Here is a 144,179-nt window from a genome sequence, read left to right as displayed (position 1 = left end):
GTTCAGGATCGTCATAAGGTCACCTACTTCTACAGAAAGTAGAAACAGTTCTTAACATCTTCCATTGGCAAAATGTAACCATGGATTCATGTACCAAGGTTTTCAGAGATTGTTTGGGTTAGGGACCAAGATCTTGAATGTTTTCACACCAAAATATGGTTGATACCTACACATTTGTCAGTAACCAGGGTTTGGGTGTCTTTATATAATGAGTAAAACACCTGTAGAACCCACATTTACAAACTTTTTGAGTCATCTTGTGGACTGGCCCACCAAAGTGCCAGAGGGTCCTCCAAAAGGGCCCCGGATGTACGCCAGTAAGAGTATTGGATAACCACCTAATTTAGAGGCTACTGGGTCCTATATCCCAAAGGATGATTCATTTAGAAAAAAAAATTGGGCCCAATGAACTTCAGTGTTTAATGCGAACCAGACAATCCTCCAGTGGGCCTTCAAGGTAGGCCCAAGGTAGATTCCTCCAGTTTCTGAAGTTGTAACCCTAGACTTGACCCCAGAGGAGCAGGACAAGACAACCCAATTCGGAAGGTTCTAAAGTATGTTTGTAAGGTTAAGCACTCAGAATAAGGAACCCCATTCCAACACTATTAGGAACCAGGGGTAGTCGACCTACTTGACCACCGCGGACGATGGTGTAAGCCGACACCTGGGACCGGAGCCTAATGGTACCCAGTTTTCCCCAGAGCCCGCCGCAAAGCAGGTCATTCCAAAGGCACGACTTTGTCCGCAGTGGCGGCCAAGGCGTAGTACAGAATCGTAAGGCAAACTCATGGTCAGGGACAGGCAGGAGGTCAAGACAGGCAGCACAGGATCAGAGTCAGGAACGGAATTGAGGTCACAACGGGAAATCAGGATAATCGCAAAGGGCGTGGAAGAAAGCTTTCTTTTAGGCATAGAAGCACAAAGATCCGGCAGGGGTCACAGGTAGAGGCTGAACATTTATAGGTTGTCAGGTGACCAGCGCCAATTAGCGGTGCGATGGCCCTTTAGATTTCAGCCAGCCGGCGCGCGCTGAAGTGAGGAGCACCGCTAGGTAAGTGAGGATGCTGGCGAGAGGGGCACACGGAGGAACATGGGTGCGCCTGTGACACGGAACATGGATCGCAGAAGCACCCCAGACAACTAGTACAAACAAAAACCCAGCATTTGAGGTCCTTTATTCGTGCAAAATTAGTGCAACATCCACGATGTGGGGAAACAGCAACAGCTTACGCGTTTTGGGCGGGTTAACCGTCCTTAATCATGATTTAGGACGGTTAACCCGCCCGAAACGCGTAAGCTGTTGCTGTTTCCCCACATCGTGGATGTTGCACTAATTTTGCACGAATAAAGGACCTCAAATGCATTGCCTGGAGCCTGGCTGAGCCGTTATTTTGTTTATCTTGGATACTTCACCCCAGCAGAGGGGAGGCACGTGCCTCGCTCGGCATGTCCTAAACGGGAGGTGAGCTGTTTTTTTCGCTTACACAACTAGTACAACACCAGAAAGAATTATGACTAATGGTTGGATGTATCTGGTGTGAAGAGGAACTAAGTGAGACATATAAAGATCCTGATTGGGATCAGGTGTGAGTCAAACTATACATCACCCACCTGTTTCACATCAACTCTGGAAACTATGTAAATCATGCATCCTCAATTTTATGGATGCGATAAAACTACAGGAACATTGGAAGCAACAGGTGTCTTTAAAGAAGTGAGAAGAAAAGAACAAAAATATTAATACCATATCCAAAGAATAGGTCCTGAATGTCAGAATAGTGATGGGTCACCCAAGCACCCCCATAGATCAACCATCCTCAGCAGCTGATACACAGAGAATAGAAGAAAAAGTAGACATCACAATTAAGTGGCTGAGTTATGGAAGGTTAGTCGCCTTTCAACCAGGCCTCAACGAGATGTCACTAGTTCTACATCACCTGTGCCCTATGAGGCCAACGTATCTGTTCCCATGTTAAAAGCCAACAATTCGGGCCCAGATTGTGATTTCAGTGAAGAGGTGACAGATGCAACACTTTTATTTTCTTACCCCTGCCACAAGTTCCAGGGGGGTTTTCCATCATTTCTGGAAAACCCCTTTAAGGAGGCTATATGAAATGCATTAGAGCCATTGGGGGTCATTTACTAAGGGCCCCGATTCGCGTTTTCCCGACGTGTTACCCGAATATTTCCGATTTGCGCCGATTTCCCCTGAATTGCCCTGGGATTTTGGCGCACGCGATTGGATTGTGGCGCATCGGCTCTGGCATGCACGCAACGAAAATCGGGGGGCGTGGCTGAACGAAAACTCAACAGATTCGGAAAAAACCGCCGCATTTAAAAAAAAAAAAGTGTCCCGAAACTTGCACTTACCTTCACTAGGAATAGGCCGGTGAACTTGAGTGCATTTCGGCGGACTTCAGCGCAGCAGCGCCACCTGGTGGACGTCGGTGGAACTACCTTAGTGAATCCCGGCCGGACCCGAATCCACCGCAGAGAAGGCGCCGCTGGATCGCGAATGGACCGGGTAAGTAAATCTGCCCCAATGTCTAAGTTCCAATTCATTCCAGGATTCATTTCATACATGGTGAATTTCTTCTCGCAACACAGTAACCGGTCGTTGTACTCCAACAATATGTATAAACCAGATCCCGACATATCTAAAGAATATAATAAAGGCCATCAACATTTGATTTATCAGATGGAAGGATCTCAGGATGATTGCCATTGTATCTGTTTTTAGATTTGGCTGCTTTTTTATATACAATTCATCATTTAATTTATGTTTGTAGGGCACCGCTATGGGGTGCAACGGCACCCCTATGGATGCGAATTAGTTTATGGGTGATTTGTTTTGGACCTGTTACATAGACTGCATCTTTAGAGACCCATTGAGACTCATGATAAGGACATGTCTGTGTAAAATTACAGGCACCAGGGTATAGGAAGGACATAGTTTGGCTGTGATATTGCAGTTGGCTTTAGATCAGGTGATCTAATACTAATGTACATACATCTGAACACGTAGTACACAGATCTTTCTAATGATATTTTATCATCTTGGTATTATCAGAATTATTAAACACAATGTCGGGCGGATGACAACTCCATTTGGCAAACAAAATAGATTATAGGTTACAAAGCAGAATTAAATCCATTGTGATGTATATTTGTAAAGGGCTTAAATTGTAACTAGATTAAACTAGAAGAAACCTGTCTGTAAGGGCCAGATCACACGAGTACATTGTAGGGGGTGTCCTCACACTGCTGTGCTCTTAGCTCTATAGTAAAAGCTGTAGTAGAACACTACAGGAGTCACTGTCAGTTCTATAGTATTATATGTAGCAGTACTATTCGGGCACTGTATGGCAGTGATTATCTATACTTAGAAATTTATACACATGAATTTCTGGAAAATACAAGAAATCTGTCTTAAAGTGCAAGAGCCTTAGTCATGGTTCTCAGGAACAGAGATGTCAGAAAGATAAAGGATGCAATTTGCTAGAAGATTTAGGGTGACATTAGTAACCAGTCACCCTTAATTATACCAATCTGACTGGGAAATGGCGTCTTCCTCTGTGCTGAGTCACATCTGATCTCCTACAGAACAGCAAAGTCATCTTCCTTGTAACTCGTGTGTAATTCCAGGGAATCCCACCGGCAGATGTATGAGCCGATGGATATGATGAACGGCTCTTGTTTCCACTGCTTTGCTGTCATGTTTTTATATCCCCCAACTTGGTTCTCAGTTCCAAGAACGAGCTCTTTGTTTCCTCTCCTTCAGTCGAGGCCACACATGAAAGCATTTTTGTTGGCAAAAATAGCGAAGCTTCTTCTATCTCAATCTGTTGACTTCAAAAGGTTTCGATTTCTTGACTTGTTCTTATACATCGTCTTGTCATAGGTTTGGATCCACAGTGCCACCAACTTAAGTGGACTTTGGGCTACTCGCGGTTCACAAGGTTTCCATCCTTTAACCTGCTTACATTGATCTGTGTAGTTGAACAAGGACGTGGTCAGTAAACAGGTGAAGGTCAGGGTGGGTGGAGTTCTTTTATTGATGTTTATACAGGCAGAGGTCAGGGCAGGTAAGAGTATGTGTGAACGGACTAACTGTAAAACACAACTTCATAGTAATACTGGGAGTGTTTATGGGACAAAGACGAACCACATCTGGTGTGATCTCACAACCCACAGACACCTACTGGACCAATCTGTTTATCTTCTGAAGAAGAGTGAATAGTTGATGTAGAACTCGTAGAAGCAGCTGAGTCATAGTAGCTCCAATGGTGTTTGAACCATGCAGGTGGCCACTGGAGTGGCTATGAGGTCCTTGGTTAGTCTATCCCCCAAGGTGGTGAGGAACTGGTCCAAGGGTCAGATGGAACAATCTGCAGGCTGTGGGGCTCCTGTCTGCCTGTGGAGCTACCTGTTGGCCATTGAGTCCTTGTGCTTGTACAATTATGCCTAACCCATTGTTATCTAAGGTCCCATGCACCATACAAGGTTTGAACCATGCAGGTGGTCACTGGAGTGGCTATGAGGTCCTTGGTTAGTCTATACCCCAAGGTGGTGAGGAATTGGCCCAAGGGTCAGATGGAACAATCTGCAGGCTGTGGGGCTCCTGCCTGCCTGTGGAGCTACCTGTTGGCCATTGAGTCCTTGTGCTTGTACAATTATGCCTAACCCATTGTTATCTAAGGTCCCATGCACCATACAAGGTTTGAACCATGCAGGTGGTCACTGGAGTGGCTATGAGGTCCTTGGTTAGTCTATACCCCAAGGTGGTGAGGAATTGGCCCAAGGGTCAGATGGAACAATCTGCAGGCTGTGGGGCTCCTGCCTGCCTGTGGAGCTACCTGTTGGCCATTGAGGTCAGGGCAGATGACAGGCAAGAGTATGAGTGAACGAACTAACTGTAAAACACAACCTCACAGTAATGCTAAGGGACTAGGAACCCTTTACCTGGAGCATTTGCCTTAAATACCCAAGCAAAACTAAGCAGTGACTGTATTGAGCAGCAGGAAGCATGAACTAACCCTTTAAGGCGGTCATACCATCCCCCAAAGAGATGTCTACGTGGTCCCATGGCCTTGACGAGTTCTCGACGTTGAGCACGGCCAATATAACACCTCCTCAAAGATGATGCCACCATTTCAATAGCCGACAATGTCCTCCCCGAGAGGGAAGAAGTTCCCTTCCGCACTGCTGGGACAACTAAGAGACTAGGATCTCCAGTTTACGTGAGAGTGAATGGAGTGGTTTGTCAACTTCTCTTTTGGGGAAGGTGAACACTCATTCCACTGAACGCTGGTGTCCCATTGCTTGGACCTTCCATGTTTTTACATTTATCCACTATCCCTTCTCTATAGTCAGAAAACTACTTTAAACTTAATTTGCCAATTTTCTATTCCACCCCCAAATTTCTCCAGACCCTTCAGTGATGTAATACCATCCCCTTCTGTCTCCTTTCATCTGTTCAGAATCCTGACAATTCTAAGAAATTCTCCGACATCCGCCACATTCAAAGAGGGACAATTTAGACAGTAGCCTGAGGCTCGTATAAAATGAGGGGCCCAATCGGGACCAGGAAATGTCAGATAATGTGAGGACCTGAAGAGGGGTCTCGTGAATCCTGAGGAAGGGGATATCTGTTATTTTATACATAGAAAACACATCTAGTGTAAAAAGGTGTAAAATAGACACAACACAATAAAACTCAACTAATAGAATATACCCCATACAAATTTAAAAATAAGGATTTTAGGGTTTATGGTCCTTAATCAGGGACATTAAAAGGGTTTTCAGGATCTGTGTATTTTCTGTCCTGTGATATGTATCAGACCATATTTCATTGTGCTGCCTCGTGGAAGTGCATCGTCCATTGCAGGATTCCCCCAATCTGTGACTCCTCCATCCCAGGTTACATCTTCTAGATCCTATGGGTCTAGGGTCACCTCTGCACCCCCTTAACAGACCTTGAACCACATTGTTGCATAGAGTATTGCTGGTACCATACAATCACTCCAACTCGGTTGGATTCTTCACTCAAAGTTTTACCAATTTTTTTTTTTTAATTTTTGTCCATTTGGGGATAAATCAGTACTCGCCACCTGTGCACAGTCATCATTCTTAGTCTCCACCTTCTCCAGTTCCAATATGTAAATAATGTGACTCCTATAACCATCGGCACAGCTGGTAATCTGGTGAACAAGGTCCTGGAGGACCAAATAATTCTTGGCGTTGCCATCACCACCTGCATTGAACTTGAGAAAGTTTAGAATTTCCATCTTCTCATAGGATCCTTCCCCTTCTTGGAATCACTGGTTGCTCCACTTGGTGACCCCTAACCCGGATCTTTTAGGGTTTCTTGGAACCTAGTAAGAGGTTCCTCAAAATTTCACCAACATTACCATAACGTTGAGATACAGAACTTGTTGGTTCATGGGTCACATAAAAGTGTAAGATCCCTCAACCCCCTGAGGTCTCATATGTCCATCTGATCTGTATAATAATTCTTTCTGTAACATCTCCCAGGGTTTATACGACACATGAATCTGTAACTAGACGTAGCATAGTAATGTATCTCAACTCACTCCTGCCAAATCTCTACAAAGGGATCCTGATAAGAGAGGATCAACACTGCCTAATCCTAGGATAAACTCCTTGGCCTCCCAACTTTTTGAAAAGAGGGGGCTGGGAGACAAGGCAACGATGGAAAGATGTATCGAAACATTACACGGGCCAGATTATTCACATTAGGTCTTGGTGCAACAAACATTTCAATTTAAATTAGGAAAATTGCTGACATATGTAAAGATTTACAAAAATGGACTTATCCATCATCCATAATATGTCTAAGAGTCTTATGGGAAAAAGACGAGCCACATCTGGTGTGATCTCACCTACTGGACCAATCTGTTTATCTTCTGAAAAAGAATGAATAGTTGATGTAGAACTCGTAGAACCACCGTAGCTCCAATGGTGTTTGAACCATGCAGGTGGCCACTGGAGAGGCTATGAGGTCCTTGGTTAGTCTATCCCCCAAGGTAGCGAGGAACTGGCCCAAGGGTCAGATGGAACAATCTGCAGGCTGTAGGGCTCCTGTCTGCCTGTGGAGCTACCTGTTGCCCATTGAGTCCTTCTGCTTGTACAATTATGCCTAACCCATTGTTATCTAAGTAAGGTCCCTTCCACCATACAAGGTTTGAACCATGCAGGTGGCACTGGAGTGGCTATGAGGTCCTTGGTTAGTGTATCCCCCAAGGTGGCGAGGAACTGGCCCAAGGGTCAGATGGAACAATCTGCAGGCTGTAGGGCTCCTGTCTGCCTGTGGAGCTACCTGTTGCCCATTGAGTCCTTCTGCTTGTACAATTATGCCTAACCCATTGTTATCTAAGTAAGGTCCCTTCCACCATACAAGGTTTGAACCATGCAGGTGGCACTGGAGTGGCTATGAGGTCCTTGGTTAGTGTATCCCCCAAGGTGGCGAGGAACTGGCCCAAGGGTCAGATGGAACAATCTACAAACTGTGGGGCTCCTGTCTGCCTGTGGAGCTACCTGTTGGCCATTGAGTCCTTGTGCTTGTACAATTACGGATAACCCTTAGTTATCTAAGGTCCCTTCCACCATGTAAGGCGCCTGGCTAACAGGTTTTTAGTGTCTGCTAACCTGTGTTTGACCTCTACTGGTGTACTTGACTATGGATCTGTTCCACCTGCCTCAAACTCGTTTTGGTTACCTTTCCAACCATGTGCTACCTGTTCTGACCTGTTGCTCGTTTACTGGTTAAAACAAACTCTGCCTGCCCTGACCTTAGCTTTTCCACCAACCACTTCTTAACCTGACCCCCAAGATACACACAACAATCTATCTTTCTATATAAGCCTCTATCAATCAGCTGCCACTGACCTGAGACAACAACATCAAGAGGTAGAGGTCTGGTGGCCCATTTCCCCATACAGGGGTTGAAAACATGTTCAGTCAACACTGGATGTGTTATAGTTGGTCAGTCTATAGAGGACCAATGGAAAGTTCTCTTTCGATGTTGGCCAGTGCCAGTGCTGGCTGTCAATTACTCTGCTGTAAATCTATATCTTGGTTAAAATTTGTCCCTAAAATTTTTCAATAATGATAAACAAGCAGAAACCTGGCGCTTCTACCAGATAGTAGGATAGAAGTGTTATGAGTTGGACAGGTTGGTTTGTGGAGAAAAGGAGCTGTTGCAGATTTTTGCTCTGGAGCCCAACATCTTCAGGTTACACCACGGGCCCATCTGGATCATCGCCTGGGAATAGAATCAGGAGTAGATTGAATCTAACACTACACATATTTATTTTTATATTATGGCCACGTGGCCCTGGAGCCGACATTTTTATAACATTTACGCTCCTGGATTCCTGAGCCTTTATAGCTGCTGCTCTATTCATTAATATCTCGGCAGCCGGCCACCAGCCTCGGGCATCACAACTCCACCAGGTAGTACACTCGAAAAACATTCTGAGGTGTCGTATATATTTTGGAGAAAGCTGCATAAACATTTTCACATCTGGATTTCAGTAGGAGTTACAATCCAAGATGACCAGAAGTGAAAAATAAAAAAAGGACAAGACTGTACAGATGTGAGGTTAAGAAAAGTCAAGAATGCCGTAGGGTTATCCACTTGTCTGGATCTATCATAGGACAAGGTTGTCTTCGAGAAGTTGGAGACATCCAGAAAATTTTTGGAAAAACAGGTAAATAAGGGAACTAGCACATAACAAGAAAAGGGTTAAGAAAAGTCAAGTATGCTGTAGGGCAGTGATAGCGAACCTTTTAGAGCCGGAGTGCCCAAACTTCAACCAAAAGCCACTTATTTATTGCAAAGTGCCGGCACAGCAATTTAAGCAATAGTTTATTTCTCCTCGTTCTTTAACAATCAATCATTCAGCCTCCTAAAGACACCGATGCATTTGAAAGGAGGAGGGTACATTTATCTAGCATTGTAGGAAGATTCTGTAGGAAGATTCTTTGAGTCCTGTCTGGTGAACTTCATGCTGGGGTGATGGCCTGGGTGCCCACAGAGAGGGCGCCGAGTGCCGCCTCTGGCACCAGTGCCATAGGTTTGCCACCACTGCTGTAGGGTCATCCACTTGTCTGGTTCCAACATGGGACAAGGTTGTCTTCAAGAAGTTAGAGACATCCAGAAACCTTTTGGAAATACAGGTAAATAAGGGAACTAGCACATAACAAGTAAGATCCTCAACCTCCCGAGGGTTAAGAAAAGTCAAGAATGCCGTAGGGTCATCCACTTGTCTGGTTCCATCATGGGACAAGGTTGTCTTCGAGAAGTTGGAGACATCCAGAAACTTTTTGGAAATACAGGTAAATCAGGGAACTAGCACATAACCAGTAAGATCCTCAACCCTTCCGAGGGTTAAGAAAAGTCAAGAATGCCGCAGGGTCATCCACTTGTCTGGTTCCATCATGGGACAAGGTTGTCTTCGAGAAGTTGGAGACATCCAGAAACTTTATGGAAATAAAGGTAAACAAGGGAACTAGCACATAACCAGTAAGATCCCTCAACCTCCTGAGGGTTAAGAAAAGTCAAGAATGCCTTAGGGTCATCCACTTGTCTGGTTCCATCATGGGACAAGGTTGTCTTCGAGAAGTTGGAGACATCCAGAAACTTTTTGGAAATACAGGTAAATACAGGAACTAACACATAACCAGTAAGATCCTCAACTTCCTGAGGGTTAAGAAAAGTCAAGAATGCCGTAGGGTCATCCCCTTGTCTGGTTCCATCATGGGACAAGGTTGTCTGTGAGAAGTTGGAGACATCCAGAAACATTTTGGCAATACAGGTAAATACAGAAACTAGCACATAACAAGTAAGATACCTCAACCTCCTGAGGGTTAAGAAAAGTCAAGTATGCCGTGGGGTCATCTACTTGTCTGGTTCCATCATGGGACAAGGTTGACTTGGAGAAGTTGGGGACATCCAGAAACTTTTTGGAAATACAGGTAAATAAGGGAACTAGCACATAACCAGTAAGATCCTCAACTTCCTGAGGGTTAAGAAAAGTCAAGAATGCCATAGGGTCATCCACTTGTCTGGATCCATCATGGGACAAGGTTGTCTTCGAGAAGTTGGAGACATCCAGAAACTTTTTTGAAATACAGGTAAATACAGGAACTAACATATAACAAGTAAGATCCCTCAACCCTCAGAGGGTTAAGAAAAGTCAAGTATGCCGTGGGGTCATCTACTTGTCTGGTTCCATCATGGGACAAGGTTGACTTGGAGAAGTTGGGGACATCCAGAAACTTTTTGGAAATACAGGTAAATAAGGGAACTAGCACATAACAAGTAAGATCCTCAAACTCCTGATGGTTACGAAAAGTCAAGAATGCCGTAGGGTCAGCCACTTGTCTGGATCCATCATGGGACAAGGTTGTCTTTGAGAAGTTGGAGACATCCAGAAACTTTTTGGAAATATAGGTAAGGGAACTAGCACATAACCAGTAAGATCCTCAACCTCCTGAGGGTTAAGAAAAGTCAAGAATGCCGCAGGGTCATCCACTTGTCTGGATCTATCATGGGACAAGGTTGTCTTCGAGAAGTTGGAGACATCCAGAAACTTTTTGGAAATATAGGTAAGGGAACTAGCACATAACCAGTAAGATCCTCAACCTCCTGAGGGTTAAGAAAAGTCAAGAATCCCGTAGGGTCATCCACTTGTCTGGTTCCATCATGGGACAAGGTTGTCTTTGAGAAGTTGGAGACATCCAGAAACTTTTTGGAAATATAGGTAAGTAAGGGAACTAGCACATAACAAGTAAGATCCCTCAACCCCCAGAGGGTTAAGAAAAGTCAAGAATGCCGTAGGGTCATCCACTTGTCTGGATCCATCATGGGACAAGGTTGTCTGTGGAAAGTTGAAGACATCCAGAAACTTTTTGGAAATACAGGTAAATCAGGGAACTAGCACATAACAAGTAAGATACTCAACCTCCTGAGGGTTAAGAAAAGTCAAGTATGCCATAGGGTCTTCCACTTGTCTGGATCCATCATGGGACAAGGTTGTCTTCGAGAAGTTGGAGACATCCAGAAACTTTTTGGAAGTACAGGTAAATCAGGGAACTAGCACATAACCAGTAAGATCCTCAACCCTTCCGAGGGTTAAGAAAAGTCAAGAATGCCGCAGGGTTATCCACTTGTCTGGTTCCATCATGGGACAAGGTTGTCTTCGAGAAGTTGGAGACATCTAGAAACTTTATGGAAATAAAGGTAAACAAGGGAACTAGCACATAACCAGTAAGATCCCTCAACCTCCTGAGGGTTAAGAAAAGTCAAGAATGCCGTAGGGTCATCCACTTGTCTGGTTCCATCATGGGACAAGGTTGTCTGTGAGAAGTTGGAGACATCCAGAAACTTTTGGGAAATACAGGTAAATAAGGGAACTAGCACATAACCAGTAAGATCCCTCAACCTCCTGAGGGTTAAGAAAAGTCAAGAATGCCATAGGGTCATCCACTTGTCTGGATCTATCTCCCAATGTACATTTTTTGGACATAAAATTGATAGCTTTGGTGGAACATAAAAATGTTACCACCACAATGTTTTCTAAACCATTAGCTGGTAATTCTATTCTATCGGCATCTAGTTGTCATCCCACACGCACCATTCATGTGATGCCATATGGTGAATTTTTGCGAATTTTTACTGAAACCCATACCAATACATGGTTATCAACAAAGGGGTTCTTTAACCCTTTCAGGACCTGGCCCTTTTTTGTTTTTTCATTTTCATTTTTCACTCCCCATGATCAAAAATCCATAACTTTTTTATTTTTCCATGTCCAGAGCTGTGTGACAACTTGTTTTCTGCGTAACAAATTGCACTTCATAGAGATGGTATTTAATATTCCAGGCCGTGTACTGGGATGCGGGAAAAAAATTCCAAATGCAGTGAAATTGGTAAAAAAAACGCATTTGTGGCATTTTCTTGTGGGCTCGTATCTTACAGATTTCACTGTGCGCCCCAAATGACATGTCTACTTCATTCTTTTGGTCGGTACGATTACGGAGATAACAAATTTGTATAGGTTTTATAATGTTATGAAACATTTGAAAAAATTAAAACCTCCTGTACAAAAATTTTTGGGGGGATTTTGCCATCTTCTGGCGCTAATAACTTTTTCATACTTTGGTGCACGGAGCTGTGGGTGGTGTCGTTTTTTGCGGATTTTGATGACGTTTACAATGTTATCAATTTTAGGACTGTGCGACCTTGTGATCACTTTTTATAGAATTTTTTTTTTTTTTAAATGACAAAAAAGTGCCATTTTCGACTTTGGCCGCGATTTTCCGTTACGGGATTAAACGCAGTGAAAAACCGTTATCATATTTTGATAGATCGGGCATTTTCGGACGCGGCGATACCTGATGTGTTTATGATTTTTACTGTTTATTTATATCAGTTCTAGGGAAAGGGGGGTGATTTGAGTTTTTAGGGTTTTTTATTATAATTTTTTTTTTTTTAACTTTTTTTTTATTTTTACTATTTTTCAGTCTCCCTAGGGTACTTTAACCATAGGTTGTGTGATCGATCCTATCATATACTGCCATACTACAGTATGGCAGTATATGGGGATTTTACTCCTCATACATTACAATGTGCTGATAGCACATTGTAATGAATGGGTTATGCTGAAGTAGCCTCGGGTCTTCGTGAGACCCATGGCTACGGATCGCCGCTCCCCGATGATGTCACGGGGAGCGGCAATCCTTTAAAAGATTGCGGCGACCATGCGCCGCCATCTTTATGAAGCCGCTGGCAACTTTGCCGGCGGCGATCAGCGGGAGAACACCCGCGATCGGTGCCGGCACCGATCGCGGGTTTTACCGGTAAGTCTTTGCTGCAATATGCAGCAAAGACTTACCGGCTATGGAGAGGGCTCAGCGTGTGAGCCCTCTCCATGCACCCACGCCCGACCCGTGACGTGCTATTACGTCACGAGTCGTGAACGGCTTGAATGTGGTGGAAACCGATGTAATGTATGCTGTCTAGCCCCTAATAAAACATTACAGTTTAAAACTAATGACGAGAAAGTCAACATGATAAAAACGTTTATTAATTGCGACACAAAATATGTTCTATACAACATTTTATGCACGTGTTGTCACGTCACATATGTCGGCTGTACAATACAGAAATTAAAAACAAGAATTGCCCAACACTTTACCAGTATTAAAAATGGCGACTCAAACGCTTCAGGAGCTGCCAGACACTTCATTGAGTTTTTCTGTTTGTTGGCATCGAACGAGTTAACTGTCCAGCCAGAGGGGGTAATTGGAGAAAAGTCCTTCTGAGAAGAGAAGCTTTCTGGATACTAGCGTTCAATTCCAGGTATCCGAATGGAATGAATTCTAAGAATGACTTATCGTATATTTACTAACTCTCCATTATGTACTTGTATTTAGTTTGTTCACTGGATAATAATAATAATATGTAGATTCTAACAAATACAACATTTGCTGATGCATAAGACCGGGTGTGATGATGTAGGTAACTGATTAATCAGGTGGGCAATGGTGCTATAAGCTTTGTTTTTAACATGTTTCTCTTAGACCATGATTAAGGCTTTGTTTTAAGCTGAAACGCGTAGGTCGTACGCCTGCACCTTCTATGCACATGACTAGTGCAAAACTTTTAAAGGGCACCTACCACCACAAATCTACCTATAAAGGTAGATCGGGTGGTAGGTGGATCAATAGGACGTGAGGATAGGCCTTTTAAGGGCTAATCCTCACGTCCCCGCACTGTTTCAATAACTTTTATTATCTTTATATTCAAATTTCCTTATGCGGCTACTGGGGCGTGGAGTAGCCACATCTGAGGCTACATGAGGCGGCTACTCCACGCCCCGGTAGCATTTCGGACTCCACATTCCTGTTTTCCTGGTCACTTTAGCAGTGCTGGAGTAATGTGGGCTTTGCTTCCCAGTGCTTCATTCCCCTGAGCTGGAGAGGAGGAGCTTCACTGCTGAGCATGTACATAAAGTGCAGCCACATTCATCTTAACTAATAGCCTAGAAGAGGATGCACGATCCACATCGACAGCCCACATGCAGCCTGTAAAGCCATGAGTTGCTGACAGTCCAATGAGAACTTCCATAACTGATGAAAGCCTTCTTTGGTGCAAAAAGAATTACTGTACTGCTCTGGGGTCTCCAGTATTATTAGTTTTATGCTCTAGGGGTTTCCAGTATTAGTATTTTCTGTTCTGGGGGTCTCTCTCTTATTATTGTTGACTACTCTGGGGTCTCCAGTTTTTTTTTGTCTACTCGGCAAAAAATGGGGGGTTTCCAGTATTTCTGGGGTTTTATTTATGACTTGTAATGTGGTTGTTGGTGCATCTAGGGTGCTGGTTACTGATGTGACCCCTTAAAAGTTGAGCAGATGAGAATCTGGCCCTTGGACCGATAAATGTTGATTCACCCCTGGGCTCAATAGGTAGATCAGGAATAGAACAGACGTTTAAAAGGAAATTTCGTAAATTCTTATAATTTATTGAATGGTTGTGGAGTCGGAGTCAGTCCATTTCATCACAGGACCACCAGAATTGTCACACAGTCCGACTCCACAGTCGTGGTTGCACCTTCCACTTCCATTGTTAGCTCCAATTTGTTAAAAATAAAGTGCCCCACCGACACGCCCCATACTATTAACTTACCCATTGGCTTTTTATACTTTGGGTCTGGTACAAAACAGCAAAAAAAAAAAAATAAAGGATAATTTTTAAAAATTTTTAAATTAAATTTCTCAATAATCTGAAGTGATAGAACTTTCATAATTTCTTTTTTTTTTTCGTTTCCTAGAAAAACATCTGCCCCCTTAGCCCAGGCGTCTCCCCGCATCTGCTTTTTCCATACGATTACCTTGTAAATAGTTCATAGCAGCTATTTACAAGGTAATCGCTTTTTTGGCCTCGCAAAAACTGGAACGTCTCTTAGAATTGTGGGAATTAATGAAGATCAGCACATTACACACCAAACACTTTATAGAATGTTCAAAGGAAAGCAGCGTTGTATAACGGGCCCTGGCCCCGCGCCCGATTGCCGTGTCATCACATGTCTACCCACCATGGATTATGGGAGAACTGGGTTTAGTGCCGTTGTCTTTGATATACCGAACTTACACAATGTCCTCTCCACAAGCAGATGCTCCTCGACTCTTCATATGATGTTTATGGGACATGTTCACACACAAGTGGTTCGCTATGAAGGTACACACAAAATTCATGTGATCGAAACTTGTAAAATTCACAGATCCTTCGACTGGGATTCAAACAATCTCTAAAAGGAAAGACCTGAATGAGGCTTGTGGGTCAGGAGCTTCATGGGTTGGATTTTCATGGAGTGGTTCCATAGCTTGATGTATCAGAAGTCTTAGGAATGGCCATACTAAGACTTCTGGACTAGGAGCTTCATGGGTTGGGTTTTCATGGAGTGGTTCCATAGCTTGATGTATTAGATGTCTTAGGAATGGTCATACTGAGACTTCTGGGCCAGGAGCTTCATGGGTTGGGTTTTCATGGAGTGGTTCCATAGCTTGATGTATCAGAAGTCTTAGGAATGGCCATACTGAGACTTCTGGACCAGGAGCTTCATGGGTTGGGTTTTCAAGGAGTCGTTCCATAGCTTGATGTATAAGATGTCTTAGGAATGGCCATACAGAGACTTCAGGACCAGGAGCTTCATGGGTCGGGTTTTCATGGATTGCCTACAATAACGCTTGTGAGACAAGTGCTTGATGTATTAGATGTCTTAGGAATGGCCATACTGAGACTTCTGGACCAGGAGCTTCATGGGTTGGGTTTTCATGGAGTGGCTTCATAGCTTAATGTATTAGATGTCTTAGGAATGGCCATACAGAGACTTCTGGACCAGAAGCATCATGGATCGGGTTTTATATGGATTGCCTATAATGATGCTTGTGAGACAAAAGCTTGATGTATTAGATGTCTACGCACTGAGACTTGAAAGCCAGGAACTTGATTCCTTGGACGTCAATGGAAAAACCATAACAAAGCTTGTAGGTCAGGAGGTTACGTATAGAATGCCGATAGAATCGGGTTATAACAAGGTTTGGTATCCAGGATATCAAAGGGTGGAAATTCCATGAAAAGGCCATAACTGATGTCTAGAAGCTTCTTGGACTGGGTTTGTATGGAGCAGCCATGAGACAGAAGTCGGACACTTCACTCATCAGATAAGCTTGGAACAACTACTGCCAGGCTTCATGTGTTTGGTTTTCAATAAACAGCTACAAGAACTTCATGGCTTGGGTTTTCTATCCAACGGCCATAATGTGGCCATAATGGCTATGACAAGGCTTGTGGGCCAAGACCTTCAGGGTTTGGGGTTTCACGAAATAGCCCTAATGAGACTTCTACTATAGGTTAGGAGTTTCATTGGGTTTACATAGTATGACCATAATGAGATCAGCCAAAGGACATGATGTATTGGAAATCTGTGGATTAACCTTAAAAAGGTTTTGCCACGTAGCAATGGACCTGGAGATAGATACACTTGGAGCTGGGGTGCCCCAGGACTCCAATAGGTGCAATGTGCATGGACACGGTCTTTTGTAAGAAATATGACCTATAAAGAACCCAAAAGTTTAGTTACTTAGGATGAGCCCTTAAAAAGAACCTTTCACCATTCCCCCTAAATCCAGCCCTTTGGATAGTTTAAAGTACAACTGTAAAAGTATAAAAAATCTTTTGTCTAACTCTGCACTAAGGTATTCAGCAGCTAGCAGAGGTTTTATCTTGTCCCTCCAGGCTAATCTCCATTTGTCATGCTTTCTGGTAACAATGGGAAACCGTATGAGACAGCTAGAGCCGAGAGAAGGCTTGTTTAGAGTTGCTGTAGGACCTGTAGTGATGTCACAAACATGTGATTCATCACATGCTTTGGATCGGCCAATTACAAACATGCTGTCCTGTTATGGCTTCAGTGTCCTGAGCTGATGTAACAACCTGTAAGTGTCCACCCACATCAGGAATAACAAACTGATTTAGTAAGAATAAATGTTAAATACAGGCAGTCCCCGGGTTACCTACAAGATAGGGTCCGGAGGTTTGTTCTTAAGTTGAATTTGTATGTAAGTCGAAACTGTATATTTTATAATTGTAGATTATGGGTTGTCTGTAAGTTGGGTGTCCTTAAGTAGGGGACCGCCTGTATATCAGATATATGTCAGGCTAGGAAGAAGCCAGCAGCATGATACAGACATTGTAATAGTTATCAAAGGCTCTCTCCAGCTGGGCTTAAGTTTAAAGTTACGCTTTGAAGGAAATCAGAATCCATCATAATAAACCAGGGGCACTTACCTGGAACTATATTTGTTATCCATGGGCTCCTTCCTTCTAAAATCAACTTATGCTAATCTGATTATGCTAATGCACTTGATGGGCTACTGGGGGCGTTACCAGAGCCTCTATGCCTTCATAGAGTGAAATTGTTGCTTTTGTTACAAGGGCGAATTAGGCTAGATTTGCATTGTGTTTATTCCCTCCATTGTAAGAATACAGTAGGAGATGTCCTTCAGGTTTAGCTTATTCCACCTTGAAAGCGATAGTAGGAGCGAAGAATTGATAGCAGCGAGTGATTGACTGCTGTTGCTGATGTCCCGGCTGTCTCCCGAGTGGTGTCATTGTCTATATTTGGACAGTTATATCAATGGGGAAACATCCATAGTGCATACTCAGTGGATGCCGGGGATGGATGCTATACAGTTGCAACCGTCTCCCATAGCCTCTAATGTCCTCCGCAGAACGTATACATCACTCTCCAGCCTGCTGCACTTTCCCATCCAGTGCTTCCCACCTGCCAGTATATATCTATGGAAACGTTTGGCGTCTATACTGCGAGCTTCCCTAGTATATACATAAAAAGTGATGTGAACGTGAGCTACGTGTTATATAATCCAAGTAAAAATCGTAGAGTTAATCCATTTTCTCTAAGTTTTTTGTGTAGCAGCAACACACGGCAGAACAGACGGGTCTCTGTAATGTATTAACGGAGAAGCAGAGCACGTCCAACACGTGTGTCCTACCAATCTGGAGAGCAGATCACGTCTGTACCAACATCTGATACCTTTACTACATCAGGACCTTATGTTCCTTTAGTGATGGCTACAGATGGGTCACAGTCCCTCCCCCTAATCACTAGAGATCAGCTCCCGAGATAAAAGGTCCAAATCTATGTAAATTATTCCAAAAAACAGCTATTTAACAGTACTACAGTGTCATTACTCCTTACCTAGCACAGCGCCTCCTATTGTATAGCATCTGGGATTAGTATTTCAGCACGGCACAACCTTCCTGCAGAGGAGCAATGGATGAGCACGACATAGAGCAGTGACATCACCTTCATTATTGGTGCTCCGGGGTTCGGAATAATGTTGATCACCTATTCTAGAGGCCAAAGATTACAACAACTGAAGGTCTATTTTGATACCACTCACAGGAACTCAGCAGAAGAGTTGTTCCAGGCGGACGTAGCCCAAAACCGGACATGGTCTTCATGAAATACACAGAATTTTTTTAATATAATAAATAGAAAAATATAACGCTCCAGCTCCAAGAGAACAACTATGGCGCCCCCCAGGGGGTCTCTATACACTTACATATACATTACATTATAATCTGGAGACAAGTCGCCGTCTTCTACACGTGCTCTCTTCCGCCTCGGTGTCAGTCTTGACTGTGATTTGGACATTTTATTTGCATCTGTATCCGGTCTTTGCTGCAATGTAATATGGATCAGGCCGAAGTCTACATAAACTATTAGGAGGGGAGAAAATTTGGTTTTGCTGATGTATTTAACTCACAGGCTGGATGTAACTGTAACAAACCCTCAGCTGTGTGAAGCCTAGACACAACAAAAATTTGATGGACCCAGATGGAAACCTGAAAACTCTCGCTGACACCAGTGGCACCCGGTCCAATATGGCCGCTGCCTGCTGTTCATGCTACCGTGTCGCCGTTTTAAAACTTTTTGGCGCAGTTGTTCTTCTGGACAGTCTTTATGATATTTCGCAAGGGCCTCCGCTCCTCGTCCTTCCCCGATTTACAGACCGATAGCAAATAGGGGCAACCTATAGGAAGGAAGAGAGAGATCAGACAAGGAAAAGCAGGAGAAAAGCCGCAGATGTAGCAGAGCCCCCCCAACAATCCTGTTATTAGTCAGGCCCCCCATCAATCAGACCCCCACTGTAGGTAGATAGGAGTTTAAGGGGACATCCACGGAATATAAAACTTTTTTGTGATATTTTTTTACTAACTTGTTCCCTACTTTATGGTTGCTCCAGGGTTGAAATATTAAAATCTTCTTTAGGGGACCATGAAGCAGCGACTTTACACTCATTGTATCAGGTGACCAGGGCGACGAATTAATGCTGTTATATTAAAGGTACTAAGATGCTGTGACTAAGGGGGCTTGATCTCTTCAGTACAGCAGCAGGAATCCATCCGTGATCACATGATGCAATGACGCTGACTCTCAAGAGGGGGAGGAGACCACGTGACCCTGAGCTACAACGTCATTGGAAGGCAGTTGTAAAGTCGCTGCTTCCCGGTCCCTTAAACCACATTAAAAGGAAACCATTTGTTTTCATGCATTATGAACCAAACATACTGGAAGAATGCTGTAGCTACATTGATGCATAAACATATCTTGTTTAATCCCTGAGCTGAGTGGTTTTCATGAAAAAAAAAACCAATTATAAAATGATAATGAGGCTCTGTCGCTCCTGTGACTGCTCCAGCACTTCTCCTCTAACCCTAATTATGCACCTGCTCCAGAGAATGATGTAGTCACTGTGTTGTCCCCGACAGGCAGAAGTAATCAATCGCTGCACCATCCCCCAGCTGCTGTGTATGAGTCATCCAGCTCAGGTTGATTAGTCTTGTCTGGACAGTTCAGGAAGCTCTGTGTAATGTGTTTATGTACTGCACCCAGCTTTCCCAAGGTCCTGAATGTTAGAATTGTTTTTTTAGCAAAACCACGCGGATCAGGGATGAAACAAGATATGTTTCTGCATCAGTGTAGCTACAGCAATCTCAAGGTATGTTTGGATCACAATGCACAAAAACAAATGGTAAATGTCATTAAATAATTTAATTATTTCAATACTGGAGCAACCAGGAAAACAAGTGATTAAATAATATCACGCAGTCGTCAATGCAACGCAGAGTGTTATATTCCATAGAAAACCCCTTGAAAGGAAACCTACCATGTGATTTGATGCATTATGAAGCAAACATACCTTGAGAATGCTGTAGCTACACTGATGCAGGATCATATCTTGGTTAATCCCTGAGATGATTGGTTTTGCTAATAAAACAGATATAACATTATGATAATGAAGCTCTGTCTCTATGGCCCCTTCAGTGCTTGGTTCAGCGCTTCTCCTTGCATGTGAGTTTTTCTCTGCAGGAGAGGATGATGCAATCATGGTTCTCTCTGCCAGACATGATAATCAATTGCTGCACCATCCCCCAGCTGCTGTGTATGAGTGATCCAGCTCAGATTGATTAGCCATGTCTTGACTAACCTCCATTTGTAAATAGAAGCTCTTTGTCTAATGTGTTGATCGAGGCAGCCAGCCTGACCCAGCTTTCCCAAGGTCCTGAATGTTACAATTGTTTTTTCAGCAAAACCACTCAGCTCAGGGATTAAGCAAGATATGACCCTGCATCAGGTCTTTTTGCTTCATAATGCATCAAATGGTAGGATTCCTTTAAGAAAGTATAGCCCTCTACCACTTGACAGGTCGACTTACTCAGTCCCAGCAGCATTCCCGCCACTAGAGCCTTCTTCAAGGCTAGGTCGACGTTCTCCTTCCAGTCTCTCTTGGCGTGAAGCTTTGTGAAGTGGTAAGGGCTCCACCAGCTGCTCCGGGGCTCCCAGTACTCCAGGACCCAATCCTTGTGATCACTGGACAGAAAACAGATCACGTAGTATTAATCATCCCATACAGAATCCACATTTCCATCCCTAATCACAATCACGTCCGGAGCAGGACACGTGGTTCTTATATCTACCATGAGCTCATGTGTTATTATGTATCCGATGATGTCATCTAATGAGGGGCTCCTAGATGGACATGAGTATCTGTCTATCATCCACCAATCACATTGTGACAACGTCTGATACATGCAGGACCTCTCATTATTACTGGTGAGGTCACTTTCCTGAACAAGATCAACACACTCCTCATCTGCTGCCAATAACCCCAGGACACAGGTGCCGTGTCTGAAGACATTTATTCCCCACTCACAGAATATGGAATTGATGAGCGACTGTTGGGACCATTTGGGTTTGTCCCTTCAAGTCTCCCCGAGGCTTCGGGAACAGCTCTCATGTAATGTGTCCCACAGTGCCGGCGGCCCACAGCCACAGCGCCGGCGGCCCACAGCCACAGCGCCGGCGGCCCACAGCCACAGCGCCGGCGGCCCACAGCCACAGCGCCGGCGGCCCACAGCCACAGCGCCGGCGGCCCACAGCCACAGCGCCGGCGGCCCACAGCCACAGCGCCGGCGGCCCACAGCCACAGCGCCGGCGGCCCACAGCCACAGCGCCGGCGGCCCACAGCCACAGCGCCGGCGGCCCACAGCCACAGCGCCGGCGGCCCACAGCCACAGCGGCCCACAGCCACAGTGTGTGTGGCCTAATTCACCAAGATGTAACTCCCCATAAAGCTGCATCCAAAGAGCAATTTAAGAACAATCCTGAAATATCCCTTTAAGACAAAATAGTAAATAAATCACCAGCGGATACTCGAGGAAAAGATTATCACAGATTTCTCACCTCGAGAGTTTGCCGGTCATAAAAAAAAAAACGAAAAATCCAGCCAAAATCCTCTACCGAAACCAAGCAATTCGCTTTTACAAGGCACATGAGATTTCTCTGCCAGAGAATTATCTGTTACACTTGGAGCCCGGAGAATTTTTTTATCCGGAAATCTCGTCACTTAACCGAATATAAAACTGCAATAACCACACAAGACCACAGGGGGCTACACACAGGGGCAAGTGTGTAGTCTGTCACCAGGGAGACACCTAGCTCTGCAGAGGAGCTGTATACACAATACACTAGTAATACAATGTATTCAGAGGGGAAATAAATAAGAACCTGCAAATGAAACGTCCGAGTGACCACATCCCAACAACATCCCATGCCGGACACTTACTTGTGCAGAGCTTTCTTTATTTCCTTTGCCAAAAAACTCCAAGCTTTCAAATTATTCTTCCATCCGGAAAAATCCAAGAGATCAAACAAGACCTTCAAAGCCATCTTCACATCCTCTGCAGAACCTGACAGCACATCAGAGAGAAGTCAATATATTAAGAGAGCGACTCCTGTATATATAGGAGACGTTGGTTCTACACCTGTGTGGTGTAGTATATAGAGGATGTGTCTCCTGTGTGGTGTAGTATATAGAGGATGTGTCCTGTGTGGTGTAGTATATAGAGGATGTGTCTCCTGTGTGGTGTAGTATATAGAGGAGGTGTCTCCTGTGTGGTGTAGCATATAGAGGATGTGTCTCCTGTGTGGTGTAGTATATAGAGGATGTGTCTCCTGTGTGGTGTAGCATATAGAGGAGGTGTCTCCTGTGTGGTGTAGCATATACAGGAGGTGTCTCCTGTGTGGTGTAGCATATAGAGGATGTGTCTCCTGTGTGGTGTAGTATATAGAGGATGTGTCTCCTGTGTGGTGTAGTATATAGAGGATGTGTCTCCTGTGTGGTGTAGTATATAGAGGATGTGTCTCCTGTGTGGTGTAGTATATAGAGGATGTGTCTCCTGTGTGGTGTAGCATATAGAGGATGTGCTAGCTCTCCTGTGTGGTGTAGCGTATAGAGGATGTGCTAGCTCTCCTGTGTGGTGTAGCGTATAGAGGATGTGCTAGCTCTCCTGTGTGGTGTAGCGTATAGAGGATGTGCTGGCTCTCCTGTGTGGTGTAGCGTATAGAGGATGTGCTGGCTCTCCTGTGTGGTGTAGTATATAGAGGATGTGTCTCCTGTGTGGTGTAGTATATAGAGGAGGTGTCTCCTGTGTGGTGTAGTATATAGAGGAGGTGTCTCCTGTGTGGTGTAGTATATAGAGGAGGTGTCTCCTGTGTGGTGTAGTATATAGAGGAGGTGTCTCCTGTGTGGTGGAGTATATAGAGGAGGTGTCTCCTGTGTGGTGGAGTATATAGAGGAGGTGTCTCCTGTGTGGTGGAGTATATAGAGGATGTGTCTCCTGTGTGGTGTAGTATATAGCGGATGTGTCTCCTGTGTGGTGTAGTATATAGCGGATGTGTCTCCTGTGTGGTGTAGTATATAGTGGATGTGTCTCCTGTGTGGTGGAGTATATAGAGGATGTGTCTCCTGTGTGGTGGAGTATATAGAGGATGTGTCTCCTGTGTGGTGGAGTATATAGAGGATATGTCTCCTGTGTGGTGGAGTATATAGAGGATGTGCTAGCTCTCCTGTGTGGTGTAGTATATAGAGGATGTGTCTCCTGTGTGGTGTAGTATATAGAGGATGTGTCTCCTGTGTGGTGTAGTATATAGAGGATGTGTCTCCTGTGTGGTGTAGTATATAGAGGATGTGTCTCCTGTGTGGTGGAGTATATAGAGGATGTGTCTCCTGTGTGGTGTAGTATATAGAGGATGTGTCTCCTGTGTGGTGTAGTATATAGAGGATGTGTCTCCTGTGTGGTGTAGTATATAGAGGATGTGTCTCCTGTGTGGTGTAGTATATAGAGGATGTGTCTCCTGTGTGGTGTAGTGTATAGAGGATGTGCTAGCTCTCCTGTGTGCTGTAGTATATAGAGGATGTGCTAGCTCTCCTGTGTGCTGTAGTGTATAGAGGATGTGCTAGCTCACCTGTGTGGTGTAGTGTATAGAGGATGTGCTAGCTCTCCTGTGTGGTGTAGTGTATAGAGGATGTGCTAGCTCTCCTGTGTGGTGTAGTGTATAGAGGATGTGCTAGCTCTCCTGTGTGCTGTAGTATATAGAGGATGTGCTAGCTCTCCCGTGTGCTGTAGTGTATAGAGGATGTGCTAGCTCACCTGTGTGGTGTAGTGTATAGAGGATGTGCTAGCTCTCCTGTGTGGTGTAGTGTATAGAGGATGTGCTAGCTCTCCTGTGTGGTGTAGTATATAGAGGATGTGTCTCCTGTGTGGTGTAGTGTATAGAGGATGTGTCTCCTGTGTGGTGTAGTATATAGAGGATGTGCTGGCTCTCCTCCTGTGTGGTGTAGTGTATAGAGGATGTGCAAGCTCTCCTGTGTGGTGTAGTGTATAGAGGATGTGCTGGCTCTCCTGTGTTGTGTAGTATATGGAGGACGTGTCTCCTGTGTGGTGTAGTATATAGAGGATGTGTCTCCTGTGTGGTGTAGTATATAGAGGATGTGTCTCCTGTGTGGTGTAGTATATAGAGGAGGTGTCTCCTGTGTGGTGTAGTATATAGAGGAGGTGTCTCCTGTGTGGTGTAGTATATAGAGGAGGTGTCTCCTGTGTGGTGTAGTATATAGAGGATGTGTCTCCTGTGTGGTGTAGTATATAGAGGATGTGTCTCCTGTGTGGTGTAGTATATAGAGAATGTGTCTCCTGTGTGGTGTAGTATATAGAGGATGTGTCTCCTGTGTGGTGTAGTATATAGAGGATGTGTCTCCTGTGTGGTGTAGTATATAGAGGAGGTGTCTCCTGTGTGGTGTAGTATATAGAGGATGTGTCTCCTGTGTGGTGGAGTATATAGAGCAGTGATGGCGAACCTTTTAGAGCCTGAGTGCCCGAACTTCAACCAAAAGCCACTTATTTATTGCAAAGTGCCAGCGCAGCCATTTAAACAGTAATTTATTTCTCTTTGTTCATTGACAGCTTTCAATTGTTCAGCCTCCTAAGGACATCATTGCAGTTGAAAGGAGGAGGGCAAATTCCCCTGTCATTGTAGGAAGGTTCTTTGAGTTCTGTCTGGTGAACTTCATTTTGGAGTGATGGCCTGGGTGCCCACAGAAAGGGCTCAGAGTGCCGCCTCTGGCACCCGTGCCATAGGTTCGCCACCACTGATATAGATGATATGTCTCCTGTGTGGTGGAGTATATAGAGGATGTGTCTCCTGTGTGGTGTAGTATATAGAGGAGGTGTCTCCTGTGTGGTGTAGTATATAGAGGAGGTGTCTCCTGTGTGGTGTAGTATATAGAGGAGGTGTCTCCTGTGTGGTGTAGTATATAGAGGAGGTGTCTCCTGTGTGGTGTAGTATATAGAGGATGTGTCTCCTGTGTGGTGTAGTATATAGAGGATGTGTCTCCTGTGTGGTGGAGTATATAGAGGATATGTCTCCTGTGTGGTGTAGTATATAGAGGATGTGTCTCCTGTGTGGTGGAGTATATAGCAGATATGTTGGCTCTTGTGTGGCGAGTAGGATATGTAATTGCTCATACAGATTTCTCTCTTGTCTTTAAGTGAAACTGTTTTGGCAGCGATTGACTACAGAAATCCAGTTTGGTTGTATTCTGCCATCTAGTGTGGAGATGTGGGACTCCAGCATTTGTCAAAAAAAAAGTGGCACTTCTACACCATGTAATACCGAACATAGGATGCATTATGCGTGGTTACACCTGCTGATACATGCCTGCTGACAGGTTCCCCTTAAGGAAATGTGATGTTTATCTGGCGACAGGTTCCTATATGCTTTACTATGCTGATTTAAAGAACGGCTTTCTGAATCATTTCAATAGTTTATATAAGTTTAAGTCACATTACTTGGCTCCCTGCCAGGGAGTGTGATGAGTCCCGAGGGGGGTGCAGCTCCAGCCTATGTCAGTCTCGTTTCCTCCACACTCATCCAGCTCCCTCCCCCATCCTTATCATGTGTATTGAAAAGGCAGGGGAGGGGGAGGGAGTAGAGTAGAGGAAGAAAGCATGAGGAGACACAGGCACACAAAGACTGCAGCTGCCAGAACTCACCACACGCTGCTGGCAGGGAGCCAGGTAATGTGAATCAACCTATTATAAACCACTGAAATTATTGAGAAGGCAGACAGTAAAGCCTAGGCTATTGGAACCTGCTAAAAAAATCACATTCCTGCTGACAGGTTCGCTATAAAGTGTGTACACAGTGAATGCTGAAAAGTGATCTCTGCAGAAGAGGAAGTGCAGGCTCAGTATAAAAACCCACACACCCCCAGGAAGACTTACTGGAAGTGGAGAGCAGGTAGCTGTAGTTCACCATGAGCGTGTGTGATGGAGTCATGGAATATAAAGGCTGAAAAAATAAAGAATTATTCAATTATCAGCGGATAAGGAAATACTAAGACATCTCCGCAGTATACGTGAGCGATATACACAGAGGAGACACCCACCGCAAGCACTTTCTTCAGCTCCTCATCTGACGCTGTGTTCCTCTTCTTGAACTCGTAATGGAATACATGGGCGTTAGGGTTGGGCGGGTTCTTGGGATTAGAAGCGTAGGCCTTCAGAACCTTCTCCGCTTCTTCCCTCTCCCCAGAAGATTCAAGAAGCTAAAAAAAAAATTAAAAAAAAAAAAAAATGGAGGCTCTGTCCATGGCATGGAGGACATGAACAAAAGTAAGGCCTAGGAACTAAGTTGCTGATCAGTGGTGGTCTCAGTGATGAGACCCAACAGGTCCAAAAAACGGCGAAGAGGGTTCCCCAAAACAGAGCGGCGAGGGGGGGTCCCCAAAACCAGAGCGGCGAGGGGGGGGGGGGTCCCCAAAACCAGAGTGGCGAGGGGGGGGTTCCCCAAAACCAGAGCGGCGAGGGGGAGCCCAAAAACAGAGCGGCGGGGGGGGCCCAAAAACAGAGCGGCGGGGGGGGGTCCCAAAAACAGAGCGGCGAGGGGGGAGGGGTCCCAAAAACAGAGCGGCGAGGGGAGGGGTCCCAAAAACAGAGCGGCGAGGGGGGGGGGGGGGGGGGTGTCCCAAAAACAGAGCGGCGAGGGGGGGGGGGGGGCAAAAAAGCGAGCGGCGGTGTCCCAAAAACAGAGCGGCGAGGGGGGGCCCAAAAATAGAACGGAGAGGGGGGGTTTTCCAAAAAACAGAACGGCGAGGGGGACCCTCGTGATCTGTGGGGGTCTCAGCACGGAGACCCCACCGATCGTGGGAAAACCCCTTTAAGTGGTTGGCCACACAACATTTCCCACTGAGCAGCCGAAGCAAAGATCGGTGCAATGACCTGGTATGACCACCACAAAGAGAATGGCGCTGTCTGCTCCTTGTCCCAATCCGATTCCGAGTGCCGCACCACCAACCAGTCGGATATTGTGAAATATAGACGGTCATTACTAAGACTATAATCACTTACATCCACATAGCTGAGCACAAAGGGGTCCCACAATCCGGGTAACTTGATGATCTCCTGGAAGGTGACGGTGGCCTGTCTGTAGTGACTGCCCACGGCCTGAGCTCCGGACAACTGTGACTGACCGTCTGCAGGAGGAGCCAACACATCACAACTACATAAACTACTCACCTACACACAGCCACATAGTAATAACAACTTACCTGCTCTGCTACTGGACGCTCTCCTATTCACCCAGGAGCGGTAATTCAGGGCGGCTCTATACCCCTGCACCAGCCGTTGGTTAGGCTTCTGCCTGACAGCGAGTCTCCCACATCTCCAGCTCTCAGCCAGAGACAGCACCCGGTACGCCTCATCATAATCACCATTACACAGCGAGTGATAGACCTGCTCCAGGGACACCTAGAAGAACACAGGCAGTATTATAGTAGTTATATTCCTGTACATAGGGGGCAGTATTATAGTAGTTATATTCTTGTACATAGGGGGCAGTATTATAGTAGTTATATTCTTGTACATAGGGGGCAGTATTATAGTAGTTATATTCTTGTACATAGGGGGCAGTATTATAGTAGTTATATTCTTGTACATAGGGGGCAGTATTATAGTAGTTATATTCCTGTACATAGGGGGCAGTATTATAGTAGTTATATTCTTGTACATAGGGGCAGTATTATAGTAGTTATATTCCTGTACATAGGGGGCAGTATTATAGTAGTTATATTCCTGTACATAGGGGGCAGTATTATAGTAGTTATATTCTTGTACATAGGGGGCAGTATTATAGTAGTTATATTCTTGTACATAGGAGGCAGTATTATAGTAGTTATATTCCTGTACATAGGGGGCAGTATTATAGTAGTTATATTCTTGTACATAGGGGGCAGTATTATAGTAGTTATATTCTTGTACATAGGGGGCAGTATTATAGTAGTTATATTCTTGTACATAGGGGCAGTATTATAGTAGTTATATTCTTGTACATAGGAGGCAGTATTATAGTAGTTATATTCTTGTACATAGGGGGCAGTATTATAGTAGTTATATTCTTGTACATAGGGGGCAGTATTATAGTAGTTATATTCTTGTACATAGGGGGCAGTATTATAGTAGTTATATTCTTGTACATAGGGGGCAGTATTATAGTAGTTATATTCTTGTACATAGGAGGCAGTATTATAGTAGTTATATTCCTGTACATAGGGGGCAGTATTATAGTAGTTATATTCTTGTACATAGGAGGCAGTATTATAGTAGTTATATTCTTGTACATAGGAGGCAGTATTATAGTAGTTATATTCCTGTACATAGGGGCAGTATTATAGTAGTTATATTCCTGTACATAGGGAACAGTATTATAGTAGTTATATTCTTGTACATAGGGGGCAGTATTATAGTAGTTATATTCTTGTACATAGGGGGCAGTATTATAGTAGTTATATTCTTGTACATAGGGGGCAGTATTATAGTAGTTATATTCCTGTACATAGGGGGCAGTATTATAGTAGTTATATTCCTATACATAGGGGCAGTATTATAGTAGTTATATTCTTGTACATAGGGGGCAGTATTATAGTAGTTATATTCTTGTACATAGGGGGCAGTATTATAGTAGTTATATTCTTGTACATAGGGGGCAGTATTATAGTAGTTATATTCTTGTACATAGGGGGCAGTATTATAGTAGTTATATTCTTGTACATAGGGGGCAGTATTATAGTAGTTATATTCTTGTACATAGGGGGCAGTATTATAGTAGTTATATTCCTGTACATAGGGGGCAGTATTATAGTAGTTATATTCCTGTACATAGGGGGCAGTATTATAGTAGTTATATTCTTGTACATAGGGGGCAGTATTATAGTAGTTATATTCTTGTACATAGGGGGCAGTATTATAGTAGTTATATTCTTGTACATAGGGGGCAGTAGTAGTTATATTCTTGTACATAGGGGGCAGTATTATAGTAGTTATATTCCTGTACATAGGAGGCAGTATTATAGTAGTTATATTCTTGTACATAGGGGGCAGTATTATAGTAGTTATATTCCTGTACATAGGGGGCAGTATTATAGTAGTTATATTCCTGTACATAGGGGGCAGTATTATAGTAGTTATATTCTTGTACATAGGGGGCAGTATTATAGTAGTTATATTCTTGTACATAGGGGGCAGTATTATAGTAGTTATATTCTTGTACATAGGAGGCAGTATTATAGTAGTTATATTCCTGTACATAGGGGGCAGTATTATAGTAGTTATATTCTTGTACATAGGGGCAGTATTATAGTAGTTATATTCTTGTACATAGGGGGCAGTATTATAGTAGTTATATTCTTGTACATAGGAGGCAGTATTATAGTAGTTATATTCCTGTACATAGGGGCAGTATTATAGTAGTTATATTCCTGTACATAGGGAACAGTATTATAGTAGTTATATTCTTGTACATAGGGGGCAGTATTATAGTAGTTATATTCTTGTACATAGGGGGCAGTATTATAGTAGTTATATTCTTGTACATAGGGGGCAGTATTATAGTAGTTATATTCCTGTACATAGGGGGCAGTATTATAGTAGTTATATTCCTATACATAGGGGCAGTATTATAGTAGTTATATTCTTGTACATAGGGGGCAGTATTATAGTAGTTATATTCTTGTACATAGGGGGCAGTATTATAGTAGTTATATTCCTGTACATAGGGGGCAGTATTATAGTAGTTATATTCCTGTACATAGGGGGCAGTATTATAGTAGTTATATTCTTGTACATAGGGGGCAGTATTATAGTAGTTATATTCTTGTACATAGGGGGCAGTATTATAGTAGTTATATTCTTGTACATAGGGGGCAGTATTATAGTAGTTATATTCTTGTACATAGGGGGCAGTATTATAGTAGTTATATTCTTGTACATAGGGGGCAGTATTATAGTAGTTATATTCTTGTACATAGGGGGCAGTATTATAGTAGTTATATTCTTGTACATAGGGGGCAGTATTATAGTAGTTATATTCTTGTACATAGGGGGCAGTATTATAGTAGTTATATTCTTGTACATAGGGGGCAGTATTATAGTAGTTATATTCTTGTACATAGGGGGCAGTATTATAGTAGTTATATTCTTGTACATAGGGGGCAGTATTATAGTAGTTATATTCCTGTACATAGGAGGCAGTATTATAGTAGTTATATTCTTGTACATAGGGGGCAGTATTATAGTAGTTATATTCCTGTACATAGGGGGCAGTATTATAGTAGTTATATTCCTGTACATAGGGGGCAGTATTATAGTAGTTATATTCTTGTACATAGGGGGCAGTATTATAGTAGTTATATTCTTGTACATAGGGGGCAGTATTATAGTAGTTATATTCTTGTACATAGGGGGCAGTATTATAGTAGTTATATTCTTGTACATAGGCGGCAGTATTATAGTAGTTATATTCTTGTACATAGGGGGCAGTATTATAGTAGTTATATTCTTGTACATAGGGGGCAGTATTATAGTAGTCATATTCTTGTACATAGGGGGCAGTATTATAGTAGTTATATTCTTGTACATAGGGGGCAGTATTATAGTAGTTATATTCTTGTACATAGGGGGCAGTATTATAGTAGTTATATTCTTGTACATAGGGGGCAGTATTATAGTAGTTATATTCCTGTACATAGGGAGCAGTATTATAGTAGTTATATTCTTGTACATAGGGAGCAGTATTATAGTAGTTATATCCCTGTACATAGGGGACAGTATTATAGTAGTTATATTCCTGTACATAGGGGGCAGTATTATAGTAGTTATATTCCTGTACATAGGGGGCAGTATTATAGTAGTTATATTCTTGTACATAGGGGGCAGTATTATAGTAGTTATATTCTTGTACATAGGGGGCAGTATTATAGTAGTTATATTCCTGTACATAGGGGGCAGTATTATAGTAATTATATTCTTGTACATAGGGGACAGTATTATAGTAGTTATATTCTTGTACATAGAGGGCAGTATTATAGTAGTTATATTCTTGTACATAGGGGGCAGTATTCTAGTAGTTATATTCCTGTACATAGGGGGCAGTATTATAGTAGTTATATTCTTGTACATAGGGGGCAGTATTCTAGTAGTTATAAAAGGAAAAACAAGCGGAACCATCGGCATCAGGCAATAGGAAGTTAAAAAAGGAAAAAGCTTATTGAGACATAGTTAAAAATATGATCACATGGCAAAAAAGAAGGGCGACGCGTTTCAGACCTCACAGACCTGGGTCCTTATTCATACCTACACCATGGAGTAATGGCTACACATATATAGGGGAAAAGGAAACACGTCAAGGTGTTCCACCCTATATCCAAGGCTATGAGCTATAGGCACATAATTAGGGTATGAGCTATGCACAAAGACAGCAGTTCTATTCTTGTAGCATTATAGTATTGCAGTGTCAGGAGAGAGACAGCTATGGGTGTGGACTAGTTACACAGCCAGAAAATGCAGGATCTTAGGACGACGTATCCTGGATAAACAACATAATCTGTGAGAAGATCAGAATTACAATCAACAGCCCAGCCCCCTCCTGTAATGTCCTATGCATCACTCTATATATTTATAGGGTGAAAGTGAACAGGAAACTCTGCGACAGATTCTGCACTCACCCCCAGATAGTTCCTCAGGCCGATGTTCTTCATGGCTTCGTGGAATACATTGATGTCTCCTCTTGTGCATTTTGGATGATTTAATAGAATCTCACTTCCTAACCTCCAAATAATCTGTAAATAAATAAAAAAAAGACAACAACAAACAAAAAACCCTATTAATGTATTGTTAATATAGTCCATCTCTGTTCTGTCTTATCAATCCCATGATGCCTCCATACACAGTGGATATAGTACTGTATCTGCCTGCAGTATGATGATCCTTCACTCTGTATCCTCAGATCCCATAAGGATACAGTCAGGGAGGCTGCATTTATACATCTACATTAGAACCGTGTGACATGAGCAAGTATGATCATAACTCGTAGCGGTGATAGGTGTTTGTGCTCTGCCCTGTGGAGACCCTGTGTGGTACAGTCCACGCCACTACATCATCCCGAAATGGTAACCCTAGGAGACTGCTCACAGGGGGTCTTCATCGGACCAACTTTCTAAATTAACCCATTGAATCATAAGGGGTTTTGTACGCTCACCTCTGGCGCCATCTGCTGTCTAGTAGTGTGTCGACTCTCCAGTGTCTGGAAGTAGCTGCTGAGCAGTCCCGACGCCTTCTCCCACTGCTTCTTACGCATGGCTTCGTGTATGAGCCGGAGACACAGGTCCGCCGTCACGTAGCAGCTCTTCAAGGGTCCTTCACACACAAAAAAACCCCAGACTTGTTATAAAAAGAGACAAGACACGGAAGCCACGCCCACTTCCTTAAAGGAAACCTACCACTACGGATCTACATGCGTGAACAGACTCATAGGAAACAATGGGTCTGGATGGCGTCCACAAAAAAAAAAAAAAAAAAAAAAAAAAAATTAGCATACGGACATCAAAAACGCACGTCTTATTGAGCCGGAAATTATACATTTTATGTTTACATTACCAGGACAACCTTTACAACACATCTACTACACATCTACTACACTGTCACAATAAAGCTTCTCCCGGCAAATCAGCGGTGACCGTTACTGATCGCAATAAGGCTAAGCCCCGCCCCCAGACGTGTGCGTTGCAATGTAAACGCCCCATGTGACCGCGCCGTGTACATTCAGTTAATACTCTTTTTCTCTTCTTGAAAGTATCGGTATCAAGTATCACACTCAAAATTTTGGTGTTGGTGCAATGCTGCCCCCTAGTGGTGGCTGCGGGCAGATAAAACTTCACCATATAGTTAGTTATGGATCAGAAAGCTCAGACACTGCCATAAACACATGAAAACCACAATCAATGTACGGATATGGAGATCACAACACTCACCTTTAGTCCTATGCAGTATAGGAAGAGAGATCCCAAAGTCTTCATTCTCTTCAACGGCCGTTTCAGTTTCTATATATCAGGAGATAATAATGAAAATGAATGGTTTGTCCTCATCAATTGTTCTGTGTATGCAGCTCCTATGCAGAGCAATGGTTACTGCTCTCATTTTCAGGCGTCTATAGTTTATATAGTTAAGGGTTTTGTAAGCTGGAACCATATAGTGTCGCGCCTCCACATATTCTTGGGATCTCAAGGGGTGCGGGTAGCTAGACACCCAGTGATCAGACACTTGCCCTTTAAAGGGGTTGTCCCATTTAAAGGGGGTTTTCCCACAGGATAGGTCCTAACTTACTGATCAGTGGGGGGTCTCAGACCCCAGCAGATCGCAAAAATGAAGGGTCCGACCGACCCCTTGTCGCTCCACGAGAGTAATGGAGCAGACGGCTGCGCATGACCGTTCTGCTAAATTAATCTCTATGGAGCTGACGGAGATCAGGGAGCGTGGCCCCTGTTACCCCTCCCCTCTCCTCCCCCTGCTCATGTCTGTGTGTAATGTATAGTAAAGCATGGCTAGTGTGTGTGCTGCATCTGCTGACATGCTGCATCCTCCTAATATACAGGTGAGAGACACAGACATCAGCTACACATGAATCTGACATGTTCTGCTGTAACATGGCTGCCTGGAGCTGCTGTATCTCTCCTATACACACACACACACACACAGGCTGCAGGGGGCGTGGCCACCAGCACCAGGAAGCACATCACTATACAGCCTCACATCATTATACAGGCTGTCAGTCATGCACTGGGGGTGTGGCTGTGCCTCCCACTAATGAATAGAGTGGACAGCTTGAATATGCTAATGCTTCATTGGACATTTCACAGGTCATTTGCATACAGCTTTAGGACCTCATTGCTTAGGTTTACAGGCATGTAGAGGGACAATGAAGGGATAGGGCAATGCTCTCTAATGGCAGTTTATGAAAATATATTTAGTTTAGGGGTGTTATTTTGCATGACGGGTTCTCTTTAAGTGTTGATGAGAATGCAGGGAAAAAGCCAAGCACAGCACCAAGCTTTCTCCAGCACTCCTACACAATGAATGACCCGAGCGCTGTGCTCAGCACAACCATAGACAGCAAATGGAGCAGAAGGAAGAACAAACAACCTGCCTCCCCATGATGTCAGATTATTGTAAGGTAATTTGTGGAGGTCAGACAGTCCGTGTTCTCTTGAACTCACACTTCATGCCTAAATGTCAGGTGTCCAACTGGGCTGAGCTGCAATAATAATCACAAACACTATACAGCGTACGGTGCTTTTCTTAAATAGAGAGAGAACGCAGCGCTGTGATGCTAGGTTCAAGTCCCAGGATCAACATCTGCAAAGAGTTTGTATGTTCTCTCCGTGTTTGTGCGAGTTTCCTCCAGGTCCTCCGGTTTCCTCCCACACTCCAAAATATACTGGTAGGATGATCAGATTGTGAGCCCCATTGGGGACAGGGACTGTTTTGGGAAGCTCTGTGCTGCGCTTTGTGTGCTGTATAAATAAAGGAATTATTATTATTGTAATTATTATTCTCCCTTCAGAGACCTAGATAACCCCCGTCACTGGCCTCACCGGTACCGACAGAACTAAGATCATAAAGAGGTCGGCCCAGTCACCACTAGAAGGAGCGCACTTTATTCTATACTAATATTGTGCTCAGTATATACATGTATGCAGTAAGCTCCTGTGCTCCCCCTAGTGGTGGCTGCAGGCAGACAAAACTTCACCCTATAACTAGTTATGGAGGGGATTTGGATCTCTGTATCAGAACTGCCATAAACACATGTAAACAACCATCATTTATTGAGCTGCATAATAAAAAAGTGCATCTTCTCCGCATAACACTCACCCATAGTTTTATCTATCACAGGAAGAGCGCCGCCATTGTCTTCATTTTCTTCCACGACTGTTTCAGTTTCTATATTGGGAGATAACAATGAAAAATAATTGTTTTTTCTCGTCGATTGCTTTGTGTATGCAGCTCCTATGCAGAGCAATGGTTACAGACCACAGCCTTGTGTAGTGTCTATGGTTTATCCTGAAGAGGGGGCAGAGGGTTTGTCAACTGGAATCCTATAGAGTTGCCCCTCCGTGCACAGGTGACGCTCTTCGAGTCGTGTTCTCGTGATCTATAGGGGGGGCGAGTAGTCGTACCCCCAGCGTTTAGACACTATCCCTTTAATTCCCTGGCTAGGGCATACATGTCATGGAAGATACTAAAGAGAATATAAGAATGATGACCTGTATGGCTACTCCTTTAATGTAGATCAATGGAGTATGAGACCTTAAAGGGAACCTGTCATCAGAAATTGGCCTAATAAACCACTAGCAGTATGTTGTGAAGCAGCTGAACACTTTCTAGATCAGGTTTCTTTCATGGTCCAGTGTGGTGGCTTCATCCAGAAAATCAACTTTGAAGTGAGATGTAAACTCAAGTCAAGGAGGCGGAGAGTTTAACACTGAAGTTTGATTGTCCTGTGTCCAGGGACATGATTGATCAGATCTCCTGAAGTCCAGCGCATGATGTTAATCAGATGGTAGGTGGTGTTCAGAGGAAGGGAGAGCTTGACTTCAGTGATGTACTACCTGCCTTCCTGACTTTATACAACTAACTTATATCTCACTTGAAAGTTGATTTTCTGGATGATGCCCCCACTCCAGGCCATGAAAAAGACAATAACTAGAAGCTGTTTAACTGCTTTATAACATACTGGTAGTGGTTTATTAGTCCATTTCCTGATGACTGGTTCCCTTTAAAGGACATCAGATTTACCCATTTATCGTTCCTCTGGACTTCTTTTACTATGTCACCGGAGGACTTCATTTTTTAATTTATTCACTCCCCCTGTCACCTGCTTGATGCACTGTTGATGAACAGGAATTGTATCGGACAGGGAGGGGATATTTGCCCACTATTTTCCTCTATGGGATTCACCGCTGGGAATTATTATTTTTATATTTGAATAGCTTGGCAATACCTGATATGTTTATAATATGATTTTATTTGTTTATATTTATATGTGTTCTAGGTTTTGGATTTTTTCACATTTTTTTTTTGTTTACTATTATTTCAGACCCTCTAACACTGCAGGTTTGATTATGTGTCCTTTAGCTCCAGTTAATGTCTGTGGTGCTGTGCTTTGCCATCTCCAGATCTCCCAAACTTTCTACAGCACTTCTATACTGTGAATGAACCAAACGCTGTGCTCAGCACACCCATAGACATTGAACAAAGAAGCAGGACGAACGATCATCCTGCCTCCCCATCCACAGATGATTTTTAGGTGATCAATTTGAGCTTATTATTTATTTATAGAGCACCAATAATTCCATGTTGCTGTACAATCAGAAAGGGGTTCACATACATTACATTAAGACAAAAACAGGTGCAAGTACAAAATTCAAAACTACAGAGATCAGGAGACAAGTGGAAGGAGGACCCTGTTCGTGAGGGGGCACAATCTATATGGGGAGGGGGATAGAGACATGAGGTGAGGGAGCAATGCAGTTATTGTGTGTTGTAGATCCTGAACAGGTGGGTTTTCAGGTTACCTTTGAAGATTTGGAAAGTGGGGGACAGTCTGACACATTTTGGTAGAGAGTTCCAGAGTATGGTTGGGGGGGGGGGCACGGTGGCTGAGTGAGTAGCACTTCTGCCTTGCAGCACTGAGGTCAACATCTGCAAAGAGTTTGTATGTTCTCTCCGTGTTTGCGTGGGTTTCCTCTGCGAACTCCGGTTTCCTCCCACACTCCAAAACATACTGTTAGGTTGTTTAGATTGTGAGCCCCATTGGGGACAGGGACGGATTTGACATGCTTTGTGCAGCGCTGCGTAATCTGTGTGCTATATAAATAAAGAATTATTATTATTATGGGGGAAGCACGGGAGAAGTCCTGGAAATGGTTGTGAGAAGAGTGGATGGCAATAGTGTGAAGCTGAAGGTCCTGTGAGGAAAGAAGATTACGTGTGGGACGGTATTGGTAGATTAGTTTAGAGATATGTGGAGGGGACAGGTTGTGGAGGCTTTGTAGGTCACGGTTAGTATTTTAAATTGAATTCACTCTGCAATGAGAAACCAATGGAGAGACTGGCAGAGAGATGAGGCAGAGGAGAAGTGAGGAGACAGATGGATGAACCGGGCAGCAGAATTTAGGACAGATTGGAGAGTCGTCTGAGAGTTATCTAGGAGACCACAGAAAAGAATGTTGCTGTAGTCCAAGTGAGAGATGAGGAGGGCAGGGACTAGTAATTTTGTAGACTCTGGATTGAGGAAGGGTCGGATGTGAGAGATGCTCTTGAGATGGAGGCGGCAGTAAGGGCCTGGATGTAAAGCTTAAAGGATAAGGCAAATATGATTCCAAGGCAAAAGACTTTAGGGATCGGAGAGAGTGCGGAGCCATGGATTGTGAAGGTTAGATCAGGTGGGAGGGATGTGTTACTTGGAGGAAAGATTATGAGTTCTGTTTTGTCCGGGCACGTTCACACGTTCCGCTAGCACCGCATTCATAACGCGACGCTAGCGCACAGGGGGCGGAGTTTGGGGCGATCACATATGCGTTTCCAGAGAAACGCATGCGATCGGGTTATGCGATCCCGGGAAACGCATATGCGATCGGCCCGAGCCCCGTCCACTGTGCGCTAGTGGCGCGTTATGAACGCGACGATAGCGGAACGTGTGAACGCGCCCTCCATGTTGAGTTTTAGAAAACAGGAAGAGAAAAAGTAGGATATGGCTGACAGACACTCTGGAATTCTCTTGATTAGTGGAGGTCAGACACCACGCGTTTTGGTGAACTCACTTGCACTTTATGACTACGTGTCTAATGGGGCTAAGCTGCAACTATATTCACAAAACACTGTAGATCGTACGGCGCTGTTTTTGATATGAAGTACTGAGACTGTAGAGACCTAAGAGACTGTAGAGCACTAAGAGACCTAGATAACCCCTTCACTGGCCTCAGCGTTACATGGCATAAAAATTGCATTTGGACTGAGGACCAGAAAACCCATTTGAACTGAACCTGTCAGCAGTTTTGCCCATGCAAACACCACAGACAGTGATGTTAGTTGCAGCAGGACTGTGCAAAACAGACATATTTCAGGATTAGGTGAGAGTGTGGAGGGAGGGGGGGGGGGGGGAGAGCATCAACCGGAGCTTTTAGATCTTCGCACACAGATTCCGAAAAATCTAAGCTGAAGCAACCAGTGCAATACAATCCCATTATTTATAAGATCTGCAGAAATTAAACAAATCTAAACTGTGCTGTTGAGTATTTTGCTTACAAATAATACAATATTTAATGAATTTTAGTTAACTTAACCCTAAACTGCAAACAAAATAAAACTAATACTCCGGGCCCCACAACTAAAACCCAAAACATCAACATTGACCAATGGAAAAGCTCCTAGGATGCAGGAAGGTACAAATGATAGATTCTTGATGCATCTCGAAAGGGTTAAGAACATTTTTTAAGTTTCCTCATATGTGATTTGCTTTCCCTAGAAAGTTTTTAAGTTTTAAAACACATTCAAACTACGACTAATGCTGCATCCTCTGTCCAGGCCTTGTAAACCTGCCCAAGCACATAATAAGATGCGATGTGTACATGTATGACTGCCCAGAACACTCCACACACCACATATGATCTATATAGTGACTCCATCAGCCGCCATGTCCAGGCAGAACTCACCCATGTTTACCAGCTGCTCGCAGACTGCTGCACCACGCTACTTCCGGTTACCACCGCCACCTTGTGGTTGGCAGCAGCCCGGAAGTCATGACCCCTGCGTGAACTGTATTCCAATCATCAACAATGTTGTGGACGGTTTACTGCGCGGCTGAGTGACGCACTTCCGGTGTACTGAGTCGTGCTGCCGAAAAGCATCATGGGAGTTGAAGTTTTCTTAGCTTTTCCTCCATTGAAAGTTCTACCTTTCTATAGCTACTGCTTGATAAAAGTTATAAATAAATAATCAAATAAGACGACGGGTGTATAATATGTGATGAGTAGAAACGGGAAGAGGCATAATACCGTATTATTTGACATGGAAATGTGTCCGCCACAGTGACCAATCCGAACACAGCTTAATGTTGCAAAGCGAAATAAGTGAAATGAAAGCGGCGCTATGATTGGTTGCAAGGAGAGACAACACTTTTTGTACTCAATCATTGCATTTATTGTAAAAATTGTATTTTTGGGGGCTCAGGACACCTCCTTATGTCAAACTGTTGTGGTGTAACTGGCGTATTCGTGTATTATTTATAAATCTACATTTCCAGACAGACTACATTGCAGGCAAAAAGTATAACATGAAAAGCTCCTCCCATTAGCTTGGATGGACATTCCCTTTAAGGGGTAGTTATATTTTGCAGTCATGTCATGAAATTGGCTCAGATCCTTATGATACATGACAGTGGGGTGAATAAACCCAGTTATTCTGTATATTTCATAGGAATGAGCTGTGTTTTTAGGTATGGTTCCCCATGAGGAGGTCCCATGGTGTTCTTAACACAAAGAGAATAATAACCTGGTTTAAGATTCCTCTGCCATCTGCCCCTGGGCACAGCTAGGAGACCACCATACAGTTCACTGAATAGGTGGGCATTTATCAAGCTAGTCCCCTGTGATCAATATACAGTCACTGGGGTCCAACTCATACTTTGTAGTCTTTATAAGTTGTCTTCAGGGCTGTGAAGTCATTAAGTGGCAGATCACTGGTGCAGGAGGCTGAGGTAGAGGTAAGTACAGCTGAGAAGTCCTCACTGCTACCGGGTCCTCTTCTTGCCCCCCCCCCCCCCACACACACACTTTGAGCAAAGTGCCAGCAGGAGAGGACCTGGTGCAGCTCTGCTCCAGGCGCAGGGAGGAGAGAAGAAGCTGCAGTGCGGTGCAGGGAGGTGAGAAGAAGCTGCAGTGTGTGGTGCATGGAGGAGAGAAGAAGCTGCAGTGTGCGGTGCAGGGAGGAGAGAAGAAGCTGCAGTGTGCGGTGCAGGGAGGAGAGAAGAAGCTGCAGTGTGCGGTGCCGGGAGGAGAGAATAAGCTGCAGTGTGGTGCAGAGAGGAGGGAAAAAGGTGCAGTGTGTGGTGCAGGGAGAAGAGAAGAAGCTGCAGTGTGCGGTACAGGGAGGAGAGAAGAAGCTGCAGTGTGCGGTGCAGGGAGGAGAGAAGAAGCTGTAGTGTGCGGTTCAGGGAGGAGAGAAGAAGCTGCAGTGCGGTGCAGGGAGGAGAGAAGAAGCTGCAGTGTGCGGTACAGGGAGGAGAGAAGAAGCTGTAGTGTGCGGTTCAGGGAGGAGAGAAGAAGCTGCAGTACGGTGCAGGGAGGAGAGAAGAAGCTGTAGTGTGCGGTTCAGGGAGGAGAGAAGAAGCTGCAGTGCGGTGCAGGGATGAGAGAAGAAGCTGCAGTGTGCGGTGCAGGGAGGAGAGAAGAAGCTGCAGTGTGCGGTGCAGGGAGGAGAGAAGAAGCTGCAGTGTGTGGTGCACGGAGGAGAGAAGAAGCTGCAGTGTGCAGTGCAGGGAGGAGAGAAGAAGCTGTAGTGTGCGGTTCAGGGAGGAGAGAAGAAGCTGCAGTGCGGTGCAGGGAGGAGAGAAGAAGCTGCAGTGTGCGGTACAGGGAGGAGAGAAGAAGCTGTAGTGTGCGGTTCAGGGAGGAGAGAAGAAGCTGCAGTACGGTGCAGGGAGGAGAGAAGAAGCTGTAGTGTGCGGTTCAGGGAGGAGAGAAGAAGCTGCAGTGCGGTGCAGGGATGAGAGAAGAAGCTGCAGTGTGCGGTGCAGGGAGGAGAGAAGAAGCTGTAGTGTCTGGTGCAGGGAGGAGAGAAGAAGCTGCAGTGCGGTGCAGGGAGGAGAGAAGAAGCTGCAGTGTGTGGTGCAGAGAGGAGAGGAGAAGCTGCAGTGTGGTGCAGGGAGGAGAGAAGAAGCTGCAGTGTGTGGTGCAGGGAGGAGAGAAGAAGCTGCAGTGTGGTGCAGGGAGGAGAGAAGAAGCTGCAGTGTGTGGTGCAGGGAGGAGAGGAGAAGCTGCAGTGTGGTGCAGGAAGGAGAGAAGATGCTGCAGTGTGTGGTGCAGGGAGGAGAGGAGAAGCTGCAGTGTGGTGCAGGGAGGAGAGAAGAAGCTGCAGTGTGGTGCAGGGAGGAGAGAAGAAGCTGTTGTGTGTGGTGCAGGGAGGAGAGAAGAAGCTGCAGTGTGTGGTGCAGGGAGGAGAGAAGAAGCTGCAGTGCGGTGCAGGGAGGAAAGAAGAAGCTGCAGTGTGTGGTGCAGGGAGGAGAGAAGAAGCTGGAGTGTGTGGTGCAGGGAGGAGAGAAGAAGCTGCAGTGTGTGGTACAGGGAGGAGAGGAGAAGCTGCAGTGTGGTGCAGGGAGGAGAGAAGGAGCTGCAGTGTGCGGTGCACGGAGGAGAGAAGAAGCTGCAGTGTGGTGCAGGGAGGAGAGGAGAAGCTGCAGTTTACGGTGCAGGGAGGAGAGAAGAAGCTGCAGTGTACAGTGCAGGGAGGAGAGGAGAAGCTGCAGTGCGGTGCAGGGAGGAGAGGAGAAGCTGCAGTGTACGGTGCAGGGAGGAGAGAAGCTGCAGTGTGTGGTGCAGGGGGGAGAGGAGAAGCTGCAGAGTGGTGCAGGGAGGAGAGAAGAAGCTGCAGTGTGGTGCAGGGAGGAGAGAAGAAGCTGTAGTGCGGTGCAGGGAGGAGAGAAGAAGCTGCAGTGTGTGGTGCAGGGAGGAGAGAAGAAGCTGCAGTGCGGTGCAGGGAGGAGAGGAGAAGCTGCAGTGTACGGTGCAGGGAGGAGAGAAGAAGCTGCAGTGTACGGTGCAGGGAGGAGAGGAGAAGCTGCAGTGCGGTGCAGGAAGGAGAGGAGAAGCTGCAGTGTACGGTGCAGGGAGGAGAGAAGCTGCAGTGTGTGGTGCAGGGGGGAGAGGAGAAGCTGCAGTGTGCGGTGCAGGGAAGAGAAGAAGCTGCAGTGTGCGGTGCAGGGAGGAGAAGAAGCTGCAGTGTGTGGGGCAGGGAGGAGAGAAGAAGCTGCAGTGTGGTGCAGGGAGGAGAGAAGAAGCTGTAGTGTGCGGTGCCGGGAGGAGAGAAGAAGCTGCAGTGCGGTGCAGGGAGGAGAGAAGAAGCTGCAGTGTGGTGCAGGGAGGAGAGAAGAAGCTGCAGTGCGGTGCCGGGAGGAGAGAAGAAGCTGCAGTGTGGTGCAGGGAGGAGAGAAGAAGCTGCAGTGTGTGGTGCAGGGAGGAGAGGAGAAGCTGCAGTGTGGTGCAGGGAGGAGAGAAGAAGCTGCAGTGTGCGGTGCAGGGAGGAGAGAAGAAGCTGCAGTGTGCGGTGCAGGGAGGAGAGGAGAAGCTGCAGTGTGCGGTGCAGGGAGGAGAGGAGAAGCTGCAGTGTGCGGTGCAGGGAGGAGAGGAGAAGCTGCAGTGTGCGGTGCAGGGAGGAGAGGAGAAGCTGCAGTGTGCGGTGCAGGGAGGAGAGGAGAAGCTGCAGCGTGCGGTGCAGGGAGGAGAGGAGAAGCTGCAGTGCGGTGCAGGGAGGAGAGGAGAAGCTGCAGTGCGGTGCAGGGAGGAGAGGAGAAGCTGCAGTGTGCGGTGCCGGGAGGAGAGAAGAAGCTGCAGTGTGGTGCAGGGAGGAGAGAAGAAGCTGCAGTGCGGTGCAGGGAGGAGAGAAGAAGCTGCAGTGTGCGGTGCAGGGAGGAGAGAAATCCTTAGATCAGGAATATAACAGACATTTAAATTTATCTGAGTCGCTCCATTTTTCATGTCTCCGACTCCACAGTCCTGGTTGTCATCTTGGATCAGTCTCAGAGTGAAACTACTAAGGATCACTGCTCCCTCACATGGGGGTGCCCAGAAATTGTACCCATGTCTCATACTCTGTGTACTGTACAGGGGGTGACTATAATTTCTAGGAAACTAATCTCATAATTTAGCAGATCCTAAAATGTTACCCCAGGGAGGAATTAGCTCTGAGTAATAGCGATAGATATACGGGAGATGTCGTCTATCCGGATGGATGCCCGCAGGCCTGTGTAGTACTTGTTTATTCCTTACAATCCTGCCTAGAGGTGACACAATACGGATCTGCAGGGCAGGGATCCAGAATCACACAACAATAGAAGCTCAGAGATGACACCTGGAGCAGCTGTGACACCTCCATATGTCACACTGAGGCACGCTGAGCCTTCTAGTTCTAATGATAGATATTCTCCCCTGCTCTAACTATCACTAGCAGTAGGGGGCCGTGCTGGGACCTCCAGCTCCTCTCTCCTGCAGTCACAATGAGTAGTAATAGTAGGGGCCATGCTGGGAGTAGTAGTCCCGCAGCTTCAACTCTTCCCTGCCCCTCTCTCCTGCAGTCACTATGAGTAGTAGTAGTATTGGCCATGCTGGGAGTAGTAGTCCCGCAGCTCCAGCCCTTCCATGCCCTCTCTCCTGCAGTCACTATGAGTAGTAGTAGCGGACCATGCTGGGAGTAGTAGTCCCGCAGCTTCAGCTCTTCATTGCCCCTCTCTCCTGCAGTCACTATGAGTAGTAGTATTGGCCATGCTGGGAGTAGTAGTCCCGCAGCTCCAGCTCTTCCCTGCCCTCTCTCCTGCAGTCACTATAAGTAGTAGTAGTATTAGCCATGCTGGGAGTAGTAGTCCCACAGCTGCAGCAGCTCCTCCTCCTTTCTCCTGCAGTCACAATGAGTAGTAATAGTAGGGGCCATGCTGGGAGTAGTAGTCCCGCAGCTTCAACTCTTCCCTGCCCCTCTCTCCTGCAGTCACTATGAGTAGTAGTAGTATTGGCCATGCTGAGAGTAGTAGTCCCGTAGCTCCAGCCCTTCCATGCCCTCTCTCCTGCAGTCACTATGAGTAGTAGTAGCGGACCATGCTATGAGTAGTAGTCCCACAGCTTCAGCTCTTCCCTGCCCCTCTCTCCTGCAGTCACTATGAGTAGTAGTAGAATGGGCCATGCTGGGAGTAGTAGTCCGGCAGCTCCAGCCCTTCCCTGCCCCTCTTCCCTGCAGTCACTATGAGTAGTAGTAGGGGCTTATGCAGGGAGTAGTAGTCTGACAGCTCCAGCTCTTCCCTGCAGTCACTATGAGTAGTAGTAGCCGGCCATGCTGGGAGTAGTAGTCCGGCAGCTCCAGCTCTTCCCTGCAGTCACTATGAGTAGTAGTAGCCGGCCATGCTGGGAGTTGTAGTCTGGCAGCTCCAGCTCTTCCCTGCCCTCTCTCCTGCAGTCACTATGAGTAGTAGTATTGGCCATGCTGGGAGTAGTAGTCCCACAGCTCCAGCCCTTCCCTGCCTTCTCTCCTGCAGTCACTATGAGTAGTAGCGGGCCATGCTGGGAGTAGTAGTCCGGCAGCTTGAGCTCTTCCCTGCAGTCACTATGAGAAGTAGTAGGGGCTTATGTTGGGAGTAGTAGTCCCACAGCTCCAGCTCTTCCCTGCAGTCACTATGAGTAGTAGTAGCCATGCTGGGAGTAGTAGTCCGGCAGCTCCAGCTCTTCCCTGCAGTCACTATGAGTAGTAGTATTGGCCATGCTGGGAGTAGTAGTCCGGCAGCTCCAGCTCTTCCCTGTCCTCTCTCCTGCAGTCACTAGGAGTAGTAGTAGCAGGTTATGCTGGGAGTAGTAGTCCGGCAGCTCCAGCTCTTCCCTGCAGTCACTATGAGTAGTAGTAGTAGCGGACCATGCTGGGAGTAGTAGTCCGGCAGCTCCAGCTCTTCCCTGCAGTCACTATGAGTAGTAGTAGCCGGCCATGCTGGGAGTAGTAGTCCGGCAGCTCCAGCTCTTCCCTGCCCTCTCTCCTGCAGTCACTATGAGTAGTAGTACTGGCCATGCTGGGAGTAGTAGTCCGGCAGCTCCAGCTCTTCCCTGCAGTCACTATGAGTAGTAGTATTGGCCATGCTGGGAGTAGTAGTCCGGCAGCTCCAGCTCTTCCCTGCAGTCACTATGAGTAGTAGTAGGGGCTTATGTTGGGAGTAGTAGTCCGGCAGCTCCAGCTCTTCCCTGCAGTCACTATGAGTAGTAGTACTGGCTATGCTGGGAGTAGTAGTCCGGCAGCTCCAGCTCTTCCCTGCCCTCTCTCCTGCAGTCTCCTCCTCCAGCTCCTTGCCCTGCTGTCTCCTGCTGACGTGTCTGCCTCTGTCTGCTCATGCTCCCTGCTCCTCCATGCACAGGACACTGCCACCCTGCTGCTGACATGGCCCCCATCTACCTCCTGCTCCTGCTATGGCAGCCCCTCAGCAGCAGCTGCAGCAGAGCCCAGGACAGGAGGTTCTCTGAGAGCAAGCGCTGTGCTGACCCGGAATGTAGCAGTGAGTAGCAGGGATCGCTCCATTGTATCTCTTTGTAGGAAGAGGGGGGGGGGGGGGCTGGGGGGGATCAGAGGGTCTACAGGGGTGGGGAAAGGGTAACTTCCTGCCCCCAAACATCCTGGTGATGCCTGTGTCCTGGGCACTTGTTGTGTAGCACTTTTATGTCTTTATGACTCCAGATAACACTCAGATAGTAACTCCTGGACACTTGGGATCTGTTGCTCTGTTGTTTCCTTCCATATCAGGAATCCTGGGATCAGATCCCCTCTGGATATCAGTCCCAGTATTAACCTTGGCTCTGACCCATCAGGGTTCTCCTTTATGTAACATTATTGGGACACGTCTCCTTTTAGGATCGTTGTGTTGATAAGTGGGTCCATAATACAATATCTGTATAACCCGAATATATATCCATCAGAGTCATTACTTCTGGGGTGTACAGAATGCTGATATGTGTTGTACTAGTTTACCCTGTAAGTGGGGTTTATTCCTGACTTTATATGACAATGCGTTATGCAATAGCGCCAAAACCCTCAACGCAAACCCCCAATCTGGAGAACGGAGCAATAACGACTCATTTTTGCAACATTTTCCCTTAAATAGGTTACTTTATAATTTAATAGCCGAGCCTTAAAGTTGTAGGATATGACTTGTCCTTCATGTTATCTTCCATTCCCATTTTATATATGTACAGGCAGTCCCCGGGTTACGTACAAGATAGGGTCCAGAGGTTTGTTCTTAAGTTGAATTTGTTGTAAGTCGAAACTGTATATTTTATAATTGTAGATCCAGACAAAAACAATTTTGGTTACACTGACAATTGGAGATTAAACATTTTTTGCTGTAATGGGACCAAGGATTATCCATAAAGCTTCATTACAGACACATTACAGCTGATCATTGCAGTCTGGGACTATAGTAACATCCAGAGAGGTCACCAGAGGTCAGAGGGGTCTGTCTGTAACTATGGGTTGTCTGTAAGTCGGGTGTCCTTAAGTAGGGGACCGCCTGTATATATATAGGTGCATCCATAGTGACTTCACTTGACCACGTAACTTACATTGTGGTAGTATATGATCATGGCCGACGCTGTGACATCACATCACCACGGTCTGTTAATAGTGAGTGTATTTGATTATGGTCTATGCTGTGACATCACTTGGTCCAGAGTGACATCATGTGACCATATTCTATTCAAAGTGGTTGGATATGATCGTGGTGACATCACTCAGCTCATACGGATGTGACACCATACATAATTACAATGCAATAGTTTTGTTACCTTGGTGCATATTCTTATTCTGTCACCTATATATCCTCACCAGGTTACTATTGTTTTGGAGGGGGGGGGGAGGGATTGCACATTACAGGAGGGGGGTTGTTTTGTGTTGTGGGGGAGGTTAGGGGGTCTTTCTTTGTTTTACACTTGTTGGTTCTTTGTCCTTGCAAGGAGCGAAAGTGCAGCAGTGACATAGAGCACAATCTCCCTGATCAGGAAGGTCACCGGCTTTACGTATGGCACATATAGATTATATGCAGAGGGATAACTGAGCTGTCAAAGTGCACACACACAAGATTAGAGGCATTTCCTAGATTGAGTCATGGATACAATGGAGACACCAGTGACATAGACAACAATCTCCATGGTCCGGAAGCTCCATTGCTTTACGTATTGGACATATAGATTGAGAGTTGCGTTATTCCTCTGCAAATGAAGTGCACTCACTATATACGCAGCATTTCCTAGATGTATCCTGTGTATATAAGCCTTATTCAAGATGGCGGAGGGGGGAAGTCATGTATACAATGAAGAAATTTGTTGTTGAAGGATCCATGACTTACTGGATCCCAAGTGATGGACCTTAGACAAGGGAGTAACTTCTTGTACAGTAGTTTTTGGGGTCTAAACTTATCCATATTGTGAAATCTTGGGCAATTTTAAGGCATCGTAGATGGGTCACTATATGGCGGGTCTGTACAACAAGGCCATATTGTGGTATTAAAGACCTTGAAGAAAACCTCCAGCAAGAAGGCAAGATTTGAGTAGACATTAGACATGTTTAATGAAGACAGATGGTAAGCCTGGTGCCCCAGTCACCTTGTTTGACATCCCCCATTGGGTTTGTATTAAAATGGCAGCTGATTTCTGCAGCTGACTCCTGTGGGGTCTCCTTAAAAGTTGCAGACATGCCCCTTTCCGCTATCCAGGGCTAAATAGTAGAGAGGGTGTCTGTGACTTTTTAGGAGACCCCACATTGTGCAGTATGGAACCATGGGACACCAGGAGTATGGCACACAGGGTACCAAGTACATTTACTATACATTTCTAATGTATCACCAAATTTTATCTTCTAGGAGTGTCACGTTAAGGCTCCTGGACCGAGGATTGGGGTGTAAGGGTGTCCCCCCTGCTTTTGATTCTCCATATATAAATATCTGTGCATACATATATCTATATACAATAATACAATTACTTCAAAATCATTAACTCATTGCTATTTTTCTCTCCCCAGAATTGATGTGCAGGGGTAAAGCCATAGAAGATTATACGGGGCCGGACTGTCGCTTTGTAAAATTTAAGAAGGGTGACGTTATTTATGTTTACCACAAGTTAGCGGGGAGGACGACGGACCTTTGGGCAGGAAGTGTAAGTAAATTTCTCTTATCCCACCAGGGTGCTTGTTGGCCTATTAGTGATATCCGTGGAAACGAGGCCTAGTTACAAGATGAAGCCTGAGCTGTGGTCCCTAGTGGTAGAGAAGGGATTGATCTGTCTCCTGTGATGAGTCCTTGGCTGAGGATGATCTTAATATGAACATAGACACACTGGGAGACGGGCTAATAAATTAATGGTGGATTTGTCGCTGTGTTGCATTTAAAAAATGGCAGATTTGGTGTATTTATGCTAATGACTCCTCTTACCAATGCTAGTAAGGGCAGACTTGATGAATGAGGGAAATCCTCTGACCAATCTTCCGGTTACCACATTCTGACTAAATTATTGTCCCCGTTCCTGACCCACAACATCCTGACATGGGAACAGGCAATCTGTGGTTGTATTGTGGTGCCAGCACAGGCCCGGTCTGGTTTCTGTATTTTTATTTTGAAGTCTTTTAGTTTTTTAGGGCTTTGGGTCTGTATTTGTTTTTTTTTGGTCTACACTAGTTTATAAGGTCTGGTCTAGTGTCTGTATTACTCTTACAAGCCTGGTCTGGGGGTCTCTATTCTTTGAGGGCATTTGGACTGGGCTATGTTTTCAATTTGGTGGGCTGGTCTGAGATATGTATTAGTTTATGAGGCCTAGTCTAGGGTCCATATTGATTTTTGAAGCCTGGTCTGGGGTCTACATTAGTTTATGGGGGTCTGCATTAGTTTATGGGGGTCTGCATTATTTTAGCACACTTGGTCTTGGCTATGTATATGAGTTGGTTGTCTGGTCTGAGAGAAGCATTAGATTATGTAGTCTGGTTTGGGGTTTGTATAATTTTAGTGCATTTTGTCTTGTCTATGTATTTGATTTAGTGACCTTGTCTAAGGGATGTATTAGTTCTGGGGGTTTGTACCAGTTTAGAGCGTTTGGACTAGGCTATGTATTTTATTTGGTGGGCTGGTCTAAGGGATGTATCAATTTATACATTCTGGTCTAGGGTCTGTATTGCTTTTTGAAGCCTGGTCTGGGGTCCTTATTAGATAGATAGTGGGGTCTGCATTATTTTAGTGCATTTGGTCTTGTCTATGTATTTGATTTGGTGGTCTGGTCTGGGGGGAGTATTAGTTTATGTAGTCTAGTTTGGGGTTTGTATAATTTTTGATCTAGGCTATGTATTTTATTTGATGGACTGGTCTGAGTAATGTATTAATTTAGAAGTTCTGGTCTAGCATATGTATTGCTTTTTAAAGCCTGGCCTGGGGTCTTTATTAGATAATGGGGTCTGCATTATTTTATGGCATTTGGTCATGGATATGTATTTGATTTGGTGTTCTGAGGTATGTATTTGTTTAAGGGATCCGCATTACATTAGACAATCCTGGGATTGTTTGGGCATTAGGTCTGTTTAGTAGGTTGCTTTGATAGAAGACCATGTATTAATTTGGAGGAAGGAGTTCCGTATAAGTTTTTTGGGGTCTTCTCTTGGATGAGCTGCATCACTCATTCTGTTGCAGGGTAATGCTCGTTGGAGCTCACGTTTGCTTGGTGACTCTGTCGAAAGAAGTTGTTTGTCTTGTGAACATGCCTTAAAGGGGTTTTCCAAGGTGTTTGACAATATGTCTTACAACAAGGATGTAATGAAGAAAAACAAATTGAGGTTTTTTTTTTCCTGTTCCAAGTAATGCCCTCCCGGCTCCCCACTGGGAATTGTTTATGGAGGAGACGTATCCATATACACCATACTGCAATAAATGAATATACGGCATGAAACCAGTGAGGCCAGTGATTGGATGTGGTTGGTTGTGTGTATATAGCCATCTCTCCACTGCTCCCATATAAACAAATCCGGGCCAGGAGAACCAAAGGGCTTCTCTAGAGCCCAAGAGCAGGAAGATGGGCCAGTATAGCATTTACTTTCTCTTCCAACTGCAAATAACTTGGAAAAAATATTTTAGAGGGATATTTCCATCACATAAAAAGGTTCTCAAAGTGTTCGGCAAACTTTATACATATCCATGACATCACCATGGATTGAGTGGTGTAGAACATTTACAATCCAGACCCAGATGTTGGCATTTATGAAAAAAATTTACTTTAACGTGCAATATTTCTGCCAAGAAGCTTTTGTTTGCTGAGTATTTGGAGCGTAACTTTGCCCTTTTGCATTGAGGTTTTGCCATAAAGATGACAGCGCCTCATATTTTTTGGCAGGAAATCGCTGACATTCAGGTTCATCGGAGAAAAAATATTACAAATCAATTATTTTTAATTGGTTGAAGATCTAGATAAGGCACAATAATAACGTTTGACACATGGATGGGACTCTGGAGGGTCTGTATCCTCCCACAGGACTGATATTTCTCTACCAGTCGTTACAGCTGCCATAAAGCACACACTTCCTGCTGTACTTTCTATACAGGAAGTAGGAGCGGCTCTCCAATATGGCCGCCCTCATTACAAAATACAGTATTCATCTTTTTATAGAATTATATTTCTACTATGGGATAAGTGTTTGATTACCGGGGGTCCGACAGCTTGGAGCAGAATGTTATATGGGTGCATCAATCATTAGAAGGAGAATTTTTTAAAAATTGTATTTGAAGAACTATAAGTTACATAGAACTTCCTACTTGAAGTGTTTATAGATCATTAATCTAGAATGTATTGGTGGCACGTGACAAGCATATAGCACGGCCGCTCCTGATCTAAGCCCCTCTGGTCTTTCCCCTGCTCTTATATAACTCATCCGCTAGTGATGTCATATTCCACCCATATGATGTCACTTAGCAAAGCTGGAATTGCCCCTTTAATATCGTTTATAAATGTAGATGATGTAATTCACTCTTCATTGTGGGAACTATCCACATGTGGGGTACTGATAACGTGAAGGTCACTGGTGTGGTGTAAGGCGGGGATCACGCCATGCGTTACGGTACGTTTCGCTATTATTAGGGGATGATATAAGGTGATGCTTTGTGGCATGCGGAGCCGCTTCCTGTCTGATCTGAGAACTTTCTGCTGCAGTTTATAGGTTCTCCAGAGAGGTTTATATTTAGCTCTCACTTCTGGCTGGTTGGTACAGTGTTCATGGCAGCGCTTCATACTGTTTACCTGGGTATCAGATATCTATGTATGAAAACATGTGCCGGGGCTTTAAGTCAATGAAAATTACAGGGAAATTTCTTTATTCTGGAACCGGTGATGTTGTGGCAATAGTTAGGTTTTGGAATTTCTGCTTCCTGCTTAAGCCAAATCCCTACGACCCTTGTGGCTTGGTGCATCAGTGTCCTTCTGCCTTCAAAACGGCTGCCATGAAGAGGTGAACTGTCCCAAAAGAAAGATCCGGTATGTGGTTTGCAAATTGTGAATATTAATGTATCCAGTGTAGACCGTGCTCTGTGAGCTCTCTGCTAGTTTGTTACAATGTATCAGTCTGGAGTGCATGCTGTTTAGCTCACGCAGCATTGTCTAGACTGGATACATGACTTCCCACATGTTGCAAACCCAGTCCTGAGAAGTGGACACAGTTGTAACCAGTCTAGAGCTATAGTAAAAGAACCTGAGGTTGCAATATAATGTATCAAACATTGTAACAATGTGTTCAGTGATTGAAGGGATTTTACAGCTTTATTGGTTCTGTTTAATCCTATATAGTATGGATAGCAGAAGACGATAAAAACTTACAGAACCTCGAGGAAAACCCAGAACCAAGTTACCTAAATTTACTTGGTTCTTATACGGTTCAGATAAGGGATTGTACCGTATCTTGAATTTGGACATAAATCTTTTATATACTATTGTCAGAGGATATTACATTGGTTATTCGACCCGATTCCCTACGATCGGTACATGGACTGTTTTAATACTACTACGTTTCTGACTGCCGGTGCTGTAAACTGTAAAAATGACTCATGACCTGATGTTCTTGTGTATGAACCCTCCCTACATTCCTGCCTATAGTTGTCCATGGTAATAATAGATGGACATCACAGAGCTTGTTTGTCTTTATAAGCCATATTCAGATGCTATCACTATGGGTTTGTACAACTTATAGCAGTGGTGGCGAACCTATGGCACGGGTGCCAGAGGTGGCACTCAGAGCCCTTTCTGTGGGCACTCAGGCCATTGTCCCAATTTCACCAAACAGGACCAAATCTTCCTGCAGTCCCAAGCAACTTAAAAGATACTGCTCTCAGAGCTATTTTAAAGCGACATTTCATTGGCCGTTTGACCTGCGGGAAAAGGGAGGTCAGTGGTCAGAACTGCATTGTCTTTGGAGGCCCTCCTGCTGGACCCACCATTCTTCCTGGAGAGAAGCTATAGTATAATGATGGCTTGAATTTGCCCTCCTTCTTTCAACTGTTTGGTGGCCTTAGGAGAGCCAATATAATTGAATGTTGGCAGCAATAAGTTACTGCTTGAAATGCCATGTTGGCACTTCATGGTAAATGAGTGGATATTGGTTGTAGCTTGGGCACTTGGTCTCTAAAAGGTTCTCCATCACTGACTTATAGTAACCCCACTGCATGTGCACCCACAATAGAGCATAATGCAGGTTGTGGACCACACAGGCTTGGAGACGGTAGCTTTGGGCCATCTCCTCCATGAACGCACAAAGTCGGACCTCTGTCTGGTGTCGTCGCTTTTGCAGTCGGACCTCTGTCTGGTGTCGTCGCTTTTGCAGTCGGACCTCTGTCTGGTGTCGTCGCTTTTGCCGTTGGACCTCCGTCTGGTTTTGTCGCTTTTGCCGTCGGACCTCCGTCTGGTTTTGTCGCTTTTGCCGTCGGACCTCCGTCTGGTTTCGTCGCTTTTGCTGTCGGACCTCCGTCTGGTGTCGCCGCTTTTGCCGTCGGACCTCTGTCTGGTGTCGTCGCTTTTGCAGTTGGACATCCACCTAGTATTTTCTACTAACTTGTCTGCTTTGGTTTAACTGGATATCTTCAGAGTTGCAACCTGGGGCATAAATGATAAGATAGCCTAGAAATTAATACTGCCAACTGCAGCAGATACTTTATGTGATAACTTATACTTCTAATAATTCTGCCCTGTCTTCCAGGTGGGCACTTACTTTGGATATTTCCCCAAGGAGCTTGTAGATGTTAAACAAGTTTACACAAGCGATGAGCTGGAGTTTCCAACAGATGTAAGTATTGTATATAACATACCTTGTTTTGGCTCCCTATTCATGGAGAGGTGGCTTCAAAATGTTCCAAATTGATTAGATCTGTTTTCACTTTCTTTTGTTTGCTTGAAAATGATATTTTATTTCCTGTAATAGTGTTACTATGATTTTCTTTAAGTTATTTTTTTACATTTTTTTTTTCAGGAAACAGATTTTGTATGTTTTGAGGATGGACGGGATACATTTGATAGTTACAATGTAGATGAACTTTTAAAAAAACAAAAAGGAAGCACAAGTGATGGTGAAACGTCACCAGAGGGTTCGCCCTCCCCAGAGAATGAAAAATTACCTGTGGAGACCTCTTCTTCCATATCGGAAACGACTTCAGAAGAACAGCCCAATACAGAGGATAGAGTATCAGAAGAGGAGCCGAAGAAAGCAGAAGGTGAAGCTCCTCTGACGTCTGAAGTAGCCTTGGAAAAGTCAGAAATGACAACAGAATTGCCTTCAGATACTTTACCAACGGAGGACAAATCTGACTCAAAAATGGAAACCTTCCCAGAGGATCCATCTGCTTCAGAATGGAAAACGGTAACTGAGGATTTGCCTCCATCAGAATCTTCATCGTCTGATTTGTTGCCTTCAGGATCCGAAGAGCCTTCAACTCTAAAGTCTAAAGAAGGACCAAGTAGTGTTTCAGAAGATCTGCTTCCTTCTGATTCTGAGACTTCTGAAGGGCTACCTGCTGCTTCAGAAACAACAGAGCTGCCCTCTTCAGAACCTCAAGAAAACAATGAAAAACCCCCTGAAGATTCAGAAGGCAAAATTGAGTTGACCAAGCAAGCCGTTCCAGATGTATCTGAAGGTGTTGTTGCCTCAAAAGATGAAAATGAACCCAGTCCGATTGTAAATAGTCAATCCAAAATTTCTCAGGGAGACAATGTTGCACAAGATGTGTTAAACACAAATAGCAAATCACAAGTGCCAGATAGTGAACAAGCCAAAAATGACAGCATTTCTCAGGAAGAAGTTAATGAATCTGAAGAAAAGAGTAAGCACTTTGATTCCTATACCCTTATAGACAAGGAGGTGACTCCAAATTTAAAGACCAAAATTGGCTCAACAGATGATGCTGTTGTGTCTGATGATGAGAAGACCAGAAGTGTTACTTTGGACGAGAGATATCTTGATGAAGACAAGTATGGAGATGAACCCTTTGAAGCAGAGTTTGTAGAGAACATTTCTGATGAGTCCATGGAACCTCCTTTGTTGGCTTTTGAAGAATCTGATGTAAAGTCATTTGATCCGACGACTTTGGAAAATGATTCTTCGTTTAGTATACCACCAGAGGCAAAAGCAGCACCTCCTGAAGATGAGGTCAAGGTTTCTGTAGATGTAGGTCATGCAACACCTCTGAAGCAAGAGCAGAACATATTGACCTCATGGGGAGATACCTTCTTTGCTATTGTTAGTGGTGGGGAACATACACGGGACGTCACGGATCAAGATGGAACAGATTCCGAAGAAGAAGACGGTGAAGAACTAGTGGAAGAGTTGGAAGAAGACAACAACTTGTATTTACTTGGTATGGAGAAAAATGGTGGGAGCCATAAAAATTCTGAGCCGCCTTTTGACGAAGACCTTTATATTTTAGAAGAAGAACCAGTAGAGGAGACATTGTCTGCTGTTGAGGGTGATCAATCTTTGAAAACTGAACCAAAGATAAATATTACTTCGAAAAGCTTGTCTGAAAATGAAGTCAATCTGTCCTCTAGTGATGGAACCCCTCCTGAAGATCTAGATCTACAATCAGAATCAGAAGTTTTAGAACCAGCTGATAATGTCGATCTGGAAGGAATAAAAGAATCAAGTGAGACTCAAGGAACCGAAAATGACCTTAATGATTCGAAAGACATCCCACCACCATCTAAAGATATGAATGTATCCACACAGGACACAACCAAGTCAATTGAGAATGCGGAGATGATAAGCTTAGAACCTGAGGATAAAGAAATATCAGATGATCCGAGCAAAGAGACCAAGAATGAAGTGCCGGATCCGGCAGCTCTAGAAGATAAGGAAGCTTTAAGTGAGAAAACATCGTTATCTAAGGATTCTAAGCTGGAAGAAACTAAAACGAATGAAGACCAAGTTGGGGAAAAGGAATCAAATAAAAATGAACCAGAGTCTTTGGTTAAAGTTGACTTGGAAGATCCCAAACCTACAAGTGATCCAGTCATAATTGAACCCACAGAGGAAGAGAAAGAACTACCAATTACTAAACCACAGTCTGGGGAAAATGAAGATCTAAGACCAGAAATAACTGCAGACCTTGTAGCAGTAGGGGACAAGAAACCTGATGAAACTAAATTAGGCATCTCAAACAAAGAGGATGATGGTTCACCCAAAGAAGAAGGGGGTAAAGAAAATGCAGAGCATGCAGACCGTGTGCCCAACACAGAATCACAACCATTGAAGTCAGATTCCGACGTACAGAAAGAAGAAGACCTTAAGCAACATGAGGGTGCAGACAGTAACTTACAAGATGTTCCAGTAAATGAAGTCAATGGAAAAGAAAAGATTTCATCAGAGGTAGAGATAGATGAGGAAAATGTGGATGGACTTTTAGAAGATGAAAATGCCATCAATGCTACACGATCTAGGCAACTGGGAACAGGTCATGATGGTGACGACAACGGAGCTGCATCAGAACCCAACAACACACCCGCTAAAGAGGAGATTCCCAAAGAAACTGCATCTGAACAAGAAGAAGCCACAAAAGACATAGAAATTTCCACTATAGAAAGTGTCAAAGACGTAAACACTGTGTCTAAAGAGGAAGTTCCAGAAACAAAACCTGGAGAAAGAATTGACGTTGTTGACAATCTGGAAAAGAACACAGTTGAAGAATCTCAACAGGAAGAACCAACAAAAGACAATGGAACAACCAAGGAGGAAATTGTGGAGACAACTGACTTGGCTTTAGATGAAACGGTCAAAGTAGAAGACCCTGAGAGAGCATCTGAAGAACTTGAAGCATCTTATCTGGAAAAAATTACAGCCCTTTCTATAATGAGGGAATACCTTGAAGAACCTCGCATAACGCTGTTCACAAAATACCTTGGCCTCGACAACCTCATGAGACTCGAAGCTATGTTTCAGGACATGGACTCTGAGATGAAGCTTACACGGAAAGACAATGTACGTTTGGACTATATCGACAAAGCTCTGGACCAGATCTTGGAAGCATCTGAAGGCAATATACTTGACTTTGTTGAAAGTGTCTTGGATTCCAGAGAGGCAAGCGATGACGAGATGCAGACAACAGAGAAGGAAATGTTTGATGAGGAGTCAAGTTTGTTGGATGATGTCCAGGAGATCTCATATAGGCTCCGACAGAAACATTCGACTCTTAGTGACACCTCTGTGCTCGCACCAGGAACCCAGGAGCCCAGTATGATAGAAAAAGATGGTAAGGATCTCTTCCCTGACCCCATTCTTGGTCATCTGAATTTACACTGTTTGCTGGCTCTGATAAATTTGCTATCCTGAAAGGGAGGGAGCAGGAGATTAGATGCTTTGATGTCTTCCGTAGACTTAAAGGGCACCTACCACCACGAATCTACCTATAAAGGTAGATCGGGTGGTAGGTGGATGTAAGGGACGTGAGGAGAGCTCTTTTTAGAGCTAATCCTCACGTCCCCGCTAACTTTTGGGAAACTTTATTGAACGAATATGTAAATTTAGTTATGCGGCTACTGGGGCGTGGAGTAGCCGGCACGAGGCTACACGGCGCGGCTACTCCACGCCCCTGTAGCCACATTACTCCTCCTACCCTGTTGTGTGCGGCGCGCAGCTCCTCGTAGCGATGCGCCCTCGTCCGACAAGCCGGATACTGCGCATGCGCAGTAGCTCCGGCCTCGGAGCTGGGACTGAACGCCATCATGACGGACGAGGGCGCGCAGCTACGAGGAGCTGCGCGCCGCACACAACAGGGTAGGAGGAGTAATGTGGCTACTGGGGCGTGGAGTAGCCGCGCCGTGTAGCCTCGTGACGGCTACTCCACGCCCCAGTAGCCGCATAACTAAATTTACATATTCGGTCAATAAAGTTTCCCAAAAGTTAGCGGGGACGTGAGGATTAGCTCTAAAAAGAGCTCTCCTCACGTCCCTTACATCCACCTACCACCCGATCTACCTTTATAGGTAGATTCGTGGTGGTAGGTTCCCTTTAACATTGAGGAGATTCTGCTCCCTTGAAGCGGTTGGCTACAGAACAGGGTCAACTCTAGCACGAGCATTGCCTCTCCACCTGTTCTATCGGCCATAACTGGAGATAAACGCTGAACTCCAATATCTCTAGTAGTCCCACAACCCATGAATTAAACAACAATGGAGTTCTGTTCCATTTGGGGAAACGGGACCTTCGTTCTCCCAGAGGTTGGACCACTACCAATCAACATGTTGATAGTCTTCTATAATGTAGAACAGGGGATGACATTTGATTTTTGGCTCCACCCCTTTAATTATCTGTAGAATCCTTTGATGTCCTCAGTGGGCATTAAGTCTCATGTGTTCAAGAAATGTTGTCTTCCCATCATTCAGGGTTGATGCAGACAATGGAGGCAGGTACATCATGGGTTCCATATCCTAGGCAGAATAGTCCCCTGTCTCATAGTTGTCTTACATCGCTTAGTTTGATGATTTGATGAAATGATATTGATTTTTCAGATTTTTTATGGGTGATTTGCTTTCTACAGACATGACAATGGAAGTTTCGAAAAAAGAGATGGATGCACCAGATGTTGAAGAAGCCACAATACCAGAACAACTGGACGAGACCTTAGATCCAAAAGGAGAACCAACAATAATGGAACCACAAGTGGAGGAGACTATAGAACCTAGCCCAAAAGAAGAACCTGCAGTAAAGGAACCACAGGTGGAGGAGACCGTGGTACCAAGCTCAAAAGAAGAACCAACAATAATGGAACAACATGTGGAGGAGACCGGTGAAACAAACCCAAAAGAAGAACCTGCAGTTAAGGAATCAAAGCTGGAGGACACTGTAGGACCTATCCCAAAAGAAGAACTTGCAGTAACTCCAGCACAGGTGGAGGAGACTATAGAACCGATTCCAAAGGAGGAACCTACAATAATAGAGTCAAAGCTGGAGGAGATCACTGTACAACCATCTGATATCCACAATAAACCAGAACGTGTCCCTTCCATTGAAGATCCTTTGGATTTGGGTACGGCTCATCCAGATGTAGACATTACTGTTAATGAATGGAGACCTGAACCAGGTGAGAGACCCAATCACAGCATTACATTATTCTTTTTTTGATCAAACCATTTTTGTACATATGTCAGTATATAGAGGAGATCCCCAGGTTATACCGGCTGTACATATATCATTATATACAGGAGATCCCCAGGTTATAACGGCTGTACATATATCATTATATACAGGAGATCCCCAGGTTATACCGGCTGTACATATATCATTATATACAGGAGATCCCCAGGTTATACCGGCTGTACATATATCATTATATACAGGAGATCCCCAGGTTATACCGGCTGTACATATATCATTATATACAGGAGATCCCCAGGTTATACCGGCTGTACATTTATCATTATATACAGGAGATCCGCAGGTTATACCGGCTGTACATATATCATTATATACAGGAGATCCCCAGGTTATACCGGCTGTACATATATCATTATATACAGGAGATCCCCAGGTTATACCAGCTGTACATATATCATTATATACAGGAGATCCTCAGGTTATACCGGCTGTACATATATCATTATATACAGGAGATCCCCAGGTTATACCGGCTGTACATATATCATTATATACAGGAGATCCCCAGGTTATACCGACTGTACATATATCATTATATACAGGAGATCCACAGGTTATATCGGCTGTACATATATCATTATATACAGGAGATCCCCAGGTTATACCAGCTGTACATATATCATTATATACAGGAGATCCTCAGGTTATACCGGCTGTACATATATCATTATATACAGGAGATCCCCAGGTTATACCGGCTGTACATATATCATTATATACAGGAGATCCCTAGGTTATACCAGCTGTACATATATCACTATGTACAGGAGATCCCCAGGTTATACCAGCTGTACATATATCATTATATACAGGAGATCCCCAGGTTATACCAGCTGTACATATATCATTATATACAGGAGATCCCCAGGTTATACCGGCTGTACATATATTATTATATACAGGAGATCCCCAGGTTATACCAGCTGTACATATATCATTATATACAGGAGAACCCCAGGTTATACCAGCTGTACATATATCATTATATACAGGAGATCCCCAGGTTATACCGGCTGTACATATATCAATATATACAGGAGATCCCCAGGTTATACCGGCTGTACATATATCATTATATACAGGAGATCCCCAGGTTATACCAGCTGTACATATATCATTATATACAGGAGATCCCCAGGTTATACCAGCTGTACATATATCATTATATACAGGAGATCCCCAGGTTATACCAGCTGTACATATATCATTATATACAGGAGATCCCCAGGTTATACACGGCTTGTGTAATACTCTCTTATTTCCTTGCAGTCACTCCTGATGACGAAGATGCAGTAGAGGCAGAGGAGGAAGACTCCATGTCGCTGTCATCTGTGCTCTCCTCTATGGGCAGCGCTATCCATGCAGCCAGGAAAAGTGTAGCCCCGCTCACCAGCCAGGTAAGTCCTACATACAGTCTCATGACTAAATTGTGATCCTAACTAATGTTTTATGGCAGATTGGGGTTTACCAACCAATCAGAAGTTACATGAGAATGTTATAACGTAATAGAATTCCCCTTCAATCTCATCATGGTACATTCCAACTGCCCTGGGGGCAGGGCTTTAGCATTGTTTTGTTTACATTTAAACTATTGTTCCTTCCCATTCTATGATCATGTGACGCCCGGTAACTGCAGGAGCTGCTGGGTCCTAGAGAGACCCATATTAGTTCTGCGGTGTGTTATATGTTACGCTAATGTATAAAAAAATAGAAAAATAAAATTGTGTCTAATCATCTGATCTGATCAATATGGTCTTGAACTCGTTATAGTGAAATTCGAAAGTGACGAAAACCCAGTGCTGAATTATTTTGTGTACACTGCCCTCTTTTGGTGTCTTTGGGAATTTCAGTGTGCTATAGAAATTTTTTTTTGGATGGTGTACATTCACATGTCGCGTCTAATTATATCTTATGCAGGAGATGTGGTTTTATCCAACGTGAACCATTTGTGATATTGGTGGGATCATACATTTTTTTTTTTTTTTGAGGGTCGGAGATGATTGGTGGGGTGTCTGTTATTTTTGGTGGGTACTGGGATATGGCACTAGTATATTATCAGTATGGATACCCTACTGATAGGTGTGCCCCATTATTTGACTTTAGGAGTGACTTATGTACAAGGTCTACCCCACCCCAAAGTATCTAAACTTTAAGGGCGCGTTCACAAGTTGCGTTTTTTGGCCTGCGTTTTCACCATGTGTGGCATCGCACTCAGGCTGCGATCACACCTGGCGTTTTGAACGCGTTTTTGGACAGTTTTTAAGCAGTACGTCAAAAAACCCCATGCGTTTTTTTGAAATCTCATCCGTTTTTGACCAGTTTATTTAAGATAATTGGTAAAACCTGTCAAAAACTGATGCTTTTTAAAAAGATGCATGTGTTTTTTTACTGACTGCTTAAAAACTTGCCAAAAACGCGTTTAAAGCGCCACATGTGACCGCAGCCTAAGGGTGAAGACACACATGGCGTTTTTGGGCCGTTTTTACTAAGTGCGTTTTCAGATCGTAAAAAACGCATGTGCAAAAAAACACATGCGTTTTTGTCCGTTTTTAATTGCGCAAATTCGGAAAACCGGACAAAAACGCATGCATTTTTTAACGCATGCGTTTTTTACAATCTGAAAATGCACTTATTAAAAACGGCCCAAAAACGCCATGTGTGTCTTCACCCTAAGGGATGTGTCGAAATTGTGTTAACGCACGTGAATGAAAATGCATGCGTTTTTGTAAACGCTAGTGTTATCCACAATTTAATTAGGCAAATGTCTCTTCAGATGATTGCGTTTTGAAACGCATGCGTTACACGCCACATGTGAATACACCCTAAATCTACATTTCACTTCCACTCCGACCCCTATAATTAATATATTATTATAGTCTCCTTCTTCTTATTAAACCCTTGATACTGTGTAATTTTTACCAGAAGATTATAATCCACCTCTGACGGCTATAATCTCCCCTGCGGAGGCTTTTTGTGTCTGTCGTTACTGCTAAGACAAACACGTCGGCTCCAGCAGTGTCACAGCGAGGCCTGGCAGCGACCCACCACAAGATTTATCTACAAGCAATTAGTCAATTTTCGGTTTCAGTGAACAGGATAACAAATATGGTCGATTAATCCTCCGGCTGTCAGCTGGGTAAACATTGGGCTCCATTCACATCCAGCTCTGACTGGGCCTCAGGTCCTAGGACAATAGGAGATGGAACGTCATTAAAAATATGAGACACTGAAATGGAGGCTTCTGATATGTGTCTTTCGGAGATGTGAGGCCTTGTTAACAGGGCGGCCATATTGGGCATTAAACAGAAGACATTTTGGATTTATTAAGCAAAGTGAACCTATCATGAGGCAAAAAATTAGTTTGTGAGGAGAAAGTCCTGTGTTTATTGACCATTTTTGTTTGCAGTGTCTCCTCCATCAATGGAGAGCTGTGTCCTCAGTTTGGAGATGGCGAAAATGCCAAAATGGCGTCCTTGTCAATCATTGAAATGGCGGCTTTTGTTTTCCAAAAAGACCTAGTCATTTTCAAAGATGGTTCTCCACTTATACTAGATGCACCAATTGGATAGCTTTGGCCTCATTTTAACTTGAGACATGTCTTATGGATTTTCTCAGTTGGAGCCTTATCTTTTAGGCCACGGTCACACGTACCGCTAGGCGTCCGTCATAACGCAACGCTAGCGCACAGGGGGAGGTCCTCGGCCCAAAGCACATGCGTCTCCAGGAAAACGCATGTGATTGATAAACCGATCACATGCGTTTCTCTGGAAACGCATGTGCGTTTTGGCCGAGGACCGCCCCCTGTGCGCTAGCGTCGCGTTAGGAACGGACGCCTAGCGGTAGGTGTGACCATGGCCTTAGGCTATGTCTAAAACATGGCCTCCATCTTGGATCAATGGCAAGTTCCAGTGGGATGGTGGTTATGTGGCAAATCAAAGAAGAATAATTGCCAAAATTTATCCTCTCAGAGATTCTCTATAGATTCTCCTGCAGGTTCAACACAATTGGATCCAGCACCTTCAGCTCTGTGTTCAGCTCCAGTGACGTAGCTGTGAATCACAGAGAACGTTCCAGGTCGTTGTTGCCTCCTTTTGTGTTGATAACTTTTGAACCACCAGATATATTACAGCAATCAATTTCTGAGACAATGGTGGTCTTTGATATGTTACATGACCTCCTTCCAATCAGATAAATTCCTTATGGTGGCATTCCAGATGGCAGGCAAATTTCTGGACATAGCCTAAAAGATAGGCCCGCCTCACCCATTACTTGCTCGGCGATCACATATGTAATTTACTTTTTGTTTCTGCAATAAAAGTGGTCTTGGGACTTTTGACTCCCCCTGTACAAACCCTGAGGGCGCTTTCACACGATGCATTGGGTCACGTATTTTGATGTGTTTTTGACGCATTCCAAAGGCTTCAAAGGCCTTGATCACATGCTGAGGTAACATTACGTTTTAGCAGATGCAGTGGAAAGGCAATGTAACCTCAGCGTGTGATCAAGATTGAAGCCTTTAGAATGTGTCAAAAACGCATCAAAAAACGTGACGTAACGCATCGTGTGAAAGTGTTCACATGTGTCGCTTACATTGTATTGCAACGCAATACAACAGCTGAGGAGAGGAGATTTGCCTAATTACATTGCTGTTAAGATTTGGAATATTTTTTGTCAATGTGATAAAATGTGTTCGCGCAATATTAACGTAATATCAATCTGTTAACACATTGTGTTGACATTGGATTTTGTAAATGCAAATGTGAACAGCAATGTGATTAGGGAAATATTCTCTCTTCAGCTGATTTGCGTGCAATGTAAACGCTACGTGTGAACGCAGCCTATGAGTACAACTGCCCCACATTGGATCCTTTACTATATGGCTATTAAAGGAGCTTTCAAATAATGTTGAAGATCCCTTTAATTGAAGGGGGTCTTTAAATTCTATAATGGATTGAAATTTGATCTAGGAAATTTGGAAATGATGTAGAACTTTGGTCCTCAGACTTTTCTGAAACTACAACTCCCAGCATGCACAATATGTCTGCGGCAGTTAGGGCATGCTGGGAGTTGTAGTTTTCCACCAGTAAAAGAGAAATTGGTTGCAGGCTTCTGATGCAGGTGGGGGATACTGGTGTTTATGGATCCATTTACACATGTAGACTGGTAATATTTTATTTTTAATACACTTCCTTTTATATTTTATTCATGTTTATTATGTATATGTACATTTGTGCTCCTATGCTGATATCCTATGTATCTATGGTGATGAGCGCAGTAGCTGAGCTGTCACTGACAGTGACTTCCCGCCTTTCAGTAGGTCAGCTGACCTTGACCTAAAACTACAAGATCCATGATGCATTGCGCAGAGAACGCAGCGCGGCTTCAGCCGTGTGTGCGGGCGATTACGGGTTAATGATTTAATCTGCGGGGAGATAACGGTCAACCTGCGCGCCGCCCTACTTCCGGGTTGTCGCCGGCTCGTGACGTCAGCGCATCCGGGTCCTGCCGGGACTCTCTGTGGTGACGTGTTGTTATGACAGGAGGCGAAGTTCACAGCAGCTGAGACCGCGGCAGGTGAGAGACAGCGGCGTGTAATATACAGAGAGAGGGGACCTCATAGACTGCACTGTGTAATATACTGAGAGAGGAGACCTCATAGACTGCACTGTGTAATATACAGGGAGAGGAGACCTCATAGACTGCACTGTGTAATATACAGAGAGAGAGGAGACCTCATAGACTGCACTGTGTAATATACAGAGAGAGGTGAGACCTCATAGACTGCACTGTGTAATATACAGAGAGAGGAGACCTCATAGACTGCACTGTGTAATATACAGAGAGAGGAGACCTCATAGACTGCACTGTGTAATATACAGAGAGAGGAGGCTTCATAGACTGCACTGTGTAATATACAGAGAGAGAGGAGACCTCATAGACTGCACTGTGTAATATACAGAGAGAGGAGACCTCATAGACTGCACTGTGTAATATACAGAGAGAGGAGACCTCATAGACTGCACCGTGTAATATACAGAGAGAGAGGAGACCTCATAGACTGCACTGTGTAATATACAGAGAGGGGAGACCTCATAGACTGCACTGTGTAATATACAGAGAGAGAGAGGAGGCTTCATAGACTGCACTGTGTAATATACAGAGAGAGAGGAGACCTCATAGACTGCACTGTGTAATATACAGAGAGAGGAGGCTTCATAGACTGCACTGTGTAATATACAGAGAGAGAGGAGACCTCATAGACTGCACTGTGTAATATACAGAGAGAGGAGACCTCATAGACTGCACTGTGTAATATACAGAGAGAGGAGACCTCATAGACTGCACTGTGTAATATACAGGGAGAGGAGACCTCATAGACTGCACTGTGTAATATACAGAGAGAGGAGACCTCATAGACTGCACTGTGTAATATACAGAGAGAGGTGAGACCTCATAGACTGCACTGTGTAATATACTGAGAGAGGAGACCTCATAGACTGCACTGTGTAATATACAGAGAGAGGTGAGACCTCATAGACTGCACTGTGTAATATACTGAGAGAGGAGACCTCATAGACTGCAGTGTGTAATATACAGAGAGAGGAGACCTCATAGACTGCACTGTGTAATATACAGAGAGAGGGGACCTCATAGACTGCACTGTGTAATATACTGAGAGAGGAGACCTCATAGACTGCACTGTGTAATATACAGAGAGAGGTGAGACCTCATAGACTGCACTGTGTAATATACTGAGAGAGGAGACCTCATAGACTGCAGTGTGTAATATACAGAGAGAGGAGACCTCATAGACTGCACTGTGTAATATACAGAGAGAGGTGAGACCTCATAGACTGCACTGTGTAATATACAGAGAGAGGAGACCTCATAGACTGCACTGTGTAATATACAGAGAGAGGTGAGACCTCATAGACTGCACTGTGTAATATACTGAGAGAGGAGACCTCATAGACTGCAGTGTGTAATATACAGAGAGAGGAGACCTCATAGACTGCACTGTGTAATATACAGAGAGAGGGGACCTCATAGACTGCACTGTGTAATATACAGAGAGAGGGGACCTCATAGACTGCACTGTGTAATATACTGAGAGAGGAGACCTCATAGACTGCACTGTGTAATATACAGAGAGAGGTGAGACCTCATAGACTGCACTGTGTAATATACTGAGAGAGGAGACCTCATAGACTGCAGTGTGTAATATACAGAGAGAGGAGACCTCATAGACTGCACTGTGTAATATACAGAGAGAGGAGACCTCATAGACTGCACTGTGTAATATACAGAGAGAGGAGACCTCATAGACTGCAGTGTGTAATATACAGAGAGAGGAGACCTCATAGACTGCACTGTGTAATATACAGAGAGAGGAGACCTCATAGACTGCACTGTGTAATATACAGAGAGAGGAGACCTCATAGACTGCACTGTGTAATATACAGAGAGAGGAGACCTCATAGACTGCACTGTGTAATATACTGAGAGAGGAGACCTCATAGACTGCACTGTGTAATATACTGAGAGAGGAGACCTCATAGACTGCACTGTGTAATATACAGAGAGAGAGGAGACCTCATAGACTGCACTGTGTAATATACAGAGAGAGGAGACCTCATAGACTGCACTGTGTAATATACAGAGAGAGGAGACCTCATAGACTGCACTGTGTAATATACAGAGAGAGGAGACCTCATAGACTGCACTGTGTAATATACAGAGAGAGAGGAGACCTCATAGACTGCACTGTGTAATATACAGAGAGAGGAGACCTCATAGACTGCACTGTGTAATATACAGAGAGAGGAGACCTCATAGACTGCACTGTGTAATATACAGAGAGAGAGGAGACCTCATAGACTGCACTGTGTAATATACAGAGAGAGAGGAGACCTCATAGACTGCACTGTGTAATATACAGAGAGAGAGGAGACCTCATAGACTGCACTGTGTAATATACAGAGAGAGAGGAGACCTCATAGACTGCACTGTGTAATATACAGAGAGAGAGGAGACCTCATAGACTGCACTGTGTAATATACAGAGAGAGAGGAGACCTCATAGACTGCACTGTGTAATATACAGAGAGAGAGGAGACCTCATAGACTGCACTGTGTAATATACAGAGAGAGAGGAGACCTCATAGACTGCACTGTGTAATATACAGAGAGAGAGGAGACCTCATAGACTGCACTGTGTAATATACAGAGAGAGAGGAGACCTCATAGACTGCACTGTGTAATATACAGAGAGAGAGGAGACCTCATAGACTGCACTGTGTAATATACAGAGAGAGAGGAGACCTCATAGACTGCACTGTGTAATATACAGAGAGAGGAGGCTTCATAGACTGCACTGTGTAATATACAGAGAGAGAGGAGACCTCATAGACTGCACTGTGTAATATACAGAGAGAGAGGAGACCTCATAGACTGCACTGTGTAATATACAGAGAGAGAGGAGACCTCATAGACTGCACTGTGTAATATACAGAGAGAGAGGAGACCTCATAGACTGCACTGTGTAATATACAGAGAGAGAGGAGGCTTCATAGACTGCACTGTGTAATATACAGAGAGAGGAGAGACCTCATAGACTGCAGTGTGTAATATACAGAGAGAGGAGACCTCATAGACTGCAGTGTGTAATATACAGAGAGAGGAGACCTCATAGACTGCACTGTGTAATATACAGAGAGAGAGGAGACTTCATAGACTGCACTGTGTAATATACAGAGAGAGGGGAGACCTCATAGACTGCACTGTGTAATATACAGAGAGAGGGGAGGCTTCATAGACTGCACTGTGTAATATACAGAGAGAGGAGACCTCATAGACTGCACTGTGTAATATACAGAGAGAGGGGAGGCTTCATAGACTGCACTGTGTAATATACAGAGAGAGGAGACCTCATAGACTGCACTGTGTAATATACAGAGAGAGAGGAGACCTCATAGACTGCACTGTGTAATATACAGAGAGGAGAGCAGGCTACAGTGTACAATACAGGGGGGCTGCGCCTTATACGCAGGATACTGGAGGGGGGGGGGTTGCACCTTATACACAGGATACTGGAGGGGGGGGTTGCACCTTATACGCAGGATACAGGAGGGGGGGGATGCACCTTATACACAGGATACAGGAGGGGGGGGCTGCACCTTATACACAGGATACAGGAGGGGGGGGCTGCACCTTATACGCAGGATACAGGAGGGGGGGGCTGCACCTTATACGCAGGATACAGGAGGGGGGGGCTGCACCTTATACGCAGGATACAGGAGGGGGGGGCTGCACCTTATACGCAGGATACAGGAGGGGGGGGCTGCACCTTATACGCAGGATACAGGGCTTATAATCTACAGAGGGAAGACTATAGAGATGATGAATGTCTTGTGCGATTGGTTGATGCTTGTGTATTATGGGTGTGTAAATCTTCATGCCGTCTGAAATGGCTGATATCAGAAAGCAATAGCCTATGCAGACCTGTACTGTAGTGACCTAGACCTGGCTGTGGGTTTACATGTATCACGGCGGGTGGTGTGGTCGGGGTGCTGTCACTATTGGGGTGTTAATAACATCACATCGGTCTCTGGAGGCAGCAGGTCTCTGACCCTTCTATCATGGAGGAGATGGAACAAGAAGACCCTATATCCTCCTCCTTCCCCCCGTCACTGGATGCGGGGCCCGACATGGGATTCCTGGGGACCCTCCCTGCTGTGTACACCCTCCTGCTCTCCAGGATTGTCCAGGTCAGTACATCGGCTACCGGCTCCCATAATACACTGCACCGTACGAGAGAATATGGGGCAGGCGGTGGTCTCTCCAGGGTGTGTTACCAGCAGCGTCAGTAGGGGGCAGTAAAGCACCTTATAGCCGCTCTGTGATCAGCATTGTGACATGAAGATGCCCGCACTGCATGATGGGTCTTGTAGTTCCTGTTGCTGGAAGGTGGATGGGAGGTGGACAGTCAGTTCCCGCTCAGCTCCTACCACCTGCACACACCACCGCAGCAGCTCATGGATAGTATCCAGATTATCAATGTATAATAATAAATATAACATTTAATATGCTCAGTGTTGCTGCTCGAGACTCGTCCTATGTCCAGCTACATCTGACATCTTCAACAGAAAACAAACTACAATCCTCAGTGCTTCTTGTTGGCTACAGGCTTCTTGGGCATGTTGGGAGTAGTAGTTTCACACCAACCCGAGAGCTGGAGTTTGGGATCTATATCATCTCAAGATCCCTGCCTTCTAAGCAAAACTTCAACTCATCACTTTTTACAGGGAATCTGCTTCCAAATTTTACCCTATTTAACTCCCAGCCCCTCAGGAAGGGGATGAAATGTCCTTTCTAGATTTCCCTCTTTTATGTGACGTCTTCCTTGTTTACCTATAATAAAAATCCTCCAAAGTTATGTGACAACGAGCAGAGAAGAGTCATATTTTACTTGAGATGAGTCAAGTTTAGAAGCTTCAGGGGGGAGAGTTCCTACAGGCGCCCCCATCTCCAGTTCTAGCACCTAGAAACATACTGCTAGACTTGTATTAAAGTTATGAATCTCATCTTTCAGATCACATCAGGATTGTGGTTTTGGGATCTACTGAGCCAGAGAAACAAACAGGTAAAGATCCATGTCCCACCTATTCCTATGACTGCCTGTATCTCTGGTTCTGTAGCTCACAGCTCATTAAACCTGATGTGATTTGCAAGATGAGATTCTTATCTTTAATATGACACCAGCAATATGTTTCTAAATACTAGAGAACGGAAGATCAAGGCCTCTGAAATGCCCCGCTCCGGCAGCCTCTAAACTTAACTTGCTTCGTGTAAATATGACTCTGCTCGTTATCACATGACTTTAGAGGATATTTTTTGATAGGTAAACGAGATGTCACATAAAAGAGGGAATTGTAGAAAGGACATTACATCCCCTGCCTGAGGGGGGCACTAGTTTATTGGGGGTAAAATCTAGTGATGGTGAAAGGTGTCATCTTAAATATAGGAAGTATATTAGTATAACGCATATATTCATACCTGTGCATCCACCTGGCCAATCACAGCCATGACTTATTGGTAGGGGCTTAAAGCTGCCTGATTGGCTGCTCTGCTGCCCATCCAGTAACCTGTCCGGGTTAGGCGGAGCTGCTGAAGCTAATGTTCAGGTCTTGTCTTCATGCTGCTTATGTGATTGTATTGCATGTAACAACAGCTCAGCGTATGTGATGTGAGTGTCACCGCCATTATATCACTTCCTATGTACTTACACTGGGTTTCCCTGTGGAAAGTCGCCTAATTTTGTCCTGATCCCAGGTAGTGGGATTGTAGTGCAGCCCAGGGGTGAGTCCACCAGAACTGCATCTCTCTGCTGTCTGGGGTTCGTCTATAATGTGGAGGGTTTCTTTGTTGCAGGTTTCCTACACACATGTTTCTGGTGTCAAATCCACAGCGTATCCATCTCCTGTAACTCCAGCCTAAATATCTGACACATTAACAGAAAGGAGAAATTTCTGTAACTATCCCTATCACCTGAACTGAATCTTCTGTGCTTTTTTAAAGGGAACCTGTCACCAGGGACCTCATTTTCATTAAAGACAGGCTGCAGAAGCCCATTACACCCGCAGTGCACATATGTCTTTCTGCTTTCTCTAAGTATTTACATACAATAAAATTGTGTGTTATAACTTACCTTGCACCCTTACAAAATCCTCTGTGTAGTCCCAGGGGTTGGGCTTTTGTTTGGATGCATTTCACAAAATGACATGTGACTTGTCTGTGCTGCAGACTCCTCAGCTCTCAGCCCCCACCTTTGTGCTCCTGTACAGCTCTCTACTCCCCCACTGATGTCATCTCACCAGGCCGTGACCTCTGTAAAGGGGCAGGAGGGAGGAGCTGTACAGGAACACAAAGGTGGGGGCTTGGAGCATTTTGTTTTGTGAAATGCATCCAAACTAAAGCCAACCCCTGGGACTATACAGAGGATTCTGTCAAGTTATAACACACAATTATGTTTTACTAAAGACAGAAGCCCATTAGAGCTGCATTGTAAATCTGCCTTTCTGCTTTCACTATATGAGGTCCCCGGTGACAGGTTCCCTTTAACAAAAAATGAAAATTTCTCACTGTATTACCTCCTGTATATTCTGCTATGTTCCCCTTCTTACATGATCTCTTGATGTCGCAGCTCGTGTCGGCTCTGCCTGAAGATTTCCAGCCGGGGCCGGATTTCTATGGCGTTCGCTGGGAGCCGGTCATCATCACCGTCCTGGTGGGACTTCTGTCTTTCTTGATATTCTTCTGGAGGACATGTCTCTCGGTGAGTGCTCCCTGCAACGTCCTCTTGAATTGTGTCCAACCTGAAGTTATTAAAGGGATATCCACAGCAAATATCTGACACAGACCCCACCCCCCCAGCACAGGGGTCCTCCCACCTCCATCAGCTGCTTTATTCACATTGGACTAAAATTATGGCTGTACATGCATGCTCGGCTCTTACCATGGCTCCCTTAGATGTAAATGGAGAGAGCCGTGGGCACACAAGGAGGGCTGGGGCACCCTCTTCATTATAGTTTGTGCAAATTCATGATTTCGTGATAGATCGATAAACAGACAGACAGGACTCCCATTCTGTCCAGGGGTGAAACTATTACACATACTGTGGATGCTGCGTAATCTGTGTGCGCTATATAAAGGAATTATTATTATTATTTATGCTGCTTCATTAAGGATATACTTGAAGGGAATACTTTTTATAACAAATGTGATTACTTTAAAAAGAACCTACCAACAGGTGTCACCTCATTAAACTAGCACCCTCCACAGGTGCTGAGGCGGGTGCTAGTTGGTGGGTGCTACCTGAGCGGATTGCTAGTTTACTGGGGCAAAACCTGCTGACAGGTTCTCGTATAATAAGTCAATGGGGAGACATAGAACCCTGTAATGGTCCCGATTCCTATAACATGTGCAGTGTATATGTGTTTTAGTTATATATTATAATAATATATTATGTGAATACCCCCCTTATACGATCAGGCAGGGTGTGCTGGGCTCCCTGGAGCAGACACGTTGCATTACTCCGTAGTCTTTTCTTAGCTTCCTCTAATCTTATTTGCCGGGTGTTCCCTTTCACTGGCCGCCAGTCACTCCCTGACCTTTGAATGCAGTCATTGTATACTTATGGAGATGTAGCTTTACATATCTGATCTGTTCTCTTGCAGGTGAAGAGCAGAATGTATCAAGGTAAGAGAAGTGTAATATCCACTGTATGTATCCTGCGTGTATCCTGCGTGTATGTATGTGTTCTGTGACCTTCACTCACCATGACAATGCTGCATCAGCAGAAACCAAATCCATCAGAGCCTTGCCTCTATGACTAAGCAGGTTTTCAGGCTCTGTGTGTGTGTGCATCTATTTACTTGGCCTCTGTACACTGTGACACTGTATCTGATCATTACATGACTTCTCTGCTCTATCAGATCTGTGTTCATACATGTAAAGATGCTTATACACGTGCACCCCAAGTGTTGTTGCATCCTGCAGTGTGTAATCATCGTGCAGTAGAGGGACACAGAGATTGTAGTCTGTAACACATGGGAACACAGATTTACATAGGAGCTGCATACACAAAACTGTAGATTATTTAATAACACTTAATTTAGTTTTCTTTTGTATCGGCACAGACTTTAGCCGGTCGTAATGAGAGAACATGGAGCAGGGGCCATTGACTCCGCGGTCTCCGTAGTGGCAGGAAGCTGTAACTGCAACCATGGCTCCCACAGAAGGGTTTGAGAGCGGCGGGTGCAGTCTCATTGTCTGGCTCCCTGCCCTCTTGTAATGACGGGTTGAACAGCTGATTAGTGGGGGGCATTATGGCCATTCCGGCACCGGGACAACCCTTCTAATATATATATGTATAGCTGCCAGAGCTCCAAATTCCCAGCATGGACATAGTTGTAAGGAAAATTCTGTCTCCAGTAGGGGGTGATGAAGAGCTCCATACTTTGTGCAATCATATGCGGACGGCTCCCTCTAGTGGTGACTGCCTATAGCAGATGTGGAGCTTTGTTTATGCTTTTCTCTTTTGTTTCCGCCTAAAACCACAATACTTCCACCTGCCGTCTTATCGGGTCAACCGTCATAATGTGAAACTTAACGCCCAAAGCCATGGCTTATAGTTTGGCAGATTAGTTTGCAGAAATTTAGAATCTTTAAAGCATGTTTTTATGTTGTATTTTGTACAGAATGGAAACGGCCACATTAAAGATATAAACCCCGCTGCGAAAACTACTTAATATCCTGCTGCATTCCGGAATTTACGATTCCTTGAAGTTAAAGGCCCAAAGCCGAAGGGTTGTGTCACACGTTTTGAACCCGTTTTTAGTTATGTGTTTTCAGTCTGTTAAAAAAACCGCATGCGTTTTTTAAAAAAACTCGTCAGTTTTTGTCCGGTTTTTCCCAATTATCTTAATTGAAAACGGACAGTAAGATTCTCTCAGTGGTGCAGCCTCCGGTTTTAGGCCTGTAACTTGTAACAGATCATATATCTGCCTAGAAATAAGATAATCGAGAAGCTGTTTCTACACTTTTAATCCACACTAAAGAATCCTCCAAGTAGGTTTCCTTTTTTACGATTAAAAAAAATGTTATATTTTCAGTGAGTGAGGAGCAGCTTGCGGGGAAGATCGCCGCGCTGGTGAAAGAGAAAAGCGACGCTTTGGAAAAAATATCAGAGCTGGAAAAAAAGGTAAATCGATAAAACCATAAGCTCTGACCTTCACAGATGCAATATCATTTGCCGTTTACTTTCCCGCATACATTAACTTTAATCCTTCCTTGTAGATAAAAGAGACAAAGGAGTCTGAGGGCGCCACCCAGCAGAAGAGCACGCACCTGCAGGAGGAGGCCGCTGCTCTCAAGGTATCCGCAGTCCTCTACTATGACTGTATATATTACAAGTGAGCTGCAGTTACACAGATTGGCCACTACATAGAAGAGGGAGCTGTTCATGTTCAACTTTTTCCTGTTGATTCCACAAATGAAGACGGGAAGCTGCCCCTAGTGGTGGCTGAAGTTTTAGCAACTGTAGACAACTGCTCCCTGTTCACAAGATAGTAAATATGTCTATGATTATTGGTGGTCTGACAACTAGAACCCCCATAGATCATAAGTCGCCCAATTGAAGGAAGTAAATGTTCAGCAGAGAAATTACTAGATCTGAAATGACACTTAAAGCGATTTTGCCATCTTAAAGGGGTTGTTCACTTTCAGCAAATAATTGATATTGTTTGTGTAAGGAAAAGTTGTGCAATTTTCCAAAATACTTTCTGTATCAATTCCTCAGTTTTCTAGATCTCTGCTTGCTTTGCTTTTATAGAAAGCGTCTAAGTTCACTTCCAGTGGATATAATCTGTCCATGGTGACGTGATGGACGGGTAGGTGCATGAGCCGCTATATCACACAACTCCTACTACAATCTGTGATGATGACGCCGCATGCACCTGCATGTCCATCACATCACATGGACAGGTTATATCCACTGGAAGTAAATGGAGAAGCTTTCTATAGAAGGACAGCAAGCAGAGATCTAGAAAACCACAAGGAATTGATACAGAAAGTATATTGGAAAATTGATTTCATTTGTGTAATGAACAGTTATACAATCTACAAATAATATATTTACTGAAGTGGCCAACCCCTTCATCTATTTATGACATATCCTGCATATACATCATAAATAGTTAGAGGGGGGGAGGTCCTTGCCCTGGAATCCACGCCTATCCTGTGGTTATGTCAGAAATGGGTTAGATGGGAAACCCCTTTAAATCGCTGCTGAAAGAAGGGATGTAATGTCTTGCCTGATCTCGTCATACAGGGAACTATTAAAGAGCTGAAGAATAACAATAAGCAGCTGGACACCAGAATGAGGAACTTGCTACAAGAGCTGCAGAATCAGAAGGAGCAGAACAAGAGGAAGCAGGAAATGGTGAGTAGGGGACGTGCTGTAACCTTCACCCTGAGGTCACTGCAGGACTTTCTCGATGGGGTCCAATACTGTTTTTTATTCATGGTGCTTTAGTAAAGGTGATGTTAACCTTCTGAATTAGAGGCTGCTGTCATCAAATCAAAACTTACACGCCGGTTCTGATCACATGTCCAAATCCACCACCGAAATATTCTGTATCTAAGCCGTCCCTCTTCTCTGTCTCTGCATCAGTGCAATAGAGGGGGAGAGTTTAGATGTCGTGTGGACAAGAGAGAAGCAGCAGAAGAGGCTGCCGGACATATGAAGCGCTGTTGGATGTTGCAGTCCAGTGACAGCGGTTTCTGGTCCAGTAGAGGATTAATGTAGTACCATTTATAATGACAATAATCTTTATACAGCGCCATCATATTCCATAGCTCTTTACAGATCACGGAGGGCATATACAAATAAGACATTAACAGGGGAATCGCATCCGATGAAACGATAGGAATGAGGGCCCTGCTCCCAAAAGCTTACAATTTATATGGTTCTCCAGTTTTTACAATAGTGATGGTCTGACACCACAGATGTTTATTATCCCAGTGTATCCATACAAAGAGTCCCAGCAAATAGCTGATCACATGAATGCCAAGAGTCCACCAAAGAACTGATTGAATTGAATAACAAAATGTCTATTTTTACAGATTTATGAAGGACAGAAATCTATAGAGCAACTCAAAGAGCAGTTTGTGCAGAACTCGGCAGAGCTCTCCGAGGTAGGTCCAGTTTTCCATGAAGCAGATGCGATAGTTAATCCGACTGAGGTACTTGGGACTCCATCACACCCTCATTTTCGTGATCTGTGGGGATCTCATCACTGAGACCCCCACTGATCAGCAAGTTAAGCCCTATCCTGTGGATAGGGCCTAACTCGAATTTGTGGGAAAACCCCTTTAAGGACAGACAAACCGTGCCTAGGACAGGATCCCAGTGATATATGTAATTGTTCTACAGTCCAGCAGGCACTCTTGTATCATTCATATATATTCTCACTAAAATGCTCATTGTGAGCTTCCTCTGTGGTAATGGACTTACAGTGGTCAGTCAGCCCTCAGGCTGATTTTCTACACTATATAAGTTGCATAACATAGCCATAAGTCCATGCTATCAGCAGCCAAATAACAGTCTTCTAAATTCATCAGTCATATTTTTGAGCAGACCGCTAATCCCCTAGTCTTTGAGATGTGATATACTCAGCAGGTTGTCAGTCATCATATATGGGGCTGGGGGAGTCCGGGCCAGAGCTCTGTTCATGCATAGATCCAGACTGTGGGTCCAATATATTCTTTCAGATCTGCTAGAGACAAGACGGCATAAAATCTTATGCTATTATCAGTGTTGTGGGCTCAGCGCTTTAATATACTGCCTGTTATAAAGGACCATATATACAGCTGGAAGATGCACATTAAAGAGATTTGTCAGAGATCACACCCTTTGTCATGTAGTAGCTCCTATCATATGACTGAATTTTAGCAAATATCCCTGTCTCTTGTTTCAGCTGCAAGTTGCTCTAAACGAGGCAAAGATGAAAGAGCAGAAGGTTCGCAACGATCTCCGGATTTTGCATGAGGAGAACTCACGACTGAAGGAGAGGAAGGAGCAGGTACTTCTGGGGTGAATTTATCTTGTCTCAATGTAAAGAGACAATTCATCTGGAAGTGATCCAAGTATTCTGGGAATTTGATATTTCTTACCTTGTTGGACCTCCACAATCTGATATTCTAGGGATAGGTCATCAATATCAAACTCCCAGAAAACTAAAGGGTGTTCAAGACATTTTTTGGTATCCAGTGACAAGGGGATAATTATCTTCTGGAAATCCAGCTCCCGGGATCCCCAATGATGACAAGAACAGGGGTCTTGTGTGCTTGTACACAATCTTGTACAGCAATCACAGTATAACAGGGGTATAATAAGTGTCTTGGCTCGCATTGACCTTGTCTTACAATGAGATTAAGTACTAGAGCAGGTATAAGTCTAATAGTCTGCATGATAACGGACATGATGGATATGTAGTTGTGCGGACACTATTGGGGCTGGATGGAGTAGGCTCCATCCGTTGTTGCGTTCATGTGCCGTAGCTTCTAGACCCAATTGGTTTCTTTCAGGACATATTATTGGACATCGTTTCCAGATACTAAGCTGCATGTTGTGTTCTATTTTAGCTGTTAAAAGAAGCGGATGGATGGAGCGAGAGACAGCGGGAGCTCGATGAGCAAATCCAGCTCCAGCAGAAATCTCACAAAGACCTGGAGGAAGCGCTGGCCTACAAGGAAAATGAGATTGAGGTGAAAGGTTTTCTTTATTACTATAAATTCTGTCTGTCATGTTATCGATAACTATTGAGATCTGACAACCCTCTAAGGTTCTTGCCTGATGTCTCCATATTTGTGTGTGTACCTTCTGCACCTATCACATAATATACACACAATTGGAATGACTCCAAAAATGGAAGATATATTGCAAATATCCATTTATGTTCATTGTAGTTACATGTAACACTCCTCCGAAGTATAAACTTCATAGCTAGCAATTAATATACAACCTACATAAAGGAAACCAATCATATAGTCTGAAGTTAATGTCTATAACTTTGATTTAGTATTTGATGTACATGTATGAGATGAGAGCGCCTTGTAGTTTGTACACAAACATGGCAGGATCTACAAGTTATTGTCATATGTGTATTAGGCTACATTCACATTAACGTGTGCCCGCCGTACCATAGCACGGCAGGCACACAGTGGCACCGGGGAGAAGAGGAGGGGGAGAGCGCCGCTCACCCCCGCCCCTCTCCATAGCAATATATGGCGCACGTCGCTGTATTCCGGCGAAAGATAGGACACGTCCTATCTTTCTCCCGGCTACGGAACGGTACTGTGCCGCACATGTACTACACCGTACCGCTCCCGTAGAGCACCGAATATACGTCCCCAATACGGTAGTGTGAATGTAGTCTTAGTGTTGTGAAAAGCCATTGTTGGATACACTGTGTATATGTGTATATATATATATATATATATTATAACCTTCTCTCACTTTCTCAGGTTCTGACTAACTGCATCATGCAACTAAAGCAGCTGGAAGAGGATTCTGGTGCCGGAGATGACGGCAACTGGCAGCCGACGGGAGACGGGGAGCTGGAAAATGGGGAAGTACCAGGTGAGAAATGGCAGATGATATATTTATTGGGGCGCACTTATAACAATTTATAATTTTTTGGCTAAAAAAAAAAGTAGTTGCAAACCAAAGTATTGTAACGCCCCTAAACGCTTTCTAAAAAGTATTGCAGAAGCCAGGGCCATTGATCATCACTCTCACCAGTTCTCTGGCGAATGTGATGATTGAAATCTACTTCCGCTAAGATTTGGCTTAGATTTCTGGAATGTCACAGGGGCTGCCGTAGTCTTGGGTCTAATTTACGACAAGGCGTTCGCTTCTTCACAAAATGGGCTATTGGCTCCACAGCACAGCGCCCCTTGTGTAGTACGTATGGATGGTGCTATACCGTTTATCTATCTTGTGTGTATCATAAGCTCCGTGTTCCCTTTTATTTACAGAGAAACGAAAGGAAAAGATGAAGATGCAAATAAAACAGATGATGGATGTATCCAGGGTATGTGAATGCACAGGTTTTCTTTTTAGCCTGAATCGATTTTTAAAGGGCCCACGATGTTTGTTTGACAAGTGTTAGCTGATCAGTATCAGATTGACAGAGTGGGAGCATCTTCTTCCTCACAGGCCAGTTATATAATGTACATTAGTTACATGTTCTTGCTTGAGTTTGCTGCACAGTCCTGTTTAACCAAAATGAGGGTAAGCTGCAGTATTATGTACAGCCACTATAAAATGTATGGCACTGTGCCTAGTATAAAGTGTGGTCACTGCAGAAATTGCCCAAACGACACTGCCCCTTCAGTCAGCTGATTGGTGGTGGGCATCGGACCCTCAACCACTAGTAAAAATATCCGACAAAAATCTACCAGTCAGTATAACCGGCCATAGAGAGACAAGTCAGAGGCTGAGATTTTTATTAAGAGAGCGATGGATAAATGTGGACATTTTTTTTTTTTTTGTGTAGGGTTAAGGTCTGCCTTGTTTATCTGGTTATTAACCTCTTGTATATTTCACTCTTTTAGGTCAAAACCACGCTCTCCATCATCGAGGAAGAGAAGGATTTGTACCAGAGAAAACTCACTGATGAAATTTCTGCACGGCACGATCTGGAAGGTGCGAGTAAAAGAGAGCAGCGCTCTCTATTGTATAATGGTTTGCAGTAAAGCTTATCGCGGTGCAAGAATTTTTTTAGTTTACCCTAAAACCAAGTCACTGATCTGCCTTTTAGTAGATGTCTATAGTTGGGTCATCAGTAATGCACGTCTGTGTCTGCTAAGGTGGGGGTTATGGGATTTCTACATCGACCACCTATTCTGATTTTTGGGTACGCAAATCTGATCTTTATCACCTCTCCAGTCAATGATCCATAAGTGATCAGTTTTTTAATTTAAACCATTAAGTATTTATTGCCAGTGTTTTTACACTTGAGGTTTTTCTCAATTTTGTGCAATTGAAGGTCATGCAAATACTCCTAGGGACCTAGGGTTGATGCTGCTGCTCATATACTGTCATTTCTCATGCAGAGGAAATCAAGCAATTACAGCACGATACCAGCTCCTTGCAGTCCGACAAGACCCGACTGGACAACGAGTGCAAAACCCTGCGCCAGAAAGTGGAGATTCTCACTGAGCTGTATCAGCAGAAGGAGATGGCGCTGCAGAAGTAATTATTCTCATTAAAGGAAATCTACCATCAAAACCCATCACACCAGGGACACTTACTCATAGATCCAGACACCATGACTGTGGTAATCTTCTTCCTTCTATAATCAACTTTTAAAATTATACTAATGAGTCAGAAGGGCTCTGGGGGGCGTTACCAGAACCCCTCCAGGCTATAGCTTCACAGAATGTTACACTGCTGCTTCCTCCCTACTCCCACTGCCTGATGTAATCTCCCACAGTGGGATGGAGAAGTGCTCCTGCACAGTGTAATGGCTGTGAAGCTAAAGCATGTAGGGACTCTGATAACACCCCCAGGAGACTCGGGCTCATTAGCATAATTTTAAAAGTTGATTTGTGAAGGAAGGAGGTCATGGATAACAAATATAAGAAGATTACCACAGTCGCGGTGGCTGGATGTATTGGTAAGTGTCTCTGGTTTATCAGGATGGATTTTGATGGTGGTTTCTCATGGATTGTTATCTGGATTCTGGGAACATCCACAGTCATTTATAATTAGCACAAGGTTTAGGGATCATCCGTTAGGTGAAAATAAACACTTGTCATACTTTGGCCATGATTTAAGATTCCAGATGGACTTTTCCTTCTTTGTGACTCTCTTAGTATCAGATTTATGGCTTGTCCTGCACCATGTGCACGGCTGAGGTCCACGATTGATCGTATTCTCTTCTAATTCCAGAAAATTGACCCAAGAAGAGTACGAGAGGCAAGAGAAGGAGCAGAAGTTATCCGTAGCAGATGAAAAGGCCATCCTGGCCAGCGAAGAAGTCAAGATATACAAGTACGTTCTGCCACTTCATCAATGCTCGACTGCTCGTCCATATTGCTGCATCTATCAGCAATTTAGTCTTGTCCATCACCAGAAATTGGCTGAGTATAAGATACCGGTCACTTCTGATTAATCGATGCAGTAAGAAGGGATTGTTTAATTGAAAACTGAGAAACAAAGGAGAGAAATTGTATCAAACTGTAAAATAATGTGTCCTCCCCCCTCCTGTCAAGCACTGCGGCCTTGTAGCTCCCTCACCAGTGTTGATCAGCTATACGGGTGACATCAGGTCAGCAAAATGTGTTATTGCAGGGAACGATATACTCCAGGAAACCGGAGATTTGACACTGCTGGGGTATGTCCCTATATATATAGACCACTACAAAGTAGCTCATATATAGAGCAAGTGACACAATCATAGAAGAGAGGACATATCTGTCTACTAAATTAAAGCTTCCCTTGAGAATTTGTGTATATGGTATTTGTTGCTAAACATCACAGTACAATGATATATTATATCACCATGTGACCTGCAGGTTGGCATGACCTCTGACCCTACAGTTGCTGTAACTCATAGTGGCTGTAGTGTACTGATCATGTCGGCCTGTCTGTCCCCATTTACTTTTTTAGCATGGTGCAGAATATCTGAAGTCGTGTTACCAGGTCCGCAGCTTAAAGGGAACTTCTCATCAGAGACCTAATTTTCACTAAAGACAAGTTACAGAAGCCCATTACACTTGCATTGCACATCTGCCTTCTCTAAGCATTTGCATTAGAATATAATTGTGTGTTATAACTTGCCTTGCACCCTCACAGAATCCTCTGTGTAGTTCCAGGGGTTGGGCTTTGGTTTGGATCTATTTAAAACATGTGACTTGTCTGTGCTGCAGACTACTCAGCCCCCACCTTTGTGCTCCTATACAGCTCCTCCCTCTCCCACTGATGTCAGCTCACCAGGCTGTGAGCTCTGTGAAGGAGCAGGAGGGAGGAGCTTGTACAGGAGCACAAAGGTGGGGGCCAAGAGCTGAGCAGTCTGCAGCGCCGACAAGTGAAAATGAGGTCCCTGGTGACAGGTTCCCTTTAACATCACATTGTAGCCTAAACCTAAAGCCACAGATATTCTGGGAAGGTGTGTGATGTGATGATATTTTATAACCGGCTTCAATGCATTCACCTAACAGGACGCGCATCCTGGAAATGGAGGAAGAACTGCAGAAGACGGAGAGGTCTTTTAAAAACCAGGTAATGCATGTGTCTTCTCCAGGATGATTGATAAGGTGTCAGCTATTCCACGATCGTGACACTCGGCTGATGTGTGTATGGTGGGACTGACCTGTATGGCTGGTACCCCTATTCATGTCCTTATCATGGCAGACCTTATATATAATATTGATCACCCAAACCAAATCGAAAACTTGGGGTGGGGTACACGAACATTTGGAAACATCTGATCCATTACTGTCTACTATCGTGGTGTTTTTTAATGTGATTGGCTAATAACATTTATTGCTTTTATATATATATTGGTGGATTTGTATCGATCTACTTATGTTTTCTATTTGATTTGGATTATCGATTTTAAAGTGGTTTGAAGTTAAAGGAAATCTACCGTTTTGCTTTTATGCTTTATGAAGCAAACATACCGTGAGAATGCTGTAGCGACACTGATGCAGAAACATATCTTGTGTGATCCCTGAACTGAGTGGTTTTGCTGAAAAAACAATTATAAAATTATGATAACGAGGCTCATGTGGCTGCCCCAGCGCTTCTCCTCTTACCCTTATTATGCCCTGCTCCAGAGAATGATGTAATCACTGTGTTGTGCCTGCCTGGCAGAAGTAATCAATTGCTGCACCATCCCCCCCCAGCTTCTGTCCTGTCTGGACAGTCCAGGGAGCTCCATGTAATGTGCTTATGCATGGCAGGCAGACTTCACCCAGTTTTCCCAACGTCCCGAATTTTATAATTTGTTTTTTGAGCAAAACCACTCAGTTCAGGGATTAAACAAGATATGTTTCTGCATTGGTGTCGCTACAGCATTCTCAAGGTGTGTTTGGTTCACAATGCATGAAAACAAATGGTAGGTTTCCTTTAAAGAATTTATTAAATCTATTGTTCTTGCAGTCTTGTGTTTTGACATAATATTGATCAGGTCTGATTATTTATCGGTGGCCCCTTTCTTCCCTTCTGCCACTGAGAACACTTGCATACTCGGCTGAGCTCAGTGTGCATGTGCATGGAGATTTTGATAAGAACTTAAATTATTTCCGAACAAAATTCTGACATTTTCTTTTACTCTCTTCATTTTAAGATCGCAAGCCACGAGAAAAAGGCGCATGAAAACTGGGTAAGTGTGAGCACAGGCCGTCATTAGGGGGCGCTGCCTGCGCAGGGGCTCACGTTATAGGGGCAGCTTCACATTTACATGATAGGGGATTATTAGCATCTCGCTTAGATTGTTCTACACAGAGTTGTGGGATCAATTCCTTTAAATCAAGCGACTATGGACAAAAATGAGAACAGCTGCTCTACACGGAGAGGCCAGTGAAGACTCCTTGATCTTTGTTTAAAGGGATTGTCCAACCACAGGCAACTGTTCGGCTCCCATTCCCTTTATATAGGGCTACATGTAAAATTGAATACATTGACATGGGGACTATTGAAGGGTCTTGGAGGGTCACAGCAGTGAATGTGCGGTTTATAAAGGCCATTTTGTTGTAATGGGTAAAGGGTTAATGTTTATGTGCTGCTTTTTCCAGCTCGTGGCTCGGACGGCAGAGAGGACTTTGGCAGAAGAGAAGCGAGAGTGCGCAAATTTAAGGCAAAAGTGAGTTTCCAACATCTCCTATAAATGCTGAAGACATTTGATGGGCGTTGTTGGGAATTAGCACGGACCGGGCTCACAATGGATTAAAATTATGAATAATTAGTCCTCAACTCCCTGGTCCCCCCGCAAAAATCTTGATGCTTTCCTGGGCCCTCAGAGATTAAGGTTTCCCTCTCGACATACAGGAAATCCCAATTCTTGCCAGGGGCGGGTCCCTGCTGTGATCCGTGATTGGCTGATCAGACATTTCCAGCGCGTAGAGACCAATAGGGACCCACAGGATAAAAGTAGGGAAAACTCCTTCTATAACTGCGCCTTCTATTTTCCAATTACAGATTAATTGAAGTAAACCAGAGGATCGTGGCTCTTCAGAGACCCTCCATAGTAAAGCCCACCCCAGGAAGACCCGAACACCAGCCCCCGCCAAGGAGAGGTACGCTGTGTTCTCGCTGAAGCATCAGTCTCCTGATCCATAGGATGTTGTCAGGGTCAGAGAACCGACCCCATTTGACCTTAAAGGGATGGTCTGGGTTATTGGTATGGGTGACCTGTTCTTAGCATTATCAACATAAAAGAATACACTTAAAGGGGTTTTCCCACCAAGTAAGTTGCAAGCTCCATAGAGATGAATGGAGCAGAACGGCCATGAGCGACATCTGGTCCATTCTTCTTGTAGAGTGACGAGGGGTCCGACAGAGGTACCCCATTCTTGTGATCTGTTGGGGTCTCCTCAATGGGCCCCCCACCGATAAGCAAGTTAGAACCTATCCTATGGATATGGCCTAATTTGCTTTGTGTGAAAACTCCTTTTAAAAGAAAGATTTTACTTTTCGCAGAACTCTAATAATTGACTTTCCGCATGCTGCAGGTAATCTGAGTAGAGATGGCTCTTTTGGCCCTTCACCTGTAAGTGGGGGAGCCCCTTCCCCTCCATTAATGATGGACATGTCTATACGATCCGCTTCAGCCAACCTCAGCCGATCAGAGGATGTGAAAGGTTAGTGACTCGTACATTGCGGTGGTGTATGTATAAGTGTATTCATCCTGATGGGTTTTATAGAGCGCACAGAAACATTTCGTGTATGTACACAGTGACTGCACCAGCAGCAGAATAGTGAGTGCAGCTCTGGAGTATAATACAGGATGTAACTCAGGATCAGTACAGGATAAGTAATGTCATGTATGTACACAGTGACTGCACCAGCAGCAGAATAGTGAGTGCAGCTCTGGGGTATAATACAGGATGTAACTCAGGATCAGTACAGGATAAGTAATGTCATGTATGTACACAGTGACTGCACCAGCAGCAGAATAGTGAGTGCAGCTCTGGAGTATAATACAGGATGTAACTCAGGATCAGTACAGGATAAGTAATGTCATGTATGTACACAGTGACTGCACCGGCAGCAGAATAGTGAGTGCAGCTCTGGGGTATAATACAGGATGTAACTCAGGATCAGTACAGGATAAGTAATGTCATGTATGTACACAGTGACTGCACCAGCAGCAGAATAGTGAGTGCAGCTCTGGAGTATAATACAGGATGTAACTCAGGATCAGTACAGGATAAGTAATGTCATGTATGTACACAGTGACTGCACCAGCAGCAGAATAGTGAGTGCAGCTCTGCAGTATAATACAGGATGTAACTCAGGATCAGTACAGGATAAGTAATGTCATGTATGTACACAGTGACTGCACCAGCAGCAGAATAGTGAGTGCCGCTCTGGGGTATAATACAGGATGTAACTCAGGATCAGTACAGGATAAGTAATGTCATGTATGTGCACAGTGACTGCACCAGCAGCAGAATAGTGAGTGCAGCTCTGGAGTATAATACAGGATGTAACTCAGGATCAGTACAGGATAAGTAATGTCATGTATGTACACAGTGACTGCACCAGCAGCAGAATAGTGAGTGCAGCTCTGGGGTATAATATGATGGAGTAATGATGTAATATACACTCACCGGCCACTTTATTAGGTACACCATGCTAGTAACGGGTTGGACTCCCTTTTGCCTTCAGAACTGCCTCAATTCTTCGTGGCATAGATACAACAAGGTGCTGGAAGCTCCTCAGAGATTTTGCTCCATAGTGACATGATGGCATCACACAGTTGCCGCAGATTTGTCGGCTGCACATCCATGATGCGAATCTCGCGTTCCACCACATCCCAAAGATGCTCTATTGGATTGAGATCTGGTGACTGTGGAGCCATTTGTGTCCAGTGACCTCATTGTCATGTTCAAGAAACCAGTCTGAGATGCTTCCAGCTTTATGACATGGCGCATTATCCTGCTGAAAGTAGCCATCAGATGTTACAGGGTACATTGTGCTCATAAAGGGATGGACATGGTCAGCAACAATACTCAGGTAGGCTGTGGCGTTGTACCAAGGGGCCCAAAGACACCATGACACCACCACCAGCAGCCTGACCCGCTGATACAAGGCAGGATGGATCCATGACACCACCACCACCAGCCTGAGCCGCTGATACAAGGCAGGATGGATCCATGACACCACCACCACCAGCCTGACCCGCTGATACAAGGCAGGATGGATCCATGACACCACCACCACCAGCCTGACCCGCTGATACAAGGCAGGATGGATCCATGACACCACCACCACCAGCCTGACCCGCTGATACAAGGCAGGATGGATCCATGACACCACCACCACCAGCCTGACCCGCTGATACAAGGCAGGATGGATCCATGACACCACCACCACCAGCCTGAGCCGCTGATACAAGGCAGGATGGATCCATGACACCACCAGCACCAGCCTGACCCGCTGATACAAGGCAGGATGGATCCATGACACCAGCACCACCAGCCTGAGCCGCTGATACAAGGCAGGATGGATCCATGACACCACCACCACCAGCCTGAGCCGCTGATACAAGGCAGGATGGATCCATGACATCACCACCACCAGCCTGAGCCGCTGATACAAGGCAGGATGGATCCATGACACCACCACCACCAGCCTGACCCGCTGATACAAGGCAGGATGGATCCATGACACCACCACCACCAGCCTGAGCCGCTGATACAAGGCAGGATGGATCCATGACACCACCACCACCAGCCTGAGCCGCTGATACAAGGCAGGATGGATCCATGACACCACCACCACCAGCCTGAGCCGCTGATACAAGGCAGGATGGATCCATGACACCACCACCACCAGCCTGACCCGCTGATACAAGGCAGGATGGATCCATGACACCACCACCACCAGCCTGAGCCGCTGATACAAGGCAGGATGGATCCATGACACCACCACCACCAGCCTGACCCGCTGATACAAGGCAGGATGGATCCATGACACCACCACCACCAGCCTGACCCGCTGATACAAGGCAGGATGGATCCATGACACCACCACCACCAGCCTGAACCGCTGATACAAGGCAGGATGGATCCATGACACCACCACCACCAGCCTGAGCCGCTGATACAAGGCAGGATGGATCCATGACACCACCACCACCAGCCTGACCCGCTGATACAAGGCAGGATGGATCCATGACCCCACCACCACCAGCCTGAGCCGCTGATACAAGGCAGGATGGATCCATGACACCACCACCACCAGCCTGACCCGCTGATACAAGGCAGGATGGATCCATGACACCACCACCACCAGCCTGAGCCGCTGATACAAGGCAGGATGGATCCATGACACCACCAGCACCAGCCTGAGCCGCTGATACAAGGCAGGATGGATCCATGACACCAGCACCACCAGCCTGAGCCGCTGATACAAGGCAGGATGGATCCATGACACCACCACCACCAGCCTGACCCGCTGATACAAGGCAGGATGGATCCATGACACCACCACCACCAGCCTGACCCGCTGATACAAGGCAGGATGGATCCATGACACCACCACCACCAGCCTGACCCGGTGATACAAGGCAGGATGGATCCATGACACCACCACCAGCCTGAGCCGCTGATACAAGGCAGGATGGATCCATGACACCACCACCACCAGCCTGAGCCGCTGATACAAGGCAGGATGGATCCATGACACCACCACCACCAGCCTGAGCCGCTGATACAAGGCAGGATGGATCCATGACACCACCAGCACCAGCCTGACCCGCTGATACAAGGCAGGATGGATCCATGCTTTCATGTTGTTGACACCAAATTCTGACCCTACCATCCGAATGTCGCAGCAGAAATCGAGACTCATCAGACCAGGCAACGTTTTTCCAATCTTCTACTGTCCAATTTCGATGAGCTTGTGCAAATTGTAGCCTCAGTTTCCTGTTCTTAGCTGAAAGGAGTGGCACCCGGTGTGGTCTTCTGCTGCTGTAGCCCATCTGCCTCAAAGTTGGACGTACTGTGCGTTCAGCGATGCTCTTCTGCCTACCTTGGTTGTAACGGGTGGCGATTTGAGTCACTGTTGCCTTTCTATCAGCTTGAACCAGTCTGCCCATTCTCCTCTGACCACTGGCATCAACAAGGCATTTCCGCCCACAGAACTGCCGCTCACTGGATGTTTTTTCTTTTTCGGACCATTCTCTGTAAACCCTAGAGATGGTTGTGCGTGAAAATCCCAGTAGATCAGCAGTTTCTGAAATACTCAGACCAGCCCTTCTGGCACCAACAACCATGCCACGTTCACAGGCCACAAATCACCTTTCTTCCCCATACTGATGCTCGGGAGAACTGCAGGAGATTGTCTTGTCCATGTCTACATGCCTAAATGCACTGAGTTACCGCCATGTGATTGGCTGATTAGAAATTAAGTGTTAACGAGCAGTTGGACAGGTGTACCTAATAAAGTGGCCGGTGAGTGTATACCGTGTGTGTATATACATCTCTATGTAAGGAGTGATCTCTATTCTCTGCTGATTATCATCCGGTATAACATGTGACTTGTTGGAGATGTCTCTGTACTTGCTGGATCCTCCCGCATGATCTCGCCCTTGTTGAGTAATGATGTTGGTCGCGTTCATTCTGCATAAAACTGTTTGGCAGCAAAGAAACCAAGAGGGAGATGTCGGCCGAACAAAACTGGATCCAACCCTCTGTCCTAAATGACTGGAAACCTTCAGTCTGTGCTGCGGTTCATGAAGGGGTCACACGTCCCGAGTCACGTTCATGGAACAATTCAGTCGTCTTCACAAAGATTTACATCTCATGTTTCTGCTTCTCATCAAATGCTCCCATCACAGCAGGGCCAGATGTTATAACACTACCCGCAGGCACCACTAGGGGGCGCCCAGGGACTCCTTGCATCATTGCTTGTCGTCTGTAATGGATTTTGAGCTCAACATCAGGAAAACCGGGATGATGAAAGGAGATTTGCTTGACTGATATAGATGTAAAGCAGCGGTATAACATCATCTCCCTCTTACAGGAGGAGCTGATACTACGGGGTCCAGACGCCACCATCCTGAGGTATCTGGGAGAACCTCTGCACCAGGTAGGTCCTAACATCATAGATGTGGTACTGGAGGCATCTGGCTGCTGCATGAAGAGTAGATTGTAGAGGAGAGAGTTTAGTGATGGGAGACGATTAGTGGGGAGTTACAGGAGTCGAGGGGAGAGGGAATCCAAGCGTCAATTAGTGTTTTAGAGATTTCAATTGTAAGAAATTTGGATTCTGGAGATGTAGCAAGAGATTGTATATAGAAGGTGGAGGTAAGTAGAGGTCAGGACCAGCACAGGCCCAGACAGCGGCCCCGGGGTTATACTTCTAGTAGTTACTAGTATATTAGTACAGTACAACACTGAGATATTTGGTGATATTTGCTGTTCCTCCTCTGCAGTGGACCTGGGTCACTCCAATGCAGTATTACACAGCGGCCCCAGGACATCGTCGCCCTCTATGGGTGTGGATGGGCTGGTGAGTACGGAGGCTCCTGGTCACTTTCTTTTCCCTCTGTGACACTTTATTCCTTTTCCTCTTTTTTTTTGTTATTTTCCTTTAATTCATTTTCTTCTTGTAAAACATAAAAGCCGCCCCCATCTAGTGAGTCTGAGGCGCCCGCTAGCTCCGGCCCGTCCGAGGAGGCGGCTGCAGTGAGTATCCTGCGCCGTGCATGCGGTTGGTGTTCTCCTCCTGCTGCTTCTGGTGGGGGATCCGAGGCTTCAGACCTTGCATGTATCAGGGGCTTCTCCTGTATCACGCAATACCCCCCCCCATCGTGTACTAGGGGAAGGGGTTAATGGGATATTTACATTTTTTTCTTTTTTTTGGAATTTGACATTTTAACCATTTTAATATTTGGTTTGAGCAGTGAAGAATGTGCCGACTTACCTGCACCCTGTGACTCATAACCTCAAAAATATATAATATGTATAGAAATATTGTGTGATAGATTGTGCTCGGAAGTGGCCGAGGGGAGGATACACATTTCCTGCTCCCCTGTGACGTCCCCTCGCCCCTGCTCCCGCTCCCCTCTCTCCAGCACAGGACGTGTCTGTATACCCGCTCCCCTCTCTCCAGCACAGGACGTGTCCGTATACCCGCTCCCCTCTCTCCAGCACAGGACGTGTCTGTATACCCGCTCCCCTCTCTCCAGCACAGGACGTGTCTGTATACCCGCTCCCCTCTCTCCAGCACAGGACGTGTCTGTATACCTGCTCCCGCTCCCCTCTCTCCAGCACAGGACGTGTCCGTATACCCGCTCCCCTCTCTCCAGCACAGGACGTGTCTGTATACCTGCTCCCCTCTCTCCAGCACAGGACGTGTCTGTATACCTGCTCCCCTCTCTCCAGCACAGAACATGTCCGTATACCTGCTCCCCTCTCTCCAGCACAGAACATGTCTGTATACCTGCTCCCCTCTCTCCAGCACAGGACGTGTCTGTATACCCGCTCCCCTCTCTCCAGCACAGGACGTGTCTGTATACCCGCTCCCCTCTCTCCAGCACAGGACGTGTCTGTATACCCGCTCCCCTCTCTCCAGCACAGGACGTGTCTGTATACCTGCTCCCCTCTCTCCAGCACAGGACGTGTCTGTATACCCGCTCCCCTCTCTCCAGCACAGGACGTGTCTGTATACCCGCTCCCCTCTCTCCAGCACAGAACATGTCTGTATACCTGCTCCCCTCCAGCACAGGACGTGTCTGTATACCTGCTCCCCTCTCTCCAGCACAGGACGTGTCTGTATACCTGCTCCCCTCTCTCCAGCACAGGACGTGTCTGTATACCCGCTCCCCTCTCTCCAGCACAGGACGTGTCTGTATACCCGCTCCCCTCTCTCCAGCACAGGACGTGTCTGTATACCTGCTCCCCTCTCTCCAGCACAGGACGTGTCTGTATACCCGCTCCCCTCTCTCCAGCACAGGACGTGTCTGTATACCTGCTCCCCTCTCTCCAGCACAGGACGTGTCTGTATACCTGCTCCCCTCACTCCAGCACAGGACGTGTCTGTATACCTGCTCCCCTCTCTCCAGCACAGGACATGTCCGTATACCCGCTCCCCTCACTCCAGCACAGGACGTGTCTGTATACCCGCTCCCCTCTCTCCAGCACAGGACGTGTCTGTATACCTGCTCCCCTCTCTCCAGCACAGGACATGTCCGTATACCCGCTCCCCTCTCTCCAGCACAGGACGTGTCTGTATACCCGCTCCCCTCTCTCCAGCACAGGACGTGTCTGTATACCTCCTCCCCTCTCTCCAGCACAGGACATGTCCGTATACCCGCTCCCCTCTCTCCAGCACAGGACATGTCTGTATACCCGCTCCCCTCTCTCCAGCACAGGACGTGTCTGTATACCTGCTCCCGCTCCCCTCTCTCCAGCACAGGACATGTCCGTATACCCGCTCCCCTCTCTCCAGCACAGGACGTGTCTGTATACCCGCTCCCCTCTCTCCAGCACAGGACATGTCCGTATACCCGCTCCCCTCACTCCAGCACAGGACATGTCCGTATACCCGCTCCCCTCACTCCAGCACAGGACATGTCTGTATACCTGCTCCCCTCTCTCCAGCACAGAACATGTCCGTATACCTGCTCCCCTCTCTCCAGCACAGAACATGTCTGTATACCTGCTCCCCTCCAGCACAGGACGTGTCTGTATACCTGCTCCCCTCTCTCCAGCACAGGACGTGTCTGTATACCCGCTCCCCTCTCTCCAGCACAGGACGTGTCTGTATACCTGCTCCCCTCTCTCCAGCACAGGACGTGTCTGTATACCTGCTCCCCTCTCTCCAGCACAGGACGTGTCTGTATACCTGCTCCCCTCTCTCCAGCACAGGACGTGTCTGTATACCTGCTCCCCTCTCTCCAGCACAGGACGTGTCTGTATACCCGCTCCCCTCTCTCCAGCACAGGACGTGTCTGTATACCTGCTCCCCTCTCTCCAGCACAGGACGTGTCCGTATACCTGCTCCCCTCTCTCCAGCACAGGACGTGTCTGTATACCTGCTCCCCTCTCTCCAGCACAGGACGTGTCTGTATACCTGCTCCCCTCTCTCCAGCACAGGACGTGTCTGTATACCCGCTCCCCTCTCTCCAGCACAGGACGTGTCTGTATACCCGCTCCCCTCTCTCCAGCACAGGACGTGTCTGTATACCCGCTCCCCTCTCTCCAGCACAGGACGTGTCTGTATACCTGCTCCCCTCTCTCCAGCACAGGACGTGTCTGTATACCTGCTCCCCTCTCTCCAGCACAGGACGTGTCTGTATACCTGCTCCCCTCACTCCAGCACAGGACGTGTCTGTATACCCGCTCCCCTCACTCCAGCACAGGACGTGTCTGTATACCTGCTCCCCTCTCTCCAGCACAGGACGTGTCTGTATACCTGCTCCCCTCTCTCCAGCACAGGACGTGTCTGTATACCTGCTCCCCTCTCTCCAGCACAGGACGTGTCTGTATACCTGCTCCCCTCACTCCAGCACAGGACGTGTCTGTATACCCGCTCCCCTCACTCCAGCACAGGACGTGTCTGTATACCTGCTCCCCTCTCTCCAGCACAGGACGTGTCTGTATACCTCCTCCCCTCTCTCCAGCACAGGACGTGTCTGTATACCCGCTCCCCTCTCTCCAGCACAGGACGTGTCTGTATACCCGCTCCCCTCTCTCCAGCACAGGACGTGTCTGTATACCCGCTCCCCTCTCTCCAGCACAGGACGTGTCTGTATACCCGCTCCCCTCTCTCCAGCACAGGACGTGTCTGTATACCCGCTCCCCTCTCTCCAGCACAGGACGTGTCTGTATACCTGCTCCCCTCTCTCCAGCACAGGACGTGTCTGTATACCTGCTCCCCTCTCTCCAGCACAGGACGTGTCTGTATACCCGCTCCCCTCTCTCCAGCACAGGACGTGTCTGTATACCCGCTCCCCTCTCTCCAGCACAGGACGTGTCTGTATACCTGCTCCCCTCTCTCCAGCACAGGACGTGTCTGTATACCCGCTCCCCTCTCTCCAGCACAGGACGTGTCTGTATACCTCCTCCCCTCTCTCCAGCACAGGACGTGTCTGTATACCTCCTCCCCTCTCTCCAGCACAGGACGTGTCTGTATACCTGCTCCCCTCTCTCCAGCACAGGACGTGTCTGTATACCTGCTCCCCTCTCTCCAGCACAGGACGTGTCTGTATACCCGCTCCCCTCTCTCCAGCACAGGACGTGTCTGTATACCTGCTCCCCTCTCTCCAGCACAGGACGTGTCTGTATACCCGCTCCCCTCTCTCCAGCACAGGACGTGTCTGTATACCTGCTCCCCTCTCTCCAGCACAGGACGTGTCTGTATACCTGCTCCCCTCTCTCCAGCACAGGACGTGTCTGTATACCTGCTCCCCTCTCTCCAGCACAGGACGTGTCTGTATACCCGCTCCCCTCTCTCCAGCACAGGACGTGTCTGTATACCTGCTCCCGCTCCCCTCTCTCCAGCACAGGACGTGTCTGTATACCCGCTCCCCTCTCTCCAGCACAGGACGTGTCTGTATACCTCCTCCCCTCTCTCCAGCACAGGACGTGTCTGTATACCTGCTCCCCTCTCTCCAGCACAGAACGTGTCTGTATACCTGCTCCCCTCTCTCCAGCACAGGACGTGTCTGTATACCTGCTCCCCTCTCTCCAGCACAGGACGTGTCTGTATACCTCCTCCCCTCTCTCCAGCACAGGACGTGTCTGTATACCCGCTCCCCTCTCTCCAGCACAGGACGTGTCTGTATACCTCCTCCCCTCTCTCCAGCACAGGACGTGTCTGTATACCTGCTCCCCTCTCTCCAGCACAGGACGTGTCTGTATACCTGCTCCCCTCTCTCCAGCACAGGACGTGTCTGTATACCTGCTCCCCTCTCTCCAGCACAGGACGTGTCTGTATACCTGCTCCCCTCTCTCCAGCACAGGACGTGTCTGTATACCCGCTCCCCTCTCTCCAGCACAGGACGTGTCTGTATACCTGCTCCCCTCTCTCCAGCACAGGACGTGTCTGTATACCTGCTCCCCTCTCTCCAGCACAGGACGTGTCTGTATACCTGCTCCCCTGTGACGTCCCCTCGCCCCTGCTCCTGCTCCCCTCTCTCCAGCACAGGACGTGTCTGTATACCTGCTCCCCTGTGACGTCCCCTCGCCCCTGCTCCTGCTCCCCTCTCTCCAGCACAGGACGTGTCTGTATACCTGCTGCTGCTGTGTGGGGATATACACGCCTCCGGCTTTGTTTCTGCCCTATGTAGGAGCTGCACAGATACGAGCCCCCTCCTCATACATACAGGGGATTACACCTCTGGATCCTTGCACCATACTATATGGGGCCACATCTTGTGCCGCTGCTGCGTAGGTCGGGCTCATCCTGTACATGGGGCGCAGGATTATCTGCTGACGGTTCTGCTTTACGTCTCTTCAATGTCTTTTCCTCGTGATATAGGGAGGCGCGAGGTTCTGCCGCTGGGGGAGGAGCTTGACTTCTAAATATAATACTAACACAAGTAATTTACACACTGCTGCTATGTAATGAATGTGGAAGATCGGGGTCATGGGGGTCACGCCCCTTGTTTACATAATGTGGACTGCCTCATATGTGATCACTGCAGGGTCATAGGTGAAGACTCCACATGTAGCTCTCCCCTCCATCTTTATGATGTCCATATTCCTTGTAACACAGACTTTTATACTGGGACAATCCCTTTAAGGCACATAGAGATAACGATGAGTGGGGGGGTGACATGGCTGAACCAGACACCAGTGAAGTGAATAGGGAGGGTTCACCTCTGAACTGATGTGAGTGATTGGTCCTATTAGTTGTGGCCCCGTTTCAGGATTTCCATCGCTGAATCCCCCTAAAGCTCTGACCTAATTCTCTGCCTGTAGGTGATGCCCGTAGCCAAAGGTCCGCCATCATTTCCCGGCACTCCGGTCATGAACTCGCCAGCTGCTGCTCCCATCATGCCTCCTGCTCGATTGGTCGGTCCACCACCGCCCCGAGGAGTCTTCGGTCCACGACCCTCACCACACAGTAAGCCTATTGAAAGTCTGTCTGTCACCATCACCACAAGGGGGAGCTCCAGAGGTGACCGCATACAGTCTTCATATTGAGTTCAATGTAGTAACTGTATGCAGTACACCCCTCAGTGCCCTCTAGTGGTGGCAAAATGATCTCATTTAACTCCCAGTGTATTGTGTGCTGTGTTGGCCAAAAAGCTGTGCTCTGAGTGCTGTAAAGTGGAATAATGAATCCCAGGAGGTGCATTTATTTGCTTACTTTTTCCTTGCAGTGCACGGCCCCCCGCTAGGTGTTCGAGACTTTCCACCAAGGCCCATGATCCCGCCTGGTGCAATGCCTGATCCACGGGGTCTCATCCGAGGGCCGTTCCCACCAGTTCCTAGAGATTTTCCTTTACCACCGCCTGGAGCAAGAGACTTCCCACCGGGACTTCCACCTCCGGGACCAAGAGATTTCCCACCAGGAGCTCGAGACTTCCCTCCAGGTCCTCCAGGAGCACGAGACTTTCCTCCAGGAGCACGAGACTTTCCTCCAGGAGCTCGAGACTTCCCTCCAGGTCCTCCACCTCCAGGAGCTCGAGACTTCCCTCCAGGTCCTCCACCTCCAGGAGCTCGAGACTTCCCTCCAGGTCCTCGTGACTTCCCACCTGGTCTTCCACCTCCAGGAGTTCGAGACTTCCCACCGGGCCCAATTCCTTTGGGTTTGAGAGATTTTCCCCCGGGAGCCAGGGACATCCCACCAGGGCTTCCGCCTCCAGGACCCCGGGACTTTCTACCAGTGTTGCCTCCTCCAGGAGCCAGAGAATATATCCCAGGAGTCCCCCCACCCGGAGCCAGGGATTTCCTACCAGGACCACACCCTGGTTCTAGGGAATTTATGGCCGGACCCAGAGACTTCCCACCCCATGGTCCTCCTCTAACAAGAGACTTCCCCCCTGGATCTCATCCGGGAGTCCCCGCCGGACCCTCATTACCGGAGCAGCGGGCAGGACACAGCCAACAAGTAACCACAGATCAAGAACTTTCTCAAGGTCAAAAATCCTAAAAAAAAAAAAAAAATAATAAAAATCTGTGTAGACTTATAGGACGCAATCGGAAGGGGGTCGGACGCCACCGGTTTACATCAATAGCTAAATTTCTAATTTCACGTGTCTTATATTTGCAATAAATATTTTATTCTCGTCAATCTTAGGATTTTTAAAGGTTAAATAATTCAGAAATGTTCATTTTTTTTTTTACTTTTTTCTTTTGAAAAATTCTTCATTGATATTTCAGAATCTGCAATACTGGAACCCACCGTGTTTATTCTTTATACTAATTTTTTTGGTTTATTTAAAGTCCGGTCGCCCCTTTTGTTTGTGGAGATCATGAATGTCTAAAATCCGAGAACATTTCCTGTGGAAATAGATTTTATAAGAAAATCATTTATTCTGACGGCTTTTCCACAACGCGAGCGTCATTATTATATTATTATTATTACACATCGCTGGTTACACAGGAGAGCATTGATTTTAACATCTGGTGTCACAACCAGGAACCATAACTGTAAGATAATAAAGAATTGAAAATAATTCCGCAGAATGGATTCATTACTGGGGCGGGGGGGGAGCAGGACTCACAGGCTTTCTCTATGAGTGGGAGGTGGGAGCAGGACTCACAGGCTTTCTCTATGAGTGGGAGGAGGAAGCAGGACTCACAGGCTTTCTCTATGAGTGGGAGGAGGAAGCAGGACTCACAGGCTTTCTCTGAGTGGGAGGAGGAAGCGGGACTCACAGGCTTTCTCTATGAGTGGGAGGAGGGAGCAGGACTCACAGGCTTTCTCTGAGTAGTTGGGAGTAGCAGGACTCACAGGCTTTCTCTGAGTAGTTGGGAGAAGCAGGACTCACAGGCTTAGGGTGCAGTCAGACGTCACATTTGATTCATGCGTTTAAAAATTCATTGCAACAGCTGAAGAGAAATTTGCCTAATTAGCTGTTAACACTTGCGTTTACAATGCACCCGTTAACAGCTGTTTAATTAGGCAAATCTCTCCAGCTGTTGCAGCACATTCTTTAAACCCATGCGTCAAACGTGACGTGTGACCGCACCCTGAAGCTTAGGTTTCGGGTGAGCATCCAAAAGTGTTCTCTTATGGGGTCCCCCAAAAGACCTCCAGCTTGTGTCCTCTATAAGTGACTTGATGGATGTAGCAGAGTTGTGTGTGTTTGGATGTATGTAGCAGATCTATGTGTGATTTGATAAGAGTCACACACATATTTTTCCCTTTTTTGGATGAGTAAATCTGAGATGCATCTTTTAGTACAAAAAAGATTGGAAGTTTACTTTTATTTTCCCCCTTAAAGTTTCCAAGACAAGTCAATATCAGATTGTGGGGGGTCGATAATAAGGACTGTTCAGCTGATTCCGGGTGTGGGCCAATTCAAGCTGCGGTTCTCAGGCTGACCACTAAGCAGGGAATGGCGCTATACTGTCTGATGGAGAGCACTCGGCCTCCACTTAAAGGGCGTCTACCACCAGGATGAAGGACTGTATGCAAATGAGTCTGAGGGGCTCCAGGCACCATAGGTGTTACTGGAGCCTAGAGCCCCTCAGGCTCATTTACATAAAGGACATCTACCACCAGGATGAAGGACTGTATGCAAATGAGTCTGAGGGGCTCCAGGCACCATAGGTGTTACTGGAGCCTAGAGCCCCTCAGGCTCATTTACATAAAGGACATCTACCACCAGGATGAGAGGACTGTATGTAAATGAGCCTTGAGGGGCTCTAGGCTCCAGTAACCCCTATGGAGCCCCTCAGACTCATTTGCATACAGTCCTTCATCCTGGTGGCAGCCTCAGTCAATGATTAGTAAAGCAAATATTTTTTGGAAAACATAAGAGAAATCAAAATCTGAACACAATTTAAGAATCACTAACAAATCACTTTATAAGGGGAAGGATCAGATACAAAACACGAGGGAAATGGAAAAAAAAGAAAAATCATGTAAAAAAAATGTACAAACAGCAGATAAAAACCAAACTGTGGGGTTGTTTTTCTTTTGCGTCAATTTTGAGGAGCTGTAAACTTTGTATGAATTCAGGATTTTTATCTCTTATGGCGATTATTCTACTGTCTGTAAATATCAAATTTTAGGAAAAGGGGTAAATAAAATTCTAATAATAAAAATCAATTGTTGCTTCCGGGAGAAGATGACGAGGAGTTATATACACGAGTGAACCGGTCACCAGAGTCCATGGGGGGTGCGGGGTCCTGCTGGTCGCACTTTATTGCTGTGGGACAGAGAGCATCATACTGCAGGAGGAGGAGCACAGCCCCTGAGACACGCCCCCTATGGGGGGAGGGGTGGAAGACGGCAGAGGGGTCAGTCCTTGTGCAATGTCTGGTGTAAGTGGAGATACAGAGGCTTCTTGGTCAGCAGCTGCAGCTTCTTTCTCTTAAAGTCTGTCGGTTTCTTATACCTAAAGGTAACATAAAACTCCTTGGTTACATCCTGTATTATACCCCAGAGCTGCACTCACTATTCTGCTGCTGGTGCAGTCACTGTGTACATACATGACATTACTTATCCTGTACTGACCCTGAGTTACATCCTGTATTATACTCCAGAGCTGCACTCACTATTCTGCTGCTGGTGCAGTCACTGTGTACATACATGACATTACTTATCCTGTACTGATCCTGAGTTACATCCTGTATTATACTCCAGAGCTGCACTCACTATTCTGCTGCTGGTGCAGTCACTGTACATACATGACATTACTTATCCTGTACTGATCCTGAGTTACATCCTGTATTATACCCCAGAGCTGCACTCACTATTCTGCTGCTGGTGCAGTCACTGTGTACATACATGACATTACTTATCCTGTACTGATCCTGAGTTACATCCTGTATTATACCCCAGAGCTGCACTCACTATTCTGCTGCTGGTGCAGTCACTGTGTACATACATGACATTACTTATCCTGTACTGATCCTGAGTTACATCCTGTATTATACTCCAGAGCTGCACTCACTATTCTGCTGCTGGTGCAGTCACTGTGTACATACATGACATTACTTATCCTGTACTGATCCTGAGTTACATCTTATATTATACCCCAGAGCTGCACTCACTATTCTGCTGCTGGTGCAGTCACTGTGTACATACATAACATTACTTATCCTGTACTGATCCTGAGTTACATCCTGTATTATACTCCAGAGCTGCACTCACTATTCTGCTGCTGGTGCAGTCACTGTGTACATACATGACATTACTTATCCTGTACTGATCCTGAGTTACATCCTGTATTATACCCCAGAGCTGCACTCACTATTCTGCTGCTGGTGCAGTCACTGTGTACATACATGACATTACTCATCCTGTACTGATCCTGAGTTACATCCTGTATTATACCCCAGAGCTGCACTCACTATTCTCATACATTACATATGACATATATTGGGGTACAGGGGTCACTCACAGCTCTATCACTATCTGTCCTGCTTTGATCTCATCCATCTCCATGAAGGCGAAACACTTTGTGCTTGTGAATCGTTTCTTCGGCTTGTAGTGCTTGAATTCGAAAAAAATAGCTGCCCCTGGGATCAGAGACGGACGGAGTTAAAGTGGCAAGAAAATGAGATCTATATTTATAGTTATTTAAATTATAATTCAGTAAAGCACCAATGTCAGTAGTCATAATAACTATGAATACCTCCCCGTTTAGTGTATACAGCTCCTATGCAGACCCATGTGCGCATCACGTGTTTTACTGTGCCCCAATTTCATGGTGCGGAAATTACCAAACTTGAGGGGTCAGAGACAGGAGGGCTCAGACTACACTGTGATGGTTCACGGTCTGTAACCATGGCGACACATCTGCACAGGCGCTGCGCTCCTGCTCATATTGGAGACATTGAGTGACTTTATTCACCTTTTGTAAGTTTTTCCACGTGTTTCTGGATTTCAATTTCCACATTAAAGTGAACGTACGTGTCCTCCTTCCGGCTCGCCATGGGCGTGTCCTGGACCGGCGTCAGGTCTATGCCGTTTATATCTGTGGAAACACAAGAGGAAGAGGGGGCGTCATCTCTGCACCTCAACAATGTGGCCACCAGGTGTCAGCTTTAGAGGGAGCTCGCTACATTATACCAATTACCAAAGGTCAGAGAAGGAGCGACGCCTGAGGCAGATGGCTCCATCCACTTTATAGTGGCCAAGCCAGGGAACTGCCCTGATCTGCCCTGCGCATAGGACCCTAGCAAACCCCTTTAATTCACTGCATAATTCACTGCGCTCCCCCTAGTGTTGACGACAGAGAACACAAATGTTATCAATATTCCGGGGATTTGGAAAACGAGCCCAACCTAAAGATCTGTTAATTTCGGTTGTCTGCGATGGTTGTGAAGGTTGAAAAAGTCTCCATTTCCCACAATGCAGCGGGCTCCAGCAGGAGTCAACCTGCGTTAATTTGCACCAAAAACTACCTAACTTACCCTGTACGACTTGTCAGAAGAGGTGGGGATCTAGTGAAAGGGTGTGGCTTATTCAAGAAAGGGGTGTGGACTGAGGTCAGGGGTCACTCACCCTTCACGCTGACTGTCACGTAGGGGTCGATACACTGCCCGGCGTCCTTCAGACCAATCTTCTCGATCCTGATGGTGAGGAGGGTCATGCCGGGCTCGGAGGGCAGTCTGGGGAGGAGAGTTCCTTGGGAGGGAAAAGACTAAATTTTTTAGATTTATACAAAAAAATACAACATTGCATTTTGTTTCTTAAACCAAGACCCCCCCCCCCCCCCATAGAAAATGGACACCATCCCTGATTATTAAGATGGAGTAATCGCATTTCTTCATATTGGCCACTAGATGTCAGCGCAACCAACTAAACTGCTGTGACAGATGTTGCTTTATGGCCTGCAGTAAAACCCCCGTTCTGGTATAAGGCACAGATGCAGGCGAGGAAAGCTCAAAGTAACCAGCCAAAAATAACATAAGGTGATGTGGTACCTTGGATGGCTCCTGTATCGGGCGGGCAGAGGGGCGGGGCACATGCAAATGAGGCGGCCATGCACGTTGACAGCACAACCACAGAAACGAGCAGGACACGGACAGGGAAGGAAACACATGCATCAGAGCAGGCAGCGCTCGTATATAAACAGGTAACATGCAGACCCCAAAATATGGACTTACCCGGGACCCGAGGTGGGAAGGAGTCCGGGGAGCCGACCCCAGCGCCGCCATCATCTTCCTCCTCCTCCACTTCCAAGTTCTCTTCTTCTCCCGGGGCTAAAATCCTCCTAATAAAGAAAAACATGGATATCAGGGAGCTGCGACCTCAGTACAGGACTGTGCATGGGGGGGGGGGGGGGATACCCCTGACCACGGGGGGCTTCCTTCTCCAATCACCCTCTTTATTCCTCATCTGATTTTCACTATGAAATCTCTGCTGAATTCCATCTCGCTAGCAAGAGAGACAGAAGCTGAGGTATCACATATCATAGAAGTCTATGGAGAGGGGAGGGGGAGCACGTTACAGGCAGAAGCTGTGATTATGGGTCACATTTGGGGGGCGACTACTGGTTTGGTCCATAGAGGAGAACTAGAGATCCAGTGTATTGGTAATTACACCGCATGATCTGCCATTGTGTATTAGTAACAGGAGAGGAGAAGATGTGATTGGCCGGAGGGTTAGGTGGGCCATGGACACGCGAAGGGGGGGGGGGGGGTAGGGGGGTGACGCGATCCCCAACAGATGTTCTGCTCTAATTCACCAGCCCAAATAGGTCACACAGGACTCACCGTGTACTGACAACGGAGGTCACACAGGAATCAGTATACAGAGACCCCCCTGTGCAGTCCTCTTGCTATATAGGGTCCTGTGTGACCCCCCCGCGGCGGTGTCCTGACAGCAGGGGTTACACAGGACAGCACAGGGGAGGCACACTGTGTCTATGCTGACCCCGGGGGGGGCCACACGGGGCTCTCTATGCTGACCCCGGGGGGGCCACACGGGGCTCTCTATGCTGACCCCGGGGGGGCCACACGGGGCTCTCTATGCTGACCCCGGGGGGGCCACACGGGGCTCTCTATGCTGACCCCGGGGGGGCCACACGGGGCTCTCTATGCTGACCCCGGGGGGGCCACACGGGGCTCTCTATGCTGACCCCGGGGGGGCCACACGGGGCTCTCTATGCTGACCCCGGGGGGGCCACACGGGGCTCTCTATGCTGACCCCGGGGGGGCCACACGGGGCTCTCTTTGCGGGGTCTTGGCAGCCTTCGCAGGTGACATGACGCATTACACACTGACTTCTGTCCAGCACGGGCTACACTTACCTTAGAGGAACCGGCTGAACATCAAAGGGAAACTCTTTGTTAAACGTCAGGAGGTTGTCCAGGACTGGAAAGGGAGAGAAAAATATCAAAAACACTAAGTAATTAGTTCAAAACCAGCAGTAAGGCCCAGCAGTGCGCCGGGGCTCCCCGCAGTGCACCAGCAGTACAAAGGGGCACCAGCAGTGTGCAAGGGCTCCCCGTAGCGCACCAGCAGTGTGCAAGGGCTCCCCGTAGCGCACCAGCAGTGTGCAAGGGCTCCCCGTAGCGCACCAGCAGTGTGCAAGGGCTCCCCGTAGCGCACCAGCAGTGTGCAAGGGCTCCCCGTAGCGCACCAGCAGTGTGCAAGGGCTCCCCGTAGCGCACCAGCAGTGTGCAAGGGCTCCCCGTAGCGCACCAGCAGTGTGCAAGGGCTCCCCGTAGCGCACCAGCAGCAGACACGTACTTGGTTCCAGTTTCTTGATGTCCTCCAGCTTGAATCCCTCTTGAGATTGTGTGGACTGCGGAGAGGAAGAGGGAGATGTGGAGGATCAGTGACACCTGCAGCCGCCCCAGGGAGCACATATTTAGCAATGCAAATTTAAAAGACCCCAAAATCCCAGACTGACCTTTCATGACCACCTCATCAGATATCGCAGTGACGCCCCCATCCTGTGTGTGAGTAAAGTGGTGGCTCCCCCCAAAAGTCAGACAATTTTCCCCTATTCTGTGGATACTGCAAAAAGTACTTTCACATATAAATCTCTTCTGCCTACAGCCAACACTAGAGGGCGCTCACTACACGTCTATACTAACTGTATGCAGTGAGCTCCCCCTAGTGCTGGCTGCAGGTAGCTAACATTAAGCCATTACCTATCCACAGTTTAGGGGGTAACAGATGGATGGGAGAACATGTCTTCTGGGATCCCCAATCATCAAGAATGTGACATGAAGCAGAGAGCGGCTGATCTGCAGTACCGGCTCTGACCACTACACACAGGACGGCGCTGTCTGCTTCCTGTTCCATTCTTTGTTTATCACCTGATCAGCGGGGGTCCTGGGTATTCACCAATCTTACTTTGCAGACCTGTTTTCTGGATATAAAACACGTTGTGCAGACACCTACCTGCAGGGCGGCGCTGCGCAGTTCCAGGCATGTTGAAATTTTTCCAATTGTTTTCTGCACGACAATAAAAAAAAAAAAAAAAAAACACACCACATCAATTACAGCAACACTCATCATTGCTTATGCAAATCCCCAATGCAAATTAGAATTTTCGGTGCACTATGGGCGTGGCCACCATGTCCGTTGCACCGTCTCCTGTCTAGTGTGAGCCACTCAGCCTTGGAAAATATGCAAATAAGTTTTCCAGGATGGAATAAGGAAAGCCACGCCTCTTAGCTACCTTGAAAGGCAGCCCCCTTGACATCCTGGAAACACTTATTTGCATATTTTCCTAGAATCCCCTAGTGGAACGTCAATGGCTACAAGTCTCCACAAGGCGGCCTTAGTTAGCAAAGTCTCCGTTAAGGAGACCTTACTTCCTGACCCCACCCCCAGGACTGGGTGCACCGAACCTCATAGCCACGCCCATAGTGCACCCAAATGCTCATTTGCATATAAACAAAGTAAGTGAGTGGTCACTAGGATCCAAACTGATGGGGAGGAAAGGGGGGGTGTCCAATGTCACCCTCCCCCCTAATGGAGTAGTGGGTGACCCTATGTGCTCCCGCTCCTCCTCTCCACTTATTTTCGGAGGTCCTATCATCTAAGAACAACCCCTTTAATCACAGGGCTCTTATAAAATCGCCTGTAAATGTCACGTGACGCTTTCATGTGCCGGGGTAGATACAATAGTATTCAGCGGGGAGCAGGAATAGCTACATAAACTATACACTGACAGCAAGCAGAGGTTTTACATACGCAGAAAAGGGTCCCGGTCCAGAGACCACCACTAGTTGCTTGCTCCTAGGCTCAGTTGTCCTGGTGTACGTGGGGTTAACATGAGGGTGGGTGCAGTGACTAGGAGGGGGTAGGCTGCCCCCTATAGACGCTGGGGCAGGGTGCGGCCTGTACGCGGATGAATAACGGCTGCTGGTGATTCGCCAACGTGTGATCCACTTCCCATATACATCCAACATCTCCAAAGCCCTGAAGTCATAAAGGCTCCGAGCTCCGATGGTGGAGAGAGTGCGAGAGGTCACCAAAGGGTTTAGGGAGAGTGCGAGGGGGGGGGGCACAACTCTCTTCCAAGTAGTTATACAATTGTACAACAAAGAGGCATACCAAACCTTCTCCCCGCCCCCCAAACATAAGCTAATCTCTTGTACCAGAGCATGCCCACAACACCCCTCCCTATAAATAGTTGTATATTAAGATCACAGAACCTCTGTATTATGTAATAAAAGAAACAATAAAAGCACAGCTCAGCTCCCGATCCCACCGCAAGTAAAAGAGCATGAACACTATTCCCTACAAGTAGGTTTATACTGCATGTGGGGCTCAGTATTAGGGTTTCACAGAAACACACCCCTACACTAGGTATAAAAAAGACCCCACTTCCTCCTCAGCATGTTACAGAGCACGCCCACACCAACACAGAGCACGCCCCCCCCAACACAGAGCACGCCCCCCCAACACAGAGCACGCCCACAATACGCCCACACCAACACAGAGCACGCCCACAATACCACAGAGCACGCCCACACCAACACAGAGCACGCCCACAATACCACAGAGCACGCCCACAATACCACAGAGCACGCCCCCAACACAGAGCACGCCCACAATACGCCCACAATACCACAGAGCACGCCCCCCAACACAGAGCACGCCCACAATACCACAGAGCACGCCCCCCCAACACAGAGCATCCCCCCCTACCCCAACACAGAGCACGCCCCCAATACCACAGAGCACGCCCCCCAACACAGAGCACGCCCACAATACGCCCACAATACCACAGAGCACGCCCCCCAACACAGAGCACGCCCACAATACCACAGAGCACGCCCACACCAACACAGAGCACGCCCACAATACCACAGAGCACGCCCACAATACCACAGAGCACGCCCCCCAACACAGAGCACGCCCACAATACGCCCACAATACCACAGAGCACGCCCCCCAACACAGAGCACGCCCACAATACCACAGAGCACGCCCCCCCAACACAGAGCATCCCCCCCTACCCCAACACAGAGCACGCCCCCAATACCACAGAGCACGCCCCCCAACACAGAGCACGCCCACAATACGCCCACAATACCACAGAGCACGCCCCCCAACACAGAGCACGCCCACAATACCACAGAGCACGCCCCCCCAACACAGAGCATCCCCCCCTACCCCAACACAGAGCACGCCCCCAATACCACAGAGCACGCCCCCCAACACAGAGCACGCCCACAATACGCCCACAATACCACAGAGCACGCCCACAATACCACAGAGCACGCCCCCCCAACACAGAGCATCCCCCCCTACCCCAACACAGAGCACGCCCCCAATACCACAGAGCACGCCCCCCTTCCCCCCCCCCCAACACAGAGCACGCCCCCTTCCCCCCCCAACACAGAGCACGCCCCCTTCCCCCCCAAACACAGAGCACGCCCCCCAAACACAGAGCACGCCCCCTTCCCCCCCAAACACAGAGCACGCCCCCTTCCCCCCCAAACACAGAGCACGCCCCCTTCCCCCCCAAACACAGAGCACGCCCCCTTCCCCCCCAACACAGAGCACGCCCCCTTCCCCCCCCAACACAGAGCACGCCCCCTTCCCCCCCCAACACAGAGCACGCCCCCTTCCCCCCCCAACACAGAGCACGCCCCCCTACCCCAACACAGAGCACCCCCCCTACCCCAACACAGAGCATCCCCCCTACCCCAACACAGAGCACGCCCACAATACCACAGAGCACGCCCACAATACCACAGAGCACGCCCACAATACCACAGAGCACGCCCACAATACCACAGACCACGCCCACAATACCACAGACCACGCCCACAATACCACAGACCACGCCCACAATACCACAGACCACGCCCCCTTCCCCCCCCAACACAGAGCACGCCCCCTTCCCCCCCCAACACAGAGCACGCCCCCTTCCCCCCCCAACACAGAGCACGCCCCCTTCCCCCCCCAACACAGAGCACGCCCCCTTCCCCCCCCCCAACACAGAGCACGCCCCCTTCCCCCCCCAACACAGAGCACGCCCCCTTCCCCCCCCCACACAGAGCATCCCCCCTCCCCCCCCCCAACACAGAGCATCCCTCCTTCCCCCCCCCCCAACAGAGCATCCCCCCCCCCCCAACACAGAGCATCCCCCCTTCCCCCCCAACACAGAGCATTCCCCCCTACCCCAACACAGAGCACGCCCACAATACCACAGAGCACGCCCCCTTCCCCCCCCAACACAGAGCACGCCCCCTTCCCCCCCCAACACAGAGCACGCCCCCTTCCCCCCCAACACAGAGCACGCCCCCTTCCCCCCCCCAACACAGAGCACGCCCCCTTCCCCCCCCAACACAGAGCACGCCCCCTTCCCCCCCCCACACACAGAGCACGCCCCCTTCCCCCCCCCCAACACAGAGCATCCCCCCCTTCCCCCCCCCACACACAGAGCACGCCCCCTTCCCCCCCCCCCAACACAGAGCATCCCCCCTTCCCCCCCCCAACAGAGCATTCCCCCCCCCCAACACAGAGCATCCCCCCTTCCCCCCCAACACAGAGCATTCCCCCCCTACCCCAACACAGAGCACGCCCACAATACCACAGAGCACGCCCCTCCCCCCCCAACACAGAGCACGCCCCCTCCCCCCCCCAACACAGAGCACGCCCCCTCCCCCCCCCAACACAGAGCACGCCCCCTCCCCCCCCCAACACAGAGCACGCCCCCTCCCCCCCCCAACACAGAGCACGCCCCCCCAACACAGAGCACGCCCCCCCAACACAGAGCACGCCCCCCCAACACAGAGCACGCCCCCCCCAACACAGAGCACGCCCCCCCCAACACAGAGCACGCCCCCCCCAACACAGAGCACGCCCCCCCAACACAGAGCACGCCCCCCCCAACACAGAGCACGCCCCCCCAACACAGAGCACGCCCCCCCAACACAGAGCACGCCCCCCCCAACACAGAGCACGCCCCCCCCAACACAGAGCACGCCCCCCCCAACACAGAGCACGCCCCCCCCAACACAGAGCACGCCCCCCCCAACACAGAGCACGCCCCCCCAACACAGAGCACGCCCCCCCCAACACAGAGCACGCCCCCCCCAACACAGAGCACGCCCCCTTCCCCCCCCAACACAGAGCACGCCCCCTCCCCCCCCCCAACACAGAGCACGCCCCCTCCCCCCCCCAACACAGAGCACGCCCTCTCCCCCCCCCAACACAGAGCACGCCCCCTCCCCCCCCAACACAGAGCACGCCCCCTCCCCCCCCCCAACACAGAGCACGCCCCCTCCCCCCCCCAACACAGAGCACGCCCTCTCCCCCCCCAACACAGAGCACGCCCCCTCCCCCCCCCAACACAGAGCACGCCCCCTCCCCCCCCAACACAGAGCACGCCCCCTCCCCCCCCAACACAGAGCACGCCCCCTCCCCCCCCAACACAGAGCACGCCCCCTCCCCCCCCAACACAGAGCACGCCCCCTCCCCCCCCCCAACACAGAGCACGCCCCCTTCCCCCCCCAACACAGAGCACGCCCCCTTCCCCCCCCAACACAGAGCACGCCCCCTTCCCCCCCCCCAACACAGAGCACGCCCCCTCCCCCCCCCCAACACAGAGCACGCCCCCTCCCCCCCCCCAACACAGAGCACGCCCCCTTCCCCCCCCAACACAGAGCACGCCCCCTTCCCCCCCCAACACAGAGCACGCCCCCTTCCCCCCCCCCAACACAGAGCACGCCCCCTCCCCCCCCCCAACACAGAGCACGCCCCCCCCCCAACACAGAGCACGCCCCCTCCCCCCCCCAACACAGAGCACGCCCCCCTTCCCCCCCCCCCAACACAGAGCACGCCCCCTACCCCCCCAACACAGAGCACGCCCCCTACCCCCCCAACACAGAGCACGCCCCCTACCCCCCCAACACAGAGCACGCTCCTAACACCCATAGGTTAAGTTTAGGACGCCGTTCTGTGACAAGTGATTATACTAGAAGAAGTTTAGAATATATAGGGAATAAGACGAGGTGTAATAAGATTTCCCATAGACGTGGGCGGCAGGATGAGACGAGGATAACGGGTGGTCCTAGAAACCTCGTTCATCCTCAAATTTCCTAAGATACAACCAGAACCTGCCAGAACCTGCAGCCCCACACACAATACACAGGTGTCAGTCAGGTCCTGGCCTGCAGACAAAGCATCTATCACTATGGAAGCCAAGGGCCCGACCCCCAGGGGCCCCACAGAGACCACTAAGCCTCGGGGGGAGGATTGCATGATGTCTCTTTCCGGTGTCAGTCATTACAAGGTCTGAGATAATCTTACAGGAATGTGAAATTGTCTTCTCCTCTACCCTGCACCCCGACCCAAATCACATGCAGAGTCTAAGGCGGAATATTAGTAATGACTTGGCCCAGAACATCCCCCTCCCCCTCCCCGACCCAATATCAGAAATGTGAGAGAAGACGTCCCCGAGAGAGAACACAGGAAACGTACGACCCGCAGGGCAACCGAGTCTGATCTACACCACACGTACAATACTACACCCCACACACGCACAATACTACACCACACACGCCGCACGTGTACAATACTACACCACACACGCCCCACGTGTACAATACTACACCACACACACGTACAATACTACACCACACACGCCGCACGTGTACAATACTACACCCCACACACGTGTACAATACTACACCCCACACACGTGTACAATACTACACCCCACACACGTGTACAATACTACACCCCACACACGTGTACAATACTACACCCCACACACGCGTACAATACTACACCCCACACGCGTACAATACTACGCCCCACACGCCGCACGTGTACAATACTACAACACACACGCCGCACGTGTACAATACTACACCCCACACACGTACAATACTACGCCCCACACGCCGCACGTGTACAATACTACAACACACACGTACAATACTACACCACACACGCCGCACGTGTACAATACTACACCCCACACACGTACAATGCTACACCACACACACGCCGCACGTGTACAATACTACACCACACACACGCCGCACGTGTACAATACTACACCACACACACGCCGCACGTGTACAATACTACACCACACACACGCCGCACGTGTACAATACTACACCACACACACGCCGCACGTGTACAATACTACACCACACACACACGTACAATACTACGACCCACGTGTACAATACTACGCCCCACGTGTACAATACTACGCCCCACACACGCCCCACGTGTACAATACTACGCCCCACGTGTACAATACTACGCCCCACGTGTACAATACTACGCCCCACACACACCCCACGTGTACAATACTACGCCCCACGTGTACAATACTACGCCCCAAACGCCGCATGTGTACAATACTACACCATACACGCCGCACGTGTACAATACTACACCATACACGCCGCACGTGTACAATACTACATCACACGCACATGTGTAATAATACCTCACACACACCCCGCACGTATAATACTACATCACACACCAAATGTATAATACTACATCATACACAGCAGCTACATTACTATACAACAAGTAGTATTATAGTAGTTATATGCTTGTACATAGGGGGCAGTATTATAGTAGTTATATGCTTGTACATAGGGGGCAGTATTATAGTAGTTATATTCTTGTACATAGGGGGCAGTATTATAGTAGTTATATTCTTGTACATAGGGGGCAGTATTATAGTAGTTATATTCTTGTACATAGGGGGCAGTATTATAGTAGTTATATTCTTGTACATAGGGGGCAGTATTATAGTAGTTATATTCTTGTACATAGGGGGCAGTATTATAGTAGTTATATTCTTGTACATAGGAGGCAGTATTATAGTAGTTATATTCTTGTACATAGGGGCAGTATTATAGTAGTTATATTCTTGTACATAGGGGGCAGTATTATAGTAGTTATATTCCTGTACATAGGGGGCAGTATTATAGTAGTTATATTCCTGTACATAGGGGGCAGTATTATAGGAGTTATATTCCTGTACATAGGGGGCAGTATTATAGGAGTTATATTCCTGTACATAGGGGGCAGTATTATAGTAGTTATATTCTTGTACATAGAGGGCAGTATTATAGTAGTTATATTCTTGTACATAGGGGGCAGTATTATAGTAGTTATATTCCTGTACATAGGGGGCAGTATTATAGTAGTTATATTCTTGTACATATAGTCAGTATGGGGCACTTGCCTTGTGATCCTCGGTGAAGTCGGAGGAGTTAGCTGGTGACTGGGCTTCTTTCTGTAGTTGTCGGGCTAAACTATAAAGAGAGAACATTTTTCAGGAACATGTTTTGAGCATCCTACAATAATATCATGTACATGGACATCACAGGTGAATGCTGCACCGCAATAACTGACAATGGGATAGTGCACCTCGATATTTGATCAATATCCAGGTCATAATCTTACGGCCTGCCTTCCTACACTCTTCATTATTGTGACAGAGCTGCTTGTGGGCAGAAGACGCATCGCCCTCCCATAACTTTCCGAGAGAGAACGATTTTCCTAAACTGTTGTATGAATTGACCCTTTGTCATCTGTAACCCATCACAGGTCCCAGGAAATGAAGGTCATTGTGTATTTGTTGCTATGGTCAACAAGGCCTAAAGAAATTTTGAAAAATATGGAAAATTTTCAATAGTGTGGCGTCACATGATCCACACACATCCGAATGATAACCTAGAGGGTCTTTTCTGTCATTTTTCTAGTCAGAAACGTGACAGAAAGCTTTATAGGTAGTCCGTCGGGTAAAATGGCTGCCAAACGCCTCACACGTGACAGCAAATACAGGCAAAGTGGAAGTCGGCCGATGGAGATATCTATATGACGTCACACATGCAATATGGCGGTCCTAGGCCTGACAAGGCCACTAGGCCTCATGCGTCACGCATGTTCTCCAATCAACATGGCCGCCTCATACAAAATCACTGGCGCTTCTACTCGTGCCACCTAAAAAGTGTCATGTCAGTCACAACCTATTAGGTGACGATGGGTGACACCAGTAAATCCTGAGGCCCATGTCAGGTCTGGGACCATCTCGGTGCCATTTGTGAGGTAATTTACCTCAGAAACCCTGCGCCAAAATGGCCGCAATGGCCTTACTGTGGTCTGTGGGGCAATTATTAGTCACGGACATATAAGAAAGGAGGCAAACATGGCGCAACGCTAAGGCCCCAACCACACGTAATAAAAACCGCCCCTTTTAGCGCAATTTGAAAGCATATCCGCCTACGTCACTAAAGGACAAGAATGCATGTGAGAAAAATGGACGTGCAATGAACAGATATGGCTCCACCATGTTCAGTTTGGAAACGCAATTCGTTTGATCAGTGTGATCAGTGACGTGCGTTTTGGCCTGGCATTTTCATTACATTATTGCATATTACAACAGCTGTGGTGAGGCGATTTGCTTAATTACATTACTGTTAACATTTACAATACGCATCGTAAACGCAATGTTAACGCATGCGCCACCAAAACGCAACGTGTGAACACTCCCTTACAGCGCAACAGTATTTAGGAAAATTTTCAATAAAAAAACAAACACCCAGCTTTCCCAGGAACAGATAGATCGCAGCGGCAAGCCAATGCTGTATTTGGCATGCGCCGCCCCTTTAAGAGCGATTCAGCTGCGCATAGAAGCTGCATAGCAGGGAGGTAGTGTGAATACGTGTGGAGCGCAGGCTGCCCCATCTGTGCATGGATTTCATCTCTTATTCACATCCTGTTGAAAAAGTCTCCACCCAAACACAGGCAGCGAGCCGGGGTGGGAACCTGAGCAAATAATCCCAGGCTGGAGGAAATCCCTGCGCAGAGAGAGTCTTACTGTGTGCAACCGGCTCAGCGCAAAAGGAACTCATCAAGAGGACAGACTAGACAACGCTGCCGCTCAGAAGTCCGGAAAAGCTGGGTGGTCACTGAACAGAAATCTGAGAAAGCCGAGTGACAACCATAAATAGTTTATCCAAAGTTTCACCCAACACATTTACATCCCAGGATTGCATCTTCTCCAAGTGCACTGTGGGAATGTCCTCACACTGCTGTGCTCTGTGCATTGAACTGCTCCATAGCGAATTCTGTGTGTGACTACGAGACAGAAATCGGAGGGTGGCTAAAATTCTAGAAAAGCTGGGAAAGATGAGTGACTACCATTAATATCACTTGTTTACATCCCTGAATTGCATCTTCGCCAAGTGCACTGCCCTCACACTGCTGTTCTCTGAACTCCTCATTACTATCTCTATGTGTGTTCTAGTAAAGTTGGGTATCATAGGGTGGTGGGCCAGTATATGGTATAACTAGGCAGAAGAGACCTTCAGTTCTCTAGAAAAGCTGGGTGTGAGTTTTAGGAGAACTTATTTTAAAAAAGCTGAGATGTGGCATACAGGGAACATTTGACATTCAGGACTGTAGAAAAGCTGGGTGACGCCTGTGTATGTGCTTGGGATGTGTCCTCACACTGCTGTGCTCTCTGCAGAGACTATGTATTGTCCCTGGAGTGTAATCAGACCTTTGTGTATGTTGTTAGTAGCAGCAGGACTGTGATAAACGGATTTATCTTACAATAGTGTATTGGTGGTGTCCTCACACTGCATGGAGTAGACTTCTGGTTGAACACTGCAGCATTGGCTCAGAGCAGCTCAATGCACAGAGCACAGCAGTGTGAGGAAACATCATCAGTGCTCATGGAGTAGCTAGAATCCTGGAATATAAATCCACATATCACAGTCCTGTGGCTACTGACAACATACACTGTGGTCTGATTACTCATCTCTCCAGGGACAAAACCTAGCACCGGCTGCAGTCTGTGGAGTCACACCTGCTGACAGGTTCCTTTTTAAAGGAAATTTACCATCAAAATCCATCATTGTGCACTAGGGACACTTACCCAAAAATCCAAGCACCGTGACTGTGGAAATCTTGTTACATTTGTTATCCATGGCCACCTTACTTCTAAAATCAACTTTTAAAATTATGCTAATGAGCAAAAGAAGGGCTGTAACAGAGTCCCTCTGTTCTGTACCTTCACAGGCTGTTACACTTCAGGAGCACTTCCTTATCCCCCAGTGTGAGGTTACATCAGACGCAGAGTGGGAGAGCGCTGTAGCCTGTGAAGCTACAGCACGGAGGGGCTCTGGTAACACTCCCCTCTTTTGCATAATTTAAAAAGTTGATATCAGAAAGAGGGATTTTTTATTAATAAATTATGATGGATAGATTTCCTTTCCCGAGTAGTGATGACAGATGGGTTGGTCGTCCTGTAGTGGTTACATCTCTCCATGCATTGTATCAGCGCTGAGGAGAATTAATTACCCAGAAGACAATGCTGAACATTTCTAGGGGAGTCACCGATTCGCCACCTCACCAGTTGTCAGCCTTACAGCTATGAGGTGGAATGTCAGGACCACTGCTTGCTGTACCCGGCCTATTCCACACTATCACCCTAAGTATACTCCAGTCATCATAAATTGGGGTTGCGGAGGAGGGACCCATTCCCAGCACTCGCACCACAATGTAGGGGAGCAGACAATAGGTACTATGACCCGGCAATATAGATACAGGAATGGGGGCACCTCAAAAAAGGCCACCACCTCCCCAAATTACCCTCAGGATAAAAGAGGGAACGCATTGTACAATTACCCATATTACACCTCAGGGGAGGGGAAAAGGTAACTTGCACTCCACTGATTGCCCCCTTGGGGGGGGGGGGGCACAGGGAGGGGGAATGGGTGCAGAGCCCCTTCTCATTACCCCTGGGGTTAGATTAGGGGGTAATAACTTCTACCCCCAGTGCAATAAACCAGGGGCACTGATTGATACTGGATACAAGGTACATGGGGTGTAACATGATTGGGAGAAAGGGTGTGTGAGCAGGAAGCTGCACCTGTAGTCGGGCACGGGGTGGGAGGGGCTGGCGCACACTCACATCTGATACTCGTCTATGGCCTCCACCAGTTGCCCCCACGAGTCGAAGTCCGTGCCCTTCCTGAAGCTGGCGCTCCACTTGTGCAGGGTCTTGCTGAGGTCACTCATGTCTGGAGCCGCCTCTCAGCTGTGCATCATCCCGGGACCGGTCCCGCCGCCCGCTGCTGCTGATGCTGCCGCCGCCCCTCCTCCTCCGCGGCCAAGCCCATCACAGCGAGACACAGGAAGCCACGCCCCCATCATAAGACCCCCGCCTTCCCCGTACTAAGCCAAGCCTCGCTGTCACAGCCAGTCCCGCCTCCTTTCATCGCTTCCGAAATTCCCTATTGGCCAAAGAGAAGGCACACGCCCATCCTTTCGCCACACCGCGTCGTTACCCTGACAACCGCAGGAGCTTGGGGTCTTCTGCGCACTCTCACGCTTGGGGAATAACGTCATTTTAACACCGATGATTGACAGAAAGGTGCGCCGCTCCAGAGCACCGCCCACTGCTATGTGACGCGCTAGGGCGGGTGAGGCCGGGGCGCCACTGCGCACGCGCGGAAGGGGACTCCCAGCCTTCTGCCTGTTTACCTATGTGAGAGCATTCATCATGTGTCTGCCCCCGCCCACCGCTCTGCTGGGCGGAGACTTCCTTCTTACGTCACAACCAGGAAGAGAGAGAGAGAGAGTCTGCATCTTATAGACTGCTGGGGAGCCGGGGCCCCTGACTGACACAAGGGCCACAAGGTGCTGAGACTCCGCGGAGACTCCTGAGCCTGTGCTGGTGAGTGCTGACGTCACGTGTGGCCGGGCTTCACATAGACACTTGTTACTGGGGGATAACTGCAGAAGGACTACAAGTCCCAGAATGCCTTTCACTACCCATCTATGCCAGAGGCTGACAGGGAATGCTGGGAGTTGTAGGTTTAGTGCTAAAAAGTTTCAAAACGGGGATTTTCAGGGGGGTAAACAAAGGTTTGACCAGTTATAAGACATCACAGTCCCCCACATCATCATATTGGCTACTCACTGGCCACTGATTAGCAGGTTACCCATAGTGATGATTTGTGGGCAGTGATTGGCTGCCACAGTCACGTGACTTAGTGTATAAATCACGTGACGGAGGTCTTGTTCATCCCTCGCTATGGATAATTAATCCGCTAAATACCAAGGGATGAACAAACCAACTGCTGGATGTCACACAATGAAGACCTGGATCATCCAAGTATAAGCGATGTCCCTTTGTTATCCATGGCCTCCTTCAGTCAACTTTTATAATTATGCTAATGAACTAGAAGGTTACTAGAGCCCCTCTGTGCTGTCGCTTCACAGGCTGTGCACTTCCACTGTCACGTTGTGTACTGACTCTTACTCTGTTGCGGTGATTTTACATCCGGCAGAAGGAGGGGGAAGTGTAACACAGTGTAACAAGCTGTGCAGCTACAGCACAGAGGGGCTCTGGTAACGCCCCCCCCCCCCCCTTATGACTCATTAGCATAGAAGGAAGGAAGTCCTGATACGGCTACGATGTATGATGCATATTCTATGCTCAGCGGAGGGTTGTGTCTTATTACTACACCCCGGTGATCCCTTCTATTATTAGCAAGGGATGACATCACATCGTCACATGCTGTTACACTGTGCAAGAGCAACCAACTCCCTCCCACGGTGTGAGATTACAACAAGAAGAGGAAGGGGGAGAGCTTGTAGAGCTACAACAGGGGCTTTGGTAATACCCCTCAGAGCCCGTCAGGCTCATTACTGTAATTTTCAAAGTTGATTTTAGAAGGAAGCAATAGAAAGAAATATAAGCAGATCACCACAGTCCCGGTGCCTGGATCTAGGAGTAATGTCCCTGCTTTATCAGGATGGATTGTGACCCCCAAATTACAATACACACAACAGACTCCTCATAATAAAAAAAGAGCCCTCAGGCCTCATCTCATACATGAATACAGACCCCGGACCAAAATAAATTGTGAGAATTGACCCAAAATAGATCCCAGGTGAGGACCCAAAATAATGGAGCCCCAATAACACTACACACTAAATTAAAAACAAAGCCCCAGACCCCCTAAATAAAATATTGACAATTGCAGAAATTTGACTCCTCCTCTGTGGCTTGAGGACCTCATGTGATCTTAAATGTGCAGGTCCTTCTAAAGTAACATGGATAATCACACTTAATCACATAATCACACTTCACTGATCTTTTTTTTTTGGGGGGGGGAGTGTTAATTGCCCCAAAACCTTGTTTCAATTTGGTTACTTGCCTACATAACTAACCCAACCCCTGGCCGATATTGTTGTGTCACCTATGGATATGGAGCGGCCTGATGATACGGAGCGGCCTTACTGTAAGTAAGAGATAAGAATAATCAGGTCTGTAACGTCTCGGGTAACAGCAGGTACAAGTCGTTGTGTGCGGCAGTCATGTGACCTCACGTCATGTGACCTCGATCTCCACTGCTCCTTGTAGACGGTCGCTAAGGAACAGGGACAGGATGACCCCATTGTGACCTCTAGTCAAGAAAGGAGCCAAAGGTGAATGTTGTGACCTGGTGAGGTGGGAGGGGCCGGCTGTGTATACGGAGGAAGTAGTGGGGTGTCTAGTGGTGAATCACCCCACATCTCAACATTGGGGAGCTTCTTACAGAACCCACTGTGCCACTAAATGGAACTTGTAGCTTCTTTTAAAGAGGTAGTCTAAGGTAGTCGCTCTTTAACACATGCAGGTAATCCGAACTGATGGGAGAATCCAGGTTGCTACCTGGAACTCTTACATTTAGTTAGGAGACGACCCGGGCAGAGACGTAGTCAGAGGACCATATAGGATCACATGTTCAAACCGAAACAAAGAACCTCCTCTAGGTAGTCGCCAGGGTTTCATCTTTTAACCCTCTTTATTGGGGTCGGTCTGCAGGGAACCACCAGCTTTCTATCTATCGGAGCGATGTCCGTTCAGTGACCACTAAGGCAGATCAGGAGACAACAACGTGCGGCACCAAAGAGATAGGCAGAGGCGTAGTCAGAGGACAATCTGAGGTCACACAGGGATCATGAAATACGCGGTCAGAGTTGGGTAATGCAGAGAAACTGTAGCCGATGCTTTTGTAGAACATGAGGAACTTGGTGCCTTATTGCTCAGGCAACTTCTACATTAAAGGGAATCTACCACCAGGGTGAAGGACTGTACACAAATGAGCCTAAGGGGCTACTGGCTTCATAGGTGTTAATGGAGCCTGGAGCCCCTCAGGCCCATTTCCATACATACCTTCATTTAGGTGGTAGATGCCCTTTAAGAACTTGGTACTTAATTGCTAAGGCAACATCTCATAGGGGAAGGCGCCTTAAATAACCAGAGTTGTTGTAGTGGTTGGTGCAGACGTGCCCCGGGTGTGTGCCTTAGGAACAGCGGGAGCACAAGGATAGAGTGTCAGCCTCACAGACAGGAAGTATGTGCTTTATGGCTGCTGCAAAGACAGGAAGTATGTGCTTTATGGCTGCTGCAAAGACAGGATGTATGTGCTTTATGGCTGCTGCAAAGACAGGATGTATGTGCTTTATGGCTGCTGCAAAGACAGGATGTATGTGCTTTATGGCTGCTGCAAAGACAGGACGTATCGGAGCGAGACGCCACCATCGTATAGACTGCAGGTAGCAGAGGATGTCGAGGTTTGATGTTTTTACAGCCTCTTTCTTCTATGGTTGATGGTAATTTGTATTGGAATTAATAATATTCAGTCTATTTAATATTTATGGTGTGAATAATGTCCCATGTGGGTGACATTCCCGTCCCCGTTATACAACGGAGCAGTCAATGGTGCTTTGTGCCGAATCCTCTAATAATTCATCCAGGGAGAGATTACAGTAATGACATTGTCTCCGTGTACAGTCATGTGTCCTGCCCACTGACCGGCGCCCCCCTGAGGACATTGACGTCATTCACATTAGGGGCAGAATGGGAAACCTTCCCCCCAGGAATCCTATAAGAAACTAGCGGGAGCTCCACAGAGGGCCTCACACCCTTATAGAGAGTCTTCTCTGCTGATAGGCTGCCCAGGGCCATGTGACCCAAATCATGTGATCTGATGGAACCAATCTGGTGAATGGGTGCGATCTAGAGAGGCAGATTTTTTTGGGTCCTGAAGTGGGTGTCACCTCCGCTCCTGGATGTACGTTACGAGCCCTTGGCTTGGATGGTTGGGTCTTGGTGCAGCCATTGTCCGTGTCCTTTGTTCCCATTGGTTGTTGCTATGTTCTCCATCTTTCTAACATGAGAACTTTCCTTTAGGAGACTCCCGATTTGGGTAAAGGAAGGATCTTGCCAAAAAATGACGCACTGGTTTCATCGTAACCCTCTGAAGGCCACGGCTCCGGTCTCCTTCAACTTCTATGGCGTCGCCTCCACCCCCGCGGCCTCGAAGATCTGCAGGTGAGATTCACTCTCCATAAAGAATCTTGGGATGAAATTCCAAAGATTTCTGTCCCGGCAATAACCGGGCCCCCAGGGGTCGGCAAACCTTCATTGGCAGAATTCTTACTTTTTCTCATGTCTGACTCTTTAAGTGATTTACGAACGTCAAGAGCGCGACTCCTGGAGCTGTTTACGGACCCCAGCTGTACCCCGGAGACCATGAGGAGCGCCTCCGACACCTACCTATCCCTGATCCTGGGTGAGTTGTCGTAACACCCCATTAAGGTTCCTATTTCCCTGCATCATTGTGTGTGGAGAGCCTGGAGCTCATTCTTCCACTTTGGGAGGGTTTGTTTTTTGTGGGAAGAGTCGTATTTTTCAGTGCTATCATTTATTGATTCAAAGGGGTAGAAAAAAATGATATAAGATTCCTTTACATAAAATACTAAAGTACTTACCGTATATACTCCATTATAAGCCGAGGCCCCTAATTTTACCACAAAAACCTGGTAAAACCTTTTTTTTTTTTTTACCCAAATATAAGCCGAGTTTGGTGTTTCAGCACATTTTTTTGTGTGCTGAAAAACTAGGCTTATACTCGAGTATATATGGGACCTTGTTTTCTTTAGCAATCCCTCGCCGCAGCTTCAGCAGGGTCTCCGGTCTCTGTTTTGATTGGTCACATGACACCCGCTTTATATCAGAGACACAGGGTCCCGCTGGATTGTACAGGGAAAAGCGAGGCAAAATATCTGGACCCCTAGTTAAAGGGAGACTCCAGATATTCCCATTTCATACCTAGTTCAGGGAGGAGCATGACTCAATCATTAAGGGAACTTGAGAACATCGGTCATACTCAGTTTCTTCGGCTTTGGGGCCGAAATGGGGCAGAAATGTGAAAATACAGCAATTCAGATGGGCGGAGCTACAACCCTGAACCGCCCACCTGAGCTTAATTAGCATAATGGCTACCAAAACTTTGCTATTTAGATTGTCTGCTGGGAGAAGGGAGGACTTAGGCTGGAGAAGACTTCATGACTCCGCCCATCTGACAATCAAGGTTGACATAATGACATTTATTACTTGAGTACTGTTAGGGCTGGAGATAAGATTCCTCGGATAAAAGGATAACGTGGACGGATATCACAGTCTCTGTTCTCTTTCATCTGGACATTAGGCTTCATCAACTCATTGGACGGAGGAACCCAGGACAACAAGCTGCGCTACATCCAGAACTTCAAATGGACCGACACCCTGCAGGGGAACGTGCCAAGGTATTATGTGCCCCCTGGTGGTGTGTGGGTGCAGTGTCACATCAGATTAAGACAGGGAACCTGTCAGCAGGTGTGACCATACAGACTGCAGCCAATGTCAGGTACTGTCCTTGGAGCGATGTGTAATTAGACCTTTGTGTATGTTGTTAGTAGCAGCAGGACTGTGAGATATGTGTCCTCACACTGCTGTGCTCTGTGCTCTCTAGAGCCAGTGTTATGTCTTCTCCCCAAAGAGATGTGCAATCAGACCTTTATGTATGTTGTTAGTAGCAGCAGGACTGTGATGTAGGGTTGTATCTTCTCCAAGTGCACTGGGGGTGTGTCCTCACACTGCTGTGCTCTCTTGTCGTAGTAGTAAACGACTCCACAGACCCTCCCTTCAGCTCTGAGTGACTGCTGTAGTATCCGACCAAAAGATCACTGCAGTAAGTACTTAGAGTAGAAGAAAAAGAGACTGTGGAGAGAATAGAGCACAGCAGTGTTAGGTCACTGCCGTCCCCTGTTCTCTCAGCAGTGTCGGGAAGCAACAATCTTGGAATAGAAATCTATATTTCACAGTCTAAAAACATCCACACATATGATTACACATCACAACACCTAACACTGGCAGCAGAGAGCTCAGAGCACAGCAGTGTGAGGACAAGCCCCACCTCCCCTAGGACATTTAAAGAATATAATCCTATATTTCGAAGTCCTGCTGCTACTAAAAACATCCACAAAGATATGATTACACATTTTTTTTCCAGGGACGACACCTGACACTGACTGCAGAGAGCTCAGAGCACAGCAGTGTGAGGACACACCCCAATGGTGGAATATAAATCTGTATTTTACAGTCCTGCTGTTACAATACCTAACACTGGCTGCGACAGGAGTGCACTACCACTAGAGGGAGCTCACTGCACACATTTAATTGGATGCTTCAGAAATTTGTCTGCATTGAGCTCCCTCTAGTGGTGGCTGCAGACAGACAGAATTTTCTGATGTGATTGTTCTGTATCAGAAGAACAGAGTTACATTATAAAGAAATATTGTGGAACGCTAATTATTTCCTATTCCCTTCCCAGCGCTCAACAAGACGCAGTTTTTGAGTTGATCTCGATGGGTTTTAACCTGGGGCTGTGGTACAGTAAATACGCCTCGCGGCTGGCGGGGAAGGAAGAGTGAGTATAGGGGGAGCTCCCCGCTACTGGAGGGTGCACATGCATGCTCAGCCCATCCATGTACACACTTCTGGGGATCTCTGATGTAATCTGCCTCTGTGGTTACAGCATCACAGAAGACGAGGCCAAAGAGGTTCACAGGAGTCTGAAGATTGCAGCCGGCATATTCAGCCACCTGAAGGTAAGGACTTCCCCATAGAGGCAGAGAACGGCGCCATCTACAGGGCTATCGCACTATCCCATCCAGAATCTCACATACAGGTGTATATATAGATACAGAAAGCGACCACTAATACCCCAAAAAGCAAGAGGGGGCGATGTGCTGCCACACACCTCAACGTTCGGTCTTAAATGGATTGAAAAGCATGGCAGCTTGTATTAAAAAACAGCGCCACCCCTGTCCATGGGTAGAGTGTGGTATTGCAGCTCAGCTCCATTCATTTCTATACAGCTGAGCTGCAATACCGGCACTGACCATGTTCAGGTGTGGCGCTGTTTTTGGGGAAAAAAGCAGCCAACCTCCAGACATCCCCTTTAAGGTAGAAATTTTCCATCAACGCATTGCGCCACATCCCCTATACATCTATACAGGGGGAATCTTTTGTAATTTAGATGCAATATTAGACCCCCCACAAAAATGATAAAACCTTAAATGTATTCAGATCTATCGGATCAGACGCCTAACCCCAGACCAAACTAAAAAAGTAGTCCAGACCCCAGACCAAACTAAAAAAGTAGTCCAGACCCCAGACCAAACTAAAAAAGTAGTCCAGACCCCAGACCAAACTGAAAAAGTAGTCCAGACCCCAGGCCAAACTGAAAAAGTAGTCCAGACCCCAGGCCAAACTAAAAAAGTAGTCCAGACCCCAGGCCAAACTAAAAAAGTAGTCCAGACCCCAGGCCAAACTAAAAAAGTAGTCCAGACCCCAGGCCAAACTAAAAAAGTAATCCAGACCCCAGGCCAAACTAAAAAAGTAATCCAGACCCCAGGCCAAACTAAAAAGTAGTCCAGACCCCAGGCCAAACTAAAAAAGTAATCCAGACCCCAGGCCAAACTAAAAAAGTAATCCAGACCCCAGGCCAAACTAAAAAGTAGTCCGGACCCCAGGCCAAACTAAAAAAGTAGTCCGGACCCCAGGCCAAACTAAAAAGTAGTCCGGACCCCAGGCCAAACTAAAAAAGTAATCCAGACCCCAGGCCAAACTAAAAAAGTAGTCCAGACCCCAGGCCAAACTAAAAAGTAGTCCGGACCCCAGGCCAAACTAAAAAAGTAGTCCGGACCCCTGGCCAAACTAAAAAAGTAGTCCGGACCCCTGGCCAAACTAAAAAAGTAGTCCAGACCAAACTAAAAAAGTAGTCCAGACCCCAGACCAAACTAAAAAAGTAGTCCAGACCCCAGACCAAACTAAAAAAGTAGTCCAGACCCCACACCAAACTAAAAAAGTAGTCCAGACCCCAGACCAAACATCTTAATGTATTCAGACATCACAGACCTGAAACCAGACTCAAATAGTTTAAACCCCAGAGTTTAAAATGGACTCGACCTACAATCAACCCCTCTGAGTTCATTCCAGCCCCTATGTTAAAGGGGATGTCCAGAGTTTGAAAAACACGACTGCTTTCTTCTAAAAACAGCGCCACCCCTAACCATGGTCAGTGCTGGTATTGCAGCTGTATAGAGATGAATGGAGCTTAGCTGTAATACCACATACTGCCCACTGTCAGGTGTGGCGCTGTATTAGGAAGAAAGCAGCCAAGTTTTTTAACCACCTGACAACCCCTTTAATTTTGTCTTAGACCGGACCTTTAAATTTATGCTGATCCTTGAATTCGGAGGCGCGTAGGCGAGCGATGAGAGAGGCGAGGATGAGCTCTATGTTATTTTTACAACCATATAAGTAAAATTTGACAATCCCTTTAAAGGGCTTTTCCATGACCTGGGAGCCTGAGCCGAGTATCTTTGAGGGTTGTTCTTATTTCCTGGCCCTGGGTTCCTGGTGGTTTAGCATATTCATGGAAAACCCCTGTAATTATGATTGAGCTGCAATACCAGAAACAGACCACAGACCAGGGTGGCGCTGTTTCCCCTACATCTCATATATTCCCACACGGATCTGGGATCTATTAATAAACTTACTAAACCTTTGTGTCTTTAGGAGGGTCACATTCCAAAACTCATCACCCCGGCGGAGAAAGGACGGGATTTAGAGAGCCGAGTGATAGATGCCTACATCATCCAGTGCCAGGCGGAGGCCCAGGAAGGTACCACCTCCCCTCCCCCCACTGTTCAGATTACTGTTTCTATATCATGAGGTTCCGCAGCAGCTGCGTCTCTACCTCACCCTTCTTCTCCTCTGTGCACAGTGACCATCGCCCGGGCTATAGAGCTGAAGCACAATCCTGGGCTGATCGCCGCTCTGGCCTACGAAACTGCAAATTTCTACCAGAGAGTAGGTAAGTGACTCCGTGCTACCCACCTACACCCCAAGGCTCCTATTTTACAGTCCTGCCGTTACATTGGCTGCAACATGATCCCTTTAAATACATTTTTAAAAAACTTATTTCAGCGCACTACCACTAGGGGGAGCTCACTGCATACATTTCAATGGATGCTTTTTAAATGTGTCTGCACTAAAGCTCCCTCTAGTGGTGGCTGCAGACAGACAGAATTTTACAATGTGATTGTGGAACTGCAGGAGAGTCACCGCACATGTGGGGCCCTCTAGCTGACAGGCGGGGGCCCCATAGGGCAGAACTTTCATTGTAATGTTATGACTTCTATTTTACTTGTTGCACAGATCACACACTTTCCAGCCTGGACCCTGTGTACATAGCAAAGTGGAGAAGTTACACCCAGCTGAAGATGTGTTTTTATATGGCGTATGTAAGTATGTGACCCCTCCCCTCTAGTGAGACACCTGAGCTCCATAGTTTAGGCCCCAAATATCAGATTTGTAGTGGGCCGAAAGCCTGAGCTGCTGCAATCCTCTTTAAAGGCAATGCTGCACGGTCTGTTTGCAGATCAGTCCTATGTAAAATGCTGGCGTTGGCCTGCAATACCTAGGACCAGGGGTGCACCAGCCGTGAGGCAAGTTTAGCATCTCGCCTCAGGCGGCAGAAGGATGTGGATAGCACAAGGAGTACACCTGCTACAAAGTAGGAGCTAAAACTAAAAAATGGTGTCACTCCTAATGTGAGCATGGCTGGGCGTCACCCACCTACTAAAAAATGGGGGTGCCGTCTATAGCTAGTCTCCGGGAGTGTCCAAGGACGGCCACTCTTCAATGTACGGCGCTTGTCAGATAAGAACAGCTCCACCTAGTGATGGCTACATGTAGGTGGAAGATTAGGAGTGCAAGCTACATGCAAAGCTTGTAATTCACCGCTGCTGCCCCCTACAGGCCTTCTGCTATCACGGTCAGACTCTCCTTGCCAGCGACAAGTGCGGAGAAGCAATAAGGTCCCTGCAGGAGTCCGAGAAATGTGAGTACTGAACCTCCAAAAAAATGAGAAATCCCTACCATATGTCAGTAGGGAGGAGATAAGCTTCTACCAGACATTAGTGGCGCTACTCATCTCTGGTAGTGAGAGATTACAGAACATGTAATCTGCACTCCATGGTGTTCCTGGTGGCCCTGTTGCCCCATTCGGCACTGGAGGGGGCATATCTGTGCCTGGGCACTGGTCTCCCTGAGCCAGCAGCCATGGTATACAGTAGCTCCAAAAACAAAAGCCACCAGGAGCAGCATGGAGGGCACCAGAAAATTCCAACTTGACATTGCAGAGTAGAAATACTCTAACCCAATCCAACATAGCTCTTCCTCCCCCTCTCACAGCATTCAGTCTCAGCAGTGGATGCAGATTGCAGCCGCATCCCCCTCCTCTCCCCTATACTCACACACGTTTTACCGTTCTGCTTTCCTCTAAGTTTATGGCAAGGCTGAGGCTTTGTGCAAGGAGTACGGACAAACCAAAGGCCCCGGGACTACGGCGAAGCCCTCAGGACACCTCTTCTTCAGGAAACTGGGAGCTCAACTTAAGAACACGCTGGAGAAGTGTCAGCGGGAGAATGGATTCATGTAAGTCAGGTCGTCTCCAAGTAATGCCACCCCGTGCCCGCTGCTGCCCTCCGCCAATATCCTATCGCTTGTATATTTCAGATACTTCCAGAAGGTTCCTCCCGAGGCGCCAGAACTGGAGCTGAAGGCCAATTATGGCCTGGTCCAGCCCGTGCCTTTCGAGTTCCCGGCTATGAGCCCACAGTGGACCCCAGAGGTGCTGGCCGGGTTCGACCTTACAAAGAGGCCAAAGGACGACAGTGTAAGAGCTCCCCTATCCATCTATAGGAGACTCCCACAGGGACACCAGGGTCATATATTGTCCTGCAGTCCCCGCTCCATCTCTAATCCTCCTGCAATGATGTCCCTCCCCACTCAGAAACTCCGCCCCCTGTCCCCGATTCTGTGGAGTAAAGTCAACGAATCTCATCCAGCCTCAATGTGAATATCAAGTCTTCACTCGGAATTAAAGTAGGGCCATATTTTGTTAAAGGGAACCCGTCAGTAGGTTTTACCCCATTTACCTCCCAGTCTCCCAGGCAGGGAATGAAAAGTCCTTTCTAGAAGAAATCTCCTCCCGTTTACCTATATAAGAAATGTCCTCCAAAGTCATGTGACGATGAGCAGAGAAGAGTCAAATTTTAACTGAGATGAGGCTACAGGAGGAAGAGTCCCTTTAGACAAAAAGGGACCTAAAAACATGCTGCTGGTGTCATATTAAAGATAAGAATCTCATCCTTTAGGTCGCATCAGGATTGCTCTGTGATCTACAGAACCGTGATACTGGAAGTCAAATACATAGTAAAAAATGTGAGCTACAGATGAGCTAGTCCCACTTTTTTTTTTACTGTCTGTATCTTGGGGTTCTATAGATCACAGAACCACAAGCCTAAAAGAACTGAAAAATTAGATTTTTATTTTTAATATGACACCAGGAGGTTTTGTGTAGTTGCTACGGAATAGAAGATGGGGGCGTCTAAATTACCTACCAAGAATAAGAACCACCCGGTTCGAAACGTGGTCCAGTGTGACCATGATGTTAGTACAACTATGTAATCTGCTATGAAAATAAAGTTTTGATGTTTTATTGAAGTGTCGCAGCTCTTGCAACATTTTTCTTGCGTCTAAATTACAGTTCCCCCCCCGCAGCCTCTAAACATGACTCATCTCAGATAAAAATCTGACTCTTCTCTGCACATTGTCAAATGACAGTGGGGGAGAGATTTCACGTAAAAGAGAGAGTTCTAGAAAGGACCCTTCATCCCCTACCTGAGGGGCTGGTAGATAATGGGGTAAATCTGATGACCGGTTCCCATGGAATAAAATTTCAGCGAGGCCAGAGATGAGATACAAAGTAAGAGCCGGGTAAATGGGAACAGAAGGGTCTGATAAGAGGAGAAAGAAATTAGAAAATGTAGGATTTTTGCCTCCACAATTTACACTGTTTCATATCTTTAGGCCAAACCCAAGAAAGAAGAAGAGGTGAAACCGATGAAGGAGCCGGATATAAAGCCCCAGAAGGACAGCGGATGTCAGATATCCTAATAGAGCCAATCACTGCACCCCAAAATCCGGGAAGAATCCTCACCCCTCCCCTGGAGCGACTCTGCAGCCTTCACTTCCGGAAGTGTAAAGGTTTAGGCACTACTTCTGGCCAAATCAAGAAAATCTTAATTTTCTAGTAATAGGACATGGACCTGTGCCCCCCACCCCTTCCCCCCAGTAGGGGTCGGCTACCCTCGTTATAATCTGAACTGACATGTCTACAGCCATAACCTTCCACTAACCTTCCTCAGTACAGAAGATTCTGCGTGTCATTACAATCAGTGGGATGACTGTGTAAAGGGTATAGTCACTGCAAGTGTAAGAACGCTACAAGTTCAATCTCCTCTATCTGCCTTGCTATGCTCGGGCTAGGTGACACCACTCCCATAGAAATTGCTCAATGCATACTCACCTTGCTATTCCATCAGAGGGGAGGGACCCCCTGTTCTCATATTATGTGGGGTCCTATTGGTTGGACCCCCAACCAATCGCATATCCTAAGAAATTCCAAGCAAATTAAGCAAAACCCCTTTAACACCTGATATGATTAAGTAATTGAGTATCCCCCCCCTTTAATAAATACATTTTTGGCCATTTTTTTTGTGCAGTTCCTCTGTTATTCCTACTGGAAATACAATAAATTGACATCTTGTCCTCATGTCAGTGAGGTATAAATGGTAACCCCCCCCACACACACACACACATACACGTTGTCATTTCCAGGAGGAATAGAAGTTTTTATGCTTTAGTCATTAAATTTTATAAAGGGTCCCATGTAAGAAGGGGCGGAGCATCCTGGTGCGAGCACAGCAGCGCATCCTATGTGCTTTCTACCCATGTATATATAGAGATATGTATGTACCGCCGCTCAGGCAGATCCCGTGTATATATTGAGGTATATACAGTAACACATGAGAATTATGGGATGTCACGTGTAGAGAATATATGGGCGGAATATTCTGGAATAATGTATAGAAGGTAATATAAATAATAAATCTATACTTGCAACTATCGATGTGTGGATGGAAGTCATGATTTGGGATAAGGCTGCATTCACACCTGCAATTAGCGATGTTATATCACCTAGAGGCAGGCCGCCATGTAATACGCATCACCTAGAGGCAGGCCGCCATGTAATACACATCACCTAGAGGCAGGCCGCCATGTAATACGCATCACCTAGAGGCAGGCCGCCATGTAATACGCATCACCTAGAGGCAGGCCGCCATGTAATACGCATCACCTAGAGGCAGGCCGCCATGTAATACGCATCACCTAGAGGCAGGCCGCCATGTAATACGCATCACCTAGAGGCAGGCCGCCATGTAATACGCATCACCTAGAGCAGTGATTTTCAACCTTTTTTGAGCCGCGGCACACTTTTTATACTTAGAAAATCCTGGGGCACACCACCAACCAAAATAGCACAAAATGACACTAAAACAGTCATATTATACATATAGTTAATAATATAGATTCTAAATTTATTTTACTCACTCATTGTGAAACCTGGGCCTGTTTCGATAAACACAAAAGGGATATCCTGGCAGGAATGGTGGAAAGACACACACAAAGCTCTTCCTCAACAGTTCTCAGTTTCTGCCTGTTTTTAGTATATGGTGCTGATTATTATGTGGCTCATATACTGCAAAATAAAGGGGTACAATGAGAAGTACTATGGCCATGAGGTCAGAATACAAGTGCCAGCTCATATACTCAGCATATGAGCTGGTACTTGTAGTACTCCAGCCTCATGACTATAGTATTTCTCATTGTTATATGCAGTATACTGCTGGAGTACTAAAAGTACCAGCTCATATGCTGAGTATTCTGCCAACAGTTCATATACTCAGGCAAAAGCTCATATAGTCAGCATTATTGGTGGGCATTACCTTGGCGGTCGGCAATGCGGGAGTCTCTTCACTCTCAGGATGATGCGCCGGCCTTGGTGACGTCATTTTGTCGCACGAGGTTCAAAGCATGCGCATTTGTTATTGTACACGTCTCCTACATTGTAAGAAGCCGTGACTGCGCATCGCTGCGCATTGCCGGGAAACAAAACACAGGGGGCACCATAGTTTGGGGAAATTTCCCCGCGGCACACCTGACCATGTGTCGCGGCACACTAGTGTGCCACGGCACACAGGTTGAAAATCACTGACCTAGAGGCAGGCCGCCATGTAATACGCATCACCTAGAGGCAGGCCGCCATGTAATACACATCACCTAGAGGCAGGCCGCCATGTAATACACATCACCTAGAGGCAGGCCGCCATGTTATACGCATCACCTAGAGGCAGGCCGCCATGTAATGCGCATCACCTAGAGGCAGGCCGCCATGTAATGCGCATCACCTAGAGGCAGGCCGCCATGTAATACACATCACCTAGAGGCAGGCCGCCATGTTATACGCATCACCTAGAGGCAGGCCGCCATGTAATGCGCATCACCTAGAGGCAGGCCGCCATGTAATACGCATCACCTAGAGGCAGGCCGCCATGTAATACACATCACCTAGAGGCAGGCCGCCATGTTATACGCATCACCTAGAGGCAGGCCGCCATGTAATGCGCATCACCTAGAGGCAGGCCGCCATGTAATACGCATCACCTAGAGGCAGGCCGCCATGTAATACACATCACCTAGAGGCAGGCCGCCATGTTATACGCATCACCTAGAGGCAGGCCGCCATGTAATGCGCATCACCTAGAGGCAGGCCGCCATGTAATGCGCATCACCTAGAGGCAGGCCGCCATGTAATGCGCATCACCTAGAGGCAGGCCGCCATGTTATACACATCACCTAGAGGCAGGCCGCCATGTTATACATATCATCTAGAGGCAGGCCGCCATGTTATACATCACCTAGAGGCAGGCCGCCATGTAATACACATCACCTAGAGGCAGGCCGCCATGTTATACATCACCTAGAGGCAGGCCGCCATGTTATACATCACCTAGAGGCAGGCCGCCATGTAATACACATCACCTAGAGGCAGGCCGCCATGTAATACACATCACCTAGAGGCAGGCCGCCATGTTATACATCACCTAGAGGCAGGCCGCCATGTAATACACATCACCTAGAGGCAGGCCACCATGTAATACACATCACCTAGAGGCAGGCCGCCATGTTATACACATCACCTAGAGGCAGGCCGCCATGTAATACACATCACCTAGAGGCAGGCCGCCATGTTATACATCACCTAGAGGCAGGCCGCCATGTAATACACATCACCTAGAGGCAGGCCGCCATGTAATACACATCACCTAGAGGCAGGCCGCCATGTAATACACATCACCTAGAGGCAGGCCGCCATGTAATACACATCACCTAGAGGCAGGCCGCCATGTAATACACATCACCTACAGGCAGGCCACCATGTAATACACATCACCTAGAGGCAGGCCGCCATGTAATACACATCACCTAGAGGCAGGCCGCCATGTAATACACATCACCTAGAGGCAGGCCGCCATGTAATACACATCACCTAGAGGCAGGCCGCCATGTAATACACATCACCTACAGGCAGGCCACCATGTAATACACATCACCTAGAGGCAGGCCGCCATGTTACACACATCATCTAGAGGCAGGCCGCCATGTTATACACATCACCTAGAGGCAGGCCGCCATGTTATACACATCACCTACAGGCAGGCCACCATGTAATACACATCACCTAGAGGCAGGCCGCCATGTTACACACATCATCTAGAGGCAGGCCGCCATGTCACATATCCTAGAGGCAGGCCGCCATGTCACACACATATCCTAGAGGCAGGCCGCCATGTTATACACATCATATTTTTACCCGGACTCAGTGTCCAGACATACTTTTACCATTCTACATGTTACTCTGCTTTCTCAGGACCCTGAATGGTAAATCTTTCAAGCTGTGTTATAATAATGAAGCATTATGACTGTGATAGATGATTTGAACACCAAGAAGACAGAAGAAACGCTGCAACCCATCATATAGTATCAGGGAACGGTCTCCTCCATGTTGTCATCCAGCTTTCCCAGAATCCTAACTAGCGATTCAGTCAGAATTAGAAAACAAGTCCTAATATCTGTTGGTGTATACTCATATGATAAAGAATTTCCAAAACACACCCTCCCCTATTTCTCATTATCCAGCTTTCTAAAGCTCCTGAAGGACATGTCCACATAAAGTGGTTAACAGTTTCTTCACTTTCCCAATCGCTGTAATCGCAGCCCTGAGGTCCGTTCAGGAACCCAGGCCTGTCCACAGTCTGTGACAGGATCTTAAAGGCACAGTATCAGCTTATGTACGTGCATGATGAACGCCGTAAAAAAAAAAAAAAACAAGCCATCAACCAGCTCCGTAATTAAAATAATCAAAGTGTGATGCCACTTGGAAGACGGCGACGCAAAAACGATAGATTTTTCTCCATATTAGGTTTTAGTTTGAGAAATCTAGTAAAACGTAAGAAAAAAAATATCTAATGATGTTATCCCTGTAATCGTACTGACCCATGGGCCGCGGTCACATGTACCGCTAAGCGTCCGTCATAACGCGACGCTAGCTCACAGGGGGAGGTCCTCGCCCCAACCGCACATGCGTTTCCAGGGATCACGTGCGTTTCTTTGGAAACGCATCTGCGTTCGGGTCGAGGACCTCCCCCTGTGCGCTAGCGTCGCATTATGAACGGACGCTTAGCAGTACGTGTGACGGCAGCCATAGAATAAAGATAAAGAAGGAGACTTATCATTAAGTTTCTGAGGTAAAACTGTTCAAATTGCCCATGGAAACCAATCAGAGCTCAGCTTTAATTTTATAAACAGCTGTGGGGAGATGAAAGCTGAGCTCTGATTGGTTGCCATGGGCAACTGGAACAGGTCTGCTCTAAAGTTGTTTATTAGGCTGCTATACAGTGAAAACCCCCAAAAAAGGAAAAAAAAAAATCGATAATTGATGCTTTTCTATAACAGGGGACACCAACCCCAAAATGGTATCACTGGAAAATATATCTCATCCCACAATTGCCCCAACAACGGAAAAACTAAAATTATAGCCTACAAAATGGCGGCTGCAGGGAGCTCCTTCCCTTCTGCGCCTCGCTGTGCGCCCATACATCAAGTTACGATTACATGTGGGGAGTCTCTGTACTTGGGAGAAATTGCAGAACAAATTGTATGGTGGGTTTTCTCTTTTTATCTTTTTGAAATGTGTAAATTTTAGGGCTGAATGAACGTATAACCGACAAAATCGGACAATTCTAGATTTCACCTCCATTTTGATTGAATTACTATGAAGATCTCAAGGGGTTAACAATCTTCCTGAGGGCGCTGTCCCACTTTGCGTTTTGACTCCGTTTGCAAACGCAAACCAAACCGCACCCACCGGGGCGACCGTATCGGATCGGCAAACGCAGCCAAAATGCAACGTGGGACAGCGCCCTAAGAACTGTTTGTGATAGGTTGAGGGCAGATTTGAAAATGGGTTGATATATCGGGGGTTTCTAATGTTATCAATTTCATTTAAAACAATAATGATCCCCCAAAAAAGTCAATTTCTGAAATCTCCTTGAAAATATGGAAAAAACAATGTTGGATTTGTAATAATAAATTATCCAGACGTTTAAAAAAAATGACGAAAATGTAAAGTCGAAATAAGAAAAATGTTATTCAGCAACTTATTTTGGTGGTAAACGATCCGCCTAAAAAAATCGAGACGATTTAGAATTTTAAAAATGGGAAATTTTTCTAAATTTTTTTTGAACATCCGTTTTTTTTAACATTTTTTTAAATAAATAAACGGAAAACTAAGGATGATGTCACACATGGGCCGTTTTTAGTTCAGATTGTAAAAAACGCATGCGTTTTTGTGCATTTTTAATTGTGCAAATTCGGAAAACCGGACAAAAGCGGATGCGTTTTTTAATGCATGCCTTTTTTACGAACTAAAAACGGCCCAAAAACGGCCTAAAAACGCCATGTGTGACATCACCCTCATCAGACTAAATTTACCACTAAGATGAAGTAGAACAAAAACAATCGTAAAATCGCTCTGATACATAAAAGTGTTCAAAAGTAAGAAGCGTATAAAGCGACGCAAGTCAGAATACGAAAAATGGGACTGAGCCTTCAGCTGTAAACAGGCTGCGTCCTGAAAGGGTTAAACAGAATCCAGACCGTTACCCTGGTTCCTCCATGTTGTTAGCCCACAGGCCACTAGGGGTCTCCTTTACGTTCCCTCCACTTCCTGTTATACGAGTTCCGTCTCTCGCAGCTGAACCTCTAGACGAGATACAGGAAGTGGAGGAGAGACGTGGAGCTGGTGTGTCCTGAGGTAAGTAGTGACGTCCATTCTCCTCACATCACAGCAGGGAAGGGGGGGGTCACTTACTTACTATATGTAACGGTACCGAACGATTGTAACTGCACAACACTTCCGTTCCATCAATAAGCTCCAAAGTTCTGCACCTGACGCTCGGCCATGTTCACACGTTCAGGTTTTTTATGCAGTTTTTGAAACTTAAACCAGCGACTGGTCCTAAACGGAGACCCGCGTGCTGCAGGTTCCAGGACGCTGTGGTCAGTCGCATGAGGTTATTGTATTTATGATGATAAAATCATAGTAATTTATCCCACCCTTCTCTCCGAAATGAGCGCCCCCTCCCTGTCCACAGGTGGTGTGTGGTACTGCACGTTTAAATGAAATGGGACTGAGCTGTAATAACCACATGTAACCTGCACATGTAAGGGTGATGCCACACGTGGCGTTTTGAAACAGTTTTTGGTCCGTTTTTAACCTCTTAACGCTCAGCGTCCGATATATCGGACGCTGAGCGCAGTGACTTAGCGCTCAGCGTCCGATATATCGGACGCTGAGCTGATGCCGGTTCAGCTCAAGATCTGAGCCGAACCGGCATCGGGAAAGACGGGGTGCCGGCTGTGACTGATAGCCGGCACCCCAGTGTAACACCCGCGATCGGAGTTGTCTCCGATCGCGGGTGCTTAACCCGTTAAATGCCGCGGTCAGCGCGACCGCGGCATCTAACATGTATCTGGGGGATCTTTCCCCCACGATCGGCCCCCCCGAACCGTTTTCGGGGTGCGCCGATCGTTGCTATAGTAACTCTGGGGTCCGATCTGGACCCCAGAGTTACTAGCAAGAATTGCCAGTAAGATGGTGTCTGTGATGTCATCTTACTGGCACAGTGCCAGCCTATGCAAGTGTATAGGCTGACACTGATAATACTCTGCAATACATGAGTATTGCAGAATATTATCATGAAGAAGCAATCAGATGATTGCTTCTTCACGTCCCATGGTATAAAAGTGAAAAAGTAAAAAAAAAAGTTATTCAATAAAAAAATAAAGTCATAAATCACTAAAAATGCCCCAAACCCCCAAAACATATAAAGAGACATATAACTCAAAAAAAAGTCTAAATCATAACACAAACCCCACATATATAGTATCACCGCGTCCGTAACAACCCGTAGAATAAAAATAAATCATTATTGAACCCGCACGATAAACGCCGTAAAAAAAAACTGTTATAAACCCTCCAAAAATTATGATTTTTACCTTTTCAATCCCACAAAAAATGCTATAAAATGTGATCAAAAAACCATATGTACTGCGACATGATACTGGTGCAATGTACAACATGTCCCGCAAAAAACAAGCCATCAACCAGCTCCGTAGCCAAAAAAGTAACAATGTTATGCCACTTGGAAGACGGCAATACATAAATGATAGATTTTTCCCCACATTAGGGTTTTGTTTGACAAATTTAGTAAAACGTAAGAAAATATATTCATGTTTGGTATCCCCGTAATCGTATCGACCCATAGAATAAAGATAACATGATTATTAGTCTATACGGTGAACACCACAAAAAAAAGAAGTAAAAAATCCAGTACAGAATTGATGCTTTTCTACTCCTGTCCTCAAAAAACGTTCCTAAATTTTCAACAATAGGTGATACAAACCCCAAAATGGTAACATTGGAAAAAGCATCTCATCCCGCAAAAAAAATGGCATCACATGGCCCCAATAACGCAAAAGCGAAAATTTTATAGCCTTCAAAAGGGGCCAATGAGGAAACTAAAATCCTGGCAGCTGCAGCGCCCTCCTTCCCTTCTGCGCCTCGCTGTGCCCCCATAACACAAGTCACAGCCACATGTGGGGGGTCTTTGTACTCAGGAGAAATTGCAGAACAAATTGTATGGTGGGTTTTCTCTTTTTATCTTTTGGAAATGTGTAAATTTTAGGGCTAAATGAACGTATAAGGGAACAATATGACCATTCTAAATTTCACCTCCATTTTGATTCAATTACTATGAAGATCTCAAGGGGTTAACAATCTTCGTAAAAGCTGTTTCTGATAGCTTGAGGGGTGCAGATTTGAAAATGGGTAGATTATATAGGGGGTTTTGATGCTAAATATGTAAAATTTCATTCCAAACTGTATTTATCCCCAAAATAGTCAATTCTGAAAATCCGGAAAAGCGATATTCTATTTGCAAGCCGCGTGACATCAAAATAAATTATCCAGACATTTCAGAAATTATGAAAATGTAAAGTAGACAAATGGGAAATGTTATTCAGCAACTTATTTAGGTGGTAAATCGATCTGCCTGAAAACGCAATGATTTTGAATTTCGAAAATGGCAAATTTTTCCAAAAATTTATCATATTTTCTTTTTTTTTGTAAATAAATGCAAAACTTATCAGCCAAAATTCACCACTAAAATGAAGTACAACATGTGGGGAAAAAACAATCTCAGAATCGCTTTGATAAGTAACAGTGTTCAAAAGTTATAACCGTATAAAGAGACGCAAGTCAGAATCCAAAAAATCGGGCTGAGCCTTAAGCTACAAAATGGCTGCGTCCTTAAGGGGTTAAGCAGTCCGTTAAAAAAAAAAAAAAAGCATGCGTTTTTCACAGGTTTTACCAATTATCTTGATTAAAACTGGTCAAAAACGGATGTGTTTTTTAACGGACTGTTTAAAAACAGACCAAAAACGGTTTCAAAATGCCACGTGTGGCATCACCCTTAGGCGGCTGCTGGTTTGCATCACATGATGAATGCAGCACTCGCTCTTAAAGGGGTTTTCCAAGGAAACAATCTAAACTCTAACCACAGGACTTGCTGTTCGGTGGGGGTCTCAGTACCTCCATCAGTCCCCTCGTCGCTCCTAGAGATAAGCGGTGCAGGTGGCTGCACATGTTCAATCATCTGTATGGAGCTGACGGAGATTGCCGAACGCCGGCTGCTCTGCTCATCTCTGGGAGCGTCGAGGGGTCCGACGGTGGCACCTCTGACTCTCCCCCACCCCCATTCTCGTTATCTATGGGTCTCATCACTGAAACCCCCACTAATCAGAAAGTTACTTTATAGGACCTAACTTGTTTTCTGGGAAAACCCCTTTAAAAGAGTTGTCCACTTTCAGCAAATAATTGATATAGTTTCCTAGATCTCTGCTTGCTGTCATTCTATAGGAAGCTTCATTGTTTACTTCTTGTGGCTAGAAACCGCTCCCTGGCCATGTGATGTCACACAGGTTCACGGCTCGTTATATCCCTGGTCGTGTGATGTCACACAGGTGCACGGCTTGTTATATCCCTGTTCATGTGATGTCACACAGGTTCACGGCTCGTTATATCCCTGGTCGTGTGATGTCACACAGGTGCACGGCTTGTTATATCCCTGGTCATGTGATGTCACACAGGTTCACGCCTCCTTATATCCCTGGTCATGTAATATCACACAGGTGCATGGCTCGTTATATCCCTGGTCATGTGATGTCACTCAGGTGCACGGCTTGTTGTATCCCTGGTCATGTGATGTCACACAGGTGCACGCCTCCTTATATCCCTGGTCATGTGATGTCACACAGGTGCACGGCTTGTTAAACCCTTGGTCATGTAATGTCACACGGCTGCATGGCTCGTTATATCCCTGGTCATGTGATGTCACACAGGTGTACAGCTCGTTATATCCCTGGTCATGTGATGTCACACGGCTGCACGGTTCGTTATATCCCTGGTCATGTGATGTCACACAGGTGCACGGCTCGTTATATCCCTGGTCATGTGATGTCACACAGGTGCACGGCTCGTTATATCCCTGGTCATGTGATGTCCCACAGGTGCACGGCTCGTTATATCCCTGGTTACCGTGGCCTCTGTTCTCAATATTTGATGTCTATGGGAATGAGTTAGAGCACACTACAGCGAGGGGGTAGTATGCTAAAAGCTATTCTCACAACACAGCCAGACACAGGGACATGGGCTGGTACCGGGACCACACACAAGTCTAGGGCCGTTGTAGGTTCATGTGTTGGTCGGATTTCCTGGTCTGGACCCAGGACAGGCTGAGCCCGTGGCTGCGTTCAGTTCAGCTGTAAATGTGGACCACACATGGACCGATGTTGTTGTACCAGCCTAGCACTGAGGGTTAAACTAGGACCCCCCATGGTCCCGCATCTCACGTGTTCCCTCTTGTTCCCAGCAGGATGCCCTCCTGTGTGGTCAAAGGGTGTTCCCGGGCGTCGAGAAGAGGTGATTCCGGTGTCATCCTTCACGTCTTTCCCAAAGATAAAGTGATGATAACTAAATGGCTCCTGGCCACCGGACAACATTTCGAGGACCTGATGGATTTTGTCAATCGAATACATAAAGGGAAAAAAACGGACACTTATCGGATGTGCTCCCTTCATTTCAGCCCCGAGTCGTACAGGTACCAAACTAGAAAACTCATGCCCAACGCCGTCCCCAGTATATTCATCAAGAAAACCCCCGGCAAAAAGAACCCGGCACCAGCCAGACCCGAAATCCAGAATCCCAAAATCCAGAATCCCAAAATCCGGAAGAAAAAAGTGGCTCGGGTCTGTCTAAAACCTGGGGAGCGCTGCCCGACCTGCTCGCAGCTCATCCCGGAAAATCTCTCTCCGCAGAACGGTGAAGGCGAAACGCAACGAGCAGAGGCAACTTATCCGACCCAAGGAATCACAAACCGAATCATTCAGGAAACCATCCAATGGGTCGTGACCAAGGCAAAGCGCAACGAGGAACTGGCTCCGCATAGTTCAGCTTCTGGGCCGGAACAAGCGACAGTACTGAACCCGAACCGACCAGACCAGGACGACAAAATAGCTGGATATAATCCGACCCCCAGAACCACAGATGAAAATGTTACAATAAAGACGGAACCACCTGAGGAGGTCCAAGTTTCCACAATTAAAACGGAACCACTCGATGAATCGGAAGCACTAACAATGAAAAAAGAACCGCCCGAGGAGGTCCGAGTTTCCACAAATAAAACTGAACCACCCGAGGAGGTCCAAGTTTCCACAATTAAAACGGAACCACCCAATGAATCGAAAGAACTAACAATTAAAATGGAACCGCCCGAGGAGGTCCGAGTTTCCACAATTACAACGGAACCCGATCGACCCGGATGTTTCACTGTAAAAATTGAAGGACCCGATGGGATTCAGAGTTTCACAATTAAAATTGAACGACCCGATGAATTTTAATAAAAGACACATCCAATCAGATCCAGAATTTTTTTTGTGTCTGGCGAGAATTAGAGATGAGCGGACCCGCCGTTTCCCGGACATATTGCCGGATGGGCGGCTGAACAGCCAATCCGGCAGATTGCCGCCCATAACAACTAGCCATGGCTATGATTGGCCGGGGTACTCGAACGGGAACGGCAGGTCTGGCCCATTCTAGGCAGAACCTTTATCTGTCCTCTAACGCCTGCATCCGTTAATGGGTGTCGCTCCACTTCTCGTATGTTTTGGAATTATTCCACTGTTATTCCGGAGTTCTTTGTTGTCAGGTGGGTGGTGCCAAAATTATCTACTCCACCCAAGGACCACCCACCTGACACCAGATAAACTAATTAGCATATCCAATGCACATATTGACTGCACAAATAGCTCGGGAACGGTCGGCCTAACAGATAAATTCCAACAGTCCATGAGAAAGGGGAGCGACACCAAATAAAAGCTGCAGTCACAGAATCGGTGACAGGTAAGTCGCTGGCAGGTGGCATCTTCTTGGTTTTTCCTGGATCTGCCGTATCAGATGTCAAAATTGTTGTGCCGTAACCCAATCCGCGCACAACACACAATACAATGTTCTGATACATATTGTTCCTGGAATCCCTCCCCCCCCCCCCCCCCAACACCTGTCACAGGCCTTAAAGGGAACCCACCATGAGAAACCTACCTATAACGCTAGATCTGAAGGTAGGTGGCTAGTGACCTGCTAAGCCCTAATCTAGTCCTAAAATACTTCCTATACTAAACTACACTTTATCTCACTAATATGCAAATTATCAGCAGAGGCTACTGGGGCGTGGAGTAGCCTCTCCAGGTAGTAGGAGCAATGGCTACACCACGCCCCAGTAGCCTCTACCGATAATTTGCATATTAGTGAGATGTAGTGTAGTTTAGTATAGGAAGTATTTTAGGGCTAGGTAAAAAATAGATTAGGGCTTAGCATGTCCCTAGCCACCTACCTTCAGATGTAGCGTAATAGGTAGGTTTCCTTTAAGGGGATGTCCAGGATTTAAACTAAATCTGCCTTCCGAATTCATCCAGATAAACCAGGGACACTTATTCATAGATCCAGGCACCGGGACTGTGATAATCTTGTTATAATTTTTATCCATGGCCTCCTTCCTTCTATAATCAACTTCTAAAATTATGCTAATGATTCTGAAGGTCTCTAGGTTTAATAGAGCCCCTCAGTGCTGCAGATTCACAGACTGTTACAATGAGCAGATGGTATCTCACCCTTCCACTGCTCTCTGCCAATGTAATCTAGCAGCAGGAGGAGGAGAGACCTGCTCTGCTCATTGTAACAGCCTGGGAAGTAACAGCATGGGGAGGCTCTGGTAACGCACCTCAGAGCCCTTCTGGCTCATTAGCATCATTATAAAAGTTGATTTTAGAAGAAAGGAGGCCATGCATAACAAACGGTGCCTGGATCTATGTGGAAGTGTCCCTGGTTTATCTGGATGGATTCTGATGGTAGATTGTTGTTACAATGAAGAACTGATACTTACCTCTCCCTATCACTGCAGGCCTCTGTGTACCAGGTAAGTATCGACAGCGATGTGACTGTGTGCATTGTGTATACACATTGCCTCTGCCCGGAAGCCATACAGCGGGTGAGTATAGAGTTTATTATTTTTAAGAGGGCTCTGCTGTGGACATTTCATTAATGAGGGGAGGCTGCCGGACATTTAGTAGTACTTTGCCCCTATATACACACGATAGGAGTAATAGTAGTACTGTGCGGTGTCTATATATACAGGATAGGAGTAAGAGTGGTACTGTGCAGTGTCTATATATACAGGATAGAAGTAGTAGTACTGTGTGGTGTCTATATATACAGGATAGGAGTAGTAGTACTGTGCGGTGTCTATATATACAGGATAGGAGTAGTAGTACTGTGCTGTGCCCATATATACAGGATAGGAGTAGTAGTGCTGTGCTGTGTCCATATATACAGGATAGGAGTAGTAGTACTGTGCGGTGTCTATATATACAGGATAGGAGTAGTAGTACTGTGCAGTGTCTATATATACGGGATAGGAGTAGTAGTACTGTGCAGTGCTCATATATACAGGTTAGGAGTAGTAGTACTGTGCAGTGTCCATTTATACAGGATAGGAGTAGTAGTACTGTGCTGTGTCTATATATACAGGATAGGAGTAGTAGTACTGTGCGGTGTCTATATATACAGGATAGGAGTAGTAGTACTGTGCGGTGTCTATATTTACAGGATAGGAGTAGTAGTACTGTGCAGTGCTCATATATACAGGTTAGGAGTAGTAGTACTGTGCAGTGTATATTTATACAGGTTAGGAGTAGTAGTACTGTGCAGTGTCCATTTATACAGGATAGGAGTAGTAGTACTGTGCAGTGTCCATTTATACAGGATAGGAGTAGTAGTACTGTGCTGTGCCCATATATACATGATAGGAGTAATAGTGGTACTGTGCGGTGTCTATATATACAGGATAGGAGTAGTAGTACTGTGAGGTGTCTATATATACAGGATAGGAGTAGTAGTTCTGTGCGGTGTCTATAAAAACAGGATAGGAGTAGTAGTACTGTGCAGTGTCCATTTATACAGGATAGGAGTATGTGCTTTACCCATATATACAGGATAGGAGTAATAGTAGTACTGTGCGGTGTCTATATATACAGGATAGGAGTAGTAGTACTGTACTGTACGGTGTCTATATATACAGGATAGGAGTAGTAGTACTTTGCGGTGTCTATATATACAGGATAGGAGTAATAGTACTGTGCTGTGCCCATATATACAGGATAGGAGTAGTAGTACTGTGCGGTGTCTATATATACAGGATAGGAGTAGTAGTACTGTGCGGTGTCTATATATACAGGATAGGAGTAGTAGTACTGTGCAGTGTCCATTTATACAGGATAGGAGTAGTAGTACTGTGCTGTACCCATATGTACAGGATAGGAGTAGTAGTACTGTGCTGTGCTCATATATACAGGATAGGAGTAGTAGTACTGTGCTGTGCCCATATATACAGGATAGGAGTAGTAGTACTGTGCTGTGCCATATATACAGGATAGGAGTAGTAGTACTGTGCTGTGCACATATATACAGGATAGGAGTAGTAGTACTGTGCAGTGTCCATTTATACAGGATAGGAGTAGTAGTACTGTGCTGTACCCATATTTACAGGATAGGAGTAGTAGTACTGTGCTGTGCCCATACTGTATATACAGGATAGGAGTAGTAGTACTGTGCAGTGCTCATATATACAGGATAGGAGAAGTAGTACTGTACTGTGCCCATATATACAGGATAGGAGTAGTAGTACTGTGCTGTGTCTATATATACAGGATAGGAGTAGTAGTACTGTGCTGTGCCCGTATGTACAGGATAGGAGTAGTAGTACTGTGCTGTGCTCATATATACCGGATAGAAGTAGTAGTACTGTGCTGTGCCCATATATACAGGATAGGAGTAGTAGTACTGTGCACATATATACAGGATAGGAGTAGTAGTACTGTGCAGTGCTCATATATACAGGATAGGAGTAGTAGTACTGTGCTGTGCCCATATATACAGGATAGGAGTAGTAATACTGTGCTGTGCCCATATATACAGGATAGGAGTAGTAGTATTGTGCTGTTCCCATATATACAGGATAGGAGTAGTAGTACTGTGCTGTGCCCATGTATACAGGATAGGAGTAGTAGTACTGTGCTGTGCCCATATATACAGGATAGGAGTAGTAGTACTGTGCTGTACCCATATATACAGGATAGGAGTAGTAGTACTGTGCTGTGCCCATATATACAGGATAGGAGTAGTAGTACTGTGCTGTGCCCATATATACAGGACAGGAGTAGTAGTACTTTGCTGTGCCCATATATACAGAATAGGAGTAGTAGTACTGTGCCGTGCCCATATATACAGGATAGGGGTAGTAGTACTTAGCTGTGCCCATATATACAGGATAGGAGTAGTAGTACTGTGCTGTACCCATATATACAGGATAGGAGTAGTAGTACTGTGCTGTACCCATATATACAGGATAGGAGTAGTAGTACTGTGCTGTGCCCATATATACAGGATAGGAGTAGTAGTACTGTGCTGTACCCATCTATACAGGATAGGAGTAGTAGTACTGTGCGCATATATACACGACAGGAGTAGTAGTACTGTGCTGTGCCCATATATACAGGGCAGGAGTAGTAGTACTGTGCTGTGCTCATATATAGAGGATAGGAGTAGTAGTACTGTGCTGTGTCCATATAGACAGGATAGGAGCAGTAGTACTGTGCTGTGCCCATATATACCGGATAGGAGTAGTAGTACTGTGCTATACCAATATATACAGGATAGGAGTAGTAGTACTGTGCTGTGTCCATATATACAGGATAGGAGTAGTAGTACTGTGGTGTGCCCATGTATATACAGGATAGGAGTAGTAGTACTGTGCTGTGCCCATGTATATACAGGATAGGAGTAGTAGTACTGTGCTGTGTCCATATATACAGGATAGGAGTAGTAGTACTGTGCTGTGTCCATATATACAGGATAGGAGTAGTAGTACTGTGGTGTGCCCATGTATATACAGGATAGGAGTAGTAGTACTGTGCTATACCAATATATACAGGATAGGAGTAGTAGTACTGTGCTGTGTCCATATATACAGGATAGGAGTAGTAGTACTGTGGTGTGCCCATGTATATACAGGATAGGAGTAGTAGTACTGTGGTGTGCCCATGTATATACAGGATAGGAGTAGTAGTACTGTGCTGTGTCCATATATACAGGATAGGAGTAGTAGTACTGTGCTGTGTCCATATATACAGGATAGGAGTAGTAGTACTGTGCTGTGCCCTATATATACAGTATAGGAGTAGTAGTACTGTGCTGTACCCATACATACAGGATAGGAGTAGTAGTACTGTGCTGATTTATACAGGATAGCAGTAGTAGTGCTGTGCTCATATATACAGGATAGGAGTAGTAGTACTGTGCTGTTCCCATATATACAGGATAGGAGTAGTAGTACTGTGCTGTACCCATATATACAGGATAGGAGTAGTAGTACTGTGCTGTGCCTATGTATACAGGATAGGAGTAGTAGTGCTGTGCTCATATATACAGGATAGGAGTAGTAGTACTGTGCTGTACCCCTATATACAGGATAGGAGTAGTAGTACTGTGCTGTGCCTATGTATACAGGATAGGGGTAGTAGTGCTGTGCTCATATATACAGGATAGGAGTAGTAGTACTGTGCTGTACCCCTATATACAGGATAGGAGTAGTAGTGCTGTGCCTATATATACAGGATAGGAGTAGTAGTACTGTGCTGTGCTCATATATACAGGATAGGAGTATTAGTACTGTGCTGTACCCATATATACAGGATAGGAGTAGTAGTACTGTGCTGTGTCCATATAGACAGGATAGGAGCAGTAGTACTGTGCTGTGCCCATATATGCAGGATAGGAGTAGTAGTACTGTGCTATACCAATATATACAGGATAGGAGTAGTAGTGCTGTGCTCATATATACAGGATAGGAGTAGTAGCACTGTGCTGTAAATATATAGGATTGGAGTAGTAGTACTGTGCTGTGCCCATATATACAGGATAGGAGTAGTAGTACTGTGCTGTGCCCATATATACAGGATAGGAGTAGTAGTACTGTGCTGTGCCCATATATACAGGATAGGAGTAGTAGTACCGTGCTGTGCCCATATATACAGGATAGGAGTAATAGTACTGTGCTGTGCCATATATACAGGATGGGAGTAGTAGTACTGTGCTGTGCCCATATATACAGGATGGGAGTAGTAGTACTGTGCTGTGCCCATATATACAGGATAGGAGTAGTAGTACTGTGCTCTGCTCATATATACAGGATAGGAGTAGTAGTACTGTGGTGTGCACATATATACAGGATAGGAGGAGTAGTACTGTGCTGTGCCCATATATACAGGATAGGAGTAGTAGCACTGTGCTCTGCTCATATATACAGGATTGGAGTAGTAGTACTGTGCTGTGCCCATATATACAGGATAGGAGTAGTAGCACTGTGCTGTGCCCATATACACAGGATAGGAGTAGTAGTACTGTACT

General features: G+C 46.4%; 5 protein-coding genes across 13 annotated transcripts; 3 read left to right on the top strand and 2 right to left on the bottom strand.

The window, feature by feature from the left end:
* Positions 1–18,569: 18,569 nt before the first annotated feature.
* On the bottom strand, positions 18,570–39,212 carry TAF1A (TATA-box binding protein associated factor, RNA polymerase I subunit A). The gene is made up of 12 exons (XM_072140086.1): positions 39,058–39,212; positions 35,216–35,284; positions 33,319–33,387; positions 32,547–32,704; positions 32,014–32,127; positions 27,565–27,763; positions 27,365–27,489; positions 26,404–26,562; positions 26,240–26,306; positions 22,243–22,366; positions 20,833–20,987; positions 18,570–19,146 (listed from the first exon to the last, which is right to left on the bottom strand). Exons 1-12 carry the CDS (start codon positions 39,059–39,061, stop codon positions 19,037–19,039), a joined length of 1,353 nt encoding a protein of 450 aa, XP_071996187.1. The 5' UTR covers positions 39,062–39,212; the 3' UTR covers positions 18,570–19,036.
* A 6,233-nt stretch (positions 39,213–45,445) lies between these two features.
* Positions 45,446–96,215, top strand: MIA3 (MIA SH3 domain ER export factor 3). 5 transcript variants are annotated; one of them, XM_072140085.1, is made up of 30 exons: positions 45,446–45,638; positions 48,152–48,285; positions 53,345–53,431; positions 53,615–56,882; positions 58,170–58,712; positions 60,056–60,183; positions 70,988–71,119; positions 72,021–72,042; positions 73,458–73,546; positions 73,642–73,719; positions 74,675–74,785; positions 75,469–75,540; positions 76,323–76,427; positions 76,990–77,112; positions 77,872–77,986; positions 78,385–78,440; positions 78,964–79,054; positions 79,465–79,603; positions 80,303–80,404; positions 81,574–81,634; positions 82,704–82,739; positions 83,152–83,219; positions 83,555–83,652; positions 84,088–84,216; positions 88,607–88,672; positions 89,019–89,095; positions 89,209–89,271; positions 94,513–94,657; positions 94,917–95,129; positions 95,238–96,215. In XM_072140085.1, the coding sequence occupies exons 1-30, from the start codon at positions 45,476–45,478 to the stop codon at positions 95,687–95,689; spliced, it is 6,966 nt and encodes a 2,321-aa protein (XP_071996186.1). In that variant the 5' UTR covers positions 45,446–45,475; the 3' UTR covers positions 95,690–96,215. The 5 variants fall into 5 exon arrangements, with proteins under 5 accessions (XP_071996186.1, XP_071996185.1, XP_071996183.1 ...); XM_072140084.1 differs by having other exon boundaries at positions 95,202–96,215; XM_072140082.1 differs by having other exon boundaries at positions 95,160–96,215.
* A 1,331-nt stretch (positions 96,216–97,546) lies between these two features.
* AIDA (axin interactor, dorsalization associated) lies at positions 97,547–114,695 on the bottom strand. 3 transcript variants are annotated; one of them, XM_072140080.1, is made up of 11 exons: positions 114,667–114,695; positions 110,357–110,426; positions 103,072–103,125; positions 102,412–102,466; positions 101,970–102,033; positions 100,825–100,931; positions 100,642–100,653; positions 100,220–100,342; positions 99,567–99,689; positions 99,114–99,231; positions 97,547–98,105 (listed from the first exon to the last, which is right to left on the bottom strand). In XM_072140080.1, exons 1-11 carry the CDS (start codon positions 114,678–114,680, stop codon positions 98,009–98,011), a joined length of 837 nt encoding a protein of 278 aa, XP_071996181.1. In that variant the 5' UTR covers positions 114,681–114,695; the 3' UTR covers positions 97,547–98,008. The 3 variants fall into 3 exon arrangements, with proteins under 3 accessions (XP_071996181.1, XP_071996179.1, XP_071996180.1); XM_072140078.1 differs by lacking the exon at positions 114,667–114,695 and adding an exon at positions 114,095–114,360; XM_072140079.1 differs by lacking the exons at positions 100,642–100,653; positions 114,667–114,695 and adding an exon at positions 114,095–114,348.
* Positions 114,696–114,708: 13 nt separating this feature from the next.
* Positions 114,709–127,543, top strand: BROX (BRO1 domain and CAAX motif containing). The gene is made up of 13 exons (XM_072140076.1): positions 114,709–114,859; positions 118,370–118,510; positions 118,645–118,751; positions 119,670–119,766; positions 120,834–120,929; positions 121,038–121,110; positions 123,086–123,191; positions 123,294–123,383; positions 123,728–123,813; positions 124,331–124,412; positions 124,858–125,008; positions 125,090–125,249; positions 126,446–127,543. Exons 2-13 carry the CDS (start codon positions 118,410–118,412, stop codon positions 126,530–126,532), a joined length of 1,236 nt encoding a protein of 411 aa, XP_071996177.1. The 5' UTR covers positions 114,709–114,859; positions 118,370–118,409; the 3' UTR covers positions 126,533–127,543.
* A 5,167-nt stretch (positions 127,544–132,710) lies between these two features.
* On the top strand, positions 132,711–138,077 carry LOC140120408 (uncharacterized). 3 transcript variants are annotated; one of them, XM_072139465.1, is made up of 2 exons: positions 132,711–132,854; positions 137,035–138,077. In XM_072139465.1, the coding sequence occupies exon 2, from the start codon at positions 137,036–137,038 to the stop codon at positions 138,056–138,058; it is 1,023 nt and encodes a 340-aa protein (XP_071995566.1). In that variant the 5' UTR covers positions 132,711–132,854; position 137,035; the 3' UTR covers positions 138,059–138,077. The 3 variants fall into 3 exon arrangements, with proteins under 3 accessions (XP_071995566.1, XP_071995567.1, XP_071995568.1); XM_072139466.1 differs by having other exon boundaries at positions 132,727–132,854; positions 137,032–138,077; XM_072139467.1 differs by lacking the exon at positions 132,711–132,854 and adding an exon at positions 132,911–133,099.
* Positions 138,078–144,179: the final 6,102 nt, after the last annotated feature.

This window comes from Engystomops pustulosus, chromosome 3 (genome assembly GCF_040894005.1).
Source record: "Engystomops pustulosus chromosome 3, aEngPut4.maternal, whole genome shotgun sequence".
Lineage (NCBI taxonomy): Eukaryota > Metazoa > Chordata > Amphibia > Anura > Leptodactylidae > Engystomops > Engystomops pustulosus.
This window is presented reverse-complemented; position numbering and strand designations above follow the sequence as displayed.

Coding starts and splice junctions, on each gene's coding strand:
- LOC140120408 (XM_072139465.1), top strand. CDS start 137,036: ATGCCCTCCTGTGTGGTCAAAGGGTGTTCCCGGGCGTCGAGAAGAGGT.
- BROX (XM_072140076.1), top strand. CDS start 118,410: ATGACGCACTGGTTTCATCGTAACCCTCTGAAGGCCACGGCTCCGGTC. Junction 121,111..123,085: donor GCATATTCAGCCACCTGAAG/GTAAGGACTTCC, acceptor TTGTGTCTTTAG/GAGGGTCACATTCCAAAACT. Junction 124,413..124,857: donor CCTGCAGGAGTCCGAGAAAT/GTGAGTACTGAA, acceptor CTTTCCTCTAAG/TTTATGGCAAGGCTGAGGCT.
- TAF1A (XM_072140086.1), bottom strand. Junction 27,490..27,564: donor AGCGTCCAGTAGCAGAGCAG/GTAAGTTGTTAT, acceptor CTCCTCCTGCAG/ACGGTCAGTCACAGTTGTCC. Junction 26,307..26,403: donor AGCTGAAGAAAGTGCTTGCG/GTGGGTGTCTCC, acceptor TTATTTTTTCAG/CCTTTATATTCCATGACTCC.
- AIDA (XM_072140078.1), bottom strand. CDS start 114,201: ATGAGTGACCTCAGCAAGACCCTGCACAAGTGGAGCGCCAGCTTCAGG. Junction 100,932..101,969: donor GTTCAGCCGGTTCCTCTAAG/GTAAGTGTAGCC, acceptor TTTCTTTATTAG/GAGGATTTTAGCCCCGGGAG. Junction 98,106..99,113: donor GGACAGATAGTGATAGAGCT/GTGAGTGACCCC, acceptor TGTTACCTTTAG/GTATAAGAAACCGACAGACT.
- MIA3 (XM_072140081.1), top strand. CDS start 45,476: ATGCTCCCTGCTCCTCCATGCACAGGACACTGCCACCCTGCTGCTGAC. Junction 60,184..70,987: donor TAGCCCCGCTCACCAGCCAG/GTAAGTCCTACA, acceptor TTGATGTCGCAG/CTCGTGTCGGCTCTGCCTGA. Junction 79,604..80,302: donor AAGGAGATGGCGCTGCAGAA/GTAATTATTCTC, acceptor TTCTAATTCCAG/AAAATTGACCCAAGAAGAGT.